This window comes from Epinephelus lanceolatus, chromosome 11, assembly GCF_041903045.1.
Source record: "Epinephelus lanceolatus isolate andai-2023 chromosome 11, ASM4190304v1, whole genome shotgun sequence".
NCBI lineage: Eukaryota > Metazoa > Chordata > Actinopteri > Perciformes > Serranidae > Epinephelus > Epinephelus lanceolatus.
In genome coordinates, this window is record NC_135744.1 from 38322883 (window position 1) to 38465902 (window position 143020).

Here is a 143020-nt window from a genome sequence, read left to right on the forward strand (position 1 = left end):
TATCTGTTTGTTTATTTATTTAATACTGACTCAAATGGCATTCCATATGTTCCTGCCGACTGTTTTAATTATTCAATAGCCTCTCCTTTGTATATTATTCATCAGCAGTTGAGTGCTGTCTGAGCAGTGACACTGCATTATGGCTCAGTTTCAGGACAGTGACATTAAAACGAATAAAGCAGGGTTTTGCAGCTTTATAGGGTCCAAGATAACACAGCGTTTGGATGTGAAAGTGCTTCAGGAGGGGAAGGAGACAAACCTCTTCACATCCCCTGCTTGGTGCTCTGCGCATGCTCAGACTGCGCTCCCGTCTTATTAATTTTTAATGGAAAATGGCTGCGTTTCTTATCCAAACCTCTGGAGCTGGGCAATAAAACCCCCGTCTGCGCTGAAGCATCTCGCGTCTCGTTTACGTCCACACCGAAAACAATCAGATGTTGTGATTATATGGCAGCTATCCGACGTCCTGTGGTGCGAAAACATTTGGGGAAAATGGATCGACTCACGCTTTGAGGGATGAAAGATCATTTTTCTCCTTAACCCTTTCTGCACCGAGATCTGCGAACAATCGAGGTACAGTAATCTTAGCTAATGTTGGTGGCAGGAGGGTGTATTCAGATGAATTATATATCTTAGATGAAAGCGGTCACGTCGGATATCTGCGCACTTTTCCGCTCTTAAGTTAAAATGTTAAACCCTTTTCTTGAAAACCGTTATTCGGGCCAAACCGAGGCTGAATTCAGCCCTCAGTGTTGTAATGTTACACAGGAGCAAAGTGGCAGGGAGAGGATGAGGTTCTTGCCGTCAAAGATGCGGAATCCATGTGCATATTTTTTGTGAATGAATATTACTACAGACAGATAGTGGAGTGTTTGTGATAGTAAAGTCCGCACCTCCTCGCATCCTGTGTGTCCTCTGCAGGAGACAGAAACCTCACCAGCTGCAGAATGTCCTTTTGCCTTTAAGTACTTATAGCCTCATGATTAGCAGCATTGCAAACTGTCAGAATATTAACTTGTTGTTTATAGTAGGTTATTGTTTATATGACACTAATAATGAAAGTGAAAGTTGTCCTTTCGCTGCCCCCTCCACAAGGAGGTCAGGGTCAGCTGCAGACCGCCAGCTGGGAGGCATTCAAAGGCACTTCAGCATCACTGTGAGGTTTATACCTGTTCTCAAGGTCTTAAAGGGTGACTTACTTAGGTGTTATTCAACGTAGACCTTATTTTTCCATGTTTTGTGTCTAAGTGACTTATGGAGACAGCAATTTTTGAAATTGGTCCAGTATTGAGTGAGAGAGCGCTGCAGCCGGCATCCTTGAAACAGGCTGCAATGTAACCGCTGGGGGCATTTGTGCACCCTCAATTTACATCCACTCAAAGTGGTTGTTTTTGCCACTGATATGCTCAGACTGTTATTAAAAGTGTCTGACAACATAACAGAAAGGCCTCACAGAGATAAATCTTTTTGTTAAAGAGTAAGATCCTCTTCTTTAACCAGAAACAGCCCCCAAAATGCAATTGGCAAATACACCAGACCCCATTTGAATTAGTAGTAATTTAAGCACGCATAGAGCTAGCATATTTTCACATTTAACTGGGTAGATTAAGTTTTTTTTCCCTACTAAATCAGAGTTGCTGATTGTTGGAAAAGTGCAAAGACGAACCAAAACAACATTTGATAGTTTTATTTTGTTTCTGTCGACTTTGAATGAAGTGTGTTTTACAATGATAAAAATACTGTTATTTAAATGAGGTCTGGTGGGTTTGATGACAGCCATTTCAGACAGTTTCTGGTTCAACAAAAGTATCTTACGTTTTACCAAAAAGGTCTATATCTGTAGGGATCCTTTCAATAATGTTGTCAGACACATAATAATCATACTAATAATTATGTCTCAGTTGCAAAAACAAGCATTTTAGTGAATGTAAATTGACAGTCACCATTGGCTGCAGCACTCTCACTCAATACTGGACCAGATTCAAAACTTATTGCCTCCGTTAGTCACTTAGACACAAAACATGGGGAAATTATCACCATAATCATTACCCCAAGCATACATCACATTGATATAACATTTATATTCATAATTTGGGTGTTTTTTTTTTTTGTTTTGTTTTTTCAAAATCTGGACATTTTTTCCTGGCCAAGTTAAAACAAGACAATTTGGACTCTTTGACCTCTGAACTATGTTTATTTTAAATTATTGTTTTTTGCTAGTAGGGAGTCAGAATGGAAAACAAACCAACAAAAGAAAACAGACATATTTTAGGGGTTTAGATATGAGGAAAAACTCAGCGTAACACAATAGACTAAGCGTGAACTTGGAAGATCAATGTATCTTCAACACACAGGCACACATCCAGACAGCCTGACAGAACAATACAGTGACAAGGGAAACATCATGTAACGCTAAAGTTATAAGAATCAGATTCAGTGCTGTTTTGATAACCTCCTGACACCAAAAAACTCCAACAAAGCAGAGTGACAATGACATGAAACCACATTCAAAAAGTAACCTATTTGTGACAAGCACAAGTTCATTCATAAGTTAAATGTTAATCCAAAGAAAAAAAATGCTTCAGATAGAAAAGCTCAGGGCAGCGTCTGTGCAACGCTTCTTATCAGAGGTGGGGAAGTTAACTACAGGCTTCATTGCAGAAAAGTATCTTAGCTGTCTGTCCAATCTTAAGTTTCCAAACCATATCTTCCTATTACATAAAAAAAATTCTAAGCTTGTGGCTTTGTCCTATCTTATCTCAGACCTCCTATCTTATTTAAAAAACATCCTGACAACTGTAAATTTGATTCTTCAGTCGGCACTTGTCCTGTCATTCCTGTATCTATATTTAGAATCTACACAAACTTCCTGTATCCCGTACCACTAGGCTTCTCAGGATTGACAAGCCATGATCTAAGCAGCTCTTACATGTCACTGGCTAGCTAGCTTGCATGGACATAAAGTGACGTGCCTTTAACTTAAGCTATGAGGTGCTGGAGACACTGATCGCATGGAGGAGAGTTAACCCCACCAAACTGATCAAATTCAAAATTAATCGTCTTGGCAGACAAATACGAATTAACAATCGCCATTGTGCGTTTGAGTTGCCTTTCAATCATTTGGCCTATATTTTGTTGTTCATATTGTTGCCCATGTTCATTGTCATTGCCATAAAGACCTAACGACAGTGCTGCTGCCATTTTGGGAACGAAATCCCAAAGTTAGGCCAGTTTTATAACAGCTAAATTACTATCCTAATATAAGCAGGGTTCCCACGGTCATGGAAAACCTGTAAAAGTCATGGAATTTCACAATCACGCTTTCCAGACCTGGAAAAGTCACCGATTTAGTAAAAATCAGTGAAAGTTTTGGAGAAGTCATGGAATTCTGTTGTGTGTAATGAAATTGTTACAGTTACTTCCATGGATAACCTGACTTGACTTAATGTAGCTCTAATATGCGTCCATGTTTGACGTTTTGTTTACCCTTGTGTTGTTTCTTAATTATCTCCCGGCGTTTTGTCTCTCCGGTTGTGTATGCCAGCAAACTGAAATTATGTTTAAATAGAGTTTGAATCTGATATGTTTGAAAAATGTCGGAAAATTTTTGAAATGTTGTCCCTAAAAGTGTGTTGGACCCTGGCCTGGAAATGCAGACCCAAATCTAGAAAGATTTAGGGTCTGGCTATGAGTAATGCAAATGGCCCAACTCGAGGGACAGCACCAAGCATGCATTTGTAAATATCACTGCACGCAATTGGATAACACTACGACCAATCAGAACAATACACGGGGTGACGTATACGCTTAGCTACTAGGGGTGTAAATCACCAGCTTAATCACGATACGATATTATATCGATTTGTTTGGATGATGATACGATGTTTGCCGATATCTCAAAGTCTGTCACGATACGATTTTGATTCGATTCGATTCGATTCGATTCAGGAGCCTGCGATCGATATGACGCGATATCATATGCCCATCTAACACAATCATTTACATCAACTCACAAAAACAACTAGAATATGATTTGACCATTCTATTTCTGAGCTCTGTGGAGGCGCACTTGCCCAGAAATGGTGACACAGACGTGCTATGTGAATTTCAAAATAAATGTGTATCTTTAAGATGACGATATGGATCGATGTTTTCATTTTGCATTGATATAATCAGATCGTTAATCAATGAATCGATGTGGATCGATGTATCGTTACACCCCCATTAGCTACCAGTGGAGCTAACTGGTAGATTAGACTCTTGCCGTATCCGGTTGGCAAAACAGCAAAAACGTCCTTCTTGCAAAGGAAAGTTTCGAGCGCCGTCTTCTGTTCCTCTTTTAGAGAAAAAGCCAAGTCTAACTCGTTCACTGTAGCGGCCAAAGCCGTTTCAAACAACTGGTGTTCATCCGTAGCCATCTTGCAATGTTTTCTGACTGATTCCGGACTTCGTCGTCGCAGCGCTGTCGTCATCTGTTTAGCTCGCCTCTGGCCCGCCTATATCAGATACACCGATGTGATTGGTGCAGCTCGGCTTCAACAGCATGGATAATGAGCATCATTACTGATTGCCAGAGTGACTCGCTGAGCAAATTCAAATTGTGCTCTTGCGAGAACTCTGGATTTCCAGGGTAGTGGGACCCCTGGACAAGGAAGGATTTTTTCTTGCATTTGCCAAACCAAGCAGTTAGTCTTCTCTTAATGCTTAAAGTCTTTTCTTTTGTAGAACTGAAAAATACCACTTGAGAAAACTTCAGATAAAGCAGAAATCTCCCCTCACCCAAAGCAAAGATTTGTGCTTCATCTGAAGTGTTGTCAAACTGTATTTTTTGGGTTTGACAAGAGAAAATATTTCAAGGTTGAAGACTAACTGGTTGGTTTGGCACATGCTCGAGGGCTAAAGCTTTCTTTTGACTAGGTTTTAGGTTTAGAGATATGAGGGTCTAACTGTAAAGCTCTAAATGTGTTCCACTCTCTATTCGTTTTGTTGATATCAACCTTTATTGTGAAGTTGAAGATGTTCTGTAGTTCGTCAGCATGATCCTTTCAGTTTCATTTTATTTTTACCTGGCATTGTCCTACCCAGACAGCAGTACTGACTCCACACAGAGATATTTGTACTTTTATCTGAAATAATAACATAGTTCAACTTGTTTCCGACCCCCAGCAGAAGATGATGCGCCAGGTGACAACCAGTGACTTCTGCATGAATAGCAGGCCGTCATGCCTAGCAGAGGACAGCCACCACCCTGCCTCCCACTTTGACCTGTGCACCCAGGCCAACAAGTTCTACCCTCCTCCTCCTCCATCGGCTCTACAGATGACGCTGGCTCCCATGGCCTTACCTGCCCAGAGCCACAAGCCCATGGTGTGCCAGAGACAGGAAGTGCTCGGGGGCTCGCCCACAAAAATACCCGGCATTAAAAGCACTGATCAAGCGCCGGAAGATGGTAAGAAGAAGAGTAAGGCTGCCGGGAAGACAGGCAGACGCGGGAGGCCTTTGGGAACCACCAAGCTAGCCGGATACAGAACCAGCACAGGGAGACCCCTCGGCACCACCAGAGCTGCTGGGTTCAAGACGAGCCCGGGAAGGCCACTGGGTACAACCAGAGCGGCGGGGTACAAGGTCAGCCCCGGACGGCCTCCTGGCAGCATCAAGGGCCTCTCTCGCCTCAATAAACTGGCTTATGGTAGCACCTGCAGCGGAGCGGCTTTCCCCTATCCGCTACCACACAAGGAAATCCTCTGTGAACCTTCCTGCAAAGAGAAGACGGCTAATGAGTAAAAGGCTCTACTCTGTTTCCACTCATCCTCCATCAGTTGAATAAGAGACACATGTGTACAGGTTTCCTGCCAGATACTGGGGGTGATTGTAATCTCTCCCAGTCTGCTGTGAGGCTGAGAGGAGGAGATTTTCTATTATTCGTGTTGGTGTCATCTGTGTGCCTGCCACCTGATATAATGCTGTTAGTTTTTCAGTGCTACTGCTGGAGATCTATAGTGTGTGGAAGATTTCACTCCACACTGCTCTGTCTGTTTTGTTGGGGAAAAAATAATATCAGAAGTTCATTGAGAAAGGGGCTTTTATCTTTTTATCAACTGTAATGTTAAGTCAAGTTAAATTTTTAGTGTGCTTTATGTAGCATTTTAATGCCACTGAAGGATCGAAGCATTAATTTTAAAATGTTTTATTACTGTAAACAAAGGAGACCATCATGAGAAGACTGATACAATCGTGTGAAATCTGTCGTGCTGCTTTACAGCACAAACAACGACTTTTTTTTACTTTGTATGTTCATCATACAGTTTAATTACACATTAGCTAATGTTGCTGGATACTTGCTCTTATTATTGTTATTTACACAAACCCATGCAAAGAAAGGAAGGAGAAAAGAGAGTGACAACATTGTCTTTGCAACATGAAAGTTTGTTGGAAATATGGTCTTTAAAAAACCAAAATGCTATATGTAGCACCTTTCCTGTGTCACATTTGTAAAATAGGACGCATCTCACTCCGGATTCAAACAGATGGGGGTCAAGTGCCTTGCTCAGCGGCACTTCAAAGACAGATGTACAGATAATCCTCCAGGCTACCAGCACCCCGAAACTGAAATCCAAATAATCCGACTTTCTCCAGTCAGCTCCAGAATTAACACTAAAAAACTCACGCTAATGATGTCGTACTGTTCACTCTCTTAATGTCACCTCGGGAAATGTCTACATATTATCTGCATGCAAGTGTCATCAAAGCAACTGAGTCGACTTACAGATTGTTGTGAGAAATAACAGTTAACCAAGTTTTTTTTTTTGTTAACAAAAAAATGTGGAACAAAAAATTGACAGCACCTCAGTTCACCTTCTGCTTTTCTTGTAACCTGCTAATAATGAACCAACGTGGACTGCGGCTGATCACCTCAGAAAAGTTGTCTGTGGATAGGCGTTTTGATGAACGTTGTTTGTATGTTCTGCTCGGTACTGCAGTAAAAATTGAAGTAGTTCATCTTGTCAACTAGACAGTTCAAACTCCTGTTCACTGGTGTACTCACTGCAGAAACTGGATACTTGTGTGCTTCCTCCTGTTAGCAATGGTTTCTCTACACTGTTTTTTGTCAGCGAGGGTTGGGTGTCATTTAAGATGTTTCAATACCAGTAGGCTATAATGAGCTCTGTGTCAGATATCAAAATTGTACAGGTTATAACTTGCTTTGTTTTTCTACAAAACCCCATTTATTTCTGTTTTACAAAATCCCCAAATTTCTCAAAAGCATTAATGTTCAATTTTGTCTCGACACAAAGCAGCTTATGAATTTTGCCATCTTAAAATGAGCAGAATTCTGAATTAAATCAGGAAATATCTGATCAAAGTAAACAAAACTCTGACTGAGCATTCACTTCTTTGACACCTTACAGTTTTTGACTCCCATTGCTGTAAACACATTTTGTTTTGATCTCCATAACACTTGCATTGTGACACCCAGCTCCATCTCTTACCATTATTTGTCAAAGGTTGATTTTTGTGGTTAGAAATCATCAAATCTGACCATAATGGACTGCTTCAATACACAACTAAACAGTAAAGAGATAGGGTAATTTGCTTTTCTTTAAAGAGGCAACAGATAGGATTCGTTTTCTTTTATCTTGGCGCCACCTAGCATCACTGGTGTTGCGTCACTTTGTCGCAACGACCAAATGGGCCATGGGGATCAGAGATAATCAATAAAATGTAGGCTGTAAAGCCACCAGTATACCTCTATGTATATGTAGAATGAGAAGGTGTGTGGACACTCTACTAAATAAATGAGTAAAGAGACAACAACAACAATTATCAGATTTATCTGAAGAAAAAACAAATAGTAATGCAAAATAATTATGTCTCTGTGAGAAGAGAACAGAAGGAAGGGAGGGGGGTATCACTGTCCGAAGGCTGCCGTAGAATGGCAACGAGGATGTCAGCCGACCAACACTCGCTACCGGCTCCCTGGTTGCGGCGATTTGTGATGCTGGCCAGCTAGGAATGAACTAGCAGCCAGTACAGTACAGTCCTCTCTTGGCTAGCTAACATTTAGCCGTGTTACTTACTGATCCATTAGAAAGAAAGCTAGCTGGACATCCATTTTGAAGCCTCTTTGGTCATGGAGCTCCCTCCATCTCTTGAACACCTGACTGAGGTGTACTCTTGTTTTCCTCTTCTTTTATCACTCTCCTTTTTGCACTTCTTTGCCTCCTCACACAGATTGGCTCCTTTTCTTTTGCTAGGCTGTTTTTCACTTGTCTCCAAACTTTGTCCATCTGCCATTGTGCTCGTGACTCAACTATCTCATGCCCAACTCCTCATAAGGACTCGCTCCAGTCCCTGATTGGCTGACCGACCAATTTCGCAATACATGACGCGTTTCCTGCCGTAAAGCAGATTTTTTTCCACGAAAGTTCGGCACCGGTGGCAGAAGCTTATTGCAAAAATTGCAAAGCCACTAAGTAACCTATGTAAACGCTGATAGTCTGATTTTACTGTAGCCACTACCCTGTGCAACCCACATTATTTTCATAATGATATATATAGGAAAAGATGCAATCTGTTGCCTCTTTAAAAGGGACACCTTTAATATTGTTTTGTCAGATTGTTGGGAGAGTCTGTCACCCAAAGATTTACATGTATTTATCCATCCAAACCAATGGTGGCATCATCCGGACGATACGAACTTAGCAAACAAGAAAAATTCAAGTACAAATACATTCATTTTTTTTGCTTTAATGTTGCATTTGTCCCGAGAAAGTGAGCCGATTGATATTCAAAATATCATCTAATCTCAAACATGAATGTGTTGCTGAATGCACTGACTATGATTGATATGGCAGTTAACATTGTAGTTATAAAACTTGTATACACAAATCTTTTAAAAAAGAAAAAGCATTTGTTTTATGAGACATTTGTGTGACAGACATTCACCCCCAACTAAAACCTTAAATCTCTTATTTTTATTTTTGCTCACAGATAAAAACAAAACATTTTTTGATTTGCATTTTAATGATGAATCATAAACAAATGAGACCATCACTGACGAGCCACTGCTGGCCTATAATCTGCGTTTCTACCAACCCAGTCACCGGAGTAAACGTTGGCATTGTACATGTCTGTATCGGATGTGTTACATTTCTAGGTTTCATACTGTGAAACTTCAATTAAAGGGCCTTTTACCAGCCCAATTGGCTACACATTTTGACGAATAAACGCCTGCCTCAAGTAGAGGCCTGGTCTGGTTGCCAAGCAGTTAATTTTTTTTATTGAAGTTCTTTGGATGCATAAAACCGGGTTGCTGGCTACCTCAAATTATGTGTCCACTCCTCAGTTACCCTTTAAGTTATTCATATGACCTTTGTCTGCAAGGGTGCTCAGATTGAAAGAATCAAGGGGGTTTTTCATGAATATGAATAATGTATTTAATTGTCGGTATGCAGGGTGCCGTAATCCTCGAGTGCCGTAACTCTTTCTCTCCCTCTGATGCACTATCTGTTGGAGCTTGATCAAATAAATGAATCATAATTGATATATTATCTGAAGCCTAATTTTATACAAGTAATATTCATATTGGTTTAAATAAACAATCATTGTATTTGTATATAGGCCCATTTATTTCAGTTCAAGCAAATAATAGCCCGGGCTATTAATTGAATCTTTACAGTATGTAGCGAATATGTTGAAACTTTACATTTCTTAATTTAAATTTCATGCTTTGACAACACTGTGGTTAATGTGTGGGTAGGTTAAGGCACAAAAACCACTTGGGTAAAAAACCTCACTTTTGTTGGTCTCAAACAGCGGTCTGCTGCTGTCACACCATCTAACATCCCGTCCTCCTCCTCATGAGAAACTCAGCTCATAAACATTCAATCTGAACTCCACCATACGTAACATACAAAGGATCCATATCTGTGCAGAAACATAAAATGCCAATGTTTTACTCTGGTGACATATCTGGTTTTTACACTGTGAGCCACCAGGTTATAGTTGGTGGGAAATCTTAGAGGGAATCAGTGAAATCACTTCCATTACATTCATCACCTTAAATGAATCCGAAGAGAACAGAACATCTAACATTTGTTGAACCTTATGGAGCACTTACAACCACTATCACAGCTGTGAGAGATCATCTCCATCATGGTCTCACTTGTTTACAACGACCACACTAAAGTATAAGATCTTAAGAATTCTGTAATGATGTTTTCATTTCTAAATGCTTAACTGACCTTTCAAGTTTTGATTTTCACAATGAGATCAAATGATGTCTGTTTTTTATGTTGCTATTTATTATGTTGTTTTAGGTACATTACCATAGCCCTGTAGATCACTTGAATCTGACTGTTAGGGAAGCTGGTGTTTTTGTGAAATGTAAAGTAACTGAGTGCAAACAGACAGAATTGAAAGATGCAGTCGTTTTACTGGTTTAATATTTGTCATTTCACAACATGCCTGATGCATCGTAAATACAGTAGATCACATATAGTTGAATATGATTAAGATCCAATACGACTGATTGGCTGTTTGACTATGTGTCACGGTATTGTATTCAAGTTTTTATCATTTGAAATCTTTGGTATTATTCATATAAAGACATTTCAAATCCTGAGAGTGAAGAAATAGCGTAGCTTCACTGAGTTGCTCTCTCGTGACGAAACATAAAATTGTTAAATTTTGGTGCAATAATCTGTTGTATGTATGTATTGTACTGTGGAAACTTTGATACGATCACTTTTTATTATGGTTGTATTTTTATACTCGTGTACAAGGCCTTCTATCACTTGTTTTGTTGATGTGTGTCGTGTTAACAGAGATTACCGAAATGTCACATACAAACATCCTTCTCACCCTCCTTTACCAAAGAATATGATGTTATCTAACTGTAGGCATTTATGCTCTTTGATTTTTTAAGAAATATTCCAACATCTCACAAAATAACCTTAGCATGAAAGTTACTGTGTAAAATGTAAATGAAAAAGCACTTGGAGACCACTAACCCGTTTAAAGATAAAACAATTAGTAAAAAAAGAAAAATTTAAATTACTCTTACTTAAAGGAGCAATAAGCGAAATTCATCATTTCTAGATTGAAGGAATTAAAAAATTGTTATGTGAAGAACTAGAGGTGTAATTTCATCTGGAGTATAGCATGACCTCACACACCCTCTCTCTGTGTTGATCTCCAGCCCATTGTTTACAAGCCGGTCCGGCTGCACGTTCATGTACATTCATGTGACAAAAATCCGGAGCTAGCTGGGAGCGGCTGGCGAGGCGTTAGCCGCAGCATGACCGGAGGGAAGCGCAGCCAGTTAGCCTCCGCTAGCTTCCCAACTAGCCCCGGCTCTCTGTTTGGATCCAACCGGAGCACCGAGCCCTGGTTTGTTATTCAGGTTAATGTGGGAAGAAGCAGCGGGTTTATCGGGCAGCTGAGTGAAGCTGGGTGAAGTGGAGGCTGCGGAGGAAACACCGGGATGGGTTAATGTCTGGAGCTTGAGTTATTAGCGGCTCGGTCCCAGCAGTGGGTCAGGCGTTACAGTTGTGTTAAGTGAGTAAGTTAGCCCGGCAGCCCAGCTAACATTTTCAATTAGCATTGTAAAATGTAGCCTCCCCGCAAGGCTACATTTTTGTAATATTTTTGCGGAGATGGAGGCGAGGCTCAGTGACTAGAAGAGCTGATAGAAGCGCTCCATAGCTGTAAGTTAGTCCAGTAGCCGGTGGCAGCCGACTCGGCTAGTGCTAACACCGGGAGCTAACGCTAACGTTCCTCCTCTTCTCCGTGAGTGAGAGCGATGTTTTAGCCTAGCGGGCAGCTTGCTCGCGGGCATAGCTTCAGGTTAAAGTGGGAAGAAGCAGCGGGTTTTATCGGGCAGCTGAGTGAAGCTGGATGAAGTGGAGGCTGCGGAGGAAACACCAGGATGGGTTAATGTCTGGAGCTTGAGCAGCCCGCGAGCCAGGCGGGCAGCCTGGCGGGCTCTAGCCGACTCGGATCCCGGCTAGTGCTAACACCGGGAGCTAACGCTAACGTTCCTACTCTTCTCCGTGAGTGAGAGCGATGTTTTAGCCTAGCAGGCAGCCCGCGAGCCTGGCGGGCTGCCTGGCGGGCGGCAGCAAACCTAGCGGTGAAACGATTTCGCTTTTTGCCCCTTTAACTTAAATTGTCGCACCTGAAGCGATTAAAATGCCACTCTGTTGAATGCATTGTAAATTGCTATACACTGATGATGTAAACTTTGTTTCTTACATCTTATTGTATTTCTATCTTCTGTTATTCTACTTTGATAGTAGTTCTCTTTATATATAATTCTTATGTAGCCATGTTTGAATATTTAACTAATATTTTTTGTTGATGTGGCTGACATGATGCCTGGCTGTCTCACATTCTGAAGTTGTGTTTTTTTAATATATATATATATTTTTTTTGTCTCAATATTTTTTTTTATTCCTCGTTTTGTTTTTCAGGCTTTAGATGCATTTGATGAGGTGGAGTCTGATGGGATAAACATGCTGAGAGGATGTGCCCTTAACCCCCTTTTCACACATGACACTTTGACATGTCACGGTAGGATAAAGCACAGTCACTGTCACACTGTCATGGCACGCTGAGACACTTGAATAGACTGTTAACATTACTAACACCTGCCCTCCTCTTATGACAAGACAAACTGTCTGCTGTGAAAAGCTGAAACATCCATATTCTAGTACAACTGGGTTAGATCTGGGTTAAGAGGTGAGCTGAACAGTGGCTAGCCTCTCTGCCACTAACTTCTGTGAATCCAGTTAATCAGTTTAACAGTATAAGACAAATGGGTACAAGGTCTTGGACTTGTGGTAAATGGCGTTTGGTAAAGGCAGCTACAAACAGAAAGATATTACAATTATCACTGTTATCTGGACATATGGAGTGACAACATCCTGTGGAGCAATGCTGTTTTTTTAAGGGCTGGATTTTTAATAATTTGTGTTACAACAAATACGATTTTGACTGAGCTTTTCGTACCTCTAGTGGAAAATGGAAAGTATCCCCAGCAGCATGTTTCAGCTTTTTAGAAAGACTAATTAAAGAAAACCCATTCAGTTAGAAATATGAATGGCCGTGAGGCTAGCGAGTACAGAAGGAGCGGTCCATGTCATCTGATGGGAATCTTAAGGCTTCTTAAACCTTAAGATGGTTACATTTTGGTATGAAGCAGAAAACGGTTGAGACTACGATTAGAGAAGGCTCAGGTTAAATAAGGGTCTGACATGGTAAGAATTTAAGCAGGACTTAGGGACAACTTTGTGTCATATTATCTCCGATATCTGGCTTTCTGCACTGTTTACAGCCTTGTTATTAATGGTAAAAATCAAATACGTTGACATGATAACAGTGTAACCACTGATGTATTTGCCAGCCTGTGAACCTCACAGCACCCTGAAGATCTGTGTAAAGCTATTTCACTATGTAGCTCTGAGCTTGTGTCTAAAATACTGGTGTAACAACGTCTGTGTTACAAAATTCTTTTCCTGTCTCGAATTTTGCTGACTTGATGGAAGGCACTGACGTTTTTGATCTGGACTGTCCAAGGAGGACATGACAGAAGGGATAAGAGATGAAGGGATGATTATGGAATGTGGAGTAGACTCAATAATATGGATAATATTGATATTCCGTCAGTTTTAGCTGTAATATTTCAAGTTAAGACAGTGCACGGGGAATGATAGTTTATATTTCTTTTTTCTTTCCTTTTTGTTTATTGAGTGATTTTCTTGTCCCACCATCATCAGCATCAAGTCAACACATGGTCTGTTGTCAGTAGGTGATGATTTCAAAAAATATTACCTCACATTTCGAGTGTTTTCGAGGCAGCGTGAAGCCCAGTTATTCCTACAGTGTGACTGGCGAAGACTGTAAAGCTTTGTATAATTCCCATTTTATTCCTGCATGATTGTTGTGGAATGTTCAAAAGTTGTGTAATAAATCTGAAAGTAACACATTCTGCTGAAATAATATGCTGTAATGTTTTCCTTTGCAGAGGAGTCAACATTTTACAAACTTAAAATCATTGTGTGATTGTGCTTTTGGTGGTGAATTTTAACATCACCATCATAAAGTGGAGTTTTTCTCCTCGTGTGTTTGTCTGTTATCAAAGTATCTTTAAAAAAAATATTGATTGGAAGGAACAAATGACTACAATACATTACAAGTCAACTTTTATTTATTTATTTATTTGGGTTATTTTGAACACTGACATTTCATAAAGGTTTTCTAAAATGTTATCACTCAAAGACACTTTAAATAACTCTTAAAAATATGATTAGCAAACTATTTTTTCAAGAGATTGCAATTATATTAAAACCAGTTTTTCTTTTTGGCTACAAAAAAAGTATTGCAATTATGTCATATCATTACAACAGTGCAGTATGCAGTACAGATTGCAGTATGAAGAGCACTAAAAAATAAACTTTAAAACATACAAATTGTGTTCATGAGGATATGGTACAGCTAAAGTGAACTCTTCTCAAAACTATATACAGCATTCACAATATTTTTCCATGCACACTATATAATGAAAATGTTATATAAGGTAAATATAAGAATTACATTTCAACAATAAAGACATTTTAATCCCCATCTGGCAAATTAAAAAAGAAATTTCATTGAACGTCTGTGACACAAACGAAACAGCATAAAATCGAAGAAAAAACATCACAGTCCCACACACTATGATGTCTGACGTGCAAACACACCTCAACATTTACTGTACAGAGATAAATCACTCTTTGAACTCTTGTCTACTTGAGCTCACACAACTCAGCAGTGTCTCCAGCACTGCTTGGAAGCCAAAATCCAGCATAGAGAGGCTGAGTGAACGTGGTCTGGACTCTGTGGAGGAGAGTCATGGTTTCAGAGATGCTGTAGTAAGACAGAGTACCTGCCCTGTGATCCAGATACACTCCTATTGTGGAGGACTGAGGGCCTGAGATGGAAGTAACAATGTTGTTATGTCTGAATGTATAACTTGCTCTGTTATATTCTAATGACCAGGATTTGTCATTATATCCAAATCCACATTCATCTTTGGTCCCTGTTCTGCCAATGTCCCTGTATGCAATTGCAATAGAAACGTCCCCGCTCCACTTCACCTCCCAGTAACAACGTCCAGTCAGACCCTCTCTACTCAGGATCTGCCACCATTTAACAAATCTGTCTGGGTGATCTGAATATATCTGGTCTATTGCCATCAATGTTGCTTTTCTGTTTCTGTCACTCAACGACAAACGCCTGTGTGCTGTATCTGGATCCAGTGTGATTTGATGTGAACATCTCATAAATTCAGCTCTAGTTCTGGGCTCTGCTTGAGGCAGTGAAACATCCACTTCAGTCACTGCCAGTGAGATCTTTGTCCACTCCTCACTCAGAACAGCCTGCAGTTTATCTCTGGCCTTTGACACTGCTGCTGTCACATCCTTAAAAGAGCACAGAGGACCGGTATCAATGCTGGGTAAGTCTGCAGACCCACTCAGACGTGACAGTGAGGGGTAGTTGTTTAGGAAATGCAGGTGATCCTCTGTGCGTGAGAGCTTCTCCAGCTCAGTGTCTTTCCTCTGCAGCTCAGTGATCTCCTGCTGCAGCTTCTCCTCGAGCTCTTTAGCTCGACTCACTTGAGTTTTCTGCTGGGATCTGATCTGCTGCTTCACCTCAGAGCTCCTTTTCTCAATGAGACGGATCAAATCAGTGAAGATCTTCTCACTGTCCTTCACAGCTTTATCAGCAGAGAGATTGATAGTCTCCACCCTCTGCTGAAGCACCTTGACATCTTTTTCTCTGTCCTGGACTCTCTGTTGGATTCTTTGGCGACTCACCCCGAGCTCTGTCTGCCTCTCAGCCCTCTCTGCTGCAGCAGAGACTGTGTCATGGCCTTTATGATCATCCATGAGGCAGAGATAACAGATACACTGCTGATCAGTGCGGCAGAAGATCTTCATCATCTCGTCGTGGTGAGAGCAGATGTTCTCCTCCAGCTTTGAAGTGGCTTCAACCAGCTTGTGTTTCTTTAACAGAGCTACATTGTAGTGAGGCTGCAGGTGTTGCTCACAGTAAGAGGCCATACACACCAGACAGGACTTGAAGGCTTTTACCTTTATCCCAGAGCAGAAATCACAGGCCACGTCTTCAGATCCTGCAGAGGACTGATCAGGTGAAACAGCATGAAGTCCAACTTTCTTCAGTTTCTCCATTAACTCTGCTAACATGGTGTTTTTCACCAGGTCAGGCCTCAGTGTGAAGCTCTGCCTGCACTGAGGGCAGCTGTGTGCTTTCTTTTTCTCATTCTCCTCATCCCAGCATTCTTTAATACAGCTCATGCAGTAGCTGTGTCCACAGGGAATAGTCACTGGATCCTTCAGTAGATCCAGACAGATTGAACAGCTCAGGTTTTCTCGATCCAAAAACACTTGCTGCGCCATTTCTCCTCTAGACGACAGTGAATGTCAGTTAGTTTCACTCTCTGTTTCCAGATGAAGGCTCAGCTCATTTCCTTGATGTTTATTCACTGATCTGCAGTGTATTGGCTTTCAGCTCTTACATTTGATCACATGGTGTTTACACCCATCTTCTAACTGGCAGATCTGTGAAAGGGGAGGGAACAACTAATGTCTGCACTGACTAGACTTTGAGCAGGAGGAGCCTGACTAGCCAGTAAATAAAGTCTGGGTGGAGTCATAAAGTTGTGTGTCATTCCAGGAAGAGAAGCAGCTGGAGAGATGTCTGCCTTTCTCCTAACTGTAAAATAAAAATGGAATATTTGCTCTGGAGACAAGTGTTCCCAACAGAATATACCATCACGACTACTATTTTATCATTTATTACTACTGGTATGTGGTACTAAGAAGTAAACATTGATACACAGTTAAGTTAATGGATATATCATATAACTAAAATGAACTATTTCTTGTATTCATATATACAGTACAGGCCAAAAGTTTGGACACACCTTCTCATTCAATGCGTTTTCTTTATTTTCATGACTATTTACATTGTAGATTCTCACTGAAGGCATCAAAACTATGAATGAACACATGTGGAGTTATGTACTTAACAAAAAAAGGTGAAATAACTGAAAACATGTTTTATATTCTAGTTTCTTCAAAATAGCCACCCTTTGCTCTGATTACTGCTTTGCACACTCTTGGCATTCTCTCCATGAGCTTCAAGAGGTAGTCACCTGAAATGGTTTTCCAACAGTCTTGAAGGAGTTCCCAGAGGTGTTTAGCACTTGTTGGCCCCTTTGCCTTCACTCTGCGGTCCAGCTCACCCCAAACCATCTCGATTGGGTTCAGGTCCGGTGACTGTGGAGGCCAGGTCATCTGCCGCAGCACTCCATCACTCTCCTTCTTGGTCAAATAGCCCTTACACAGCCTGGAGGTGTGTTTGGGGTCATTTTCCTGTTGAAAAATAAATGATCGTCCAACTAAACGCAAACCGGATGGGATGGCATGTCACTGCAGGATGCTGTGGTGGCCATGCTGGTTCAGTGTGCCTTCAATTTTGAATAAATCCCCAACAGTGTCACCAGCAAAACACCCCCACACCATCACACCTCCTCCTCCATGCTTCACAGTGGGAACCAGGCATGTGGAATCCATCCGTTCACCTTTTCTGCGTCTCACAAAGACACGGCGGTTGGAACCAAAGATCTCAAATTTGGACTCATCAGACCAAAGCACAGATTTCCACTGGTCTAATGTCCATTCCTTGTGTTTCTTGGCCCAAACAAATCTCTTCTGCTTGTTGCCTCTCCTTAGCAGTGGTTTCCTAGCAGCTATTTGACCATGAAGGCCTGATTGGCGCAGTCTCCTCTTAACAGTTGTTCTAGAGATGGGTCTGCTGCTAGAACTCTGTGTGGCATTCATCTGGTCTCTGATCTGAGCTGCTGTTAACTTGCGATTTCTGAGGCTGGTGACTCGGATGAACTTATGCTCAGAAGCAGAGGTGACTCTTGGTCTTCCTTTCCTGGGTCGGTCCTCATGTGTGCCAGTTTCGTTGTAGCGCTTGATGGTTTTTGCGACTCCACTTGGGGACACATTTAAAGTTTTTGCAATTTTCCGGACTGACTGACCTTCATTTCTTAAAGTAATGATGGCCACTCGTTTTTCTTTAGTTAGCTGATTGGTTCTTGCCATAATATGAATTTTAACAGTTGTCCAATAGGGCTGTCGGCTGTGTATTAACCTGACTTCTGCACAACACAACTGATGGTCCCCACCCCATTGATAAAGCAAGAAATTCCACTAATTAACCCTGATAAGGCACACCTGTGAAGTGGAAACCATTTCAGGTGACTACCTCTTGAAGCTCATGGAGAGAATGCCAAGAGTGTGCAAAGCAGTAATCAGAGCAAAGGGTGGCTATTTTGAAGAAACTAGAATATAAAACATGTTTTCAGTTATTTCACCTTTTTTTGTTAAGTACATAACTCCACATGTGTTCATTCATAGTTTTGATGCCTTCAGTGAGAATCTACAATGTAAATAGTCATGAAAATAAAGAAAACGCATTGAATGAGAAGGTGTGTCCAAACTTTTGGCCTGTACTGTATATATATATATATATTGACTAGTCCATACCCATTGAGTGCACAGTTGCCCACGTACAGTTTCACATGGTGTGTGTTTGGGATACAGGTCATAGGAAATTGCAGATTAAATAGTCAACTGAACCCATTAAGAAGAGCAATGTATTCAGACAGAGTTTATGTGAATTTGATAGTATGATTGCTTTATTGAAAGTACAGTAGTACCATCGCCAATAGTGGGATAGTTAGTGGGCTGAAACTGTGTATTAGTAGTTGAGGTAGCACGTTGAAAAGCAGATAGTTAAAGTGTTCATATATTGTATTGACTTAAAAGTGGGGCGCACTGGTAGAATGACTGACTGACAGTTTCTGTGATTATGTACAGCATACCATACCATGACTTAGTCATACCAAAAATGAGAAAAACAAACAAACATTGGTCCACAGGGGGAGCCACAGTGATCGGTCGCATTTTAGCCATTTTTAAGCATTTTTCTGTTGTTATAGCGCCACCCAGTTGCCAATTAGAGTTACATTTCTCCAGTCACCTTGAGGCGTCCTGTTCTACATATCTACCAAGTTCAGTAAAAATCAATATGGCGGTTAGGCCTAGATAAGAAATGAGCTCTCTAGCGCCCCTATTTTGTTTGATGGGGTCAATAATGGAGGGGTCCCCTCAGATTATGTGTGGTCATATGCCTACAAAGTTGCGTGGTGATGGGTGAAACCCTTGAGATGTTATACACCTTTATGTGATAAGCCACGCCCTCCGCAATATTCATTGCCTTATAGAAGCTCAGTTTTAGTAAGTTTTCCAACTTTTGCCAAGAGGGAACTTTAGATATTGGTCCCTAGATTATGTTCACCCAGTTTCATGCAGATTGCTCAAACTTCCTAGGAAGAGATCCATTTGAAGTGTTTTTCAAAAAATTCAAAATGGCAGAAAATCTATATAAGCGGAAGTTATGGGTTCTTGAGGTAAATTTGTTCCTCATGAGGAGAGGCATCTCTGTGCAAAGTTTCATGTCTCTACGACATACGGGGCATGAGATATGCCCATTCAAAGTTTGCAATATCAATCGGTTGCTATAGCGCCCCCTTTGGCCAATTGATGTAATATTGCTTCATTGGCATCCTCCCATGACCCTCTACCACTGTGCCAAATTTCACATGGACTGACCAAGTCAGTGAGGAGAAAAACGTGGAACAGACACACCCACCCACACACACACACACACACACACACACACACACACACACACAGAGTTTTTGTCATTATAAAGTCAGATTAAACAATAAATCACACAGTCATGTTCATAGAGACATGGTGCTAAAACTACTTACTTTTTAAACTTTATATCACATTTATTCGGCAGAAGCTCAAAAATCCAGTTCCATTCATACATTTTACATACATGACTCCTTTATTCATTTTGTATTTTTTAAATAACATAGGCTAATTAAGACCATTTATATGATAACCAAATTTGATATTAAGTAGAGCATAAAACTTATTTTTCAGCAGACATTTTACATATATACAATATTTCCCATGCACAGTGTACCATGTCAGTGTTTAGAAAATACACCATTAATCACATGTTAACAAAAAACAGAGTTTGATCCCCATCTAGCAAATAGGGCTAGTGAATGAGTGATTTTATTTCCTTCTCACCAGCAGCATTAAATCAACACATGATCTGTTGTTTGTAAAGTTGAGCTTATTGATTGTCTTCATTAATCTGCCTGTGTGTTTGTTACCAAAATATCTTTAAAAAAAAAACTGACTGATTAGAGAAATTTAGAAGGAAATGAATGATTTTTGTGATACTCAAACAATGAAAGGAAGAACACAGAGCATTTGTGAATGTGATGTTTTTTAAAGAATAGAGATTTGATGTTACATTTAGACAAACTGACTATTTATTTATTTTTTGTGGGATTCTGAACATTAACTTTTCATAATATTACCTAAATATGTCACCCTGTAAATACATGTGAATTTATTCTTCAGAAGATGATTGGCATACTATTTTTCTGAAGGTTACATTCAGAATTAAACCAGTTTTGACATGATAACAGTGTAACCACTGATGTATTTGCCAGCCTGTGAACCTCACAGCACCCTGAAGATCTGTGTAAAGCTGTTTCACTATGTAGCTCTGAGCTTGTGTCTAAAATACTGGTGTAACAACGTCTGTGTTACAAAATTCTTTTCCTGTCTCGAATTTTGCTGACTTGATGGAAGGCACTGACGTTTTTGATCTGGACTGTCCAAGGAGGACATGACAGAAGGGATAAGAGATGAAGGGATGATTATGGAATGTGGAGTAGACTCAATAATATGGATAATATTGATATTCCCGTCAGTTTTAGCTGTAATATTTCAAGTTAAGTCAGTGCACGGGGAATGATAGTTTATATTTCTTTTTTCTTTCCTTTTTGTTTATTGAGTGATTTTCTTCTCCCACCATCATCAGCATCAAGTCAACACATGGTCTGTTGTCAGTAGGTGATGATTTCAAAAAATATTACCTCACATTTCGAGTGTTTTCGAGGCAGCGTGAAGCCCAGTTATTCCTACAGTGTGACTGGCGAAGCCTGTAAAGCTTTGTATAATTCCCATTTTATTCCTGCATGATTGTTGTGGAATGTTCAAAAGTTGTGTAATAAATCTGAAAGTAACACATTCTGCTGAAGTCATATGCTGTAATGTTTTCCTTTTACAAACTTAAAATCATTGTGTGATTGTGCTTTTGGTGGTGCATTTTAACATCACTATCATAAAGTGGAGTTTTTCTCCTCGTGTGTTTGTCTGTTATCAAAGTATCTTTAAAAAAATATTGATTGGAAAGAACAAATGACTACAATACATTACAAGTCAACTTTTATTTATTTATTTATTTATTTATTTATTTATTTGGGTTATTTTGAACACTGACATTTCATAAAGGTTTTCTAAAATGTTATCACTCAAAGACACTTTAAATAACTCTTAAAAATATGATTAGCAAACTATTTTTTCAAGAGATTGCAATTATATTAAAACCAGTTTTTCTTTTTGGCTACAAAAAAAGTATTGCAATTATGTCATATCATTACAACAGTGCAGTATGCAGTACAGATTGCAGTATGAAGAGCACTAAAAAATAAACTTTAAAACATACAAATTGTGTTCATGAGGATATGGTACAGCTAAAGTGAACTCTTCTCAAAACTATATACAGCATTCACAATATTTTTCCATGCACACTATATAATGAAAATGTTATATAAGGTAAATATAAGAATTACATTTCAACAATAAAGACATTTTAATCCCCATCTGGCAAATTAAAAAAGAAATTTCATTGAACGTCTGTGACACAAACGAAACAGCATAAAATCGAAGAAAAAACATCACAGTCCCACACACTATGATGTCTGACGTGCAAACACACCTCAACATTTACTGTACAGAGATAAATCACTCTTTGAACTCTTGTCTACTTGAGCTCACACAACTCAGCAGTGTCTCCAGCACTGCTTGGAAGCCAAAATCCAGCATAGAGAGGCTGAGTGAACGTGGTCTGGACTCTGTGGAGGAGAGTCATGGTTTCAGAGACGCTGTAGTAAGACAGAGTACCTGCCCTGTGATCCAGATACACTCCTATTGTGGAGGACTGAGGGCCTGAGATGGAAGTAGCAATGTTGTTATGTCTGAATTTATAGCTTCCCCTGTAACATTCTAATGACCAAGACTTGTCATTATATCCAAATCCACATTCATCTCTGGTCCCTGTTCTGCTAATATCTTTATATGCAACTGCTATATTAACTCTCCCAAGCCACTTCACCTCCCAGTAACAACGTCCAGTCAGACCCTCTCCACTCAGGACCTGCCACCTTTCAACAAATCTGTCTAGGTGATCGGAATATATCTGGTCTGCTGCCATCAATGTTGCTTTTCTGTTCCTGCCACTCAATGACAAACGCCTGTGTGCTGTATTTGGATCCAGTGTGATTTGATGTGAATATCTCATAAATTCAGCTCTGGTTCTGGGCTCTGCTTGAGGCAGTGAAACATCCACTTCAGTCACTGCCAGTGAGATCTTTGTCCACTCCTCACTCAGAACAGCCGGCAGTTTATCTCTGGCCTCTGACACCGCTGCTGTCACATCCTTAAAAGAGCACAGAGGACTGATATCAATGCTGGGTAAGTCTTGAGACTCACTCAGAGGTGACAGTGAGGAGTAGTTGTTTAGGAAATGCAGGTGATCCTCTGTGTGTGAGAGCTTCTCCAGCTCAGTGTCTTTCCTCTGCAGCTCAGTGATCTCCTGCTGCAGCTTCTCCTCGAGCTCTTTAGCTCGACTCACTTGAGTTTTCTGCTGGGATCTGATCTGCTGCTTCACCTCAGAGCTCCTTTTCTCAATGAGACAGATCAAATCAGTGAAGATCTTCTGACTGTCCTTCCCAGCTTCATCAGCAGAGAGATTGATAGTCTCCACCCTCTGCTGAAGCACCTTGACATCTTTTTCTCTGTCCTGGACTCTCTGTTGGATTCTTTGGCGACTCACCCCGAGCTCCGTCTGCCTCTCAGCCCTCTCTGCTGCAGCAGAGACTGTGTCATGGCCTTTATGATCATCCATGAGGCAGAGATAACAGATACACTGCTGATCAGTGCGGCAGAAGATCTTCATCATCTCGTCGTGGTGAGAGCAGATGTTCTCCTCCAGCTTTGAAGTGGCTTCAACCAGCTTGTGTTTCTTTAACAGAGCTACATTGTAGTGAGGCTGCAGGTGTTGCTCACAGTAAGAGGTCATACACACCAGACAGGACTTGAAGGCTTTTACCTTTATCCCAGAGCAGAAATCACAGGCCACGTCTTCAGGTCCTGCAGAAGACTGATCAGGTGAAACAGCATGAAGTCCAACTTTCTTCAGTTCCTCCATTAACTCTGCTACCATGGTGTTTTTCACCAGGTCAGGCCTCGGTGTGAAGCTCTGCCTGCACTGAGGGCAGCTGTGTGCTTTCTTCTTCTCATTCTCCTCATCCCAGCAGTCTTTAATACAGCTCATGCAGTAGCTGTGTCCACAGGGAATAGTCACTGGATCCTTCAGTAGATCCAGACAGATTGAACAGCTCAGTTTTTCTCGATCCAAAAACACTTGCTGCGCCATTTCTCCTCTAGATGATAGTGAATGTCAGTGTCACTCTCTGTTTCCAGATAAAAGCTCAGCTCATTTCCTTGATGTTTATTCACTGATCTGCAGTGTATTGGCTTTCAGCTCTTACATTTGATCACATGGTGTTTACACCCATCTTCTAACTGGCAGATCTGTGAAAGGGGAGGGAACAACTAATGTCTGAGCTGAATGACTTTGAGCAGGAGGAGCCTGACTAGCCAGTAAATAAAGTCTGGTAGGAGTCATAAAGTTTTGTGTCATTCCAGGAAGAGGAGCAGCTGGAGAGATGTCTGCCTTTCTCCTAACTGTAAAATAAAAATGGAATATTTGCTCTGGAGACAAGTGTTCCCAACAGAATATACCATCACTACTACTACTACCACTTTATCATCCATTACTACTGTTATGTGGTACTAAGAAGTAAACAATGACACACTGTTAAGATAATGAATATATCATATAACTAAAATGAACTATTTCTTGTATTCATATGTATATATATATATATATATATATATAGACTAGTCCATACCTATTGAGTGCACAGTTGCCCACGTACAGTTTCACATGGTGTGTGTTTGGGATACAGGTCATAGGAAATTGCAGATTAAATAGTCAACTGAACCCATTAAGAAGAGCAATGTGTTCAGACAGAGTTTTTGTGAATTTGATAGTATGATTACTTTATTGAAAGTACAGTAGTATCATCGCCAATAGTGGGATAGTTAGTGGGCTGAAACTGTACATTAGTAGTTGAGGTAGCACGTTGAAAGGCAGATAGTTAAAGTGTTTATATGTTGTATTGACTTAAAAGTGGGGCGCACTGGTAGAATGACTGACTGACAGAATGACACACTGACAGTTTCCGTGATTATGTACAGCATACCATACCATGACTTAGTCATACCAAAAATTAGAACAAAAAAACAACAACATTGGGCCACAGGGGGAGCCACAGCGATCGGTCGCATTTGAGCCATTTTTAAGCATTTTTCTGTTGTTATAGCGCCACCCTGTTCTACATATCTACAAAGTTCAGTAAAAATCAATATGGCAGTTAGGCCTAGATAAGATATGAGCTCTCTAGTGTCCCCATTTTGTTTGATGGGGTCAATAATGGAGGGGTCCCCTCAGATTATGTGTGGTCATATGCCTACAAAGTTGTGTGGTGATGGGTGAAACCCTTGAGATGTTATACACCTTTATGTGATGAGCCACTCCCTCCGCAATATTCATTGCCTTATAGAAGCTCAGTTTTAGTAAGTTTTCCAACTTTTGCCAAGAGGGAACTTTAGATATTGGTCCCTAGATTATGTTCACCCAGTTTCATGCTGACCGCTCAAACTTCCTAGGAAGAGATCCATTTGAAGTGTTTTTCAAAAAAATTCAAAATGGTGGAAAATCTATATAAGCGGAAGTTATGGGTTCTTGAGGTAAATTTGTTCCTCATGAGGAGAGGCATCTCTGTGCAAAGTTTAATGTCTCTACGACATACGGGGCATGAGATATGCCCATTCAAAGTTTGCAATATCAATCGGTTGCTATAGCGCCCCCCTTTGGCCAATTGATGTAATATTGTTTCATTTGCATCCTCCCATGATCCTCTACCACTGTGCCAAATTTCACATGGATTGACCAAGTCAGTGAGGAGAAAAACGTGGAACAGACACACCCACCCACACACACACACACACACACACACACACACACACACACACTCACACACAGAGTTTTCGTCATTATATAGTCAGATTAAACATTAAATCACACAGTCATGTTCATAGAGACATGGTGCTAAAACTATTTACTTTTTAAACTTTATATCACATTTATTCGGCAGATGCTCAAAAATCCAGTTCCATTTCTACATTTTACATACATGACTCCTTTATTCATTTTGTATTTTTTAAATAACATAGGCTAATTAAGACCATTTATATGATAACCAAATTTGATATTAAGTAGAGCATAAAACTTATTTTTCAGCAGACATTTTACATATATACAATATTTCCCATGCACAGTGTACCATGTCAGTGTTTAGAAAATACACCATTAATCACATGTTAACAAAAAACAGAGTTCGATCCCCATCTAGCAAATAGGGCTAGTGAATGAGTGATTTTATTTCCTTCTCACCAGCAGCATTAAATCAACACTTGATCTGTTGTCTGTAAAGTTGAGCTTAGTGATTGTCTTCATTAATCTGCCTGTGTGTTTGTTACCAAAATATCTTAAAAAAACTGACTGATTAGAGAAATTTAGAAGGAAATGAATGATTTTTGTGATACTCAAACAGTGAAAGGAAGAACACAGAGCATTTTGTGAATGTGATGTTTTTTAAAGAATAGAGATTTGATGTTACATTTAGAGAAATTGACTATTTATTTATTTTTGTGGGATTCTGAACATTAACTTTTCATAATATTACCTAAAATTTTTTACCCTGTTAATACATGTGAATTTATTCTTCAAAAGAGAGAGCTAAAGTGATATCTTCCCAAAACTATATACAGCATTCACAATATTTTTTCATGTACAGTATACAATGGTAATGTTTGGAAAATATAAGAATTACATTTCAACAATAAAGACATTTTAATCCCTATCTGGCAAATTAAAAAAGAAATTTCGTTGAACATCTGTGACACAAACCAAACAGCAAAATATCCAAGAAAAAACATCACAGTCCCACACACTATGATCTCTGAAGTGCAAACACACCTCAACATTTACTGTACAGAGATAAATCACTCTTTAAACTCCTCCTGTCTACTTGAGCTCACACAACTCAGCAGTGTCTCCAGCACTGCTTGGAAGCCAAAATCCAGCATAGAGAGGCTGAGTGAATGTGGTCTGGACTCTGTGGAGGAGAGTCATGGTTTCAGAGACACTGTAGTAAGACAGAGTACCTGCCCTGTGATCCAGATACACTCCTATTGTGGAGGACTGAGGGCCTGAGATGGAAGTAACAATGTTGTTATGTTTGAATTTATAACTAGCTCTGTAACATTTTAATATCCAAGATTTGTTGCTATTTCCAAATCCACATTCATCTTTGGTCCCTGTTCTGCCAATATCTTTGTATGCAACTGCTATATGAACTGTCCCGCTCCACTTCACCTCCCAGTAACAACGTCCAGTCAGACCCTCTCTACTCAGGACCTGCCACCTTTCATCAAATCTGTCTGGGTGATCCAAATACAACTGGTCTACTGCTATTAATTTTACTTTTCTGTTACTGTCACTCAGTGACAAACGCCTGTGTGCTGTATTTGGATCCAGTGTGATTTGACAAGAATATCTCATAAATTCAGCTCTGGTTCTGGGCTCTGCTTGAGGCAGTGAAACATCCACTTCAGTCACTGCCAGTGAGATCTTTGTCCACTCATCACTCAGAACAGCCTGCAGTTTATCTCTGGCCGTTGACACCGCTGCTGTCACATCCTTAAAAGAGCACTGAGTACCGATTTTAATGCTGGGTAAGTCTTGAGACTCACTCAGACGTGACAGTGAGGGGTAGTTGTTGAGGAAATGCAGGTGATCCTCTGTGCGTGAGAGCTTCTCCAGCTCAGTGTCTTTCCTCTGCAGCTCAGTGATCTCCTGCTGCAGCTTCTCCTCGAGCTCTTTAGCTCGACTCACTTGAGTTTTCTGCTGGGATCTGATCTGCTGCTTCACCTCAGAGCTCCTTTTCTCAATGAGACAGATCAAATCAGTGAAGATCTTCTCACTGTCCTTCACAGCTTCATCAGCAGAGAGATTGATAGCCTCCACCCTCTGCTGAAGCACCTTGACATCTTTTTCTCTGTCCTGGACTCTCTGTTGGATTCTTTGGCGACTCACCCCGAGCTCCGTCTGTCTCTCAGCCCTCTCTGCTGCAGCAGAGACTGTGTCATGGCCTTTATGATCATCCATGAGGCAGAGATAACAGATACACTGCTGATCAGTGCGGCAGAAGATCTTCATCACCTCGTCGTGGCGAGAGCAGATGTTCTCCTCCAGCTTTGAAGTGGATTCAACCAGCTTGTGTTTCTTTAACGGAGCTATATTATAGTGAGGCTGCAGGTGTTGCTCACAGTAAGAGGTCATACACACCAGACAGGACTTGAAGGCTTTTACCTTTATCCCAGAGCAGAAATCACAGGCCACGTCTTCAGGTCCTGCAGAAGACTGATCAGGTGAAACAGCATGAAGTCCAACTTTCTTCAGTTCCTCCACTAACTCTGCTAACATGGTGTTTTTCACCAGGTCAGGCCTCGGTGTGAAGCTCTGCCTGCACTGAGGGCAGCTGTGTGCTTTCTTCCTTTCATTCTCCTCATCCCAGCAGTCTTTAATACAGCTCATGCAGTAGCTGTGTCCACAGGGAATAGTCACTGGATCCTTCAGAAGATCCAGACAGATTGAACAGCTCAGTTTTTCTCGATCCAAAAACACTTGCTGCGCCATTTCTCCTCTAGACGACAGTGAATGTCAGTGTCACTCTCTGTTTCCAGATAAAAGCTCAGCTCATTTCCTTGATGTTTATTCACTGATCTGCAGTGTATTGGCTTTCAGCTCTTATATTTGATCACATGGTGTTTACACCCATCTTCTAACTGGCAGATCTGTGAAAGGGGAGGGAACAACTAATGTCTGAGCTGAATGACTTTGAGCAGGAGGAGCCTGACTAGCCAGTAAATAACGTCTGGTAGGAGTCATAAAGTTGTTTGTCATTCCAGGAAGAGGAGCAGCTGGAGAGATGTCTGCCCTTCTCCTAACTGTAAAATAAAAATGGAATATTTGCTCTGGAGACAAGCGTTCCCAACAGAATATACCATCACTACTACTACTACTTTATCATCCATTACTACTGTTATGTGGTACTAAGAATTAAACAATGATGCACAGTTAAGTTAATGGATATATCATATAACTAAAATGAACTATTTCTTGTATTCATATATATATATATTGATTAGTCCATACCCATTGAGTGCACAGTTGCACACATACAGTTTCACATGGTGTGTGTTTGGGATACAGGTCATAGGAAATTGCAGATTAAATAGTCAACTGAACCCATTAAGAAGAGCAATGTGTTCAGACAGAGTTTTTGTGAATTTGATAGTACGATTGCTATATTGAAAGTACAGTAGTATCATCGCCAATAGTGGGATAGTTAGTGGGCTGAAACTGTACATTAGCAGTTGAGGTAGCACGTTGAAAGGCAGATAGTTAAAGTGTTTATATGGGGCGCACTGGTAGAATGACTGACTGACAGAATGACACACTGACAGTTTCCGTTAATATGTACAGCATACCATACCATGACTTAGTCATACCAAAAATTAGAACAAAAAAACAACAACATTGGGCCACAGGGGGAGCCACAGCGATCGGTCGCATTTGAGCCATTTTTAAGCATTTTTCTGTTGTTATAGCGCCACCCAGTTGCCAATTACAGTTACATTTCTCCAGTCACCTTGAGGCGTCCTGTTCTACATATCTACCAAGTTCAGTAAAAATCCATATGGCGGTTAGGCCTAGATAAGAAATGAGCTCTCTAGTGCCCCCATTTTGTTTGATGAGGTCAATAATGGAGGGGTCCCCTCAGATTATGTGTGGTCATATGCCTACAAAGTTGCGTGGTGATGGGTGAAACCCTTGAGATGTTATACACCTTTATGTGATGAGCCACGCCCTCCGCAATATTCATTGCCTTATAGAAGCTCAGTTTTACTAAGTTTTCCTACTTTTGCCAAGAGGGAACTTTAGATATTGGTCCCTAGATTATGTTCACCCAGTTTCATGCAGATCACTCAAACTTCCTAGGAAGAGATCGATTTGAAGTGTTTTTCAAAAAAATTCAAAATGGCGGAAAATCTATATAAGCGGAAGTTATGGGTTCTTGAGGTAAATTTGTTCCTCATGAGGAGAGGCATCTCTGTGCAAAGTTTAATGTCTCTACGACATACGGGGCATGAGATATGCCCATTCAAAATTTGCAATTTCAGTTGGTTGCTATAGCGCCCCCCTTTGACCAATTGATGAAATATTGCTTCATTGGCATCCTCCCATGACCCTCTACCACTGTGCCAAATTTCACATGGACTGACCAAGTCAGTGAGGAGAAAAACGTGGAACAGACAGACACACACACACACACACACGCACACACACACACACACACACACACACACAGAGTTTTCGTCATTATATAGTCAGATTAAACATTAAATCACACAGTCATGTTCACAGAGACATGGTGCTAAAACTACTTACTTTTTAAACTTTATATCACATTTATTCGGCAGATGCTCAAAAATCCAGTTCCATTCATACATTTTACATACATGACTCCTTTATTCATTTTGTAATTGTTTAATAACACAGTTAAGACCATTTATATGATAACCAAATTTGATATTAAGTAGAGCATAAAACTTATTTTTCAGCAGACATTTTACATATATACAATATTTCCCATGCACAGTATACCATGTCAGTGTTTAGAAAATACACCATTAATCACATGTTAACAAAAAACAGAGTTCGATCCCCATCTAGCAAATAGGGCTAGTGAATGAGTGATTTTATTTCCTTCTCACCAGCAGCATTAAATCAACACATGATCTGTTGTTTGTAAAGTTGAGCTTAGTGATTGTCTTCATTAATCTGCCTGTGTGTTTGTTACCAAAATATCTTAAAAAAACTGACTGATTAGAGAAATTTAGAAGGAAATGAATGATTTTTGTGATACTCAAACAATGAAAGGAAGAACACAGAGCATTTTGTGAATGTGATGTTTTTTAAAGAATAGAGATTTGATGTTACATTTAGAGAAACTGACTATTTATTTATTTTTTGTGGGATTCTGAACATTAACTTTTCATAATATTACCTACAAATTGTTTCCCTGTAAATACATGTGAATTTATTCTTAAAAGGATGATTGGTAAACTATTTTTCTGAAGGTTACATTCAGAATTAAACCAGTTTTGAATGTACTGTTTGGGTACATTAAAGAAGAAGTAATGTGAGCTTGCTATATCAGTATGTTTTCTTAAAATGTTAGTGAAGTATTCTTCAGAAGGTTAGAGTTATAACTTTACCACTTTTCTAGTACAAGTGCTTTTTGGGTGAATTGAAAAAAAAAAAGTAATAAAAAAGTAATGTGATTTTGCAGTATCAGTACAACAGCAGCACCGTATGCAATATACACAGCAGTATGTGAAGTACTAATGAGAAAACAATTACAGCTTAAATAACCAAACTAAACTAAACCTAAAAGTCTTCTTTTTTTTACTTTATAATGCATTCATTGTGCATATGCAATATTTTCCATGCATAGTGCATTAAAAATTGTTGAGTAAATATAACATTAGACTTGAATTGAAGCAATCAAGATTGTTTAACCCCTATATCAAGGGGAAAGTATTTCTGTTGCATTTCACCATTTCATTTGATTGACACAAACAAAACAACAATACAAAACAAGTCCAAGAACACACATCACAGTCTGCAGTGCAGACACACCTCAGCATTTACTGTAAAGACATGAATCCCTCAGTCTACTTGAGCTCACACAACTCAGCAGTGCCTCCAGGACTTTGTGTAAACCAAAATCCAGCATAGAGAGGCTGAGTGAACGTGGTCTGGACTCTGTGGAGGAGAGTCATGGTTTCAGAGACGCTGTAGTAAGACAGAGTACCTGCCCTGTGATCCAGATACACTCCTATTGTGGAGGACTGAGGGCCTGAGATGGAATTGGAAATATTGTTGTGTCTGAATTCAAAACTACCATTGTTACATTTTAATGCCCAAGATTTGTTGTTATTTCCAAATCCACATTCATCTCTGGTCCCTGTTCTGCTAATATCTTTGTATGCAACTGCTATATTGACCTTCCCGCTCCACTTCACCTCCCAGTAACAACGTCCAGTCAGACCCTCTCCACTCAGGACCTGCCATCTTTCAACAAATCTGTCTGGGTGATCTGAATATAACTGGTCTACTGCTATTAATGATGCTTTTCTGTTACTGTGACTCAGTGACAAATATATGTGTGCTGTATTTGGATCCAGTGTGATTTGATGTGAATATCTCATAAATTCAGCTCTGGTTCTAGGCTCTGCTTGAGGCAGTAAAACATCCACTTCACTCACTGCCAGTGAGATCTTTGTCCACTCCTCACTCAGAACAGCCTGCAGTTTATCTCTGGCCTCTGACACCGCTGCTGTCACATCCTCAAAAGAGCACAGAGGACCGGTATCAATGCTGGGTAAGTCTGCAGACTCACTCAGATGTGACAGTGAGGGGTAGTTGTTGAGGAAATGCAGGTGATCCTCTGTGCGTGAGAGTTTCTCCAGCTCAGTGTCTTTCCTCTGCAGCTCAGTGATCTCCTGCTGCAGCTTCTCCTCGAGCTCTTTAGCTCGACTCACTTGAGTTTTCTGCTGGGATCTGATCTGCTGCTTCACCTCAGAGCTCCTTTTCTCAATGAGACAGATCAAATCAGTGAAGATCTTCTCACTGTCCCTCACAGCTTCATCAGCAGAGAGATTGATAGTCTCCACCCTCTGCTGAAGCACCTTGACATCTTTTTCTCTGTCCTGGACTCTCTGTTGGATTCTTTGGCGACTCACCCCGAGCTCCGTCTGTCTCTCAGCCCTCTCTGCTGCAGCAGAGACTGTGTCATGGCCTTTATGATCATCCATGAGGCAGAGATAACAGATACACTGCTGATCAGTGCGGCAGAAGATCTTCATCATCTCGTCGTGGTGAGAGCAGATGTTCTCCTCCAGCTTTGAAGTGGCTTCAACCAGCTTGTGTTTCTTTAACAGAGCTACATTGTAGTGAGGCTGCAGGTGTTGCTCACAGTAAGAGGCCATACACACCAGACAGGACTTGAAGGCTTTTACCTTTATCCCAGAGCAGAAATCACAGGCCACGTCTTCAGGTCCTGCAGAAGACTGATCAGGTGAAACAGCATGAAGTCCAACTTTCTTCAGTTCCTCCATTAACTCTGCTACCATGGTGTTTTTCACCAGGTCAGGCCTCGGTGTGAAGCTCTGCCTGCACTGAGGGCAGCTGTGTGCTTTCTTCTTCTCATTCTCCTCATCCCAGCAGTCTTTAATACAGCTCATGCAGTAGCTGTGTCCACAGGGAATAGTCACTGGATCCTTCAGTAGATCCAGACAGATTGAACAGCTCAGTTTTTCTCGATCCAAAAACACTTGCTGCGCCATTTCTCCTCTAGATGATAGTGAATGTCAGTGTCACTCTCTGTTTCCAGATAAAAGCTCAGCTCATTTCCTTGATGTTTATTCACTGATCTGCAGTGTATTGGCTTTCAGCTCTTACATTTGATCACATGGTGTTTACACCCATCTTCTAACTGGCAGATCTGTGAAAGGGGAGGGAACAACTAAGGTCTGAGCTGAATGACTTTGAGCAGGAGGAGCCTGACTAGCCAGTAAATAAAGTCTGGTAGGAGTCATAAAGTTGTGTGTCATTCCAGGAAGAGAAGCAGCTGGAGAGATGTCTGCCTTTCTCCTAACTGTAAAATAAAAATGGAATATTTGCTCTGGAGACAAGTGTTCCCAACAGAATATACCATCACGACTACTACCACTTTATCATCCATTACTACTGTTATGTGGTACTAAGAATTAAACAATGATGCACAGTTAAGTTAATGGATATATCATATAACTAAAATGAACTATTTTTTGTATTCATATATATATATATTGATTAGTCCATACCCATTGAGTGCACAGTTGCACACATACAGTTTCACATGGTGTGTGTTTGGGATACAGGTCATAGGAAATTGCAGATTAAATAGTCAACTGAACCCATTAAGAAGAGCAATGTATTCAGACAGAGTTTTTGTAAATTTAATAGTATGATTACTTTATTGAAAGTACAGTAGTATCATCGCCAATAGTGGGATAGTTAGTGGGCTGAAACTGTGTATTAGTAGTTGAGGTAGCACATTGAAAGGCAGATAGTTAAAGTGTTTATATGTTGTATTGACTTAAAAGTGGGGCGCACTGGTAGAATGACTGACTGACAGTTTCTGTGATTATGTGCAGCATACCATACCATGACTTAGTCATAACAAAAATGAGAAAAACAAACAAACATTGGGCCACAGGGGGAGCCACAGCGATTGGTCGCATTTCAGCCATTTTTAAGCATTTCTCCAGTCACCTTGAGGCGTCCTGTTCTACATATCTACCAAGTTTAGTAAAAATCCATATGGCGGTTAGGCCTAGATAAGAAATGAGTTCTCTAGCGCCCCCATTTTGTTTGATGGGGTCAATAATGGAGGGGTCCCCTCAGATTATGTGTGGTCATATGCCTACAAAGTTGTGTGGTGATGGGTGAAACCCTTGAGATGTTATACACCTTTATGTGATGAGCCACGCCCTCCGCAATATTCATTGCCTTATAGAAGCTCAGTTTTAGTAAGTTTTCCAACTTTTGCCAAGAGGGAACTTTAGATATTGGTCCCTAGATTATGTTCACCCAGTTTCATGCAGATTGCTCAAACTTCCTAGGAAGAGATCCATTTGAAGTGTTTTTCAAAAAATTCAAAATGGCGGAAAATCTATATAAGCGGAAGTTATGGGTTCTTGAGGTAAATTTGTTCCTCATGAGGAGAGGCATCTATGTGCAAAGTTTAATGTCTCTATGACATACGGGGCATGAGATATGCCCATCCAAAGTTTGCAATTTCAATTGGTTGCTATAGCGCCCCCCTTTGGCCAATTGATGAAATATTGCTTCATTGGCATCCTCCCATGACCCTCTACCACTGTGCCAAATTTCACATGGACTGACCAAGTCAGTGAGGAGAAAAATGTGGAACACACACACCCACAGACACACATACACACACAGAGTTTTTGTCATTATAAAGTCAGATTAAACATTAAATCACACAGCCATGTTCACAGAGACATGGTGCTAAAACTACTTACTTTTTAAACTTTATATCACATTTATTCAGCAGATGCTCAAAAATCCAGTTCCATTCATACATTTTACATACATGACTCCTTTATTCATTTTGTATTTTTTAATAACATAATTAAGACCATTTATATGATAACCAAATTTGATATTAAGTAGAGCATAAAACTTATTTTTCAGCAGACATTTTACATATATACAATATTTCCCATGCACAGTGTACCATGTCAGTGTTTAGAAAATACACCATTAATCACATGTTAACAAAAAACAGAGTTCGATCCCCATCTAGCAAATAGGGATAGTGAATGAGTGATTTTATTTCCTTCTCACCAGCAGCATTAAATCAACACTTGATCTGTTGTTTGTAAAGTTGAGCTTATTGATTGTCTTCATTAATCTGCCTGTGTGTTTGTTACCAAAATATCTTAAAAAAAACTGACTGATTAGAGAAATTTAGAAGGAAATGAATGATTTTTGTGATACTCAAACAGCGAAAGGAAGAACACAGAGCATTTTGTGAATGTGATGTTTTTTAAAGAATAGAGATTTGATGTTACATTTAGAGAAATTGACTATTCATTTATTTTTTGTGGGATTCTGAACATTAACTTTTCATAATATTATCTAAATATGTCACCCTGTAAATACATGTGAACTTATTCTTAAAACGATGATTGGCAAACTATTTTTCTGAAGGTTACATTCAGAATTAAACCAGTTTTGACATGATAACAGTGTAACCACTGATGTATTTGCCAGCCTGTGAACCTCACAGCACCCTGAAGACGTGTGTAAAGCTGTTTCACTATGTAGCTCTGAGCTTGTGTCTAAAATACTGGTGTAACAACGTCTGTGTTACAAACATCTTTTACTTTCTCGAATTTTTGTTGACTTGATGGAAGGCACTGATGTTTTTGATCTGGACTGTCCAAGGAGGACATGACAGAAGGGATAAGAGATGAAGGGATGATTATGGAATGTGGAGTAGACTCAATAATATGGATAATATTGATATTCCCGTCAGTTTTAGCTGTAATATTTCAAGTTAAGTCAGTGCACGGGGAACGATAGTTTATATTTCTTTTTTCTTTCCTTTTTGTTTATTGAGTGATTTTCTTCTCCCACCATCATCAGCATCAAGTCAACACATGGTCTGTTGTCAGTAGGTGATGATTTCAAAAAATATTACCTCACATTTCGAGTGCTTTCGAGACGACGTGAAGCCCAGTTATTCCTACAGTGTGACTGGCGAAGCCTGTAAAGCTTTGAATAATTCCCATTTTATTCCTGCATGATTGTTGTGGAATGTTCAAAAGCTGTGTAATAAATCTGAAAGTAACACATTCTGCTGAAATAATATGCTGTAATGTTTTCCTTTGCAGAGGAGTCAACATTTTACAAACCTAAAATCATTGTGTAATTGTGCTTTTGGTGGTGAATTTTAACATCACCATCATAAAGTGGAGTTTTTCTCCTTGTGTGTTTGTCTGTTATCAAAGTATCTTTAAAAAAAAAAATTGATTGGAAAGAAACAAATGACTACAATATACTGCAAGTCAACTTTTATTTATTTATTCGGGTTATTTTGAACACTGACATTTCATAAAGGTTTTCTAAAATGTTATCACTCAAAGACACTTTAAATAACTCTTAAAAATATGATTAGCAAACTATTTTTTCAAGAGATTGCAGTTAAATTTAAACCAGTTTTTCTTTGGCTACAAAAAAAAGTATTGCAATATTGTCATATCATTACAACAGTGGAGTATGCAGTATGAAGAGCACTAAAAAAATAAACTTTAAATTATACGAATTGTGTTCATGAAGATATAGTACAGCTGAAGTGAAATCATCTTAAAACTGTATAAGGCATTCAAAATATTTTTCATGCATAGTATATAATGAAAATATATATACAAGTTAATATAAGAATTACATTTCAACAATAAAGACATTTTAATCCCCATCTGGCAAATTAAAAAAGAAATTTCACTGAACGTCTGTGACACAAACAAAACAACATAAAATCCAAAAAAAAAAACATCACAGTCCCACACACTATGATCTCTGAAGTGCAAACACACCTCAACATTTACTGTACAGAGATAAATCACTCTTTAAACTCCTGTCTACTTGAGCTCACACAACTCAGCAGTGCTTCCAACAGGATATGAAAGCCAAAATCCAGCATAGAGAGGCTGAGTGAACGTGGTCTGGACTCTGTGGAGGAGAGTCATGGTTTCAGAGACGCTGTAGTAAGACAGAGTACCTGCCCTGTGATCCAGATACACTCCTATTGTGGAGGACTGAGGGCCTGAGATGGAAGTAACAATGTTGTTATGTCTGAATGTATAACTATCACTGTTATATTTTAATGACCAAGACTTCTTGTTACAACCAAATCTACATTCATACAGAGTCCCTGTTCTGCTAATATCCTTGTATGCAACTGCTATAGAAACATTCCCGCTCCACTTCACCTCCCAGTAACAACGTCCAGTCAGACCCTCTCCACTCAGGACCTGCCACCTTTCATCAAATCTGTCTGGGTGATCCAAGAAGAACTGTTCTACTGCCATTGATTTTACTTTTCTGTTTCTGTCACTCAGTGACAAACGCCTGTGTGCTGTATTTGGATCCAGTGTGATTTGATGTGAATATCTCATAAATTCAGCTTTGGTTCTGGGCTCTGCTTGAGGCAGTAAAACATCCACTTCAGTCACTGCCAGTGAGATCTTTGTCCACTCCTCACTCAGAACAGCCTGCAGTTTATCTCTGGCCTTTGACACTGCTGCTGTCACATCCTTAAAAGAGCACAGAGGACTGATATCCATGCTGGGTACGTCTTCAGACCCACTCAGACGTGAGAGTGAGGGGTAGTTGTTTAGGAAATGCAGGTGATCCTCTGTGCGTGAGAGTTTCTCCAGCTCAGTGTCTTTCCTCTGCAGCTCAGTGATCTCCTGCTGCAGCTTCTCCTCGAGCTCTTTAGCTCGACTCACTTGAGTTTTCTGCTGGGATCTGATCTGCTGCTTCACCTCAGAGCTCCTTTTCTCAATGAGACAGATCAAATCAGTGAAGATCTTCTCACTGTCCCTCACAGCTTCATCAGCAGAGAGATTGATAGTCTCCACCCTCTGCTGAAGCACCTTGACATCTTTTTCTCTGTCCTGGACTCTCTGTTGGATTCTTTGGCGACTCACCCCGAGCTCCGTCTGCCTCTCAGCCCTCTCTGCTGCAGCAGAGACTGTGTCATGGCCTTTATGATCATCCATGAGGCAGAGATAACAGATACACTGCTGATCAGTGCGGCAGAAGATCTTCATCACCTCGTCGTGGCGAGAGCAGATGTTCTTCTCCAGCTTTGAAGTGGCTTCAACCAGCTTGTGTTTCTTTAACAGAGCTACATTGTAGTGAGGCTGCAGGTGTTGCTCACAGTAAGAGGTCATACACACCAGACAGGACTTGAAGGCTTTTACCTTTATCTCAGAGCAGAAATCACAGGCCACGTCTTCGGGTCCTGCAAAGGACTGATCAGGTGAAACAGCATGAAGTCCAACTTTCTTCAGTTCCTCCACTAACTCTGCTAACATGGTGTTTTTCACCAGGACAGGCCTCGGTGTGAAGCTCTGCCTGCACTGAGGGCAGCTGTGTGCTTTCTTCTTCTCATTCTCCTCATCCCAGCAGTCGTCAATACAGCTCATGCAGTAGCTGTGTCCACAGGGAATAGTCACCGGATCCTTCAGTAGATCCAGACAGATTGAACAGCTCAGTTTTTCTCGATCCAAAAACACTTGCTGTGCCATTTCTCCTCTAGACGACAGTGAATGTCAGTAAGTTTCACTCTCTGTTTCCAGATAAAAGCTCAGCTCATGTCCCTGATGTTTATTCACTGATCTGCAGTGTATTGGCTTTCAGCTCTTACATTTGATCACATGGTGTTTACACCCATCTTCTAACTGGCAGATCTGTGAAAGGGGAGGGAACAACTAATGTCTGAGCTGAATGACTTTGAGCAGGAGGAGCCTGACTAGCCAGTAAATAAAGTCTGGGTGGAGTCATAAAGTTTTGTGTCATTCCAGGAAGAGGAGCAGCTGGAGAGATGTCTGCCTTTCTCCTAACTGTAAAATAAAAATGGAATATTTGCTCTGGAGACAAGTGTTCCCAACAGAATATACCATCACTACTACTACTACCACTTTATCATCCATTACTACTGTTATGTGGTACTAAGAAGTAAACAATGACACACTGTTAAGATAATGAATATATCATATAACTAAAATGAACTATTTCTTGTATTCATATGTATATATATATATATATACAGTACAGGCCAAAAGTTTGGACACACCTTCTCATTCAATGCGTTTTCTTTATTTTCATGACTACTTACATTGTAGATTCTCACTGAAGGCATCAAAACTATGAATGAACACATGTGGAGTTATGTACTTAACAAAAAAAGGTGAAATAACTGAAAACATGTTTTATATTCTAGTTTCTTCAAAATAGCCACCCTTTGCTCTGATTACTGCTTTGCACACTCTTGGCATTCTCTCCATGAGCTTCAAGAGGTAGTCACCTGAAATGGTTTCCACTTCACAGGTGTGCCTTATCAGGGTTAATTAGTGGAATTTCTTGCTTTATCAATGGGGTTGGGACCATCAGTTGTGTTGTGCAGAAGTCAGGTTAATACACAGCCGACAGCCCTATTGGACAACTGTTAAAATTCATATTATGGCAAGAACCAATCAGCTAACTAAAGAAAAACCAGTGGCCATCATTACTTTAAGAAATGAAGGTCAGTCAGTCCGGAAAATTGCAAAAACTTTAAATGTGTCCCCAAGTGGAGTCGCAAAAACCATCAAGCGCTACAACGAAACTGGCACACATGAGGACCGACCCAGGAAAGGAAGACCAAGAGTCACCTCTGCTTCTGAGGATAAGTTCATCCGAGTCACCAGCCTCAGAAATCACAAGTTAACAGCAGCTCAGATCAGAGACCAGATGAATGCCACACAGAGTTCTAGCAGCAGACCCATCTCTAGAACAACTGTTAAGAGGAGACTGCGCGAATCAGGCCTTCATGGTCAAATAGCTGCTAGGAAACCACTGCTAAGGAGAGGCAACAAGCAGAAGAGATTTGTTTGGGCCAAGAAACACAAGGAATGGACATTAGATCAGTGGAAATCTGTGCTTTGGTCTGATGAGTCCAAATTTGAGATCTTTGGTTCCAACCGCCGTGTCTTTGTGAGACGCAGAAAAGGTGAATGGATGGATTCCACATGCCTGGTTCCCACTGTGAAGCATGGAGGAGGAGGTGTGATGGTGTGGGGGTGTTTTGCTGGTGACACTGTTGGGGATTTATTCAAAATTGAAGGCACACTGAACCAGCATGGCTACCACAGCATCCTGCAGCGACATGCCATCCCATCCGGTTTGCGTTTAGTTGGACGATCATTTATTTTTCAACAGGACAATGACCCCAAACACACCTCCAGGCTGTGTAAGGGCTATTTGACCAAGAAGGAGAGTGATGGAGTGCTGCGACAGATGACCTGGCCTCCACAGTCACCGGACCTGAAACCAATCGAGATGGTTTGGGGTGAGCTGGACCGCAGAGTGAAGGCAAAGGGGCCAACAAGTGCTAAACACCTCTGGGAACTCCTTCAAGACTGTTGGAAAACCATTTCAGGTGACTACCTCTTGAAGCTCATGGAGAGAATGCCAAGAGTGTGCAAAGCAGTAATCAGAGCAAAGGGTGGCTATTTTGAAGAAACTAGAATATAAAACATGTTTTCAGTTATTTCACCTTTTTTTGTTAAGTACATAACTCCACATGTGTTCATTCATAGTTTTGATGCCTTCAGTGAGAATCTACAATGTAAGTAGTCATGAAAATAAAGAAAACGCATTGAATGAGAAGGTGTGTCCAAACTTTTGGCCTGTACTGTATATATATAGACTAGTCCATACCTATTGAGTGCACAGTTGCCCACGTACAGTTTCACATGGTGTGTGTTTGGGATACAGGTCATAGGAAATTGCAGATTAAATAGTCAACTGAACCCATTAAGAAGAGCAATGTGTTCAGACAGAGTTTTTGTGAATTTGATAGTACGATTGCTTTATTGAAAGTACAGTAGTATCATCGCCAATAGTGGGATAGTTAGTGGGCTGAAACTGTACATTAGTAGTTGAGGTAGCACGTTGAAAGGCAGATAGTTAAAGTGTTTATATGTTGTATTGACTTAAAAGTGGGGCGCACTGGTAGAATGACTGACTGACAGAATGACACACTGACAGTTTCCGTGATTATGTACAGCATACCATACCATGACTTAGTCATACCAAAAATTAGAACAAAAAAACAACAACATTGGGCCACAGGGGGAGCCACAGCGATCGGTCGCATTTGAGCCATTTTTAAGCATTTTTCTGTTGTTATAGCGCCACCCAGTTGCCAATTACAGTTACATTTCTCCAGTCACCTTGAGGCGTCCTGTTCTACATATCTACAAAGTTCAGTAAAAATCAATATGGCAGTTAGGCCTAGATAAGATATGAGCTCTCTAGTGTCCCCATTTTGTTTGATGGGGTCAATAATGGAGGGGTCCCCTCAGATTATGTGTGGTCATATGCCTACAAAGTTGTGTGGTGATGGGTGAAACCCTTGAGATGTTATACACCTTTATGTGATGAGCCACTCCCTCCGCAATATTCATTGCCTTATAGAAGCTCAGTTTTAGTAAGTTTTCCAACTTTTGCCAAGAGGGAACTTTAGATATTGGTCCCTAGATTATGTTCACCCAGTTTCATGCTGACCGCTCAAACTTCCTAGGAAGAGATCCATTTGAAGTGTTTTTCAAAAAAATTCAAAATGGCAGAAAATCTATATAAGCGGAAGTTATGGGTTCTTGAGGTAAATTTGTTCCTCATGAGGAGAGGCATCTCTGTGCAAAGTTTCATGTCTCTACGACATACGGGGCATGAGATATGCCCATTCAAAGTTTGCAATATCAATCGGTTGCTATAGCGCCCCCCTTTGGCCAATTGATGTAATATTGTTTCATTTGCATCCTCCCATGATCCTCTACCACTGTGCCAAATTTCACATGGATTGACCAAGTCAGTGAGGAGAAAAACGTGGAACAGACACACCCACCCACACACACGCACACACACACACACACACACACACACACACACACACACAGAGTTTTCGTCATTATATAGTCAGATTAAACATTAAATCACACAGTCATGTTCATAGAGACATGGTGCTAAAACTATTTACTTTTTAAACTTTATATCACATTTATTCGGCAGATGCTCAAAAATCCAGTTCCATTTCTACATTTTACATACATGACTCCTTTATTCATTTTGTATTTTTTAAATAACATAGGCTAATTAAGACCATTTATATGATAACCAAATTTGATATTAAGTAGAGCATAAAACTTATTTTTCAGCAGACATTTTACATATATACAATATTTCCCATGCACAGTGTACCATGTCAGTGTTTAGAAAATACACCATTAATCACATGTTAACAAAAAACAGAGTTCGATCCCCATCTAGCAAATAGGGATAGTGAATGAGTGATTTTATTTCCTTCTCACCAGCAGCATTAAATCAACACTTGATCTGTTGTCTGTAAAGTTGAGCTTAGTGATTGTCTTCATTAATCTGCCTGTGTGTTTGTTACCAAAATATCTTAAAAAAACTGACTGATTAGAGAAATTTAGAAGGAAATGAATGATTTTTGTGATACTCAAACAGTGAAAGGAAGAACACAGAGCATTTTGTGAATGTGATGTTTTTTAAAGAATAGAGATTTGATGTTACATTTAGAGAAATTGACTATTTATTTATTTTTGTGGGATTCTGAACATTAACTTTTCATAATATTACCTAAAATTTTTTACCCTGTTAATACATGTGAATTTATTCTTCAAAAGAGAGAGCTAAAGTGATATCTTCCCAAAACTATATACAGCATTCACAATATTTTTTCATGTACAGTATACAATGGTAATGTTTGGAAAATATAAGAATTACATTTCAACAATAAAGACATTTTAATCCCTATCTGGCAAATTAAAAAAGAAATTTCGTTGAACATCTGTGACACAAACCAAACAGCAAAATATCCAAGAAAAAACATCACAGTCCCACACACTATGATCTCTGAAGTGCAAACACACCTCAACATTTACTGTACAGAGATAAATCACTCTTTAAACTCCTCCTGTCTACTTGAGCTCACACAACTCAGCAGTGTCTCCAGCACTGCTTGGAAGCCAAAATCCAGCATAGAGAGGCTGAGTGAATGTGGTCTGGACTCTGTGGAGGAGAGTCATGGTTTCAGAGACACTGTAGTAAGACAGAGTACCTGCCCTGTGATCCAGATACACTCCTATTGTGGAGGACTGAGGGCCTGAGATGGAAGTAACAATGTTGTTATGTTTGAATTTATAACTAGCTCTGTAACATTTTAATATCCAAGATTTGTTGTTATTTCCAAATCCACATTCATCTTTGGTCCCTGTTCTGCCAATATCTTTGTATGCAACTGCTATATGAACTGTCCCGCTCCACTTCACCTCCCAGTAACAACATCCAGTCAGACCCTCTCTACTCAGGACCTGCCACCTTTCATCAAATCTGTCTGGGTGATCCAAATACAACTGGTCTACTGCTATTAATTTTACTTTTCTGTTACTGTCACTCAGTGACAAACGCCTGTGTGCTGTATTTGGATCCAGTGTGATTTGACAAGAATATCTCATAAATTCAGCTCTGGTTCTGGGCTCTGCTTGAGGCAGTGAAACATCCACTTCAGTCACTGCCAGTGAGATCTTTGTCCACTCATCACTCAGAACAGCCTGCAGTTTATCTCTGGCCGTTGACACCGCTGCTGTCACATCCTTAAAAGAGCACTGAGTACCGATTTTAATGCTGGGTAAGTCTTGAGACTCACTCAGACGTGAGAGTGAGGGGTAGTTGTTGAGGAAATGCAGGTGATCCTCTGTGCGTGAGAGCTTCTCCAGCTCAGTGTCTTTCCTCTGCAGCTCAGTGATCTCCTGCTGCAGCTTCTCCTCGAGCTCTTTAGCTCGACTCACTTGAGTTTTCTGCTGGGATCTGATCTGCTGCTTCACCTCAGAGCTCCTTTTCTCAATGAGACAGATCAAATCAGTGAAGATCTTCTCACTGTCCTTCACAGCTTCATCAGCAGAGAGATTGATAGTCTCCACCCTCTGCTGAAGCACCTTGACATCTTTTTCTCTGTCCTGGACTCTCTGTTGGATTCTTTGGCGACTCACCCCGAGCTCCGTCTGTCTTTCAGCCCTCTCTGCTGCAGCAGAGACTGTGTCATGGCCTTTATGATCACCCATGAGGCAGAGATAACAGATACACTGCTGATCAGTGCGGCAGAAGATCTTCATCACCTCGTCGTGGCGAGAGCAGATGTTCTCCTCCAGCTTTGAAGTGGATTCAACCAGCTTGTGTTTCTTTAACGGAGCTACATTGTAGTGAGGCTGCAGGTGTTGCTCACAGTAAGAGGTCATACACACCAGACAGGACTTGAAGGCTTTTACCTTTATCCCAGAGCAGAAATCACAGGCCACGTCTTCAGGTCCTGCAGAAGACTGATCAGGTGAAACAGCATGAAGTCCAACTTTCTTCAGTTCCTCCACTAACTCTGCTAACATGGTGTTTTTCACCAGGTCAGGCCTCGGTGTGAAGCTCTGCCTGCACTGAGGGCAGCTGTGTGCTTTCTTCCTTTCATTCTCCTCATCCCAGCAGTCTTTAATACAGCTCATGCAGTAGCTGTGTCCACAGGGAATAGTCACTGGATCCTTCAGAAGATCCAGACAGATTGAACAGCTCAGTTTTTCTCGATCCAAAAACACTTGCTGCGCCATTTCTCCTCTAGACGACAGTGAATGTCAGTGTCACTCTCTGTTTCCAGATAAAAGCTCAGCTCATTTCCTTGATGTTTATTCACTGATCTGCAGTGTATTGGCTTTCAGCTCTTATATTTGATCACATGGTGTTTACACCCATCTTCTAACTGGCAGATCTGTGAAAGGGGAGGGAACAACTAATGTCTGAGCTGAATGACTTTGAGCAGGAGGAGCCTGACTAGCCAGTAAATAACGTCTGGTAGGAGTCATAAAGTTGTTTGTCATTCCAGGAAGAGGAGCAGCTGGAGAGATGTCTGCCCTTCTCCTAACTGTAAAATAAAAATGGAATATTTGCTCTGGAGACAAGCGTTCCCAACAGAATATACCATCACTACTACTACTACTTTATCATCCATTACTACTGTTATGTGGTACTAAGAATTAAACAATGATGCACAGTTAAGTTAATGGATATATCATATAACTAAAATGAACTATTTCTTGTATTCATATATATATATATTGATTAGTCCATACCCATTGAGTGCACAGTTGCACACATACAGTTTCACATGGTGTGTGTTTGGGATACAGGTCATAGGAAATTGCAGATTAAATAGTCAACTGAACCCATTAAGAAGAGCAATGTGTTCAGACAGAGTTTTTGTGAATTTGATAGTACGATTGCTATATTGAAAGTACAGTAGTATCATCGCCAATAGTGGGATAGTTAGTGGGCTGAAACTGTACATTAGCAGTTGAGGTAGCACGTTGAAAGGCAGATAGTTAAAGTGTTTATATGGGGCGCACTGGTAGAATGACTGACTGACAGAATGACACACTGACAGTTTCCGTTAATATGTACAGCATACCATACCATGACTTAGTCATACCAAAAATTAGAACAAAAAAACAACAACATTGGGCCACAGGGGGAGCCACAGCGATCGGTCGCATTTGAGCCATTTTTAAGCATTTTTCTGTTGTTATAGCGCCACCCAGTTGCCAATTACAGTTACATTTCTCCAGTCACCTTGAGGCGTCCTGTTCTACATATCTACCAAGTTCAGTAAAAATCCATATGGCGGTTAGGCCTAGATAAGAAATGAGCTCTCTAGTGCCCCCATTTTGTTTGATGAGGTCAATAATGGAGGGGTCCCCTCAGATTATGTGTGGTCATATGCCTACAAAGTTGCGTGGTGATGGGTGAAACCCTTGAGATGTTATACACCTTTATGTGATAAGCCACGCCCTCCGCAATATTCATTGCCTTATAGAAGCTCAGTTTTACTAAGTTTTCCTACTTTTGCCAAGAGGGAACTTTAGATATTGGTCCCTAGATTATGTTCACCCAGTTTCATGCAGATCACTCAAACTTCCTAGGAAGAGATCGATTTGAAGTGTTTTTCAAAAAAATTCAAAATGGCGGAAAATCTATATAAGCGGAAGTTATGGGTTCTTGAGGTAAATTTGTTCCTCATGAGGAGAGGCATCTCTGTGCAAAGTTTAATGTCTCTACGACATACGGGGCATGAGATATGCCCATTCAAAATTTGCAATTTCAGTTGGTTGCTATAGCGCCCCCCTTTGACCAATTGATGAAATATTGCTTCATTGGCATCCTCCCATGACCCTCTACCACTGTGCCAAATTTCACATGGACTGACCAAGTCAGTGAGGAGAAAAACGTGGAACAGACAGACACACACACACACACACACGCACACACACACACACACACACACACACACAGAGTTTTCGTCATTATATAGTCAGATTAAACATTAAATCACACAGTCATGTTCACAGAGACATGGTGCTAAAACTACTTACTTTTTAAACTTTATATCACATTTATTCGGCAGATGCTCAAAAATCCAGTTCCATTCATACATTTTACATACATGACTCCTTTATTCATTTTGTAATTGTTTAATAACACAATTAAGACCATTTATATGATAACCAAATTTGATATTAAGTAGAGCATAAAACTTATTTTTCAGCAGACATTTTACATATATACAATATTTCCCATGCACAGTATACCATGTCAGTGTTTAGAAAATACACCATTAATCACATGTTAACAAAAAACAGAGTTCGATCCCCATCTAGCAAATAGGGCTAGTGAATGAGTGATTTTATTTCCTTCTCACCAGCAGCATTAAATCAACACATGATCTGTTGTTTGTAAAGTTGAGCTTAGTGATTGTCTTCATTAATCTGCCTGTGTGTTTGTTACCAAAATATCTTAAAAAAACTGACTGATTAGAGAAATTTAGAAGGAAATGAATGATTTTTGTGATACTCAAACAGTGAAAGGAAGAACACAGAGCATTTTGTGAATGTGATGTTTTTTAAAGAATAGAGATTTGATGTTACATTTAGAGAAACTGACTATTTATTTATTTTTTGTGGGATTCTGAACATTAACTTTTTATAATATTACCTACAAATTGTTTCCCTGTAAATACATGTGAATTTATTCTTAAAAGGATGATTGGTAAACTATTTTTCTGAAGGTTACATTCAGAATTAAACCAGTTTTGAATGTACTGTTTGGGTACATTAAAGAAGAAGTAATGTGAGCTTGCTATATCAGTATGTTTTCTTAAAATGTTAGTGAAGTATTCTTCAGAAGGTTAGAGTTATAACTTTACCACTTTTCTAGTACAAGTGCTTTTTGGGTGAATTGAAAAAAAAAAAAGTAATAAAAAAGTAATGTGATTTTGCAGTATCAGTACAACAGCAGCACCGTATGCAATATACACAGCAGTATGTGAAGTACTAATGAGAAAACAATTACAGCTTAAATAACCAAACTAAACTAAACCTAAAAGTCTTCTTTTTTTTACTTTATAATGCATTCATTGTGCATATGCAATATTTTCCATGCATAGTGCATTAAAAATTGTTGAGTAAATATAACATTAGACTTGAATTGAAGCAATCAAGATTGTTTAACCCCTATATCAAGGGGAAAGTATTTCTGTTGCATTTCACCATTTCATTTGATTGACACAAACAAAACAACAATACAAAACAAGTCCAAGAACACACATCACAGTCTGCAGTGCAGACACACCTCAGCATTTACTGTAAAGACATGAATCCCTCAGTCTACTTGAGCTCACACAACTCAGCAGTGCCTCCAGGACTTTGTGTAAACCAAAATCCAGCATAGAGAGGCTGAGTGAACGTGGTCTGGACTCTGTGGAGGAGAGTCATGGTTTCAGAGACGCTGTAGTAAGACAGAGTACCTGCCCTGTGATCCAGATACACTCCTATTGTGGAGGACTGAGGGCCTGAGATGGAATTGGAAATATTGTTGTGTCTGAATTCAAAACTACCATTGTTACATTTTAATGCCCAAGATTTGTTGTTATTTCCAAATCCACATTCATCTCTGGTCCCTGTTCTGCTAATATCTTTGTATGCAACTGCTATATTGACCTTCCCGCTCCACTTCACCTCCCAGTAACAACGTCCAGTCAGACCCTCTCCACTCAGGACCTGCCATCTTTCAACAAATCTGTCTGGGTGATCTGAATATAACTGGTCTACTGCTATTAATGATGCTTTTCTGTTACTGTGACTCAGTGACAAATATATGTGTGCTGTATTTGGATCCAGTGTGATTTGATGTGAATATCTCATAAATTCAGCTCTGGTTCTAGGCTCTGCTTGAGGCAGTAAAACATCCACTTCACTCACTGCCAGTGAGATCTTTGTCCACTCCTCACTCAGAACAGCCTGCAGTTTATCTCTGGCCTCTGACACCGCTGCTGTCACATCCTCAAAAGAGCACAGAGGACCGGTATCAATGCTGGGTAAGTCTGCAGACTCACTCAGATGTGACAGTGAGGGGTAGTTGTTGAGGAAATGCAGGTGATCCTCTGTGCGTGAGAGTTTCTCCAGCTCAGTGTCTTTCCTCTGCAGCTCAGTGATCTCCTGCTGCAGCTTCTCCTCGAGCTCTTTAGCTCGACTCACTTGAGTTTTCTGCTGGGATCTGATCTGCTGCTTCACCTCAGAGCTCCTTTTCTCAATGAGACAGATCAAATCAGTGAAGATCTTCTCACTGTCCTTCACAGCTTCATCAGCAGAGAGATTGATAGTCTCCACCCTCTGCTGAAGCACCTTGACATCTTTTTCTCTGTCCTGGACTCTCTGTTGGATTCTTTGGCGACTTACCCCGAGCTCCGTCTGCCTCTCAGCCCTCTCTGCTGCAGCAGAGACTGTGTCATGGCCTTTATGATCACCCATGAGGCAGAGATAACAGATACACTGCTGATCAGTGCGGCAGAAGATCTTCATCACCTCGTCGTGGTGAGAGCAGATGTTCTCCTCCAGCTCTGAAGTGGCTTCAACCAGCTTGTGTTTCTTTAACGGAGCTACATTATAGTGAGGCTGTAGGTGTTGCTCACAGTAAGAGGCCATACACACCAGACAGGACTTGAAGGCTTTTACCTTTATCTCAGAGCAGAAATCACAGGCCACGTCTTCAGGTCCTGCAAAGGACTGATCAGGTGAAACAGCATGAAGTCCAACTTTCTTCTGTTCCTCCACCAACTCTGCTAACAGGGTACTTTTCACCAGGCCAGGCCTCGGTATGAAGCTTTGCATACACTGAGGACAGCTGTATATTTCATTCTCCCCATTCTCCTCATCCCAGCAGTCTTTAATACAGCTCATGCAGTAGCTGTGTCCACAGGGAATAGTCACCGGATCCTTCAGTAGATCCAGACAGATTGAACAGCTCAGGTTTTCTCGATCCAAAAACACTTGCTGTGCCATTTCTCCTCTAGACGACAGTGAATGTCAGTTAGTTTCACTCTCTGTTTCCAGATAAAAGCTCAGCTCATTTCCTTGATGTTTATTCACTGATCTGCAGTGTATTGGCTTTCAGCTCTTATATTTGATCACATGGTGTTTACACCCATCTTCTAACTGGCAGATCTGTGAAAGGGGAGGGAACAACTAATGTCTGAGCTGAATGACTTTGAGCAGGAGGAGCCTGACTAGCCAGTAAATAAAGTCTGGGTGGAGTCATAAAGTTTTGTGTCATTCCAGGAAGAGGAGCAGCTGGAGAGATGTCTGCCTTTCTCCTAACTGTAAAATAAAAATGGAATATTTGCTCTGGAGACAAGTGTTCCCAACAGAATATACCATCACTACTACTATTTTATCATTCATTACTACTGGTATGTGGTACTAAGAAGTAAACAATGATACACAGTGAAGTTAATGGATATATCATATAACTAAAATGAACTATTTTTTAAAATTCTAAATTACATTTATTTTGCAGATGCTCAAAAGTCGAAATCCATTCCAACATTTTTACATGCATTACTCTTTTATTCATTTTGTAGCGTTTCTTACATAATAAAGCCAATTTATATATTAACTAAATTTGATATTAAGTAGGACAAAAAAGTTATTTTTCACTTTATATTGTAAATGCAATAATTTATGTAAGGTAGTGTATAAAACATGTTCACTAAATATAACTTTAGAATCAAGTTTTAAGAAACCATAGTTAGATCCCCAACTAGCACGTAGTGACTAAGTGATTTATTTTCGTCTCACCATCAGCAGCATTAAATCAACACATGTTGTCTGTAGATAGAAGTGGAGCTTATTTGATTGTCTTCAGTAATCTTCCTGTGTTTATTTATTTATTTTTACTGTATTGTCTTAAAAAATGTATTGGAAAGAACTTAAGTCGGAAACAAATGATTTTAGCGATGCTCAAACAGTGAAAGGAAGAATACAGTCTTTTGTAAGTGCATTTAAAAAAAAGATGTTTGTGGGTGAAATATTTAAACATCAACTATTCATTTATTTGTAGAAATTTTAACATTCACTTATTCTTTTCATAGTTGTCATGCACTCTTTCAAAAATGATTAGCAAAAGACTTTCACAAGGTTACATTCAAGTTCTTCATGTTCTTTCTAATGTGAGTTTGCAAAATCATGACTATGTTTCCTTTAAATTGTTACAATGTAAAGACACTTGCATTCCCTATTAATAAGATAATAAGCAAGCTAATTGTCAGAGGGTTACGTTTTTAAAATTTTACCAGTTTTCTGGTACTAGAACTTTTTTGCTGCCTTTTAAAAAGAAATAAAAGGGTAATGTTATTGTATAATATCAGTACAACAGCAGCACAGTACGCAGCATAGACAGCAGTAGGCCGTGTAGACAAAAAATAAACATTACATTTTACAAATTGCAATAATGAAGATATGGTACAAGTAAAAGAAAATAAATAAATAAATTAAACTTTATATCACATTCATTCGGCATGCCCATAAACCCAAATCCAGACAGACTTAACCATACACAAAAAATAGATTTTATCAGACATTTTGCATATGCAAAATTTTCCAAGCACAGTACATAACGAAATACAACATACAAGCATATTAAGAATACAATATCAATAAAAGAGATAGTTTTAATCCCTATATATCCCTACATGTAGCATAAAAGATTTCTTTTTCATTTCACCATTTCATTGAATTGACACATCACAGTCTCACCCACTATGTTTGATCTCTGCACTGCAGACACACCTTAACATTTACCATACAGCAACACAGATCCCTCACTCTTTAAACTCCTGTCTACTTGAGCTCACACAACTCAGCTGTGCTTCCAGCAATATATGGAAGCCAAAATCCAGCATAGAGAGGCTGAGTGAACGTGGTCTGGACTCTGTGGAGGAGAGTCATGGTTTCAGAGACGCTGTAGTAAGACAGAGTACCTGCCCTGTGATCCAGATACACTCCTATTGTGGAGGACTGAGGGCCTGAGATGGAAGTAACAATGTTGTTATGCCTGAATTCATAACTATCACTGTTACATTCTAATGACCAGGACTTGTCATTATATCCAAATCCACATTCATACACAGTCCCTGTTCTGCTAATATCCTTGTATGCAACTGCTATGAAAACTCTCCCGCTCCACTTCACCTCCCAGTAACAACGTTCAGTCAGACCCTCTCTACTCAGGACCTGCCAACTTTCAAGAAATCTAACCGAATCAAACTTGCGTCCTGCCGTTAATGTTGCTTTTCTGTTACTGTCACTCAGTGACAAAAGTGTGTGTGCTGTATTTGGATCCAGTGTGATTTGATGTGAATATTTCATATATTCAGCTCTGGTTCTGGGCTCTGCTTGAGGCAGTAAAACATCCTCTTCAGTCACTGCCAGTGAGATCTTTGTCCACTCCTCATTCAGAAGAGCCTGCAGTTTATCTCTGGCCTCTGACACTGCTGCTGTCACATCCTTAAAAGAGCACAGAGACTTAACCATGCTGGGTAAGTCTCTAGACTTTCTCAGACGTGAGAGTGAGGGGTAGTTGTTGAGGAAATGCAGGTGATCCTCTGTGCGTGAGAGCTTCTCCAGCTCAGTGTCTTTCCTCTGCAGCTCAGTGATCTCCTGCTGCAGCTTCTCCTCAAGTTTTTTAGCTCGACTCACTTGAGTTTTCTGCTGGGATCTGATCTGCTGCTTCACCTCAGAGCGCCTTTTCTCAATGAAACGGATCAAATCAGTGAAGATCTTCTCACTGTCCCTCACAGCTTCATCAGCAGAGAGATTGATAGCCTCCACCCTCTGCTGAAGCACCTTGACATCTTTTTCTCTGTCCTGGACTCTCTGTTGGATTCTTTGGCGACTCACCCCGAGCTCCGTCTGCCTCTCAGCCCTCTCTGCTGCAGCAGAGACTGTGTCATGGCCTTTATGATCATCCATGAGGCAGAGATAACAGATACACTGCTGATCAGTGCGGCAGAAGATCTTCATCACCTCGTCGTGGCGAGAGCAGATGTTCTCCTCCAGCTTTGGAGTGGCTTCAACCAGCTTGTGTTTCTTTAACGGAGCTACATTGTAGTGAGGCTGCAGGTGTTGCTCACAGTAAGAGGCCATACACACCAGACAGGACTTCAGAGCTCTCAGCTTTATCCCAGAGCAGAAATCACAGGCCACATCCCCAGGTCCTGCAAAGGACTGATCAGGTGAAACAGCATGAAGTCCAACTTTCTTCAGTTCCTCCACTAACTCAGCTAACATGGTACTTTTCACCAGGTCAGGCCTCGGTGTGAAGCTCTGCCTGCACTGAAGGCAGCTTGGTGTTTTCTTCTTCTCATTCTCCTCATCCCAGCAGTCTTCAATACAGCTCATGCAGTAGCTGTGTCCACAGGGAATAGTCACTGGATCCTTCAGTAGATCCAGACAGATTAAACACCTCAGTTTTTCTGGATCCAGCTGAATCACCTGCTGCGCCATTTCTCCTCTAGACGACAGTGAATGTCAGTAAGTTTCACTCTCTGTTTCCAGATAAAAGCTCAGCTCATTTCCTTGATGTTTATTCACTGATCTGCAGTGTATTGGCTTTCAGCTCTTACATTTGATCACATGGTGTTTACACCCATCTTCTAACTGGCAGATCTGTGAAAGGGGAGGGAACAACTAATGTCTGAGCTGAATGACTTTGAGCAGGAGGAGCCTGACTAGCCAGTAAATAAAGTCTGGGTGGAGTCATAAAGGTGTGTGTCATTCCAGGAAGAGGAGTGGTTTGAGCGGTGCAGTGTGTCTTTCGACCTCAGTTATTAATACCCAGTCTGGAAACCACTATTCCCAACGGATTACTACTACTATTATATAGAGCACTCATTAGGCAGCATTAAATTATACAAATTATGTTCATAGATATATGGTTTAACTACAATGAACATTTCTTTTAAACTTTATATTACTTTTATTTTGCAGATGCTCAAAAAAAATTCACATTCATGAATCCATTTTTACACAACTCTTTTATTCATTTTGTCTTTTTTTCTCACATATTACACCCATTTATAAAATCACCAAATGCAATTTTAAGTTGAACAAAAACACATTCTTCAGCAGAAAATTTGCATATATGCAATAAATCTTCATGTGCAGTATATCATGTAAATGTGGAGTAAATATGCGATCAGAATACATTTTTTAAAAAGAGAGTTAAATCCCCGTCTCGCAAGTATGTGAATGAGTGATTTTTCTTTTTTAATTCTCACCATAAGCAGCATTAAATCAACACATGGTCTACCGGTAGAAAGTGAAAGTTAAATGTTTTTCATTAACCTTGCTGTGTTTTTTTTTACTTGATTATCTTGGAAAAAGATTGACTGGAATTAACTTTAGAAGGAAAACAACAGATTTCTGTGATACTCAAACAGTGACAGAAAGATATATTGTGTAGATACATTTTTTTTAAAGAATAGGGGTCATCTGTTAAAATATTGACAAGATAACTATTTATATGTATGATTTTGACCACTGATTTTCCATACATATTTTCTAAAAATTGTTATCATGTAAAGACACTTAAATTCACTCTTTAAAAGATGTTAACAAGCTTTGTTTTCAGAAGGTCGGTTTTAAAATTATACCATTTTTCTGGATTGGTACTTTTTAGTAAAAAGAGATTTTTCAATATCAGTACAACAGCAGCACAGTATGCAGTATAGACATCAAGTAAAAGAAATAAACATTGAATTATACAAATTATGAAAATGAAGACATGGTGTGACTAAAATAATGTGTTTTTAAACTTTATATGACATTAATTTGGCAGATGCTCAAAAATCCAAATCAAGGTAGAAAAAAACAAACACAAAAAAGTGTTTCATCAGACATTTTGTATATCAGTTGAAAATGTTTAGTAAATACAACATACACAGTCTATATATTAAGAATGACATTTCAACACATTCCTGCTCTGGGAACCAGTGTTGCCAATATAATATACTGTTACTACTTCTCCTACTACTACAACTACAACTACAACTACTACCACTACTACTATATACAGTATGTAGAGTAACAATAAGCCAACATTAAATTATGCAAGTTATGTTCATAGAGATATGGTATGACAAAAAATATGTAATTTTAAAACTGTATGTTACATTTATTTGCTCAAAAATCCAAAACCATTCATTCATTTTTATATCAATGACTCTTTAATTAATTTTGTAGTTTTTTTGTACATAATTAAGCCACTTTATGTCATAACTATGTTCAAGTTTAAGTAGAACAAAATACATAGTTTTCAGCAGACATTTTGCATATATGTAATATTTTCCATAATCATGTCAACATTTAGTAAATTTAATATACTAATCCAATAAGAAAAAAATTGAACAAAAAAATTGTTTTAATGCCTGTGTGGAAAAAAATATTTCTTCTTCATTTCACCATTTCATTGAATTGACACAAACAAAACCACATACTCCCCCTCCACTAAACCACCCCCAACGAAGAAAAAAACCCAAAACACATCACAGTCCCATTCTGTTTGATCTGTGCAGTGCAAACACACCTCAACATTTACTATACAGAGATAAATCACTCTTTAAACTCCTGTCTACTTGAGCTCACACAACTCAGCAGTGTCTCCAGGACTATCTGAAAGCCAAAATCCAGCATAGAGAGGCTGAGTGAATGTGGTCTGGACTCTGTGGAGGAGAGTCATGGTTTCAGAGACGTTGTAGTAAGACAGAGTACCTGCCCTGTGATCCAGATACACTCCTATTGTGGAGGACTGAGGGCCTGAGATATAAATGTTGAGTAAATATGCGATCAGAATACATTTTTTAAAAAGAGAGTTAAATTCCCGTCTCGCAAGTATGTGAATGAGTGATTTTTCTTTTTCATTTCTCACTATAAGCAGCATTAAATCAACACATGGTCTATCGGAAGAAAGTGAAGGTTATTTGATTGTTTTCATTAACCTTTTGTGATACTCAAACAGTGACAGAAAAACATATTGTGTAGATGCATTTTTTTTAAGAATAGGGGTCATCTGTTAAAATATTGACAAGATAACTATTTATATGTATGATTTTGACCACTGATTTTCCATACATATTCTCTAAAAATCGTTATCATGTAAAGACACTTAAATTCACTCTTTAAAAGATATTAACAAGCTTTTTTTTCCCAGAAGGTCATATTTAAAATTATACCATTTTTCTGGATTGGTACTTTTTAGTAAAAAGAGATTTTTCAATATCAGTACAACAGCAGCACAGTATGCAGTATAGACATCAGTAAATATGTAGAGTAAAAGAAATAAATATCGAATTATACAAATTATGATAATGAAGATATAGTGTGACTAAAATAATGTTTTTTAAAATTTATATGACATTAATTTGGCAGATACTCACAAATCCAAATCAAGGTAGAAAAAAACAAACACAAAAAAGTGTTTCATCAGACATTATGTATATCAGTTGAAATTGTTTAGTAAATACAACATACACAGTCTATATATTAAGAATGACATTTCAACAAACAAGATAGTTTTAATCTCTATGTAACAACAAAAAAATCTTTTTCATTTCACCATATCATTAAACTGACACAACTAAACCAACAAAAATCCAAGAGCAAAATATTATAGTCCCACCCACTATGTTTGATCTCTGCAGTGCAGACACATTTGCTGCATAGAGATCACTCACTCTTCAAACTCCTGTCTACATCTAACACAACTCAGCAGTGTCTCCTGCAGTCTGGCGAAACCTAAATCCAGCATAGAGAGGCTGAGTGAACTTGGTCTGGACTCTGTGGAGGAGAGTCATGGATTTAGAGATGCTGTAGTAAGACAGAGTACCTGCCCTGTGATCCAGGTAAACTCCAATTCTGGAGGACAGACGGCCTGAGATGGAAGTGGAAACACTGTTATGTCTGAATTTATATCCATCACTGTTACATTCTAATAACCAAGACTTGTTATTTCCAAATCCACATTCATACATGGTCCCTGTTCTGCCAATATTCTTGTATGCAACTGCTATAGAAACGTTCCCGCTCCACTTCACCTCCCAGTAACAACGTCCAGTCAGACCCTCTCCACTCAGGACCTGCCATCTTTCAACAAATCTGTCTGGGTGATCCAAGTAGAACTGTTCAACTGCAGTTAATGTTGCTTTTCTGTTCCTGTCACTCAATGACAAACATTTGTGTGCTGTATTTGGATCCAGTGTGATTTGATGTGAATATTTCATAAATTCAGCTCTGGTTCTGGGCTCTGCTTGAGGCAGTAAAACATCCACTTCACTCACTGCCAGTGAGATCTTTGCCCACTCCTCACTCTGAAGAGCCACTGTCATGTTCTCAAACAAGCTCAGGGTACAGATATCAATGCTGGGTAAGTCTTCAGACCCACTCAGACGTGACAGTGAGGAGTAGTTGTTTAGGAAATGCAGGTGATCCTCTGTGCGTGAGAGCTTCTCCAGCTCAGTGTCTTTCCTCTGCAGCTCAGTGATCTCCTGCTGCAGCTTCTCCTCGAGCTCTTTAGCTCGACTCACTTGAGTTTTCTGCTGGGATCTGATCTGCTGCTTCACCTCAGAGCTCCTTTCCTCAATGAAACGGATCAAATCAGTGAAGATCTTCTCAGTGTCCCTCACAGCTTCATCAGCAGAGAGATTGATAGCCTCCACCCTCTGCTGAAGCACCTTGACATCTTTTTCTCTGTCCTGGACTCTCTGTTGGATTCTTTGGCGACTCACCCCGAGCTCCGTCTGCCTCTCAGCCCTCTCTGCTGCAGCAGAGACTGTGTCATGGCCTTTATGATCATCCATGAGGCAGAGATAACAGATACACTGCTGATCAGTGCGGCAGAAGATCTTCATCACCTCGTCGTGGCGAGAGCAGATGTTCTCCTCCAGCTTTAAAGTGGCATCGACCAGCTTGTGTTTCTTCAACGGAGCTACATTGTAGTGAGGCTGCAGGTGTTGCTCACAGTAAGAGGCCATACACACCAGACAGGACTTGAAGGCTTTTACCTTTATCCCAGAGCAGAAATCACAGGCCACGTCTTCAGGTCCTGCAAAGGACTGATCAGGTGAAACAGCATGAAGTCCAACTTTCTTCTGTTCCTCCACTAACTCTGCTAACATGGTACTTTTCATCATGACAGGCCTCGGTGTGAAGCTCTGCCTGCACTGAGGGCAGCTGTATGTTTCATGCTGCCCATTCTCCTCATCCCAGCAGTGTTCAATACAGCTCATGCAGTAGCTGTGTCCACAGGGAATAGTCACCGGATCGTTTAGAAGATCCAGACAGATTAAACAGCTCAGTTTTTCTGGATCCAGCTGAATCACCTGCTGCGCCATTTCTCCTCTAGACGACAGTGAATGTCAGTTAGTTTCACTCTCTGTTTCCAGATAAAAGCTCAGCTCATGTCCCTGATGTTTATTCACTGATCTGCAGTGTATTGGCTTTCAGCTCTTACATTTGATCACATGGTGTTTACACCCATCTTCTAACTGGCAGATCTGTGAAAGGGGAGGGAACAACTAATGTCTGAGCTGAATGACTTTGAGCAGGTGAAACATCCCTTATCCAGTAAATAAAGTCTGGGTGGAGTCATAAAGGTGTGTGTCATTCCAGGAAGAGGAGTGGTTTGAGCGGTGCAGTGTGTCTTTCGACCTCAGTTATTAATACCCACTCTGGAAACCACTATTCCCAACGGATTACTACTACTATTATATAGAGCACTCATTAGGCAGCATTAAATTATACAAATTATGTCCATAGATATATTGTTTAACTATAATGAACATTTATTTTAAACTTTATATTACATTTATTTTGCAGATGCTCAAAAAAAATCTACATTCATGAATCCATTTTTACACAACTCTTTTATTCATCTTGTCTTTTTTTTCTCACATATTACACCCATTTATAAAATCACCAAATGCAATTTTAAGTTGAACAAAAACACATTCTTCAGCAGAAAATTTGCATATATGCAATAAATCTTCTATGTGCAGTATATCATGTAAATGTGGAGTAAATATGCGATCAGAATACATTTTTTAAAAAGAGAGTTAAATCCCCGTCTCGCAAGTATGTGAATGAGTGATTTTTCTTCTTTAATTCTCACCATAAGCAACATTAAATCAACACATGGTCTATCGGTAGAAAGTGAAAGTTAAATGTTTGTTTTCATTAACCTTGCTGTGTTTTTTTTTACTTGATTATCTTGGAAAAAGATTGATTGGAATTAACTTTAGAAGGAAAACAACAGATTTCTGTGATACTCAAACAGTGACAGAAAGATATATTGTGTAGATGCATTTTTTTAAAGAATAGGGGTCATCTGTTAAAATATTGACAAGATAACTATTTATATGTATGATTTTGACCACTGATTTTCCATACATATTCTCTAAAAATCGTTATCATGTAAAGACACTTAAATTCACTCTTTAAAAGATGTTAACAAGCTTTTTTTTCCCAGAAGGTCATATTTAAAATTATACCATTTTTCTGGATTGGTACTTTTTAGTAAAAAGAGATTTTTCAATATCAGTACAACAGCAGCACAGTATGCAGTATAGACATCAGTAAATATGTAGAGTAAAAGAAATAAATATCGAATTATACAAATTATGATAATGAAGATATAGTGTGACTAAAATAATGTGTTTTTAAAATTTATATGACATTAATTTGGCAGATACTCACAAATCCAAATCAAGGTAGAAAAAAAACAAACACAAAAAAGTGTTTCATCAGACATTATGTATATAAGTTGAAATTGTTTAGTAAATACAACATACACAGTCTATATATTAAGAATGACATTTCAACAAACAAGATAGTTTTAATCTCTATGTAACAACAAAAAAATCTTTTTCATTTCACCATACCATTAAACTGACACAACTAAACCAACATAAAATCCAAGAGCAAAATATTATAGTCCCACCCACTATGTTTGATCTCTGCAGTGCAGACACATTTGCTGCATAGAGATCACTCACTCTTCAAACTCCTGTCTACATCTAACACAACTCAGCAGTGTCTCCTGCAGTCTGGCGAAACCTAAATCCAGCATAGAGAGGCTGAGTGAACTTGGTCTGGACTCTGTGGAGGAGAGTCATGGATTTAGAGATGCTGTAGTAAGACAGAGTACCTGCCCTGTGATCCAGGTAAACTCCAATTCTGGAGGACAGACGGCCTGAGATGGAAGTGGAAACACTGTTATGTCTGAATTTATATCCATCACTGTTACATTCTAATAACCAAGACTTGTTATTTCCAAATCCACATTCATACATGGTCCCTGTTCTGCCAATATTCTTGTATGCAACTGCTATAGAAACGTTCCCGCTCCACTTCACCTCCCAGTAACAACGTCCAGTCAGACCCTCTCCACTCAGGACCTGCCATCTTTCAACAAATCTGTCTGGGTGATCCAAGTAGAACTGTTCAACTGCAGTTAATGTTGCTTTTCTGTTCCTGTCACTCAATGACAAACATTTGTGTGCTGTATTTGGATCCAGTGTGATTTGATGTGAATATCTCATAAATTCAGCTCTGGTTCTGGGCTCTGCTTGAGGCAGTAAAACATCCACTTCACTCACTGCCAGTGAGATCTTTGCCCACTCCTCACTCAGACGAGCCGCTGTCATGTTCTCAAACAAGCTCAGGGTACAGATATCAATGCTGGGTAAGTCTTCAGACCCACTCAGACGTGACAGTGAGAGGTAGTTGTTTAGGAAATGCAGGTGATCCTCTGTGCGTGAGAGCTTCTCCAGCTCAGTGTCTTTCCTCTGCAGCTCAGTGATCTCCTGCTGCAGCTTCTCCTCGAGCTCTTTAGCTCGACTCACTTGAGTTTTCTGCTGGGATCTGATCTGCTGCTTCACCTCAGAGCTCCTTTCCTCAATGAAACGGATCAAATCAGTGAAGATCTTCTCAGTGTCCCTCACAGCTTCATCAGCAGAGAGATCGATAGCCTCCACCCTCTGCTGAAGTACCTTGACATCTTTTTCTCTGTCCTGGACTCTCTGTTGGATTCTTTGGCGACTCACCCCGAGCTCCGTCTGCCTCTCAGCCCTCTCTGCTGCAGCAGAGACTGTGTCATGGCCTTTATGATCATCCATGAGGCAGAGATAACAGATACACTGCTGATCAGTGCGGCAGAAGATCTTCATCACCTCGTCGTGGCGAGAGCAGATGTTCTCCTCCAGCTTTGAAGTGGCTTCAACCAGCTTGTGTTTCTTTAACGGAGCTACATTGTAGTGAGGCTGCAGGTGTTGCTCACAGTAAGAGGCCATACACACCAGACAGGACTTGAAGGCTTTTACCTTTATCCCAGAGCAGAAATCACAGGCCACGTCTTCAGGTCCTGCAAAGGACTGATCAGGTGAAACAGCATGAAGTCCTACTTTCTTCTGTTCCTCCACTAACTCTGCTAACATGGTACTTTTCATCATGACAGGCCTCGGTGTGAAGCTCTGCCTGCACTGAGGGCAGCTGTATGTTTCATGCTGCCCATTCTCCTCATCCCAGCAGTGTTCAATACAGCTCATGCAGTAGCTGTGTCCACAGGGAATAGTCACCGGATCGTTTAGAAGATCCAGACAGATTAAACAGCTCAGTTTTTCTGGATCCAGCTGAATCACCTGCTGCGCCATTTCTCCTCTAGACGACAGTGAATGTCAGTTAGTTTCACTCTCTGTTTCCAGATAAAAGCTCAGCTCATGTCCCTGATGTTTATTCACTGATCTGCAGTGTATTGGCTTTCAGCTCTTACATTTGATCACATGGTGTTTACACCCATCTTCTAACTGGCAGATCTGTGAAAGGGGAGGGAACAACTAATGTCTGAGCTGAATGACTTTGAGCAGGTGAAACATCCCTTATCCAGTAAATAAAGTCTGGGTGGAGTCATAAAGGTGTGTGTCATTCCAGGAAGAGGAGTGGTTTGAGCGGTGCAGTGTGTCTTTCGACCTCAGTTATTAATACCCACTCTGGAAACCACTATTCCCAACGGATTACTACTACTATTATATAGAGCACTCATTAGGCAGCATTAAATTATACAAATTATGTCCATAGATATATTGTTTAACTATAATGAACATTTATTTTAAACTTTATATTACATTTATTTTGCAGATGCTCAAAAAAAATCTACATTCATGAATCCATTTTTACACAACTCTTTTATTCATCTTGTCTTTTTTTTCTCACATATTACACCCATTTATAAAATCACCAAATGCAATTTTAAGTTGAACAAAAACACATTCTTCAGCAGAAAATTTGCATATATGCAATAAATCTTCTATGTGCAGTATATCATGTAAATGTGGAGTAAATATGCGATCAGAATACATTTTTTAAAAAGAGAGTTAAATCCCCGTCTCGCAAGTATGTGAATGAGTGATTTTTCTTCTTTAATTCTCACCATAAGCAACATTAAATCAACACATGGTCTATCGGTAGAAAGTGAAAGTTAAATGTTTGTTTTCATTAACCTTGCTGTGTTTTTTTTTACTTGATTATCTTGGAAAAAGATTGATTGGAATTAACTTTAGAAGGAAAACAACAGATTTCTGTGATACTCAAACAGTGACAGAAAGATATATTGTGTAGATGCATTTTTTTAAAGAATAGGGGTCATCTGTTAAAATATTGACAAGATAACTATTTATATGTATGATTTTGACCACTGATTTTCCATACATATTCTCTAAAAATCGTTATCATGTAAAGACACTTAAATTCACTCTTTAAAAGATGTTAACAAGCTTTTTTTTCCCAGAAGGTCATATTTAAAATTATACCATTTTTCTGGATTGGTACTTTTTAGTAAAAAGAGATTTTTCAATATCAGTACAACAGCAGCACAGTATGCAGTATAGACATCAGTAAATATGTAGAGTAAAAGAAATAAATATCGAATTATACAAATTATGATAATGAAGATATAGTGTGACTAAAATAATGTGTTTTTAAAATTTATATGACATTAATTTGGCAGATACTCACAAATCCAAATCAAGGTAGAAAAAAAACAAACACAAAAAAGTGTTTCATCAGACATTATGTATATAAGTTGAAATTGTTTAGTAAATACAACATACACAGTCTATATATTAAGAATGACATTTCAACAAACAAGATAGTTTTAATCTCTATGTAACAACAAAAAAATCTTTTTCATTTCACCATACCATTAAACTGACACAACTAAACCAACATAAAATCCAAGAGCAAAATATTATAGTCCCACCCACTATGTTTGATCTCTGCAGTGCAGACACATTTGCTGCATAGAGATCACTCACTCTTCAAACTCCTGTCTACATCTAACACAACTCAGCAGTGTCTCCTGCAGTCTGGCGAAACCTAAATCCAGCATAGAGAGGCTGAGTGAACTTGGTCTGGACTCTGTGGAGGAGAGTCATGGATTTAGAGACGCTGTAGTAAGACAGAGTACCTGCCCTGTGATCCAGGTAAACTCCAATTCTGGAGGACAGACGGCCTGAGATGGAAGTGGAAACACTGTTATGTCTGAATTTATATCCATCACTGTTACATTCTAATAACCAAGACTTGTTATTTCCAAATCCACATTCATACATGGTCCCTGTTCTGCCAATATTCTTGTATGCAACTGCTATAGAAACGTTCCCGCTCCACTTCACCTCCCAGTAACAACGTCCAGTCAGACCCTCTCCACTCAGGACCTGCCATCTTTCAACAAATCTGTCTGGGTGATCCAAGTAGAACTGTTCAACTGCAGTTAATGTTGCTTTTCTGTTCCTGTCACTCAATGACAAACATTTGTGTGCTGTATTTGGATCCAGTGTGATTTGATGTGAATATCTCATAAATTCAGCTCTGGTTCTGGGCTCTGCTTGAGGCAGTGAAACATCCACTTCACTCACTGCCAGTGAGATCTTTGCCCACTCCTCACTCAGACGAGCCGCTGTCATGTTCTCAAACAAGCTCAGGGTACAGATATCAATGCTGGGTAAGTCTTCAGACCCACTCAGACGTGACAGTGAGAGGTAGTTGTTTAGGAAATGCAGGTGATCCTCTGTGCGTGAGAGCTTCTCCAGCTCAGTGTCTTTCCTCTGCAGCTCAGTGATCTCCTGCTGCAGCTTCTCCTCGAGCTCTTTAGCTCGACTCACTTGAGTTTTCTGCTGGGATCTGATCTGCTGCTTCACCTCAGAGCTCCTTTCCTCAATGAAACGGATCAAATCAGTGAAGATCTTCTCAGTGTCCCTCACAGCTTCATCAGCAGAGAGATCGATAGCCTCCACCCTCTGCTGAAGTACCTTGACATCTTTTTCTCTGTCCTGGACTCTCTGTTGGATTCTTTGGCGACTCACCCCGAGCTCCGTCTGCCTCTCAGCCCTCTCTGCTGCAGCAGAGACTGTGTCATGGCCTTTATGATCATCCATGAGGCAGAGATAACAGATACACTGCTGATCAGTGCGGCAGAAGATCTTCATCACCTCGTCGTGGCGAGAGCAGATGTTCTCCTCCAGCTTTGAAGTGGCTTCAACCAGCTTGTGTTTCTTTAACGGAGCTACATTGTAGTGAGGCTGCAGGTGTTGCTCACAGTAAGAGGCCATACACACCAGACAGGACTTGAAGGCTTTTACCTTTATCCCAGAGCAGAAATCACAGGCCACGTCTTCAGGTCCTGCAAAGGACTGATCAGGTGAAACAGCATGAAGTCCTACTTTCTTCTGTTCCTCCACTAACTCTGCTAACATGGTACTTTTCACCAGGTCAGGCCTCGGTGTGAAGCTCTGCCTGCACTGAGGGCAGCTGTATGTTTCATGCTGCCCATTCTCCTCATCCCAGCAGTCTTCAATACAGCTCATGCAGTAGCTGTGTCCACAAGGAATAGTCACTGGATCCTTCAGAAGATCCAGACAGATTGAACAGCTCAGTTTTTCTCGATCCAGCTGAATCACCTGCTGCGCCATTTCTCCTCTAGACGACAGTGAATGTCACTAAGTTTCACTCTCTGTTTCCAGATAAAAGCTCAGCTCATTTCCTTGATGTTTATTCACTGATCTGCAGTGTATTGGCTTTCAGTGCTTACATTTAATCACATGGTGTTTACACCCATCTTCTAACTGGCAGATCTGTGAAAGGGGAGGAAACAACTAATGTCTGAGCTGAATGACTCTGAGCAGGTGAAGCATCCCTTATCCAGTAAATAAAGTCTGGGTGGAGTCATAAAGGTGTGCATCATTCCAGGAAGAGGAGTGGTTTGAGAAGTGCAGTGTGTCTTTTGACCACAGCTATTGTCTACCTTTTACATAACTATAGAATTCAAATGGAATATCCAATACTACCATGACTACTACTACAACTTCTGATAATTTAACAAACTTTAACTTTTGGGGAAATGAACAGCAGAAAGTTTAGGGATCTAAGGATTCTATCAAGACACATCTTTGTATTGTGTCCATGAATACAGAGTATGCCAAGTCCAGACAGGACCAGGATGATATAAAGTAATAATACTTTCATAAAACCGGCATTATACATATTTAAATAGAGATTCTGGCGACTAATCACAAAGAAATCAATGTAATTTCACATATCAGTACTATTTCTGCCTAAAAATCAGCACAGGTCATTTGATGTTAATTGAATTAAATATCACTTACTCACATAAGGCAAGACAAGGCAAGCCAGCTTTATTTACATAGCATATTGCAAACACAGGGGCATTGAAAGAGCTTTACATAAGCAAATAAAAGCTTTAGAAATACATTTAAAAGCAATAAGCAATACAGAGTCAATAACCAACTAAGAACTAGCAAGATATCATAAAATAAGATTTTTTTTTTTATATATATATATTTTGAAATGAAAAATATAAAATTAAATTATAGCTGTTGCGCAGCGATGGGTCGGTCCTGGAATTTTTAGGCAATTCTGAGCAACCCCAGGAACCTAAGACGGTCACCTACCGCTCTGAGCTAATTGGCAAGTAGCAACTCAACAGTGGCTTCACAAATTGAGTAAGCCATTCACTGTTGTGTAGGAAAGCAGCCATCCGTGCATGGAAAGGCAGATTTGAAACCACCATAAGTGAAAAACTGGTGTTTAAAATTTCCATTTTTACATTGACTCCAATTGTTCACATTAGAGCAAAATTCAAAATGCTGTCAAAAATTCAGTTTTTGAAATAAAATTCTGAAATTTGCCACACGTCATCTGCCATGACTCTAGAATTTTGTCATCTTTTTCATGAACATTGAAGATTTATTTAGCAAGAATTTGCATGTATATGTTTACAGTACCGTTTACAGTCAAACATTTTGATGCACTGTAGGCTCAATTTTTGATAAATCAAAAATCTGAGAAACATAGTTTTTGTAGGACAGTCTGAAGATGCTCTGTAGCAAGTTTGGTGTCAATTGAGCAAAAATTGTGGGAGGAGATAGGTTTAAGAAATTTTACAGTTTTTGAAAAAAACAGAGTGAAGAACTTCATAATTTTTAATAGGTTTAAATGTACAAAAGTTTCTTGTGAAGTTGTAGCACATATGGTTGATTTGTTATGAATTTTCAAAGTTTTGAACTTTAGATGCTTGCTGTAGCGCCACCATCAGGACTATTGGCTTGAGTTTACAGCTGAGGATATCTGGCATGACACTGGACCTTTGTGCAAAGTTTGGTGAGTTTTCACCCATGGGAAGTATGATTTCCTCGGAAGAAGAAAGAAGAAAGACGAAGAATACCTAGGATTACAATAGTGTCCTGGCAGCTTAGCTGCCCAGGCCCTATTAAGATCCAAATGGAATAGATCAGAAATATACAGGAAACCCAGCCTTCCTTACACCTTGTTCCAATAATTTTTCAATACAATAGACCTTCTTTCAACTACTATTTTCCTGTCTAACCCTTCCTATCTGCCTGCTTGGTAGATGTAGCCTACAAATAAAGAGTGATAAAGAAAAAAATAAAGTCGGTTAATAGCATAGACTGTAAGGTCAATAGGCTACAGTGTACAATATTTCACTTGTTAAATCTGGATTTCCCTACTCCTGCTTCAGCATAAAGACAAGATAACTATATTTGAAGTTTTTATTTTCTGGCTAGAATAATAAAAGCACAATAAAAGACAAAATAGCAATTATTTTCAACTCATTTTTGCATTTGGTCCCTCCGGAAGTCGGAATAATGTCCGGAAGCAGAGCTCGGTGGTGTAACATTTATTTTCTTCCGCCACAGCTCGAAATATTCTTTCCTATGAACTGACCACCTCATATCTCAACATGTCGTGATAACCGTTCATTATTGCATCTAGCTAAATTCACAAAAATATGACGGGGATTTTCAGTAAATGTCACATCTCGTTTGTTTTATTTTTTACGCTCTATTATTCTGACGTTTTGATATTTTCGGCCGCGACCGCCCAAGGTAAGAGACTGACAGTAGCTTGTTAGCTAAACAGTGCTAGCTCAACACTGCGACACGACAGTTAACGTTAACAACTTGGTAACCGGTTAGCGTACTAACTGCTAATTGTTTTAAATGTCAGGAAGCTAGCTAGTCGTCTTGATGTCGTGTTCACGTATAAACCACATCGTTTTGACAGTTAGCTTTAACAAACGAGCCCTGTTCATTGCTCCAAAGTTGTGGCTGTTATCACAAGTCAGTAGAGCTGTTGTAACGCTAACATTACCCTCATAACCAAACGTTTGTAAACACAATTCGTGTAGCATATTAGTTTAAAAGGTAGCGATGCACTCACGTTAAATATCATGCACATTTTATTTAAAACATACTGGTAAAGAAGAGCAACAATTTGGAGAGTTTTATGACTTGATTTTATTGGAGAGATCTAGCTCGAGCTAATGTGACATTAGTTAGATCATATTAATATCACCTTTTGCAAACATTTTACACAGAAAACTTAATGAATATAGGCATAATGCAAGGCTTCTGCGTCACTCTTAGGTAGGTGTACATTTTATTAATGGTTAACTGAATATTCGTAACTGGTTGACCTCTTCTCACCTGGTAATCAGACCAAGTTACCATTTAAATTAACCTCCGTTAAATTACTTCTCTTTGACTCAAATTGAAGATATGACTTGTGATGTAGAGATCTGGAACCAGGCCATACTTATTCAGTGCACCTCTTTTAGGCTGACTCACTCACACAGCAGTTCACATGGGAGGTAACTGTCAGCTTATGGCAAAGAAAAAGAGGGCTGTAATTAGAAGTAAGAGATAATCTTCAGACAAACTGCCAAAAAGCTTAAAAGTCTTAAGCTGGAAGGACAGCCACGAGAGAAATGTCTTTTGTACTGAATTTGATCTTCATGATCTATAATTGACTTTTTTTCCAGAGAATGATGAGTCACTGGAGCTCATGCTGCCAGAGGATGCAGTGTCCGACTTGGAGAACAGCCCCAAGTTTGTGGAGTCAGAAGACCTGGACTCTCTGCCGAAGAGGCAGTTCAAGACAGCTGAGATTGCAGATGCTGTGATGGGAACCGAAGCCCCCATCGATCCATCTGACATCGAATCCCTATTCCCCAAAAATGTGAAAGACTTCCAGTCAGGCTTTTCCCCGCCTTGTGATGAGAACAGTGCCCAGTGCGGTTCACCTGCTGTGGATGCTAAAGGAGAGTCACAGGAGGACATGAGTGCCGAATCATCACAGCAGGTAACTTGCTAGGAACACTATGACATGAGTAGGAGTTGTAAATTGCGGCAAAGTGTAGGTAGAGGTATGAACACCTGGCTCAAGGGCAACCTTGGTAAAGATTCACTGGTATCTCCATATTTTCTACCAATTCTTCTGATGATAAACAACAACTGGGTGTAATGAATGGCAAAATAGTTAAGAAATACATAGTTACTACGACGTGAGCTTTTGGGACGTCAAACAGTGATTTCAAGATAGTAGAAAATACATATCCACTATGCAGTATTAACTGTATAAATAAAATATTTGTCTCTTAACATCTGTTAGTTAATTTAATCAGGTAATCCTGACCAAAAATGCATAAAATGTCAGAAGCTACAATCATGCAGAACATGTTTAAGCTTTGTCCGGGTTTAGATAAGAGCTGAAACAATTAATTAATAATCAATTATTTGATCAACAGAGAATTTATCTACACTACCATATTGATAATTGATCAATTAGTTAAGTAAGTTTTGAAGCAAAAACACTGATCATTCTTTAGTTACAGCTTCTCCAGTGTGAAGATTAGCTGCTTTTCTTTGTCTTATATGATGGTAAACTGAATGTATTTGGGTCTTTGACTTCTGGTTGAGCAAAACAAGACATATGAAGATGTCTCCTATTATCTGACATGTTATAAACCATACAGCTAATGAATAAATACAGAAAATGTTCGGTAGATAATTCAGTAATTATATAATTGTCTCACTAGTTATGATTTCTAATTTTGATTTCACTTTGAATTTGCTTATTTTCAAGAAGCATGCCTCAGCTGACATCAGTCAAAATAAACAGTGATGAGTGCAGTAGTCGTAGCAGTAGTGCAAAAGGTGACTTCTCTTTTGATGTCTACCTCCAGATCACTCTTGACATAGTGCGTGCGGACATCACGCCAACTGAGGAGCAGAACACCACAGAGACCGCCAAGACGTACAAGGTGAACTGCGATAAGAGGAACGTCACAGGAATGGACAATTTCACTGTGCAGGTCCTCAACGCTTCACAGGTAATCATGCTGCCCTCTTAGGCTCACTGGTTGAGAAGTGCCATCAACACTGTTCACATCTGAACGCTTATATTGGTAGCCTAGAAACCCAGTTGTGTATTGTTGTGTCAGCCCTAGTAAACATCATATTTTGTGTCATTGTAATATGCCTAAGACTGTTGGTGTTAAAGGGACAGTTCACCCCAAAATAAGAACTAACTATTTTCTTTTTAGCCAACTACACCTGCCAGCCATATCACCGCATAGAAGGAAGTGTGCATCTAATGGTAGCTCACCAAGCACCACTGAGCTAGCTAACATTACAGCTCAGGTGAAGAGGTTGCATTAATGTTTACATCTCGCGCTGTCATGAGCAGAAGTCTTTCGTCCATGAGTAGATGCACACTTCCTTCTTTATGGTGATGCAATTGTTGGGTTTAGTTCAGTAGAGAGAAAATAGTTCCTACAGCAAACTGCTCACAACAAGGTGTGTGTATTAACTTCAGTAACCTGATTTCTAGATAGAGACATTGCTGTTGAGATTTACAAATGTTTTTTTCTTGGCGCTTTGAGCACCGCAAGCCGAGCGCCATCTAGTTTCATTATATTTGAGAGAAGGCAGACATCTTGATTTACCTTTTTTGTCTTTCATTTTAGCTTTTCTGCAGTATTTCCTCAATGCCACCACCACCTACTTTGTAAATGACATGATCTGACTGTGCTGATGATTCCCATAATCACAATCTGTTTCTGTTTGTCAAATAAAATGTGAGAGGAGAAGAATCCATCCCTCTGTCTCTTTTGTTCTTGATTCTCTCAGGACCTGATGGAGTTCCTGAATGCTAACAGCACAGAGTGCTCTGTGGTCCTGTTCTTCACCGCCTGGTGCCAATTCTCAGCCAGCCTGGCACCTCACTTCAACGCCCTGCCCCGAGTCTTTCCCAGCATGCACTTCCTGGCACTGGATGCATCTCAGCACAGCAGGTGAATGGTCATGTTCTCCAGTGGTATTGTGTCTCATCCCTCCTTTTGTAAAATCCCACTTTAAAGGGGCATTAGGAGACTTGTGATTTTTATTATTTTTTGTGGCCTGTGGCTCAGGTAATGTTACCCTGTATGTGCTAGAAATATAACTCAGTGTCATTAGCAACGGAAACTAGCTTATTAGATTAGGTATCCATTAAAAAGTGTAGAGATATTGAAAGTATGCATGTGTGTCGGTTAGACTTGCACCGATTACAATTTTTTGGGCCGATACCGATTTCCGATTTGCAGAGTGTTTGGATGGCCGATTCCGATTTTATTTTTTTCAAACCACTTTACAGCACACAAGATATTGCAATATTTTCTATCTTTGCTTTAATAGAACATTTTAACCAAGATACAACCAGCTTTTCAATAATCATCTCAAACAAACAAACAAACAAACAAAAACAGTGACACAGGTTAAGAAACATTTTCCTTTTTGCTCAAATATAACTTCAGGTACAGTATTAAAATAAATAAGTAAAAAAGGCATACATAAATAAAAACATAGATAAATAAAATAATAATTCTTGGTGTATAGCATTTGTGGGTAATTTCTTGAATAGACAAAAAAGTAAAAATATCTCCTGTGGAAAATTTACACAGGTCTTCAGGACGCGGCCAGTAAGCACGCGGACACACTCCTCGTCAGTTTCAAGTGGCACAGTGCAGCAGTGAGAGCTCTGCAGTTCAGTTTAACACGGACAATTAACAACTTTCTCCTTCACTCTTTTGATGTGTGTGCAAATGATAAAGGTGAGAAGCAGCCCAGGTTTCACTTCCTGACATGGCCCAAGCAGTGAGTTGCACATGTGCGTGTGTGTGCACTGCTGATGTTACACGATGTCAATCATGTGGCGCTCCGGGAATTTGACCGGCATTTTAAATCGGCATATTTTAGACTGACCGGCCGGTCGCAGGTCTTGGCCAATCACGTGAAAACCTGCCCGATTGCAAGCACTGCCGATAAATTGGTGCAAGTCTAGTGTTGGTGCATGTGAGCAAAATTTCAAACTGTAAAATAAGGTTGTCTTCATGCTTTAGGGGGGTTAAAAATCGTATTTAAATCATCCATTATAGACTGTACATTTAGGCCAGTGGTTCCCGCCTTTTCAGCTTGTGACCCCCTGAAACAAAGCAATGTCTACTTGTGACCCCTCATCACAGGTCATGTGGGTTGTGAGCAGTTCAACAAAAGGCAAATGTTTTCCTTTTTGGATTCATGTAATTTTCTAGAGTACCCTAAGAGGTGAAAGTATTCCAGTTTTTGACAAGTTAAATGCAAAAAAATAGAATATTAATATATTATTAATATATAATAATTATTAAAATATAGAATATTCTGTAGCATCATTTGCTTTTTCCCTTGAACCATTTGGTGAACCTTCAGGTTTGTCTTGGTTGGGAACCATTGCCTTAGACAGTGCCTACATTTGTGCTTTGCCTAAAACAAATATCAGAACAAATGAAGGCGTTTTGTTTAGATCAGACCATATCCACAACTCAGGTGAATATCTAAAACTGAATCATCATATTTCATTTTTTTTGTCTTATCCATCTTCATCTTCCACCCACCAGCCTCTCCACCAGGTTTGGGACCGTGGCAGTGCCCAACATCTTGCTGTTCCAGGGGGCCAAACCCATGGCTCGCTTCAACCACACTGACAGAACGCTGGAGACACTCACCTCCTTCATCGCTAACCAAACAGGTACAAACTGAGTAGAAGCAGTCCCAAATAATGCAGTTAAAATAATACCTTTTGCTGCTAAACCTGGATATCTAACACCTGACTTCCTAGAATCCTCCACAAATCAGTAAATGATGATTAATCACAATAAAATATATCAAGCGTTTGTTTATATATTGTCACTTATATGGTTCTTGGTCTTTGGCTCGCTTTTGGAACAAGTAAAAATAGATTCTCTCGCATGTCTGTTTTTTGCTGGGGTTCATCAGTTGCCATCAAAAACGACCTTCATATGTATCCCATCCCTGCTCATCAATCCTGCTGCAGTTAGTGATGAAGTGTTAATGTGTTCCAGGGTTTGAAGTCAGCCCTGACAAAAACGTGACAGATTTAGACCGTCTCGGACCTCTCCCCAGCGTCCCGGTGAAGAGCATCGACTGGCTGCTGGTCTTCTCGGTCCTCTTCATCACAGGTTTCACCTTGTACGCCATCCTACGGACAGACAGCATCCGCTGGCTCATACCGGGACAGGAGCACGAGCATCAGGACTGAAAACAAACGGACTGCAAGACACTGGATGTAAACAATTATTTGATAAACCATTTCATTTCTTATTAAATTAACAGTTGCTAATTTGCCTTTATTGTAAGTGTTTGATGAACAAAATAAACTTATGTGAAACATTGTCATTTATAATGAAGATTAATGATGATTTGTAGCTGTTGATTAACATTTGAAGGAGTGAACAGGCATGTGTCTTCTGCGCTTTTTGTTAGATATTCCCTTGGTGAGGTAGGAACGGGGTCACAGAAACGCTGCAGTCCACTAATTTCATTCACTTTTTTAAACACAAGTTTTTCAACCTTTCTTGACGGTGAAATTAATCATATATAAATACTTAATTCAAGGTTGTTTTCAGGAGCAATATATGCATTAATATGCGACAGGAAATATCCTCCAGAGACCCTGTGTCCTCAAATGATGACATCGCATTTTGGGTTTATTTGACCTTATACTACTTCTACTGAACTCAGACTTGCTGTCCTCGTTTGTGGACTCTTATTTTTTTGTGCCATCCAGTGGTAGTAACACCATGATGCACTACTCCATGTAAAAACAAGATGGCAGCCATCTCTGCTAAGTCAGTGTGCAGCCGAAACCCAGACACAAACGTGGACAAGGCCCAAAACATGATCACGTTTTATGGTTGAAACTTGTTTATTAATGATTACTTATGTTTGTAGTTTGATATGGCAACAAAATAAACCAACTTTAGCAACAGGAACAAGCTAAGACACTCAATTCGGAAGTCCTCGCTTGAAGACATTGAGACTTAATTGTCGTGTTTGAGGTCACTGGGACTTAATTAGTGTTGACAATACTTAGTTTTTTTTATACTTATCAGGTCATATTGATATAGCTAGGAGGAATAGCTAGGAGGAAATTAAATATGCATACCAAACTAAAGTTCTGATCTCAGGAGGATATAATAAATAAGTAATTAGAAGACCTCCATTCATCACTGCATGAAACACACTTGGAGGAATACCTTTGCCATAACCAGACTCCCATTAAAAATGTTGGATTTTAATCAGGCAGGAAGCTGAACAGCCATGGTAAAGTGTGTGTGGACAGGAGGGGACACTCCTGAGCAGAAGAGGTGGCAGTGGAGAGGGATAACAGCTCACAAAACGCTGGTTATGTCTGGGTTAATGTTTACCCTGAGGACGAGCAGCTCATGGCCCTGCCACCGCCTGTTGAGGCTGAGCAGTCTGCTGCTGCCTCCGCTCTCCAGGAACCACTCGGCTAATATGGTGAGTGCTGCAGTGACAGTCTGTTAGCATTAGCATGGATAAACATATGAAGCTGGACTTATGTAGCCACGTTTGAGAGTTATCTGATAAGACACACAGGAACTGCACAAACTTGAAGGCTCTGAAGTAGCAGGTGGCGATTGTCCCATGGAAGACGCGCCGTTGGCGTATGCAGAAATATGTACGCCAATCTCAATTCAAAATGCGCTTAATTAAATGTATTCATGCACATTCATAAAATGACACTCGTTTCAAGCAGCATTTTTGGCATTTACGGATTAGGTCACAGCCAGTCTTCTATTCGGCGTAAATAGTTTGATGTATATACCTCATTAGACAGTATTAGCTGAGATTATGTGTGCTCTTTCTCCCTCATGTGGGACTCCAATTCTGAGGATTTGCAGTGTCACAAAGTTGAATATTTCGACATTAAATTCTGATCTATAGATCATAAAGGTGCCGAATTGAAGAGTGGGTTATAAAAGGACAGACAAGCGTTATATTTTTTATAACTGTGAGTGTGAGGTTGCAAATAATTAAGCAAATATTAAACAGATCCTAAAATAATAATGAAGTTTGGTGTGTTCTTTTTTTAATGTACAGATGGAGAATTCACGCTCAGTGATTGCATTCATATTTCTGTGATATTTATATTTAACTGAATAACTCTTGTTCTCTTAATACATCCTGAGTATAACTTTATTTTTATGTGTGGCTATTGCTTCTTTGGTTGCTTGGCCAGCGTCAGTACTCATTATTGGTGCTATGCTGCCACCTTGTGGACGCAGCATTGATAGCACTCAGGTAACCACTACAATGAATTGGTCATCTGAATCACTTAAAACCTGTGGTGCCACAGTAGCAGCAATCTAAAGGCTCAATCAGCATGTCTAGATCAAGGTGGCATTTAGGCTAGAAGAGTGAGTGTGATGTTCTTAAATAATAAAAACAATACTGTTCCACAACTGAAACAAAAGCAGCATTTACTACAGCTTCTAGAGCACACTACAGCAGATTGAGAAAAGAGAATAAACACAATAACTGCTTATTCCAAGGTAATAACCTTAAAAAGAACAACGAAATTAAGTTGTACACGCTTTGAGTTTTGTTTGTGTTTGTCTCTAGTCGTCAGACTCCCACTGGCTCTCCCCGGCAGACCGGGATCAGCAGGTGATGGATCTCAGGGCCACAGGGTGGGTGGAGGTGGAGGACCGCGATGCCATCTTCAAAGAGCTTCACTTCAAAACCTTTAATCAGGTGTGTGTCTGTGTGTTTATATTTTGATGTACCTTCTGACAGGTTAGAGTCAGTGTTAATTCACGTCTGTAACATTTTTGTAAAGTGAGGTTATTTTATCACTCGATGCACAAGTATAGCAGGTCATTGTTTCAAATAGAAGTTATGTTGGTGTGATGTTGCTGCTCTAAAACAGAGCTGTCAGTATTGCTGCTGTCATTAGAAACATCAGTCTAGAGCTGGGTGTAAGTAGCTTAAAGATGAAGTAAATAAATTCTTGTCCCTTACATTATTGAGATTACAAGTCATATCTTAACACTGGGATCACAATATTGGACCAAAGCTGCATCACTGTGCAGCTGGTTAGAGTGCACATGGGCTTCTATTCGGTTTGTCATGAAAGAAAGAACACACACACACACACACAAGCAGCTGACATCTGCTTCAGTCTCTAGGTTTTTATTCCAGACGGCCAGTAGAGTCTGCATTGAAACTCTTTTTTTTTTTGGGTAAAGAAAAGGGGTTCTGCTGTGGTCTTCAGGGGGCTGTTGTAAGCTGTCTGGAGGTTGTTTGATGGGGATCAGGACGCAGACCGCCAGACACACGACCGTCTCACTAACCATCGGAAACACAGATATTCATCTGTGTTTATACGCTGATTGGTTGCAGGTGCAGCAGGGGGCACCTTCTTTTTTGGTTCCTACCTGCAAAGACTGGACGTGAACAACCTGTTTATGAGGCTTATCCTGGGTCTGATTAAATTCAGTATATGGTGTTTACATGCTCAAACACATACATGGGATACTTCAAAAACCCAAATATAAACGGGTTATTCATGTCTGTGTTAACGCATTTACCGGTGACTCCTGCAAAGTTGTTGTTTATGAGAGAGGGCAATATTCTTACTCATTGTCTTTGTCAATGGGGCAAGCATGTTGCTCTAAGACGGAACATGCTGTGCTCCACATGCATAACTGGAAATGATTGAAAGCCATAATAAAATAGTACACGTGAAGCTTGTGGCTATGAGTCAATAGTCAACTAGTGTTTAGTTAAAGCTGTGCTTGTTTAAAGCACCTGGACAACCCAAAGGGGCAGGTTCGTCACATGTAGGGCTGGGCCTCCTCTCGTGTTTTTCTATACTGGTGCCAATACAATACTGATACTGTGAGTTATGGTCCAGTAAAGAAGAACAAGTACATTCTGAAAATATTCATATGAGAAATAAGTGCAAATTTAACAATAATTCTCATCTTTTCAACAATCACTGAGTCTACTACTCACTGTTATAGTAGTGAGGCGCTGGCATCACCACACCAAACTTAATAGAGAACTGTATTCTGGTCACAGCGGAAAAGCCTCTGAAGCAGAATTTTACAACCCCAATACCAAAAAAGTTGTGAAATTGTTTAAAATGTATGTAAAAACATAAAACAATGATTTGCAAATCATTTGGACCTAAATTCAATTGATTACAGAACAAAGACAACATATTATTATTTCCATATTGGAAGCTTTTTTTAGATAAATATTCACTCATTCTGAATTTGATGCCCGCAACACGTTCCTAAAACGTTGGGACAGTCAGGGGCACAGCTGTGTTACATCACCTTTTCTTTCAGCAACACTCAGTAAGTGTTTGGGGACTGAGGACACGTATTGTTGAAGTTCTGGAAGTAACTTTTTTATTCTATGCAACTTTAGTTGCTCAACTGTCCGGGGTCTCCGTTGCTGATTTTGCACTTTATAATGTGCCACACATGTGCAGTGGGAGTCAGGTTTGGACTGCAGTCTGTGATCCACACTCTTTTACGATGAAGCCACACTGTTAGAACGCTTGCAGAATGTGTCTCATTGTCTCACTGGAATAAGCAGGGACATCCCTGTAAAAGATGTCATCTAGATGGCAGCATGTTGCTCCAAAACCTTTATGTACCTTTCAGCATTCATGGTGCCTTCACAGATGTGCAGGTTACCCATGATGCTATGGGCAGTAACAAGCCCCCCACACCATCACAGATGCTGGCTTTGAACTTTGTGCTGGTAGCAATCTGGATGGTCCTTTTCGTTTTTAGCCCTGAGGACACGTCAGTGATTTCCGAAAAAAGATTTTTGAACTTGTCAGACTACAGCACATTTTTCGTTGGTGCAGTGTTGTTGATATTTGGCTTTTGCTCTGCATGTAGAGCCTTATTTGCATTTGTAGATACAGCGACAAACTGTATTTACCGATGATGATTTTCCAAAGTGCTCCCGAGCCCATGTAGCAGTGTCCTTAACGCAATTATGTCAGTTTTTAATGCAGCACCATCAGAGGGGTCAAAGGTCACAAGCATTAGATGTCGGTTTTCAGCCATGCCCCTTACATCCACAGATTTCTCTGGATTCTCTGAATCTTTTGATGATATTATGAACTGTAAATGGCGAAATCACTAAATTCCTTGCAACTGTGTGCTAAGAAAGGTCGTTGTCAAACTGTAGGATGGTTTGCCCTCAGTTTTTCACAAAGTTAACATTCTTGCTTGCGAACAACAAAGCCCTCCTTGCCCTCTTGCTCCTTGTCCAATCTTTTTTTTGTTTAAGGCATCAAATTTAGAATAAGTGCATATTTCACAAGCAACAATACAGTTTATCAGCTTGTACATGGGCTATCTTGTCTCTGTACTGTATTAAATTGAATATAGGTCAAAAGAGATTTGCAAATCATTGCATTCTGTTTTTATTTACGTTTTACACAACGTCCCAACTTTTTTGGAATTGGGGTTGCACATGACGTAGGCTTCTCACTGTTAAACATGTTCCTGAAACCTGGCACTCTTTTAGCCTTCACAAGTGCATTGTTATTAGGTGTGCAAAGCCATCCAGTGGGCCTGATTGGACCCTTTGTTGAGCCAGTTCTGGCCCACGGGCCGCATGTTTGACACCCCTGGTTTCGGAGATGTCAGTCATTTTGGTATCTAGTGTTGCTGAGGTCGTTGCCTCATGTGCAATTGGACATAATGTCGAGGACACTACATCAATTATTTGAATTATAGAAACAAAAGTGAAACAATAATTGAAGCGCTATAAAAAATAGATACAAATTGTGTGTGTTTTTAGTTGGTTTATATTTTATGATGTCCTGTTCTGAGGAATTGTGATAGAACTTTTGAAGTCTTAAAGTCTTTGAACAACAATCTGCACTTGCGTACAACTCACAGAAGTTTCTGCAATAAAGAAAATATGTAGCATTTCTGTAAAATAGACAACAATCAAGGTTCATGTACTCGCTTTTTCTGGAGATTTCAACTGTATCCCACAGCCCTCTAACAAATGGAACTTGCTCAGGTGTTATTGTGACCCCAGTACACAGTTGGGTCACCTGATAACAAGTGGTAATATGAAGTCCTAGAAAAGAAACAGGTGCTGCGATCTTCCCTTCATTTACAGCCAACTGTTAAAGCCATGGGATATGATTGAAAGCTCCAGAAAATAAGCCAGTAAGTGGACCTTGAGATCAGTATATTTTACCGCACATCAGAGTTCACACAGATATGTATTTGTACTGTGTTTTTGTTGTGAAAAGGATTTTTCCTGAGGACATTTTTCAGGGTCGACCTGCCTCGAGTAGCTCTGCAAACAACTTGAAGTGTTTAATGTAACGTGCTTGTTGTACCAGACAGGTGCGGTTTATCACAGCACAGGAAGCAGGAAAATATTACTTTCCCTTTTTTAGTGCCTGTCTCAATAATATCACACTAAAAAAGAAACACTAAAAGTTATGTATGAATGTTTTTTGGCAGAGCATCGCGAGGCAGCTTGCTGCTTTGCCTCAGCCCTGTGTTGGGTGAAGTAAACTACAACATCTCAAGGCCACTTAGCGGACTTCCTCTAATCCTGTCGTTAGTTGTTTTAGCCCCTAAAATAGTCTGTTTTTACACTTCCCCGTGTTTGAAGTCGGGGGGCGAGCACTGACCTCCCCCATCTGCTCCTCCTGGCTCTAAAGCCTCTCCTCTTACCCCGACACGTCAGGCTGCATTACCCTGAGACACGCCAGGCGGCCAGTTGGCAGCAATTGGGGTTTCGATCAGAATGATTTCTTTCACAAACAATCAAATTGGTTAAAATGTTTCATCTGGTTCACAAACCACTAACAACCCCATCATTCCTTCTGGTAGATGTGCGTTGCTTTCTGTTTTTTTCTGTCATGCTTGTTGCCACCCTCCTTTCCCCATCTCTGTCTTTGTCTGTGTCTCATTCCCACTCTGTGCCCCATGTTATTGGGGAATGAGCTCATGTTGTTCCAATTTTACATGTTGGCAACTCTCTCCGTCTGTCCTTCTTTTTTGCTCTCTTTTATTCTCTCTCCAGCCACCCCTCCAGTTCTCTGATGCATTTTCGCAAACTCTCTAGCTCGTTTTTCATGGCTGTTCTTAAAGGGCTTTTACCAGAGGGGAATGGAGATGAGGAGCGACACGCTGGCTGATTTCCATTCGCCACTTATCTGCGAGTGATGGGCTTGAGGAAATCAGATCCCCGAGAGTTTATAATGAGAATAACAAATCCCCTCTCTGTGAGTTAAAAGACTTTGTCTTGTGGTCTCTAGGGGGCGGTAGAGGTGTGTCTATGACTGTGTAAATCCACAGTGGCAGTCCGTTGAAGTGGAGCTGAATAGTTGAGGCACAGAGCCACTCATGGCTGCAAATGAATTCAAAAAGAACATGACAGCTGGATTTGCTTTCTTTTTTTTTTTAACTTTATTTTTCTTTGATTAGGGCAAGTGGAAAGTGTTATGATGCTGTTGCAGCTCGGTAATTTATCTGCGGCATGTGGGCAAACTGTGCGTAGATAGTGGCAGTAGTCTGAGAAGTGACTGTGAGTTATTTTCCTCATCAAGTCCGGTGACGTTTAATCAGGTTTGAGAGGTGAAATCCTCTGTCTGGAGTTGCTTTGGTCAGTGAGAATCCCTGCAATCATATGTGGAAACATCTGTGTGTGTGTCTTTAATACTGTAAATTTTGGTTGGAAATTGTGCTTGTTTTTAAGTTGCAGTCACTGATATTGTTTACGCATCAAGCCATATGTTATGCATGTTTACAGACGAGCATCTGCTTCACGTTTCGGAAGATGAAGTGGAAACATTCATGCGACACAAGTGAAATGGGTAGCCTTAAGATGCAGTTTGTATAGGAGAGGTGAGCTGTGCATGCTCAACTGTTGTGTTACGTTAGCTGAAGTTGACAACGGTGGCATTCCATCTCCTCCCCACAAATACCAAAGTCGTGCAGCGATGGGAAGAAAATCACTCGAAAGCTGCATTTGGGATGGAAAAATGGCTCGTTTTTATCTCGACTCTCTCCTGCAAAGTAAACAACCCTCCCTTTAATAAGGGAGAGAAACGTTTAACCAGGTGTATGTCTTGGTTCAGAGTAAACTGTTTTTATTTACTGATTAACTATAGGTAGATTTAGGGTATCCACCAGGGGATCGCATGTCTTTTTCATAGGTGTTTTTTAAGACAAGTGTTGAAATGATTAGTCTGTCCGTCAAAAGAATAGATGGACTACAGCTTTGACAATAAAGCTTCAGTGTGTAGGATTTAGGCAGATATATTGGCTGAAATGGAATATAATATAAACAGTATGACTGAAAGTCACCTGAAAGTAAGAACTGTTGTGTTTTTGTTATCATAGAATTAGAGTGGGTCCTTGTCCATGGAGATTGCCATGTTGTTCCCCCGTGGTTCTACAGGAGCTTAGAACGGACAAACCAGACACTGGCTCTAGATTGGGCCCTTTGCATTGTTTGCGTTGGCCACCATAGATAGCAGTCCCTCTTCGACGAGAGTGTTGGAAAAACAGTGTTTTATTTTTGAACGTGAACTCTATTTACCGCTTTAAATCACTGGGTCCGTTTGTTTTAGAGAGGAGGAGACCTCTGTGGATAATTTGGCTCCTGGTGAAAACCTCCTGAATGTCAGGAAGTTTTTAATAAAAGAGGTGAGCACACATTAGCAGGTGCTGGGCTACTGGCCTGTCGCTGACATGCCGAGCAGTGTCGGAGAAACACTGGCTTATGACATGAAACTGCTTTATTCAGTGTTTTTACCGTTTTAAATCACTGTGTCCGTTTGTTTTGGAGAGGAGGAGGCCTGTGTGGAAAGTTCAGCTAATGGTAAAAACTTCCTGAATGTCTGGATCAGAAACAAGATAAGCACACATTAAGTTATCAGAGAAAATAGTTTGGCACACATCGACTCTCGGTGAAAACCTCCTGAACCTCCTCCTGTTGAAAGAATTCTAAGTGGGAGAAGTTTCAGCTGGTTGCAATCTGCAGTCCTCACCACTAGATGCCACTAAATCCCTCCAAATCTTACACACTGTTCCTTTAAGTATTTGGGAAAAATGCTAGATTTTGCTGCTTTTTTGTTTATATATAATTGTAAATTGAATATTGGGTTTTAAATATTGGGATGGGATGATTTTTCGCTATGTTATGACATTTTTAAGACTAAATGATAGATCCATTAATTAGCCAATTATTCAAGAGACTCAGAGATAATGAGACTTTAGTTTTAACTCTATTTAGGGTGCTTCATCAACTGAGGTCACCTAGTTAGTTTAGAATTGTCAGCTAAAGGGTTGAGATTAAATATGACAGAGACATTATGGTCTGTAAAGGTTACATTTTTGAGTTACAAATAAATCCTTAGTGTTGGCCATTTTCAAGAATTAGACAGTATTTCCTTGCAAGTCCACATCACATTAGAATTCATGAAAAGTATTTAGAATGAAAGGGGTGCAGGGATTCACGACACTGGTGATTTTGTTGGACATAAATGTATTAACCAATATGTTGATAGTATGGCTATATTTTTAGTGAGTACCTACAGTATTCGCTTAGCAGTATCCTCTTAGTAGGGCTATATTGCTGCAGGTATGTTCTCCTAACCTTTCAGTGACTTCTGCACGTGTCCACGTGTAACATGAAAAGACGTCTTATTGAAAATAAGTTTGAAAGGGTCAGTGACCAGGCCTTCACATATTTAAAGGACAGGGAGGTGTGTTAGTTGGCCACGTTCAACCTCATAATGAGCACATAAATGTCACAGACTGATGCCGTGATGCAGTAAAACTCTTCAAAGCTGCTTTGAGGTCATATTAGAAAAAGCTATTCTGTGTCAAAAGGTTTTCCAGAGTAATAAAAAATAGCAAGTGATATATATAAATTCACAACATTTACAGTCATATTTGTGCAAAAAAACAATGCCAAAAAGAATACGACACAAACTTTGAGACAAACAACACGCCAAAGTTGTGGTTAACCACAGACGATAACCGCATTACAAGCACCGGAAAAAGCTGCAACGTCCACACAGCTTCTGGACTTAAGTTCCAATTTTGAGACTGAGGAGAGCACTGCAGTGTTCCGACAGCTCCCTCCGCTCCCACCGCTCCGCTCGCAGAGGCTGATCCCCCTTTTTATATTCAGTCGGGGGCTCCCTCTCCACCAAAGCTCCCTCAAGCCTCTGCCTCTCGTTACGGGCCTTGCTCTGCTTGTGTTGAATAAGTTGTCCTACAACTAAACTGAGCCCCTGGGTAAACCAAACTCTCAGAGCCATCCCCCTCCTGCTTTACACAGACACACACACATGCACACACATGCACACACATGCACACACACACACACACACACACACACACACGCTCCCACAGTTTGCATACATTGATATTACCCTGTTGTTGTGCTTCCTGTCCATGAATATGATTTACAAAACTGACAATTTAATAGTATTTTCTGCACAATTAAACACTGAATTCCTGTTTTTGTTGAGTGTGTGTTGACATATGTAGAATTATGATATACAGTTATAATTTTGGTCCATTATCTAAAAAAAAAACACTTGCTGAATTCAGCACTAACAATATATGACTAGCATGATTTTCTTTTTGTCATAAGTTTTATTAAATACTAAATACTTTTGAATACAGATAAAATAAATAATTGAAAAACTCAGGATTCTATATTTGTTAATATAGGAAATAATCAGCCCTAACTCAATTAATTATGTAATTAAATATTTGTATGTTGTATTCCAGAGTTTCTTAACTATGGGAATATAGTGGTCAGTTATAGTGTCATAAATTAACAGTTTCAGTAGCTTTGCCACTGACAAATAAAATTCTGTCAGAAACACACACAAAAAAGTTTATTTACTGGCTTTGAAATGTTTGAAATTGTTAAGATATTTGAAATACATTAAACATCATTCCACCGTCCTTCAAAATTCCATACCTAACCCTTGTGTTTACACACACATGTATACATAATCACCCTACACAAGCGCTCACACCGTATCCCTTACTCACAGCGAGAGGCAGGTTAATCGGCTCAGCGGTGTTCAGTTCCCACCTCCGTCTCCAAAATGGAACTTTCCCTGGGAACTGGAGGCATCACGCATTCACCTCATCTTGTGAAAATGGCTGCAGGGAAGCAGCGAGGTGTGGCGCCCGAGCAGAGGTGGTTAGATAATCTGGCTATCAGTCCTTGGGTAAGCTAAGATGTCCCTGACGTCTGCTGTCTTTTGACGAGCCCAATGTCTTTTTAAGCCCTTGCTGGTAACGCTGCAGTTAATGAGGGGGTTTGCATAAGTTGGCCTTAACGCCATGCCTGAGCATTACATGACACTCTTTACATAAATAGGAGCTGACTTGCGTGAACATTTGTTACACGGGATATTAGTCACTTAATGAGTGTTCACAGCGTGCATCACCTTTGTCAGGGTGTCAAATTGGAGCTCGTCTGTGTTTCTCAACTTTAAGAATGTGAACTTGAGAAGATTATGATGTTACACATGCCCAGCAGAGCTCGGTGCGCTACATGAGAGCTACATGAGAGAACTTCAGTGCTTGGCAGCTTTGCTTCATAATTATTCAATATTTTGCTTTAAGTTACATGTCAACTTAGTGGGCAGCCGTGTCCGGCCAGCTGGAAGCTTGTGAAGAGCTGTTTGGGAAAGGAGAGAAATGAGACATAAGAGGTGTGGTCATCATCATCATCATCATCATCATCATCACCACCACCACCACCGTGCAATTCAGTGTTCTTGCCTTTCACTGTAGAGGAGCGAAGGTTTTCCAGGGGGCTGATGCTGACGCGGGTGATGATGGGGCTCGCAGGGGTAATCATCGGGTAGTCGTGGTGGTGTGTAATGGAGGAGAGCGGCTTGTCTTCATGTGTGTGTCGACACATGCTTGTGTGTGTGCTGAGGAGGTGTGCATATGTGCATTCAAACATGCATCAGTGTGCATGTGTGTGTGTCTGTCAGAGGCTAGTAAGAGTATAGGCACAATCTGCATGCACTTAGTCCTGGCAAGACAGAGCAGGCGTTTCTAAGCCCCTGGACCGCGCGGCGGTGGAAAACCGATCTGTAAATAACAGACACATGTGTTTGAAACTGAGTCCTGTATTCCAGCCCACGGCCGCAATGAGAGAGAGAACACCACTCTGCTCCGACGTCAAATTGTCTCATCCAGTGTTGTATGACAATCATGCCGTAATAGCACCAAATCGGCTCCTCAAAAGCGAGTGCGTGGGGGAAAGGGGCATAGCGGGGGTCTGCCGTCGGGTGTTTCTGATTATTTGAGATGGGGGCCTGCATAATGTCATGTCAAATTATCTGACTCTGACAGCTACAGCTTGTTGGGCCAGTTGGAGAGAACGGCTGGCTGGCTAAATGGATGAACAGCCGACTGGCTGGCTGACCTGTTGGCTCGAGAAGTGTGGCCCGGACAATACAAATGGGGTAAACAAAGCACTCTGAGAGGGAGAGTCCTTGACCTCTGTTGACATAAGACCTCAGCTGGGAGTTGAGGGCTGGTTTTATTTCCTTGTTTGGCCCAAGTGGAGGGCGTTGAGTTGACCTACAGGTGACAGACAGCCATAGCACTGCCACTTCGCCAGTATTGTGTCCTGCTACTCTCCTTACTGCCCCCGAGGGACCACCTCCTGGGAGAGAAGGCCAATGTAGGGCGAAATTTTTCAGGCCTTTTCAGGATTTCAGGTTATTTGGACATTCAACTCCAATTCATTTGTAGTGGGAGATTACGGCTTTCCTTGCCTTTTTCTCGCCTCATTTTTGTCTTCCTGCTACATGAAGAGGCATCTCTCAGGGCTCATGTTGCATACAGGCTGAACTTGTCATCTTCTGTTTCACATTTTGCTGTCCTCCGAATTACATTTTGCTCTGTGGTTCTTTGCACATCAATGAGGTTTAAATGTGGACATGTAACTGTTTGGGAAGTGTGACACTTTGCTTGATAAAAGCAGTGCGGCCCGTGCATTGTGCAGCACTTTGAAGTTTGGATAATGAGTATAATCTCTGGTTGGGGTTGGTTCACTGTCAACTCAATTGATTCAAAATGAAAATAAAAAACACACTTATAATACAGCATTTGTTGTTAATCATTGGAGAACTTCAGCATGCCATGAGCTGGCTTTGGAAGACAAATACACTTCTTGAATTAAAACTAAATTGAAGTGACCAATTATTCGTCCAGACTACGAGTTCCTTACTCTGCCAAGTTTGGAAATCTGTGGAAACCTATTGTACAGATGTGACTGCAGATGTTTGCAGTTGCAGACCCGTCGTAATGTCACTGAATCTACAACTGTGTTATTGTGATGATGTTGCCTTAAAGTGGTGTGACACAGTTGGCAGAGATGTAGTGTTAAAAGGGATCCTCCCTGTATTAAAGAGGGAAGTGCACTCGTTATTCACACATGCTGATCAAGGCCACAAGCCTGAAAACAGTTCATCTCCAGCGGGAATAAATTTGAAACTGTTCCAGTAAAATGCAACCCTATACTCTCACAGTCATGAACACAGTAATAATCAGCATACAGCATTTGGACTGCTGACCAAAACCCTCAAATCTAGCCAACAAATGTAACAGGCAGTAAGTCGAGCCCAACTGGATTTTTTAGGCTAATACTGATATTGGTATTTTTCTGAATACAGTTTACAATTGTTACAATTGTAATGCCATACATATAAATGTCATAATCTTCCAGTAATATTGATCTAGCTCTAGCATGGATGTACAAAGAAAACTGGATAAAGTGTTGAGGGCGAGACTTCGCTCATTCCTACGAAAGTTGCTCAGTGGTGCATGAAGCAGAATTGATTTCTGTGGTATGAAATTTCCCGGATCTTCCGGATCATTGGGCCCATAGAACAAGCTTACTAGAGACTTACAGTGGTCGAGCAGCTAAATTTTGGTGATTGCTGCGTTCACATGGATTCAGGCAGAAGGTAGACGGCATTCGGAAAACACCTTCTGAATGGCACGGGAAAAACAAACAAACTCTGACAGAATGGACGATAAAATGAAACACGCATGATGAAATGGTAATGCTGTATTGTTTAAATAATTATTTAATGGAGATTATTTTATAAAGTTTTTCCAGTAATGTCCGGTAATTGTCCAGATTGCCCATGTTTTTGTCTCGTGTGAGGGAACCATCTAATATTTGGTTGTAAATTCCATTGCAAAAGATGGCAAAAAGTTAAAATATTTTAACTTTGAATGGCAATGCCGTCTACCATTACAGCTGCCAGTATTCTCTGCCGCTCTCACTTAATTCTACCGTACTGCTCTCATCAGCTAAAATGACATCCGGTTTACCATCTGCTGGATTACATGTGAACGCAGCGTTAGCCCTCTGCTAATTTGAATGGGGATAAAAATAATTTAATTGTTGGGTCGTCTAGACTTGTGAATATTTTAAGACCAAATTGATCATATTCTTCAGACATCTCTTTCTGCAGTGCAAATCAAAGGGAAAAAGTCTTTTTGTGCCCTGCGGCATCACATGACAGACCCAGAAGTTGTAATTCCATGTTGGGCCACAATTGAAAATTGGCTTAAAAAAAGTGGTTTCTGTCATTTTTGGGAGTTCCTGTCACACTGATGTATGTTCAAGTGTTCATCTTTCTGATAAGTTTGTTTGTATTTATTTATTTATTGCTATAAAATGCAGGTGTGACTTCATGATTGACAGCATGTGTCATTCAGTGTGCCTGCGATCAATGCCACTGCTTGTGATTGGGTCTGACAGGTGTATTGGTGGGACCTTGATACCGCAGCTCCACCTACCGATCAGGAAGTGGCTCCGAAAGGGCAACATGGCAGTGCCCACATCTGGGATGATCATTTTTGTACCATGGGGGAAGTTGAGAAACCATCTTTATATGCAGTGTATGATGTGAACGAGCATAATTAAAATCTGCAGCTCAAAGGTCTAGAGTATGCAGATCCACCACAGCAACACGTGTCTTGTGCCTATGAGGGTGACAAAAAGAAAAGAATGAAAATGTAAATTTGAATGCTCGTGTAAAAACTATCTTCATGCATATTCTTACACCAAGTCTGGCCAGTCTGGAGTGTGTTGAAATGCCAAGGGGTCGAGTTTTTGTTCCGTAACAGAGTCCAGGCTGGAAAGTGAGTTTTTGAAAGAACATGGTGTTTTGAAACGGGACAATGTGCAGGAACCCTTAAGTGTTCACACAGAATCCTTTTACCTGTCACTCAATGTTCCTCGGCAGCAGATTAGCCTGAGCTCAGCCCTGAGAGAGAGAGGACATGTTTGGACAACACCTGACATGACAGGCTGCTTAGCCATCTCCATTAGAGCCAATGAGAGCTGAGAAAAAGCAGACCGCCTCAGTCTCCAAATTGGTGCCAGTGGGGTCAAGTTGCAGGAATATGCCAATTACTTAAATTGATCAGGAGACGGTTTCCTTGATAACCAATTTGATCAAGCTGCCGATCGTGTTACACGTGTCGCGCTGCACGGGCACTGAACAGGACGTCTCAGAAATTGGTTACAACGCACTAAAAAGGCTAAATGCAATTCCTTCTGTGAGAGTAATTCTGTTTCGTCATGTCAGGTGGTGGACGGAGCCGCAGCCATGGTCTGTAAACAATGGCGTTTCAGTTGATTTAATTAGGCAGGGAGGAAGTATTTAGGGGCTTAATTGAGATTGCAGTGGGAAATTGCTCTGAAATAGGTCTACCTGATTTTTTTTCTCCTCTCCTCACAGTGGGCATGACGAGGGATTTCACTCTCCTCTTTGTAGATAATTAGAATAACCATAATCACTCCCTGGATGGCCTGTGATTGGAGGGAGCCACATGCCAAACTCAAAATATGAAGAGTGTGTATGTTTCCAAGTGTGTGCCTGCGTGCTGTCTGCTCCTCACGTGGGTGTGGAAGTATGCACATACATGCCTTCACGAGGGTTTTCTACATGCACAGAGTCTTTTCTGTGCCTCAGATGGCAGCATTGCTCCTTGTGCTGTGTATGTCCACTGCTATGTTTTGCTCATTTCTTTTCCAGCTGCAACAATAAGTCGAAAATGATTAGCAACTATTCTGATAATCATTTAATCGTCTTGAGTCATTTTATAAAAGGAAAAAAAAAGTCCCCAAATTCTTGGGATACAGCTTTTAAAATATGAATAGTTTCTGCTTTATTTAGTTTTCTGTAATTGTAAACTGAATATCTGTGGATATTAGACTATTTGTCAGACCAAACACGATACTTGAAAGTGCAGAGGTGTGAACTTGAGTCAAAGCACAAATTTGGTGACTTTAGTATGAACTGGACAAAATTAAAAATAGATTGCAAACTGACTTGGACTTAAACACCAATGAGTGCTGACTTCACTTGTACTGGAGCCTTTTAACTTGAAAATATTTGATACTTTCCCCCAAATCCGAAGATTAAAAGGTGTTTTTTGTTTTTAAAGATCAATTAGTTTCACTTGATTTTTTTTTTTTTTGTTGTTGTTGTTGACATTTTTCATTTTATTTAATTTTCGACATTAAACATGCAACCACATGCAATAGCACATTAAAGGACAAACAGTCTTACAGAAAAAGTCTCACAAATATGGAGAGAGAGAAAAATTAACATTTTTCCAATATGAGATGAGATTAATACAGCAAGACCAAAGAGAAACATACATATTTAATTCTGATTCATGTTGCTGTATGATATGAAAGTGCACTGTCAGCACTACTTTTTTAAAATGATTAAGTTCACTCGCACTTGTTTTAACTGATAAAATTTTAAAAAGCATTCATAGTAAAGTAAAGAGCATATTATGACTTGTTTCAGACTCGAATCTCAAAGTTAAGGACTTAGGTCTCAACTCAGGACTTGCTTGTCTTGACTTGGGACTTGAGTGAAAAAACTCGAGGCTTACTTGTGACTTGCCAAGCAATAACTTGGTCCAACCTCTGCGATGTTGCCATCTTGGGGTTTGGGAAATTGTGACGTGGATTTTGTCTGCCAATTTTATAGACTAAATAACCTGCTGATTAATCTAGAAAATAATTGATTGATTAATTTATATTGGAAATAATAGTAGTTGCACCTTTTTTCATCCTGGGTGTATTGATTCTGACCCTATTAGCAAAGTTAAATTAATGCTGCAACACATTTCTGGGTACAGTGCCATTTTTTGTGATGGAACATTATAATTTTACAAGATCTCTGTCAGGAGCCTTTTATGTATGTTTTTAATAGTTTCACAAACTGATTGCATTTATATTTTTTTAGGAATGGCATTTTTATATCTAACTATATGTTTTCAAATATGTGCACTATTTTGAAGGCTGTAGTTTGTGATGCTGTCTAACTGCTTTGCATTGTACTGGAAGTTGTTTCTAATATTCTGTCCACCCCAATTATATCATTGAGAGTAAAAAGGCATGCAAAGATGCAGTTTTTTTTGTAGAGGAGAAATCCACTTCCTGATGTGTGTTTGACTGACAGACGATTGTTTCTTCCTAACCAGGCATTTGGCTTCATGTCACGAGTGGCTCTGCTGGCGGAGAAGATGAACCATCACCCAGAATGGTTCAACGTTTATAATAAGGTAATGACTTTCTCCACATTATGGCCCAAATCACAATTTGTAATAGTGATTGAGGAGTCACTTACAGTGCTCAATTTGTTTAGTATCCATTACAGAAATCACGGCCTGCAGACTCAAACAGTGTTATCATGGCTACGTGTTTGAGTTACTGCCATATTCGCAATTCTACGGTTGGCTTATGACAAATTACAGACACACCGAGATCAATCAAACCCGGATAAAGTCAGATTTTTTCATGTCAAACAATCCTCGCTGGTTCTGGAGAGCTCTCCACTCAAAGCCTGAAACACACTCCGTTAGTCAGAACGACGAAAAAGCGCAGTAGCTTCACACTCTAATCCCGTCGTTTTTCTTGTGAAAAGCTCTGCAAATATCTCTACCTCCCCTCCACAGCCCCAACACTCACGCACACTCTCACTTTCCTTGCCTCAGAAATAAAGTAGTGGTTGATATGACAAACCCAGTCCCTGAAAATCTCTCAGCATTAGGCTGTAGCCACTGAGTTACTGTGTGGTGGACCGGGCCGCTCTGACAGGAATGCTGCTCCTAATCCACTCTTTATTAAAGTGGCTGTAGAATGGTGCTACAGGTCTCAGGGCCCCCACAGCACTTTCCACCAGACACTTACACATAAATCCCACTCTGACTGAGCTTCAGCCTTGACAAAATAGATGCAGTGTATACTGAGCTACTGCTAATGTTCTATTAATATTCATTCATGCTCTGCTCTGTTTTATCGGCTCTCAGTATTAAGATGGGAGTTTACAAACATTTCTCTCTGGGCCGGAGCTGCTCTCCAGGCAGTAACCTCATGGGCTGAGTCAAATGCAGCCTGCTGGACGTGGAATTGGAAGTGCGTTGAATTTATCACAGTTTCTGTCAAGTAACAGGACAATATCTGTAACTCTATGTGGATCAAGGCTTAAAAAAATAGTTCAACATTTGGGAAACACGCTAATTCACTTTCATTCCAAAACTGAGATCAGGAGATCGGTCTGGTGTCTGCACATTAAGTACAGAGTAGGGGCTGGCACAGTTTTTCACTACATGATTATTGTTGCCAAAAGAGTTTATGATAATGATATTATTGTGATTTCTATTGAATTTTTAAATTAATAATAACAATGCTATCAGTCATATTCATCTGACTGATAGTTCAGTTTTTTATTGTGCATTTTTTTCCTGTTTTGTTTTTTTTGGCAAGTGTGGGAGGTGGAGAACGAGTCTGTAACCATAACTATATAAAAGTGCACAAAAATAGCACTTAAGTGTACATAAAGGAACTTAATGTATTGTGAAAAGGCAGCCAGATGGTGTTGGAGAAGGGAGACAAATCGAATACTGAAAGAAATGGAAATGATTTAAGAGAAGCTGGATTATTTACACGACATCATCAATATTATTAACATAATATTAGTATTTCATTTTTGAATATCATGGTTATTGTCAATACTGGTATATTGGAACACCCCTAATACAGGGTCAGGATGTGGCTAGCCTAGCTTAGCATAAAGACCGGAAACAGGGCAAATATCTAGCCTGGTTCTGTCCAAAGTAAAAAAAATAAACATACCTAATAACACCTAAAGCGTTTTAGCAACAACAGCGGGGTGCAGTGCTTGTTCGCAACTCCCTTAAGTCCCGTCTTCCCAGTATTGTCACACCTAAAATATACCAAAACCTGGGCTCACTGGCAGAATCTGGCAACCAACGATGTAACTAGCAATGCAACACAGAAGTACTGCATCAGCGAATAAACTGTTATTTGTAGAGAATTACCTCCAACACCTCACTCACCATGAGGGTGGCTCAGGCTCAGGAGGTAGAACGTGTTGACTACTATTTGGGCAGTCGGAGGTTCGATCCAGTCCAGTGTTATCAAAGTGTCCTTGGGCAAAATACTGAACCCTGAATTTCTCTCCAAGGCTTTGCCATCGGTGTGCGAATGTACGTGTGAATGGTTATATTTAAGATCCTGATGAACAGATTGGCACCTTGCATGGCAGCCGCTGCCATCAGTGTATAAATGTGTGTGTGAATGGGTGAATGTGGCGTGTAGTGTAAAGCGCTTTGAGTGGACAGAAGACTAGAAAGGCGCTAAATGCAAGTCCAATTATAAAACTTAGCTTTTAAGTCAACAGGAGAAAAAGAGGTACAGTTATACTCACCGATGCTTATGCTGTTACAGGAATACTCTACCATAAAACTGTGTTATGATGAACAAATACTCAACTCTAGGACTTAAAAAGTGGCTCTGACAGTAGCAGCAGTTACAAGGGAGCCCAATTGTGGATAGTCACGGCTAAAAAAAAATACATATATAAAAACATACAAAAAAAACACTCTGCCAACATAATCCACTTCTCCTTGATTCACACGAGTTCCTGAGTGAAGTATTTATTTTGACCAGACATCCCCTTTGTCATATAAATTTGTCAATTACATAACTTGCAATCTGAAATGTTTGGATTTTACCAACATTGTTTATTTATTTCATAGTAAAACTGTGATTACAGCCCCAATTTTCTGTTTGGTCGACATGCTGTTGCTTTGTAATTGCAAACAATGTGTATGTGTCCTCACAGGTCCAGATTACGTTGACTACACATGACTGTGGAGGACTGTCAAAACGGGACATCAAAATGGCCAAGTTTATTGACAAAATTGCACTTTCAATGTAAAAGTTTAAGTGTTAAATCAGAAGTCCACCTTGTTTCTCTGCTTTCAGTCACACCTCTGCTCAGTCAAAGAATTATTCCTCATATTGATCCACAGACCTCTGGTTGATCTTAAATAAAATCTGTAACAGAGTTTCTATTTTTGTGTTTTTATGTTGTTTGCAGCACATTTTGTACAAGCTTTCTGCAAGAATAAAACTTTGATTTTGTGAAGCGGTGTTGTCTCTGTAAACTGATTTACGGCAGTGTAGCTCTGCACTGACTCTTGAACAGGATGACATTTCTAAGGCTTTGGAGAAAACCTTGCTCTGTGGTTTAGATTCCACCTCTAACTGATTCTGGCAGATTTAATTTCGCTGTGTGTGTCACTGTGTGGTTTTCTTGTTTTCAGCAGTGTTTATTTTCACACATGGAATTAAAATGGAGCGTAATTGCTCTGCAGTACTCTGTCCGGTACTTGCCAGTGATCCAGAGGATACTTTTCCCTGTCAGTCCTCCACCAGACCACATGTTCTCCTTTTGGCCATGGAGAGTGGAGCGAAATGAGGAAGGGGGTCAAAGTCAGTAGGAAGGGGATTTATGTGATTTACGGTTTGGTAAGGGATGAGTCAGATAGGGCTGCTGTGTTTTCCTGACTGGATCGCCATCAGGAGAAGATCAGCAAAGAGAAAAGAGTGCAATAAAAGCCAATTCAGTAGAACTATGTTCATGCTGCCAACCTGTGTAGCAAAAAGCCTCTTTCTCTGTCCTCTCTGCACCTTTAGCCTGGAGAAGGGAAGCTAATGTGTGTAGCTCTTGTTCCCCTCAAGAATTAAGTAGGTGGTGTTATTACCTGAGGCAAGGTGCCGAACACCTAGAGTGCTCTGTTGGATGATCATGATTGCTCAAATTGGTTTAGTGTTCCTAAACAGTGAGTAATTATGTGTGCTCAGCATTTCCAGGTCAGGTCAAGGTGTAAGAATACATGTACAATAGCATTAAAGAAATAGTTCCACATTTTGGGATGTACATTTTTCACTTTCTTGCTGAGGTTTAGATGAGAAGATCGATACCACTCTCATGGCGGTTTGGTAGATGTGAAGCTAAGGGCAGCAGGCAGTTAGCTTAGCTTAGCACAAAGACTGAAAGCAGGGGGAAACAGCTAGCCTGGCTCTGTCCAAAGATATTACAATCCGCCTGCCAGCATCTCTAAAGACTAGCCTACTCTCAGATCCTGTTTATACCTGCTATTAACATGCATTTCGGTGAGCCGAACATAAGTGGACAGCTGAGATACATTGCCGTTCACACCTATCATGCCTCTCCAGTTGACCACTTATGTTTGGATTATGTCAATGCCTACGTCACCTCCAATAAAAGGTCAAAGTCAAAGGTATTGCTAGCAGTTGTGTTGGTATAGCTGGAGATATCGTTCTCAGCTGAATTCAGAATGTCTTCCTCCAGAAGGCAAAATGACAAACGGTCATGCAACACTTTGTCCAACTTGTTATATAGCGGTAGCACGCTGTCACCAAACAACCACCATGTCCTGCACTCATGACATTGTCCTTGTTGGGGACACATCAGGATGCACTAAAAGATATGTGGTCAAATGTGTCCCAGACCACCTCAGCAAGTGGTTTGAGTGATCAGATCACAATGCATCTTGGGGGTTGTTTATACTTGTATTTAGGGATGTCCACTTCTGATCAGAAACCCAAGACATGTTAATACCAGGTATAAACAAGCTCTCAAAAACTCTGTCAGAGCTGGTGTCCCTGTCATCTCATTGTGTTTCTACTTACTTTTACTTGTGCCCAACCTTACCCTAACCCCAAGCAGTTATTTCTGCTTTACCTAACCATAGTGGATGTCATTTAACTCATTTACATTTGGGCTACCCCTCAACAACTTTATGCAGGATTCAAACAGATGAGCTGAGCTGAGGACACTAACATCGACTTTTCTAGTACAGAAAGTAAAAAGCAAAGTGTTAAAATGTGGTAAGATGGCAATTTGACACGGCCCAGTCTGCTGTGGGTGTGTATCATCATATCGTGTGTGTGTGTGATATAAAGGAGAAGAGGTGCCTCCACCACGATTAGGAGCATGCTCGCCGGAAACAGTAAGATGCTAAGCAGAGACGGTCATTACAGTTAAAGCGAAATAGAATGGCCTTTATCTGCACTTTGATGATTCAGATGAATGTGCCACTCTCAACTCACTAATGCATTGTGAAAATGTTAAAATAAGGTGCACTTGTAATTCCTTAAATTAAAATGTCTCAACTTAAATGTTCCAATCACACACCACATGTCACAAAGTGCAGCGGCAGCAGAAAAGAGCATCCTGTCCTTCCTACATGAGTTGCTGTAACTCAGGTGTCAGAGTAGTTGGAAAATTTACAGATAACAAAATCCGCCATCCCTTTGGTGTAAAGCATCACAGATTGACTTGGTCAGATGAATGTTCAGTGTAGTTCACCTTCAAATCACCTCGTGTTGAGATAGGTCATTTGAAAAGCTGGTGTGTAACAGCTCTGTTCAAACACAGAAAAGTCAGTATGTAACCTGTGCTTGACTGTTGCTGTTAAAGCTCAGTTTTCCCTGTTTCTGTTAGGCCTCGACCAACAGGGTAACTTGAACCTCATGGACTATAGACTGCCTACATTTACATTAGATTAAATAATTTGTCAAAAATTCACAGTTTCGGCTTTTTACAGTGAAGGCCATCCAGGCCCACACACATGCTGGTGAGGTTAAAGCACATAGATATATATATCATATTGCAGATATGATTTGTGAGCATTTAACCCCATGTTCATTCATCTGTATAGTCAAGTTCATACTAAATTTAGAGAAAAGTTGCATCTGTTGTGTATTAAACCGCACAACACTGACCCACGCAGCCATCCGGCTAACTGCTTTCTGCACTGGAAGAAAACTGCAAGGCCGGAAACAATACGAGACCAACCTGGAAACCAACTTGCCTCTTGCATGAAATGTATTGGGTATGTCTTGTCTCAGGTGGACACACCAGCATGTCAACACCTTCATCTGCAGCAGCTCCTCCTTTGATGTTTGTTGGATCCGTGTTGGAACGCTGTCGGCAGAAGTACTCAGATACTTTATCTAAAATTACTGCAGTACAAATATAAGTTCAGCATTCCAAATCCTATTGAAGTAAAAGTAAATCAGTAAAAATAGCATGCAGCAAGTACTGTATATACACTTAGGTAGTTTAGTTCACTGGTTCCCAACCTCAGGCTCCGACTCACACCTGAGAGTCATAACATACATCTGAGGGGTCATAAGAACATTAATGGGGCAGGAAAGGGAAGAAATCAAAGTAAAACAATCTGAGTGGTTTAAAGGAGAAAGCTTGCTTTGGTGGACTTGCTAACAGCTTCTCTTAGACTTGGCTGCCAGCTGTAGCCTTATATTTTACAGACAGATGTAAGAGAGGTTTGATCTTATCATCTAATGCTTCTGTGAATAGGTCTATTTCCCAAAATGTGCACCTCCTGTAGGTCCAGAAAACATAACAAAAAAGAAAAACACTATTATGCATTTTGATGTCAAGTCCTTGATTTGGGCAAAATAACTGAATCTACTAGATCTATGAGAGGATGATGCACTATTCTTTCTAGATACAGTTGACGCTCAGGTGTCAGCAGATGCAGTTTTGAAAAATTATACAAAGCAAAAATAGTCAGCCCGTTGACGCTCACTTCCGTTGTTGCTTCTACGTTTGTGTTTTTGGTTAATGCCAACTCATCAAATTCTGACATTTGGTCAGTGGCCCTACATGTCAAAGTATGATGCTCAAGGTTCCCCTTTCAGCGTCAGTTTTAGACGTTAAGGGACGGCATATCAGTTTACTCTTGCTACATGCAGTGTACCTTTTCAAAATACACTTCTGTTTTCAAAGAAAATGTACAGTTAAATGCATACGGCCTTTCAACATAGGTGAAACATTGTTTTTAGATTCACTTCCTTAAAGTTATGGCAACTAAAGTACACGGTTAGTTTTGCTGAAAATAACTACGGTTGTTACTAAGATAATGCTATGTCACGTGACATACGACATGTGACATACATGTTGTTATTAAAGTAACTCAATTGACTTTTGATTTCACATGGGACACACACAACGGGCTCCAAGGTGAAAGTCTGGAGTTTGTTTGATCCACCCTATGCAGACGTTCTTGCTCTTTATGGTTCCTATGGTTCCTACTTGCTTACAGCATCTTAAATTGCTGCCACCCAGTGTGTATGATACTGCTACTGAAAGCGCCTCTGTGCTTCAGTGTCTGCCACCAAGGGCCAAGGTCCAAGTGTCGGTATTTGACGAGTTGGGAGTGAGGCCAGGCTGTAATCATGGATCTATAAAGAGATCTGGATACAGTGTTGGAGGCAGGCTCCTTTCATAATAATTACTAGGTGGTGCGTGAAGCCAAAATATTTCATTCTTTTAGGCAATTCTGAGCAACAAGCAGAAGAATTGGAAGACATTTAGGAATTTAGCAACACAATCTGCCTTTTGCATCAGCTGAGGCTTGAACTCACAACCTCTATCTCACTGAGCTAATTAGTCAGTGACAATTCATGTGTAGCTTCACAAATTGACTAAGCCAGACATGCAGGTTTAGTAGCCGTCCATGCATGGAAAAGCAGATTTCAAACCACTGTAAAAACTACAGTTATCGAAACAAAAATCTGAAAATAAACATATTGCATCTAGACAGCATGGAGATGTTGGTAATTTGTTTGTAACAATGATTGATTTGCTCCATAAGTGAAAAACTGATGTTTAAAATTACCATTTTTACATTGACTCCAATTGTTCACATTAGAGCAAAATTCAAAATGCTGTCAAAAATTCAGTTTTTGAGATAAAATTCTGAAATTTGCCACACATCATCTACCATGACTCTAGAATTTTGTCATTTTTTCATGAACATTGAAGATTTATTTAGCAAGAATTTGCATGTATATGTTTACAGTACCGTTTACAGTCAAACATTTTGATGCACTGTAGGCTCAATTTATGATAAATCAAAAATCTGAGAAACAGTTTTTGTAGGACAGTCTGAAGATGCTCTGTAGCAAGTTTGGTGTCAATTGAGCAAAAATTGTGGGAGGAGATAGGTTTAAGAAGTTTTACAGTTTTTGAAAAAAACAGAGTGATGAACTTCATAATGTTTAATAGGTTTAAATGTACAAAAGTTTCTTTCATAATGGGGCTACAGTTTGATGAAAGTTGTGAAGTTGTAGCACGTATGGTTGATTTGTTATGACTTTTCAAAGTTTTGAACTTTAGACGCTTGCTGTAGCGCCACCATCAGGACTATTGGCTTGAGTTTACAGCTGAGGATATCTGGCATGAGACTGGACCTCTGTGCAAAGTTTGGTGAGTTTTCACCCATGGGAAGTATGATTTCCTTGGAAGAAGAAAGAAGAATACCTAGGATTACAATAGTGTCCTGGCAGCTTAGCTGCCCGGACCCTAATTAGTGATTTCAGAAAAAAATGTATCCACTAATTTTCAGATCTTTCTTGCACCATGTATGTCAATGGGAAAAAAAGTTGGTTTACTTACACTGTTTGTCCACCATGAAAATTGGCTTCAAAGCCTGGTTCACTTCCTGGGGGCTGTTCGTGTGGGGAGCTGGAACCAGTCAATGTCTGAAAATGTTCCTTGATACATGACTTAAATGATTATCATGGTGTTTGTTGATTAATTAATTTCCGTCAGTTGACTACTGGATTAATTGAATGATCATTTCAGCCCTACAAGCCTCTCTAACTGCTTGGCCACCATCATCTGTCCTCTGAGGAGGAGCAGGAGGAGGATGGGGAGACTTTTAAGTGACCAGACAGCAGTTCCTACAAGGCCAAGCTGGGCCAGACCAGGCCAGATGTGGCCCCTTCAGATAATTGGCCTCAGCTGATGGCCAGAAGCAGCAGGCAGCCAAGCCAGCCCTCCCATTAGTGAACTCCCTGGATTCTGGCTCCCTAATCCGTTTTCAGCTTCACCTACTAATTCTGCACCGCCAGCAGTCCACAGCCTGCACTCACAGACACACACATACACACACACTCACACACCAGTAGAACCAGAGGGAGACAGGCAAGGGAAGGAATGAGGAAGAAAGAAGAGGCTGAGAAAGTGGGGAGGGCAGTGGAGGGGGGGGGGGGATAAGAGATTGCAGAGGTGGAGGGGAGTAAAAGACAGACGGAGAGGGAAGAATGGAAAAGAATAGAGTCGAGAATAGATGAGTGGGACAAGGCAGGTGAGGGATGCCTTTTTCCCTTTTTTCTGTGCAGACCTTGAGATGGAAAAATAATAATTCTCCCCGGTGTAAAGCGGCAGAAGGGTAAAGAGAGAGATGGAGTGGGGGTTTCATCAGTGAGTGAGAGAAGAAACCACAAGCAGGAGAGAGGCTTTCTGGGCTTTTTCCAAGTAGCGGCTGTGCGTGATAGCGGCCCATATTTCTCCTCTAGTGTGTGAATCACAGTTTCACTCCCTGGCCATGTGGGGAAGAGCTGGGGGACCAGTAGTTGCAATCTGATACTGCCAAATAAAGATAACAAGGTCATAGAAAGTCAATCTTGACTTAAGTCTACTTTTGGAGTCTCCAGGGGGAGTGCACAGGCCAGCGTTTAGCATGTGGGCTCGTCTGTTGTGGGATTCACTGCAGACACACCGCTGATAGTAATCACAGTGTGCGCTTGATGCCAAAAAGCAACCAGGAGCTTAACATATGCCGAGACATTTGTATGGCATTTGTTAGCCTATTTGATCAAATGCACCCCGTTTGTCCTACATTTCCCATGTGGTGCGGCAGTAACTACTGGTCAATCACCGGCTGCTCTCATCTGTGTGAACAGAAACATATTGTTTTCTGTTTTGCTGATAAATGGCAGTTTCACGCTGTCTTCTCCCATTTAAAAGGCTAGTTGTCAGTTGTCCTTTTTTTTGTGAAAAGGAAAACACATTTTCTGTGGGATATGAGGGATCACAGTAATGGTTGTCAAGTTGATTCCAGAGTGAAGTAAAGTACCAGGAACAGAGAAGCTCCATAACACAGACATCCATTACAATCATCGACTTTTCATGAGCTAAGGAAAACACTGTTTTTAGCTTTGTGGCAATCCATTTTTGAGACAGTCCAATGAGATTTTAAAGAGTTTTTCTGACGCAAGAAGTACAAGAATTTCCCCAGCCCATAAAGGGACATTTAATTATTCAGTTTATCTCAAAAAATGTAAAAAAATTCGAGATACATGTTTTTTTTCCGCTTCTGGAAGCCACAATTCGTAATGTGGCTGTCTAGTAGTGTCAGATTCTGTCTGTAAGCGTATATACACTGTTAACAAGACCATACAAGAGGTTACAGCCATGCTAGCAGCTCTGTGAGGCTGTTCTTAGGCACAGCGATGCTTTGAAGTAAATGCTACACAGGTATACTGTTGACCATGTTGACCATCTTAGTGTTAACATTTACTGTAGCACAATTGTCTGTCCATGGGAGAAGGATCCTTCCTCAGCAACACATTCTCACTCCGACATGCTTGGTCATGGACTTACATCCACATATGGCGTACAAGGTATCCTGGGTGTGTTGGTTGTTGATGTTCTGGGACACTGTGTCAAGTTCTGGGTGTTACCTGCATTGTCTTCTTTTAAAATACACTTCAGTTTTCACAGGAGATTTAACGTTTTCATACAGTCTCTTTCAAAATAAGGGCACTACATTGGTAGAACACCGCAAATTGATTTTTTTTTCCTTCAACAACAAACACACATGGTTGGGTTTAGGCAACAAAAACATGTGGTTAGGTTTAGGAAAAAGAACAGGGTTTGGCTTTACAATCTTCCTGGACGCAAACACCGCTCTCTTGGGCGAAAGTCGTGTTTGTTGGACCCATCCACCACCCCTTCCCGCCCACCTCACTTGGACATTCACTGGCTTAACTTTCGTCCTTGTTCCGCCGCATGTCCCCCTGACACTGCTGGGCGCCGTTAAACTATAAAGGCAACCGGCCATGAATCATGCCGACATTGAAGGATGCCTTTATTCATAGGTTTCTGATTCCGCAAGTCACTGCCCGAACACCGGATTTCGTCGACTTTGGAGTGAGACCAGGCTCTCCTCAATAGCTCTTCCTGAGGTTTCTTCCATTTTTTCCCTGTAAAATGTTTTTTTGGGGGAGATTTTCCTTATTAGCTGTGAGGGTCCAAGGACAGAGGGTGTCATACGTTGTACAGATTGTGAAACCCCTGAGGCAAATTGTGATTTGAGATATTGGGCTATATAAATAAAACTGAACTGACAGGTAATGAGATAATTCAGTCTGGACCAAAGCAGTGGAGGAACCAACTGACATCTTGTAACAGTTCGGGGAAGGCCCTTTCCTGTTTTAACATTACAATGCTCCTGTGGACAAAACCAGGTCCATGAGAAAATCTCTGCGCCAGTTTTGTCAGGATCTCAACTGACCTGCACAGAGCCTTGACCTCAACCCCATCCAACACCTTTGGGATGAACTGGACTGAGCCAGGCCTTTTCGCCCAGGATCAGTGGGAGAGTGGGAAAGCTGAGAGCGAATCCCTGCAGACATGTTCCAAACTCTGGAGCCTGTAGTTGAGTGGAGGTTATTCTAACAGCATACAAATACCCATAGTTTTAATGAAATGTTCAGCAATCAAATATGAATGTAGTGTTCTCATGTCCACATACTTTTGAACATGTAGAGCACATTCCACAAGTTGTCACTATTATTTTTTTTTTGTATAGCCACTTTCTGCCATGCCCAGTTTGCAGTAGCAATTTCCTACATCTCCCAGAATTCCCTATGCCAAGTGGGTGTTTCAAAGAGAGTGACATTAAAGCTCAGGGTTTTTATTTTTCATCCCTACCCATGAAGTACACACCACTGCTGCTCAGAAGTTTTGATGAGTTAAGTCGGATAATTGGCTTCCTTCAAAATAAATAAAGCATACTGAACCAGATGCTTCGTACAGTAGGCTTCATTCTTTACTCAGCCACCCACAGCTCTCCTTAGTGTGTTTTAAGCACAGACACACACAAAAACACTTGGCCGTGAAGTCACTGCAGTTCGACTCAGCATCGTCACTAATCCCAAAATGACTGTCATGTGTCAGCTTTGTCAGAATTACTGCGGTACTGAGACAGAGTCTTGGTGGTAATTACATCATTTTCTCAGGACACATATAATTATAGTAATTCATGCTGTTGTACTTTGGCTTGCTACAGCATGCAGTTATTGGCCTAATGCTCTTTTGACAATGTGATCCAGTATTTTGGAATAAATCTTCAGCTCCGTAAATCAAAGTGTGTTTCTTTGCAGGACAGCATAAATGTTGGCTTGTAATAGTGGTTAATATCTGTCAAGATAACATATTCAGCTTTGGGTTTATGCTGAACACGGATAAATACAGCTCATCAGATTTAGATTTAGATTGTTAATGAATGAAATGCAGTAAAATATTGGAGGAGAGAGGAAGTAAAATAAGCAGCAACTGGGCAGTTTGACACATTTGGCTGATGCCCTTATCCAGGAGGATTTTAGCAAAGTGTTGGTGTTTTGTCTAACATTTTGTTGGAAACAACAAGAGTTACACAGATAATTCAGCATACTTTCCGGTCATGCTGCAGGAATTACGTTCACATAGTAACTTTGTTATTTTATTCAGTGTAAAATTGCCTTGTTTGACCATGCTGCAGTTAAGGAATACTCATTCTTGGAACCCTTTGGCTGTATTCGGCGTCTGACTTCCGGCAGACGGCGATACAGCCTCTGGGGACAGACCACCGATTTTTTGGCATTCCGGTTTGATTTGGGCGGAGGAGGCGAATTTCCGTTTCCGACTTCCATTTATATATCAGTAAATATGCTGAAACATTGCGATGGATTCAGAGTTTGCAGTGACGCCAATTATGTTCCGCCTCGTTAGTTCACCACACGGACGGTTTAACCTGGCAACAACTGCAGCCAGCTCTTCCGCTCTTCTTCCGGAGGCAAGATCTCCGGGGTTTGCCTAAGACTAAGGAATACTCACCTCACCATGGGGATGCAGTACAAAAGATACACTGAAAAGCATCAAGCCTGTTTCATACGTTCATATTTCATACTTTAAAGTTCTACATTTTTCTTATTGTCAACTAAATCCATGAAAAGACCAAATCCAACAATGTGTTAATCCATCATCCCTACTCTGTCTATAGACACAATTTGTCGGTTCCTACTGAAGATGAAGCTTGTGAATATACATTTTTATAAAAAAAAAAAAAAAAAAAGGCTGAGTAATTTTCTGAAACATCTGGGCACTGTATCTTTTAGCACATGTCACTCAAACTGGAATAGGCAAAATTTTGGGGGATTATTTTAAGCAGTGGATTGATACACAGTTCAAGCTCTACTATGTATTTCCAGCAGCCAGGCTGTAAATATGGGAGTGACTCAAATAAACTACAGTGCAAAGTGTTCATAGTAATGAAGGAACATGTCAGCCAGTGCAATTTTCTATGGCACAGAGGAATATGATAGATCAGGCCACACTACCTCCACACTCTCTGGTGTCTACTCACCCTATTTCTGCAACTGTGGAATCATATCCTGGCTATCTACTGTACATTTTCTGCATATTATATGGATATACATCATCACAATAATCTGTCTCACCACAATGAAAAAATGTCTGCTTATTATTAAGTGCTCTTCCCCCCTTTGTTTCCCTACTTCTCATCATACATGCTCTATTTGGAGAGAGATGACCTGCTCCTTTTACAGTGTTCTCCTCACTGCTGCCACTGCTACTCTATTTTCTCCACACTATGCTTTTCATCTCCAGCTGCAAACATTCAGTATGAATTTCAACATTTCATTTTTTGATCACTTGTCAGTTTGTCTTCTCTCTCATTCCCAAAATGTACAGGGGCCCATATGAATGTGACATTTTTACTTGATTTACTATTCTGTTCTTTAACTATTCTTGAAATGGTGAACATGATCTCACAAGTACGACGACTGGATGTACTTGTTCATTGATGCTTGTGAGTGCTGACACAGAAATCGTCCCACGTCTTCTTCTTTGGGTTTTATTGGCAGGTGGCAAACCAGTTTATAGAGGCATTACCGCCACCCACTGGACTGGAGTGTGGCACAGCCCTCCAACACCTCATACCACCACCCCTTATATTCCCTCCAAGTAACTTACTGGAGCGGACTATACCACCAGTGGGGGAGCTTACCATAAACATACACAGACAGACAATTAGGCCACAGAGATATTACCAGTTTTACAGTTTTCTTCACAAATAGCCAAGAAATTACAGTGTTAAATATATATTTAACTACCAGCTTTTAAAAAACTCCTTAAAAAACAAACAAACAAACATGTGTCTTCCACCTCCTTTTTTCAAACATGGTTGAACCAGGAAGTATACAAAGATATGAGATTCTTCTCAGATCCTTTTGCTGGAGAGAACCAAAAAGAACATCAGTAACAAAGGTAAGACATTGCATTCATTGATATTGCAAGAATGAAAGCAACACTTAGCTTACTATTGAACACTGACAACAAACCTACCATTTTGTAGTTGTGGCCCACCTGGTGGTTTGTTTCATACTTTGTGTAGCACTGACTTCCATGGCTGCCAAGAACTGCAGTTTGATGAATCCTCCTGTGTTGCACAAACAAACATTAACGCACACGGTGCATAGAGATGTTTTGTCTGCAATAGAACAATCACTTCCCACATCCAAGCAACAGTTGCTAAAGTTGTCACTGACGTAGCTTGTTAGTATAGCATTGGACAACAGGCCTCCGTGTTTTAAAATAAGTATGTGTTCTTTTTTTGTTTTGTTTTTTTCTGTCTGCTAATGTATCAAAATGGTTAAATATCATGTGACAGTGATGCTGGTACATTCTGTAAATGAAAAGGCTATGGGAAACATGAGGTGAGGCTGTTTTGCCCTCACACCTGACATGAGGCTTTACTCACCTCATGTGCTCTGCTCTGTTTTGTTTGAGAGCATCACAACATAATTCTTCTAAAATCAAGGGATTCCAGTGAAATCAGAGCTGCTTTGTGGGTCTGAGTAGTGCTGAATTGAAAAATGTCTCCTTTAATTTGATGAAAGCTTAGTCATGTGCTGCTGAGTATGTGTGTCTGCCAGTGGAGTTGACCACTGTAAAATTGGTAGATCTTTAAATGGATCTTGGTGTGAAATGCAAGATGGAACACTGTGTTCGTGCTACAATCACTTCAGTGTATGGTTGTATTCACCTAGTTGTGACTTGTGGTTACAAATACGGACAGCAAATACTTCACCTCTCAAATAAAATAATTCATCTGTGTTCACAGGACCAAATATAAAACTCAGAGAGTCTAAGGTTTGGGAATGACTGAGAATGTCCAGCAGACATGGATAAAGTGTGTGTCACTTATCACATGAAAGACATGAGACCCAGCCCTATGAAATTTGTGAATAAGGGAAATTCTTGCTGAAGTTGAACAGGTAAAATTAATAATCTCTTTTGCAGCACTTGTAGGAATTTTAAAGATGCCACTGACACCAACACCAGCTATTTTTACACAGAAATAAAAGCTCTCACAGGATGACTTTAGGTTTAAATGGGGACTAGTGAGTACACCATTATCTGTATCTGTATCTGTGCAACCAACTAAATTATCTGTATTCACATCTGTTCTTGGAATGGACGGAGTCTGAACCAGAAGTGGGTGTGGTTAGTTATTTTAAGTCTGAAACTGATATGGGTTGATCTTTTTTTTTTTTTCTTTCAGAAAACTATTTTTATATCAATCTCTGGATTTAGTTTCAGATAAATTTTGATTACAAGAGTACAAATACAAATGAGTACAAATGAGGATTTTACTTCATCATGATTACAAATATTGACACTTTTAACTCTGATGACACCCGTAAAAAGTACTATATTCATCCAAATACTATGTTTAATCCTATTAAACAGTCTCTCTATACAACACAAATTAACAGCACTGCCAACTACGTCCTCAAAAATGACTATTAAGATGACTAATCTGTCTAAAATGCACTTCACTCAGGCAGAATAATCTGGTATAGAAAATTATACCACTGAATTGCAGTGTATCCATTATGTGCTTACGGGAAATAAGCCTTTCATGCGAATGGTTTTGATGTATGGTATGATACATGTATCAATGCATGCGTGGCCAAGACCGAACAAAGTCTGTGGACCCTGAAACTTTACAGCCTTATAGCTGTTGAACCTCTTGTTCCAAAACCATGGTCATTATTGTACTGCTAGATTGGGCTCCACTTCTCTGGGAAGACTTTCCACTGGATTTTGGAACCTGGCTGGAAGTTCTTCCACGCCAAACTGGGAAAATACTCCTTATGGACCTGGCTTTTTGCAGGTCATGTTGTAACAGGAAAAGCTCTGCTCTAAACTGTTGCTGTGTGCTGTAGCATTGAGATTTCCATGATTAGGATAAAGTTGCCAATAGCTCCAAAATATGAAAAATTAGCCCCGGAGAAAAGAAAAGAAAAGAAAGGAATGGACACAGTGTCCACATACTTTTGGCCATCTCATGATCAAGTCAGATTCTTGGAAGCTGTAAATGTTCAGCTCTTACTGCACCTTCTTGCTATATTTGTAATGCAATATGTTGTTTTTAGCTTACATTATACTCAATGCAGCATTATATACTGTACTGGCCTTTAAATTAGGAAAATACGCATCCAGAGGCATGCAACTTGTGGTATATGGGGCTTGTATTTAAATATTTAAGTCAGAATTGGTCAGTCTTGTGTCACTCACCTGTGGCAGTTGCCATAAGTTTACAACCCACGACAGTTTGGTTGAGCCGTGGTTGGCTTGCACCGCAGTGACACACACAACGCGAGACAGAGAACCAAACAGTGACTTCATGGTGTGTGGTGTCTGCTCAGTGAGAACTGAAATGGTGAGATACAATAATCCAAAACTGCGTCTGAAAGAAGCAAAAGCAAAACATGCAACATCTTGAGTTACTGTTTGTGATGCGAGTTTCATGGCAACATTAATCCAAAAGCAATCACATGTGAGCAGCAGTTCAGGATTCAGCGTGTTGGTGCACTTTCCTGTTGAAGGTGTTTTTTTGTTCTCTGCAAGTCTGAGTTTTTAAAAACCTCCACGAGACTGGAAAAACGATGATTATGTCCTTCAGGATGACATTGTGCAGCTGCACTGTCAACCATTTTTTTCAAAGCATTTGTACTGAAGGTACTTGTCCCCAACTCCAAGCAGCCATTACTTTTGATTGATATCAGTATGGTATTAAAATCAATCTGCAAGGACTTGAAACACACTGAAAATATGGTCTATATATCTATAAATAAGTAGACATACACTGGTAGTTTTGATTTTCAAACCATATAAATTAATGGAAACAAAATGGCTCCCTGGAAGACTGAAAACACATCAATAATACTCAAAACCAACTGGTATGCTGTAGAAAATGGTCAGCAGTAATGTAAAGCACACACACCTGATCTGTGTGGGCTGCTGTCTTGTTTTCGGGGTGCAGCAGCTGCCTTTACACCCAGAGAGATAAACGTCACTCTGCAGTCTGGTGCTGTCCTAATAGACCCCTGCTGCTATTGTTTGATTACAGGCTTAGTATTGTTATATTATAGAGTCTAGGTGGTGCCTCTGAATAAACTACAGGTTCGGATCTAAACAGGGACTTGATGTGTTTACAGGATGCAGCAGCTGTAGTGCAGGTTTCAGGATCAGATGAGCTGCTGCAGGGAGCTGGCAGCAGCAGCAGCAGCAGAAAACTAACAGAAGCTGAACAGCACTGTTGTCAGCTGAGGGAGGGCTTCGGTTTAGCGGTGCTTGTTTTGTTAATTAGGGTACACCAGATGGGCGGGGTTGTAGAGACTATTCAGCTGTCAGCCACAGAAATGTAGTGACATCCAAATCATGGCTTCAAATACACGTTTCTGCCTTTTAATTATGCCATGGTGGAATTTTGCTAAATTGTGCCTATCAAACACTTTGATGAAATATGTCGCTGTGGCTAAATGCTGTATCACCCTAATGAAGACATCTTTAATTTTTGAAAGCAGGGTAGGTGCTGCATCCTTTATGCAAGCATTAAGCATTCTCGCAAATATGATTTGACTCTCTGTTTATTTATTTGAGTTTCATTATAGCCCACTACCTCAGCCATGGCCGTATTAACCTCTTAGAGGGCCTCAGGGCAAAAGACATGCTGTTGGGCCCCCATTGACTCCAACACCTTAAAGCCCAGACACACCAAACCAAAATCAAATAACTAGTGGTGACAAAGGCTGACTTGAACACACTGCAAAGACTACAGCCAAAGGCCCACTAGCATGTCTATGGCTGCTGAGAGGACATAACTCTCCATACCAGCAGGGGGCAGTAGTCTGAAGGGCGACAGCTCAGAGGCCGTTTACACGTACACGGTGATTTTGATAAATGGAGACATCTTCCTTCGTTTGTGCCCTTCGTTTACATGCAAACGGAGATTTCTCCTCTGAAAACGAATCTTTCTAAAAACTCCAGCCAGAGTGGAGATTTTGGAAAACTCCGGTTGCGCGTTTGCATGTAAACTGAGATAAACGAAGATAGACGGAGTTATAGGCAGCCGACGTCACAGTATGCGCCGGAACTTGCACCTGTGTCAAAAGTGCGACCTATGTTGCTATGGTAACAATGGATACATGGAAGGCTTGAGCTTCTCGTTACACTGCCACCTACAGGTTTGGCATGCTCTTGTGTATATATACATGGGTAAGTGTAAACGAAGAATTTTTTGAAAACGGAGACGGTGAAATGTCCGTTTATGAAAATAGCCGGCAACGTGTAAACGGCCTCTCAGATTCAAGGCTGGTTGGGCAGTCGGCAGTGTTGGAAAAACAAAGCATATTTCCAGTGTGTCAGCAAACAATAACCCAAACAATTATGAACTGTTTCTGCTAAAGTGCTAAATGGCTAAAAAATAATCGTAGGCCTACCTAAAAAATCAAGTCTGTTTTGATTGCCTCTTGACTTAAGCCATTTTGTTTACATTCCTCACTTCCACTTCTCTTCTTGTGCGCTGAGCTGAACTGCCAATCAGATTGATTTCATTTATGGATGGGCTCCACCATCTTTGACGCTATCTCAACATGCGGAATCGGCTGAAAAAGATAAGGTTCTACGAGGGTGTGGGAGACATTTAAAAGAGGGGGATAGATGCTCACTGACGGCACCACATTGACCAACGCCCGATTTAGCGTGTCTCAATGCTCTCAGCTTCAGAGTGGGTTAGTTTGCCATCATTTTATTCACCAAAAACAATTTTAATGAGGAATGTGCAGCAACATGTGAGCACAATGCAAATTATAAAATATAAAAGTCTCAAGACTACATTTATAATAATAATGTAGGACCAGCCTTATAGTTTTCATTCAGTGGTGCAAATTTGTAAAATAAAAAACAAAAAACAAATTTGCAGTTAATCAAATTTCCAAAATCCAGGTACAGTTTGCGACTTTCGGGCAGTTGCCTGCTTTGCCCAGCTGATAATTCAGACTTGCCTCAGTACACTGATGTCAGGAGGAACACACTTCTAAAGAGGCCTCCTAGAAAGCTAGTATTGTTATTTCAAAAATAGAAATACAAAATGAAATATAATGGAGTAGTTAAAACCTAAGCTTGCTAGCTGAGTTTTCTTTGAGTTACAAGACTAATAATAAAATCTCTGTGAGATTTTTTAATTCCTTCATTATTTTCTCATCAAGCTGTCTTGATTTCAGTTAAATTGCTGTGATCGTGAGGCCAGTGTGACTGCAGTCCTCCCATCATGATGCTGTAACCTTAAATTGTGGCGCTGCAGATTATTTTCTTTAATGATGAATCTCCTAATTATTTCCTCAAGTTATCAATTAATCTTTTTTTATTATTAAATGGCAGAAATCGGTGGAAAAATAGCCATTCTAATTTCCGAGAGACCAAGATCGTCAAAAACTGTTTATATTTATTTATTTATTTTTTTGGTCCAACAAGAGAACCAGAGAAGATCAGCAAATCTTCAACATCTGAATGTTTGCCATTTGTTTCAATTAGGGTTATCTGATTATCAAAATAGCTGCTGGTTAGTTTATTGTACAACTTCTCTTTTTTCACCTTAAATTTTTTTACACTCTGTATCAGTGGTGTGTGTGTGTGTGTATGCATGAGAGAGAAAGAGCTGAACTTCATAGGAAACACATGATATTACCTCTGTGTACTCAATCAAGTCAGTTGTATGTGAGCAAAATAATCCTGACTTGCACCCTTCAACACACACACACACACACACACAGGCTCATCAACACAACACACGTGATTACATGTCGCAGATTGTATTCTATTTAAACCTATTCATACACTGCATCTCTAATAATCCAGGAGAAGTGGGAACTAGAGACACACTAGTTCAAATATTTACCGGCAATAAAGCGGCGTGTTGAACTTTGCCCTCCAGGTTCAGGCGCGTTCACGGTGCCGCGCGCTCTTATTTATAACCGGAAACGAGTATTATGGGTAACATTTACTACGGCGTGCGCGCTTTGTTTTTGTTACGAATCACTATGCGCCTCCAGTGCGCTTTGTCCTCTCGTCAAACATTTCCAAATCAAAGCGGACAGTTGAAATTACAGCCGGTGCGCATGCCCGCCCTGAGTAAACGCTCTGCCCTTCCGTGCACGTGGGCGCGCCCAAGGAAAGAATTCGAAGCCGCGCGCGCTGCTGATGTTACTGTTGTGACTTGTCATGAATGGTGAACCTCAACGACAATGGGGCTTCAGTGAGCCGGTGACGGGCTTAGTGTTGCAGAAATAGCAACAGCAGTGTGTCGAATAAAAGGTACGAAAATATTATCACCCTATATGATCATATTGTATTATTATGATATTATATTTATCGTGTGTGGGATATAAAATCCCCCAAACGCAGCTAGGGTCTACATAAAATCACCTTAGGCGTTACAGGCTCCTCACGTGAAGGTAAAAATATATAGGAATATTATAGGAGATAAATTCACAAACAAAACACGACAATGACATGAAACTTTTGAGTGTCAGAAACACTATGGAAAATATTAGAGGGATAAAATAATACAGGTCAAAATAAAATATTAGCCCATATGAATTATTGAGGTAGGACTAGAAGAAGATGACTACAAAATAGCCACCATAAGAAAACCAGATTGACACACACTGGTAAAAATGTTATAGGAATATTAAAGTGCCATCTGAGGGAAATACATGCTAAATGTTAGGGAAAAATATTAAATTATAATCCCTATAGGAGACTTCTTTTTCTAACCGGTGCCTTAATATCTTATTGAAATATTAAAGAGTACAATTACCAAAAAGCCTACATAAGATCCAAAAAGTTACCTTTTGAGTGTCAGACACACTGTGTGAAATATTATAGGAATAGATTTGTTTCCATAAAGACATATAACATAAACTCACTTTAGAGTATCACACTCACACACACTACAAGTCAAGATATATTATCATAGGAATATAATTTTTCTAAAAAAAAAAAAAAAAAAAGGCTCCATATTTTAACATAAACTTTATAGTATCAGAGACACACTAAAAGTCAAGATGAAATATTTTAGGAATAATATAGAAGTACAGGAAGTTACCAGAAAGCCATTCTAACATATTTTGGGACTCTGTAAACTCACTTTCAATAGTCAAGATAAGAGATCAATTATTTTAAAGCCACCATAAGGTCAAGAGAGACTCACTTTGAGTGTTGAGATCTGATACAAACAGGCACCATAAGGTCAAGATAAACGACTTTTAACTGCCCTATATAGCGCAACAATGGGTATATTGGAGGAATCTGTGTGTCAAAAATTAAAACGTTAAACTCACTATGTCTGCAGACAGTGGTTTACATAATAGGGTTTGCTGACTTGTAACTGTAGGTCTAAATCAGTGTCATATAATTCAAGTGTCATTAGGCTGTTTTTATTAGTCATTAAAAGCCTGTTTTACATTGGAGAGTTTATTCAAGTGTTGCCTCTAATCCCAACATCCTCCCCGCACAGAGCACTATCAGTTAAAACACACACTCATTACTGCTTCATTTCTGCTGCGCGCTAATATCAGTCTGAGCTCTGAGTAATATAGATATGGGGATCTCTGCAGGTGTCAGGAAAGAAGATATGGTATTGATTGAATTCATTTTGTTTGCGCGTGGACAGACTTGGCGCGGAGTTGTCGCCAAAGAAAGATGCGTTTTGTTCTAGGAGGTGTTGGACGTATTTTGGCACTCAGTCTGTTTCGGAGTTTCGCATTTGTGCAAGTAAAAAAAGCAGAATAAAGTGGCTTTAACTCGCATATGTTTACCTTTTTTCTGCGATTAGTGTAAAATATACAAGTTGGATATACCTGAGGAGGACAAGCACCATGTTCCATTAAACAGGAGTCTGTTATAGGCTTGTATGCATAGGTGAAGGCGCGTGCCAAACCTCAGTCTGAGTGCCTCTAAATTAAATCTTGTGTTAAAATGAGAGCAAAAAAATCCGTAAAAAATAAATCTATTTGCACTTATATTACAAAACAAAACGGATGCAGGACTATGTACTGACCCAATAACAATAGCGCATAATAATAACTAAGGTTTTACACAGAGATCCTGTTAATTCCTAGAAATGTAGATATTAAAGCCCGGAAATTTATAAGATGCGTAAAAACGCCGGTGGATTTAGTTCCCTCTGCTGAGAAAGTGCAATTAGATGTGCAATAAAGTGAGGAAGAATCAGTAATGCAGGAGTAAGCTTCAAAATGAGCAAAGTAAAAAATAAAACATGGAGGTTAAAGCCCAGATAACTACAGGCTTGTCCCATTAATCCTGCGAAATCTTAATATTTTTTAGATAATCCCTTTAAAGTGAGCGGATCAATAGGCCACGGAGATTTAGCCAAGGTCTTCATTTTGCTCCCCTTTTTGGGGGAGGGTGGGGGGGGGGGAAGCTGCGGTTTGTCTCGTTAAACAAAGACTCCTCTAAAACATACTTGAAATAAACCTCTCTTTTCCTGGAGTTTATTCAAACAAACATGTTACCATAAACACATGAGGACTTTGAATCACCTTTTGTATACAGTTTAGGCTAATGAACTTACTTCTGCAAAGTCTTACATTATCGTACAAAACACGTTGCACTCAAGTTTAAACATGCGGGGTTTTCTATTTCAGCAAACAAAAATGCAAAACAAACAAAAAAACATTTCAGAGTCACTGAACGGGAGGCGTCATGGGGTGAAACGGGCCGGTGGCACCCTGCATAGACGGTAAATAGAAAGCACACAGAAGCAGTATAAAATATCTACAATATAGGCTAGATTTCTTTTCTCTTATTGAGTCTGGATTCATGATAAACTCGACACTTTATTTTTTTTCTTCTTGCAAATCCTTGTTGAGGTCGAGAACCCTTCCCAGCCAGTCTTCAAAAGCAAGCAAGCACAAAAAAAAGAAAAAAAATCCCATTGTCTGTTTCATATGTTAGGCCTGTATATATTTACATTTATATATGTACAATGCAGCAATGTAACACGTCTTCATCATTTAAAAAAAAAAATCCAAAAAACCTGGACATTTCAATTGCTGTGCAAGTTCATTGGTAAACACACATATAACCCGCATAATCCATTTTTCTTTTTTTTCTTTTTTGAAAAATGATTGCAACTAATCCAGTTTAGTTGTCTTTGATTTTTTTTTTCCCATCCGCAGGTAGCCTGTAAGCTCTGACACCGTGTCCGTTTATCACATATATATTTATTTATAACTGTAACATTCAGGCCGCGCGTCTGGCCCGTCAGCTGTTGTACTGACAGGCGTTCAGACTCGAGCCGGGGCTCTGCAGGCCGCTGTATCCAAAAGTTGGATGCTGTTTGGATTTCAGTCTGAGCGTGGCCAGGCTAGAGTTGCAAGTGTCCCGGTAAACGCTGTACGGAGAGCCGGGAGGCCCGTACGGACACGCGGACGACGACATTGCTGAGTTAATGCCGGACGTGCCGATCCCGTTCAGGTTGCTGATGTTGTTAAGGCCCGGGGTGGGCATCCCCGGCACGGCGGAGTGACCCATCCCGGAGGCCATGGTCATGGAGGAGATGGAGTTGGGCGCAGAGAACATGGACTGAGAGGTGAGGGGGCTCATGGAGTTGAAGAAGGTGAAGTTCTTGGTGGACAGCGGCGCCGGGGTGAGGCCCTTGTTGGTCCAGTTGTTGTAGGTGTAAGCCGGGTACATGTCGTCATAAGGCTGCATGAGGCCGCTGAACTGCGGCAGGTAGCTGTTCTTGCACAGGTCCATCTGCTGGTTCCGCTCGCGCTTCCTCCACTTGGCCCGGCGGTTTTTGAACCACACCTGGAGGACACACACACACACACACACACACACACACAGACACGGTGTGAGCACTGTGGACACTAAGGAGCTGAGTCACCCGAGGAGTGAGCGGGGCCCCGGAATAGTCAAACACTTCTTGATTTTATTTCTGCCATAAAATTAAGTACACTTCTTTAACTTTTTCTCTTGTAGCCCCAAAATCTCCACATTTCACCAGCAAGCTATGTGGCATTATTTTATGTTGTAATAAAATCCAACCTTCCATTAATAATAATAATAATAATAATAATAATAATAATAATAATAATAATGCTGTGCTGTTTTCTCTAAATATGATAAATTGTATTAAATACTAATGGAATAAAATTTCTGTACACTTTTAGAAACCCAAAAGATTTGTTTACAACAATTTGTAAACACAGAAAAAAGGCCCAGTCTCAGTTTTGCTCATTTGTGGAACACACACACACAGAGGTTTAATTTTTTTCCGTCATAGTCTCCATACAAATGTTTTATGGTCATAAAATGTTGCCTTTCTAATACAGAAAATTACACTTTTTTTCCAAGTGAAATGTGGCAGTTTTAAAATGGGAATTATATCAGAGCTGTTTTATTTCTTCCCCTCAGTGAATATCTCAAACTGGACTTATCGTTATTGTTTTTTTCCTAAAAATCCTCATAATCAGTTCGTTTTTTCTGCACCGGGATAAATTAGATGAGCAGCTGCTGCAGTCTCAATACTTTACAGACTTAAAGTTTGAATTCATCCAGTAAAATTCACCTTGAATTTGCTCCAAATAACCAAAAGTGAATATGGCTGCAGTGGGAGGTGAAACACTCACTGCTGCCTTTTGTTTGCATAATATTTGAATTCATTTTGAGTTGTTAATTACGCAGGAGGTGTTGCATGAGCTCTGATGAGTGTGTGTAAGGATAGAAACACAATTAAATGACTCATTTTTGTCCACAATTATCGCATATATATATTTTTAAATGAAATATTCTGCAGGAGAAAATCCGTCTTGTAGTGAATTTATTTTCTGCTATTTAATTCCTTTAAAAATGCACACGGGTTAAAGCAAATGAGTCAGATGAAGTTTGTTGTTTAAAAAGAAAATGACATCATCTAAATAAACAATAGCAACAACATAAATGTGTGTGTGACTAAAGCCAGAGCCAAGCGTGTGTTCAAACTACTAATTATTCAGAGTATTTGTTTTAATTTGCATTACTACACGTCTAGCAATGGAATGTATCAGTATGTAGGTCAGACATCCCAAAAATAAAACCAACAGGTTTACAGCATGAATCAAACAGGCGCAGGAGATGACTGTAAATGAATCAGAAAACGCGCCTCTGGATATCCTCACGCCTTATCGAAACCTGACAAAATATCCGTTAGTCGGCACTCTGCGAGTCATTTTTAATTCACAGTAGAAACAGTTTACAAGTGGAGATCATCAGACGGCCCCGCGGAGGCTATTTATAGTGGTGCAGGGAACAGGGTGCTGCGGACAAATTGTCCACAAAGACATGAGCGATGAGACGCGGAGCTGAGGAGGAAACAAGCAATGTGAGGCTTCAGTTTCCTGCACAAAGCGGGGAAAAAAACTTTGGTTGTTTAATTGTGGCATGTTAAAGAGAAGCCTCGTTAGAGCTGGATAAAAGACGTTTAAAAACAAAAGCTGAGCCCACACATATCATTCAGCCTCTATATATTATCTGCCAATCTCACCTGAACGCTGATGACCTTAAAAGGTCAAGTCCCGACACTTTGAAATGTCAAAACATTTTAATAAACGCTCAGATATGAATCAGAAATATTCCGGCTGTGCTGTGTGACGCCACGCGCTTTACAATGTTTTCTTTTGACCCCGCCAAAATAAAAGACTGCACTGTTTGAAATGCACCCTGTCTGGCTCTATAAATCCAACACTCTAAACTTGTTCTGAGACTTTTTCGTATGAAAAAGTTTTCCCTCTGCACTTTAAATAGCTGTATGCATTTTTTTAATGCAATTTGAGACGGTGGATTTTGCAAGGACGGGCCGCCAGGCGCCAGTTGCTGTAAATGAAAACCAACTGCAATTGTTTTGTGTTTAACACACGCTTCTTGCATCCGCTTTTTTTTTCCTCAGAGAAAAGGGCAGCCAGCGTGAATACCTATGTGTAAAAACCAACCGCGTATAGTGATGAATCCAACATGTTTTACTCACCCGGAGGAAAAAAAGCAGCTTATGGGGTCGGTTATTTTCTACTTTAAAGGGGAGCTATTATAAGAATTCAAATACAAGGATTACTACAGATTAAAGTAGGTTATATGAGACTGATATTTATCAAATATCCCCCCCACGTTGTTAAATGTATTGTCCTGATGCTTAAACATCATCCCTGAATAAAAATAATCACATGCTGTTCCTATTCATCGCACAGCTCCAGGTAGATTTAGCTGCCTGAAGCGTCTCCTCCACGAGGACAAATAAGGGTCCAGACTGGTGATGATGTCATCAAAAGACAAATCCTCCATTGGCTCCATTAGCAGCGCGGATACACACTCAAAAAAAGAGATGTCATTTCCAACAGATCCAAATACTTAACGACAGCTTGCATTTCTGCTAAATTTTCAACATGAGATGTGTCGACACGAACGTGCCGTTTTGGTCCTGCGTGTGTCAGAAATGCGCGCGGTGTTGAGAATTACGCACGTGTTTTAATATTGGAAGACTTAAGTTTTGGATGCACCGCAGCAGTCAGGGATGACTGCAACTTAATATGTGTTAACGCTAGAAAATCTCCCAGCTTTTTTTTTTGTGAGCGGATTTTCTGCAGCGTGTCTCTGAATTATACCACACTTTATTTCTAGCCGTCTGAGCTGTTAAAAGTCACTGCAGTAATTTACATGGAGTGTTATAAGGCTGGATTTTCACTTTTTCATGCAGCGTAGCACCAAGGAGGAAAGGCGCACGGGGAAAAGTGACACTGCGTAGACCTTAATATGATATATGATAAGGACTTTGTCCTGATATTAAAAGGAAATACTGGGAGATTGAGTCTGTGTTGACGTCATCAATGGATAGTTTTATACTGTGTCTTTCAAAATAGCTCAGGTTTAGGCAAAGCAGTGGTCAATTTTGCATCCAAATGTTAATTGGAGCAAGACGTAATTGTGACCCTGACATTAAGCCATAAATTCCTATTTTTTTTTAGGAGTTTTTTTATTTTTTTAGTGTTAGAATTAATCTTTGCTTTGTTAATTTTCTTAATGATTTAAGTATCTAGTTTCATTATTTCTTTGTTTCATAAGTATTTGAGTTGTGTCATTTATTTAGGTAACTGCTTTAGACTTCTCTCACCCACAAATGCTGTTATTTCTTTGTCAAATCATCTTTACGCACACATTACGCACGGCCGGCTGGCCTCTTACCCGGACTCTGGCCTCGGTCAGGTTGGTCCACACGGCGATCTCCTCCCTGGTGCTCATGTCCGGGTAGCGGTTCCTTTGGAAAGTGGCTTCCAGCTCCTGCAGCTGCTGGCTGGTGAAGTGAGTCCGCTGTCGCCGCTGCTTCTTCTTCTTGGGATCATCCGCGTTCCCGTCATCGCTTCTGTGTTCAGCGTTCCTCTCCTTTTCTGTGGGTCATGAATCGGGTCGAAGTCATTGTAAGTTACAGATATAGTGCTTTGAATAACATGCACACAAGGGGCATTTTTGCATTTTTTAAAAATGAGCATTTTCACCTTAAAAGTAAAACGTTTTAGACTGAAATTAGGCGCACCAACGTGCAAACAAAAAAAAGACAAAAACGAAAGCTTTGTGTCAGCTATAAAAGAAACGGCCTGTCAGAATGAAATAAGCAACACCACGGCTATAAATAAATTATTTACAGAGCTGTTCATGAAAAATAAGCCTCAGAAGAGAAGTGACAGATTAAAGCCAAATATTTACAAACATGTCTGAGAGTTTTGTATCGATTCTGTCAAACACACTTAGATGTGCCTCACTTTACGCTGACAGATCAATATTACTTTCTTTACGACTGGCCACTCTTATCTCCCAACTGCCATCTTGCATTCGTGTTCTCACAACATTGCATCATTAAACTAAAAGGTCAACACGTGCAAAGGTTAAACACAAAAAGGGGGAATAGTCATTTAAATGTTTGCCAAAAATAAAAAGCAACCTAAATCTTAAAGCCACAACATCATATTTAATCCAAGCCCCATAAATAATTTCAACAAAGGAAATAAATGACATTCAACCATGTTTGCTATTTCTTCCTCATATGGAGTGAGACAGAGGAGAATTTTTTTCTTAAAATGTGGCCAAGTTGAAAAACAAAAAGCTTCTCCAAGAATTGTTAATAGAGACCTTCTGGCTTTCAGTTTAGATTGGTGGATGGGCTCAATATTTATAGTTTGTTTTAATGCATTTACTGACAGCAAGCCAGGCTGCTCTGCACATTTTTCCCTGACAGCCCTCGGGATCCTGCCAAGTGTTTGGTTCAGCCAGCGCAATAAACAGAAATGGGGTGTAACTGCACCAAAAACTGGACTATTTCCTCTGTTATGATGTATTTATGCGCATAAAACTGGAGAGCAGAAACACACCAAACTAAGATTTACTGCAAATGTGTTTAGGTGCATTTTATCCATGTGCATGTTGCATCGTCACACACGGAAATAAATCGTCATTGCAGTGAGAATAAGCAAACACTGGGACACAAGTTAAGCAAAATATTGTCTCCTTTCCCCCGTGGCGTTACACTGCCGAGATGCCTCTGTGACAGCCCACCGCAAAATAAACTGTTATTGCACTCAGAAGAAGGAATCGAGTTGCTAAAAGCACTCTGACTGTGTACCTGCCAACTCTGTGTCTGAAGACTCGCTGCTTGAGTTCTCTAAAGTTTCTCGACTGCTGTTTGAAGTTCTCGGTAAATGAAACGCGGGGGCCACGTCGCGGGGCGGCGGTGCTCTCACTGCCTCTGCGATTCTGTCCAAATTCATCCCACCTTGAAGAGAAGGATGCGTACAAAGAGGAAACGGGGTGAATCCTTGGGGTGCACAAAGCTTCCCTCAACAGCTAAAAATCCACCCGCTGCCAGACACACACCACGACATGAGAGGATGAATCATACAGGGAGAACTTCCACGAGAGTTTTGTTCTTCCACGAAGAAAAGACTTAGAGGGAAGAAAAAAACCACACAGCCCCCTTTCCTTCCTCTACAGCAGTGACGGCCCAGTGCGCTCTCCTTCTCTCCGCTGCAGGGGAAAGCTTCTGCCCGCTGTGACCGACAGGAAGCTCCGGCTCTCCAACCCACACATGAGACCCACCCATCTGCTGTGTTTAACCTCCCCAAAATGAGCGAGTCCCACCCACTAAGCCTGCCCGCTGCAAGAAAACATCCACCCAAACAAGTCTGACGTCAGGCTAAAACAGATTTTTTTTTTTTTTTTTTTTTAAAAAGTTGCTATTCATTTATCAGACGTTTGGATTTGTCACATGCAAATCAACAAGTGTATTCAGTCAAATGAAGGTGGAGTAAAAACGTTAAAGGCGTCCGATCTGAACAAAACACACTATTCCAGTTTGTGAATTTACACGTTAGAGTTGTACATTGTTAACAGACTCACACAGCTCAAGAATTAAACTGAACGGCTGGTTTACGCAGACATTTTTTGCAGCGTTCAATTTCTTTTTTTCAGTTGTCGGGAGCGCGCAGTGCAGCGCTTTGCTCTTTAGGAGTAAAATGGGCCTTTTATTCGTGCAGGCATGTTTGAAATGTGTCCAGCGCGGCGCAGCTGGGTGCGCTTACACACACACGCACCCACACAATGTATACCTCGGATATCTACTGAGCTGAATAAACATTTGCCATCCAACGCGGGCCTGCCCAGTTACTGTTTCCTCAGTTTGAAAAGTGCATGGCGATATGGTGATCATTGTGTGTATGAATAACGACACGCACTGTAAACTGACAAGTGTCGCTCTATCAGCTCATTGTTTCGCTTTGACAAATAAACAATCAGGACTATTAAAAGGCAGACCAGAGCTCCCATTGCTCAACGCACGGGCTGCAGTGTGTTTCTGTTGCAGGACAAACATCAGGCTGTTTTCTACCAAATAAATTAGGGAATAATAATCTGCTGACTGCAGCCGATCTGTCTGCGCTGCGCTCCTCGACAATATAATCAAACATTAATAACAACTTCTTCTAAACCCAGTGGTCTGACTGCTCTGGAGGATCCCAACCTCTCAGCATAAACTCCCACTATGATTGATGGTCCGCCAGTAATGATCTAATTACAGATAACCTGAATGTGGCTACTGATGGCGACACGTTTGCCTTCGGCCCGTTTTGTTGACGCTGGCGCACAAATGGCACCCAGAGGTGGCCAGTTGCGGGCGCGCGGTCATCACTGAATAGGCGGCATTGCGCTTTTGGAGACCGACCGTAGGCTAATAGAGGCCACTTCAGATCCAACCCAAATCAAGCTCTGTGGTATAATTTGGATGTTGTGAAAGAGCCGTAAGTAAATTTGAAAATCAAAACTTCAATCAGATGTTATCATTTCAAGGTGTTTTCTGGTCCGATTAGCGTCTGTCATCCTTCACACGCATGCACGGCGCGCGCACTGACTCACAGCGCAGTTAGAGTGAACTGTAACCCCCAGAACATTCATAGGCCTGTGTGGCTCTCCACAGAGCTCCGTCCAGATGTTGATCTCAGTGTGTGCTGCAGTGGAGTAAAACGTGTAGTAAAATTCGCAGTAATAGACTACAACAGCTGCAGCAGAAATTGGACCTTTTTTTGTAAACAAACTTCTTTCTTTGTTAGAAAACGCAGCAGCGCCTGCTGGTCACAACACACCGAGGCCAAAAGTCTTAATTTTTAATTAGGCTAAAGACAGGTTGGCGCCAGGTGAGGCCTCATTGTAATGGTTAAAGAGCTAAGTAGATGTGATGCATCTTTGCAGCCTGGGAACTCAGGAATGGGATTTGTTCTTACTTCAGAGCAATAAAGGGCAGTCATTTAGGCTGTGATTTTTACGCAATGTTATTTGGATATCTACGTGTTTGTAGTAAACCTGACCTGATCTCCTTTCAGTCTGATTGCGCATGTGTAGACCAACAGCATAATTTCAGGCTTGAATCGTTTACTGCAGATGTATAGAGTCTTTGAATAATGTTTCTTCCACTCAAAAGAAGGCAACCATTTACCAACTGAGTCACAAACTTGTTCCCATTACATCTATGTTTTTCTTGAATTAAGTATTTTTTTGCAAACTAATGAAACAAGACAAACTGTCCAAACAAAACGGCAAAATTAATCTTTTGGGGGATTTGAGTGACTTAACCGCCAACCAGGAAAAGACATATTTTATGGTGTCTCTGCGTAATTACGCCTAAACAGAAAACCAAGTGCAAAACACAAATCACATTAATTTCTAATACACGCTGGTAGCTTTAAGTTTCTCCTGCAATATGAGACCGGCTGACCTGCTGACTTGCTGTGGCTCGGCCTGCACACTACATGTGTCGGGTAAATGCGCACCGGCTCAGGCCTCACCGTCTGAGACCCGGACTGTCACCGGCGCCAGTCTCGAGCATTTTCGGCCTTTGTATGACAGTGACTTCTGACATGAGATCCCTGTCCGACCGGAAAACTCCCCCGAAGGCCCTTTCAAAAGACAATTGTGCAAGCTCTCAACAATCACTTGGCTTTTTCCATGTATATTTGTTCAGCCTCTCTGCACAGAGCGTGTTGTGAAGAGAATGAGGCTCATACAAGGGCCTGTATTATTTTCCTACACATTATTTAAAGGCATGCCACATTAGGGAATTTGGATATCTAAAAATTGAATTAAGCAATCCAGTGATTTTTATTTTTCTATCAGAATTATCATTACACTGCTCCAGCATGCGCCATCGTGGCCTGTTGTGTGCAGCAATAGGCCTGTAACAAGTTCCTCCCTCCACATATAGCCTACTGAAGTGCCCTTGGGCAGGAAACCGCTCTTCCCTACCTGCTTTTTCACTTTCTGAGCTGCAGCCAAGTGCGTAAAATGGTTTTGAGACGATACTTGGCCCAGAAAACGTCAAATTCAGCTGCAGCTGGTGACCCGAGGACGAGAGTAAGCGGAAGCGGGATGCGCTGTGTAGGGTAAGAGATGCATTTTGTATAAAGTGACCTTGAGGACCAGGTGATCCCAATGTGTCAGCAGGTGGTATTTACTATGCAGGCTGGGAAGACTGAATGAACTGAAACTCTAAATCGGTGCGTGTTAGTTGGGGGTAAGTGGGTACATTGCGTATCTGGGAGGTGTATGTGTATATGGTGATTTAAAGAGCAGCACTGCAACTGTATCATGAACAAAGAACTGAAGTCTTTCTTACTAAGTTTAGGGAAAAACTGAAGTAAAATACTGGAAATCCTGCAGACCTGTTAGGGAAATCATAATTTGGATAGTGTTGTTCAAGAAAGTCCTTTCCCTAATATTATATTAATATAACAGCAACACTACAGTAGAGCAAAATTCACAATAAACCCACTGACCCTTAAACTCCCCACAGGAATATTAAAGGATTTACAGCACATGGAGATTTTCCATGGAGGGGCTCCTGTGATTCTACCTTCCTCTGTCCTCCAGTAGATATTACAGGTTGATAGATGGGGGTAATCTAAATACCCAGCCTCCTCAGCCTGCGTCCCTGCCCGCGTCCTGCTCCTCCTCTGCTCTGGAGGGCACTTGCGTGTGATGGATGAGTTAAAAAGCCTTTCCATCCGGCAGGACAGGTTAAAGGCCAGTGGAAATGCAAACACTCATATTTTTCCTTCAAGAAGTGAAAATAAACTCGGCGACCGCCGTTAATCACACACCAAACACACGTAAAAATACAGCCTTGGTGTATTTTCTTTTAAACTCTCTTTACTGTAAGGCAACCAAACAGAGTGAAGCTGGAACCACGGGGGGCAAAAAACAAAGCATATAGAAAATTAAAGCAGGCGAGGAGGCTCAAAGGGAGGACAGCAGTGGAGATGTAACCGGACACGATGGGTAACTGGAGAAGGACAGAGCTGATTATTTCCTTGGTGATGGGTTCTCTGCTTGGTCCAAGGCCTGTTTGACCTGGAGCCTGACAACCAACAAACAACCTGGCAGAAGGGATGCAGGTGTAAATAAAACAACAACCTATAATGGTCATCACAGGGAAGACTCAGAGGAAGAAGCTTAAAAAAATGCTGTAAAATGTCGGATTTTTTTCGGGTTTCCAATTAAGCCAGCTCAGCATACTGTACGTCACAGTGTGTTTACTGTAGGCTATGTTTCCCCAGAAAAGCTGTAGGTTACTGTGGTTTTATTGACAAAAAAATAAAAAAAAGTTGGTGACTTGCGGTGCAATTAGCCTAGTCCTCAAAAATATATCTGTCACACACGAAAAGGAGATTCTTAGTCACGAATCACGACTGCTTGGAAAAAAAGATCAATAAAACGCACATGTATTTATTACCAACATAGATTCCACTGTAACTTTAATGAAGGTACCTTTAGCCTGACTTTCCTCCCCCAGCACAAACAGCCCCAACCTCTGTCAGCCACAGTCTTTATAATAATTATGCTTCCAGCCTTTAAACTGAGGCTGCTTCATTATTATAAATGATTATTTACTGAAAGAATTTAAAAGGATTGTGCACAGCTATGTCTCCGCCTCACGTGCATGTCTGGCATTTTAATGTCCTTAAAACAGCGGATATTTTCCAGAGTTCTCACGTCTCCATTTTTTGACGCTCTCTGGTCTGTGATTAAATCCAGGTTCACAGAGAACCCTCTTTTTTGTTTTTATAATATAAGAACTTTTTTTTTGCTTGCTGTATTTCTGGCATGGTGTTTTTCTACTTTTTTGTGTTGTCCAAATGCAAAAACGACTCACCAGGAAATCATTATCCTCCAAAACCAGACGCACAAAGTAAAGCAGAAGACAAAATAAATATATATCTCATGTATAGGCTACATTGTTGAAAATGTTGTTTCAGTCTGCTTTCATTTCATTTCCGCACGCTTACATTTGCATCTCATTATCCGATATTTCCGCACATCATCATGTCGTAAATGCCCTGCGCATTAATTCAATGCATATCAGACATATTGCGTCTAAAAGCAGATGCCTGTGCACACGCACAAGAGCAAGGTCTGACCCTGCGCCAAAACGAGAGTAGGTTTCGACATAGACTGTAGCATCATTTTGCTTTACGTCAGTTTCTAGTTTTGTAACTCAAATGTTCTCAAAGGCAATATCATTATTTAACAGCTGCGAGGAGGCATACCTGGGTCCCCACAAGAAATCACATTCTTCGACAGATTCAGTTCCATTCCAGTTACCTGGAAAATACAAGAAGAAAGTTGCATCAGGAGAAAAAAATGCATATCAGACTTTTAAAAAAGCAGTCAAATACATTACTTTCCCTCTCTGCCACCCTCTTTAACCAAGCAGTATTATAATTATAATCTATAGTTTTTGGTAATACACTTTGATAGATTAAATTTAGTTCAAAACCAGCAGCCAATAATCCAGTAATATGACGTTTCTCGCAGGAAACTTAAAATATAAGTTGAATTATTTTTGCATTATTTTCTGAATTCTCACTTTTATTTTAAGAAAATTGAAATAATAATAATGATAGTAATAATCATTACTATTATTATACAAGATCGCAGGCCATCGGACCTTCGCAGCCAAAACAAAACAATTCAAAATAACTTTACTAAGCAACAACCCCAAACCTTCACACATTTACACTGTCATTCTATTTTATTATGAAACGTCTCCACGCAGACCTTCATGTTTTGGGCCCTCTGTAACATCCCTAAGCCAACATCACAAAGTTTACCTTTGCCATGATGGTGTGTACACACACACACACACACACACACACACACACACACACACACACACACACACAGAGCCCCCTCTTATCTGCAGGAATCCATTTGCTGCTTCTATGTCCTCAGTAAATCTTTGCTCAGCTCCCCTTTGTCCCTCCATGTTCACACGCTTCAGTGACGCGCACTTTATATTCATTTGGTTCATTTAAGGAGTGAGTCCGAGATTAATTCAGAAGTGCACTTGTAAATAATAGAGTGGTCTTAATGCTACATCTGGCTGACACTGATGCTCAGACACCTTAAATGGCACTGACTCTATTTCAGCTGCTAACTGTTGATATTTCGCACAGACGCTGCGGATGATTCTCCAGAAGTCACTGCTGCTGTGCGTAAAGCTGCATCCCCTCAGCCGCCGGCCTCTCTTCGGCCACTACAAATGCTCTGACCCCATCTAGCCGACAACATGCATTTCTCAATGGATTCCCCACTTGTCAACATTTAATTTTCTCCATCATTCTTAACACGGACTCGTGTGTGACTCATATTTGCACCATCTGAAGCGTAAAACGGCCAAGAGCGAGATGCCAGCCAACCTTCCGACCGATCCTCTGAGCTAAAATGAAGCAACCCGACAGCCCAGGTGTGTTTTACTCACCAGTTGGTCCCAAGTAGAGGCAGAAGACAGAAAAAAAGGAATAAAGCCTCAGAGTTTCCCCATGCAGGTGTTCGGTAAATCCACTTTATGCGTCGGCTGCGCGTAAACGCTGCGTCCGCGATAATCAGCGCTTTGGTTGCATCTCTGCGGCGCTGCTTTGGTTTTCTTCGCCAGCGCTCTGCAGCACGCCTCGCGGTGACGTCACGACCCCCCCCCCCGCCACCACCACCTCACCTCCCACCTACCCCGTTGTCATCCTCCTCATCCTCCGGTACCTCCAATCTCCTCTTCATCACAGTGTTTTTTACTTGGTCTTTATCATGTTTTAACCCTCATCATATTCCACAATTTTATCCTCATCTGAGTCATTCTCATCTTCATCATTATCCTCATTATCTTCTTACCAAAATGTATCCTCCATTCTCAGTTTCTCATCTTCATTTTATAATCTATTTTCATCCTCATCCTCATTTCTAAACTCCAATATGTGAGCAACGATCAGAGAGAGAGTGAATATGACGATGATGGTCCTGGTGACAGTAGTATTGGCATTAATAATAATAATGATAATTTTATTAATAACGCCTTTTATATTTATATTTTACGCCACTATACTTTTAGAAACAATCCGTCTTATGCAATATTTCCTTTATTATTTGTATATGTGAAATGTGACAACGGCTGATGTAAAGTTGAGAGTTTTATGAGCTCGTCATTTTCAGTCCATTTTTAAAACCACTTTTCTGTAAATTCACAGAGGTCGTTGGACCTCAAAAACTGTTCGGCGTCTTAAAGAATAAATTTGATCTGTGCCATCTTATTTGCGTTTAAGAATAAAACACACAGCCGACATTTTATTTAATTATTTTACTGCTGTAGATTTTTTTTTTTAAATTTGATTCATTTGAGCTAATTTTTTAATGTGATTTTCACGCACAAAAAAATCACATTTACTCGTGCAGCTGGCGGCAGTCCAAATCTATAAATAGCCTAATTCATTTACAGCCGGTTGTTTTTACAGATTAGTTGGGTGTGGCGCTAATAATGTTTGTCTTCTCCACAATTAATTGATTCGGCAAACAACATGCCGTCTGATTACACTCTAAAGCCCTTGTTAATGACTGATTATTTAAACAATCAATTGTTCATATCCTAATATTTACATGCAGGGTTAAGCAACGTTTTGTTCTGCTGCTGGTTTGACATACATCAAAACATTTTTGATTGCGCCAATATTGTATTTGTTCTGTGGCTTAAATGCTGGGAACGCGGCTGAAATTATAGATTTTGCATTTAAATAAAATGAAATAAAATATAGTCACTCAGAAAATAATGAATGTTTCCAGGAGAAAGGATGCTGTAATGGAAACATCCAGGCCTTTGTGCGTCTTTGAGCTGTTGTGGCGCAGCGGCGGAGAGACTAAGACGCAAAACACAACCAAAACGAAGGAGACAAAACATTGTTATAAATCCTTTGGCTAACGCAAATAAACTGCTGATTCGGGTCAGGTCTTAGGCGCTGCAGGGCGGGTGTATTAATAGATAAAGGCCTAAAAAGGCAAGTAACACAGTAGGCCACAAGTTACCGAGATTAAAGTAGGTTTAGACTGTAAGCAGTGGGCGCACTGGATCACTGATTAAGACTTTTAATAAATAAAATGGAAATCAAACAATATAATATTAAAAGATAATTTAATTTAATGTCACTGAAAAGCCATCATAAGTGGGGTTTTTATCATCATCCTTACGGCAGAGCTGATCTTTGAACAGAGACAAAAACATGCTCTCAGGCTGTATTTTAAACGTCCACGACCAAGATGTACAGCCCACGCACGGCCAGTCCCACCACTAAACCACCACAGCGTCTGTGTGGCAAAGAATATTTCCAGCTCCACATACTTGGTTTACGAGCTCCTTCTTTTGGCCTGAGACATGGGAGAAAGTGTGAAATTTGTCCCACCCTTACACTTTCCTTTTTAACTCGGCCAAGAGCTGCGCACGAAGTAAAGCCCGGCTCTGAGAGAGGGATCCTGGAGGGATTAAAGGGGAGCTGCGGGCCTCCCTCCAGGACACGGACAAACCTCCTTCCCATGGTGCCTCTCGGAGACACCGAGGGCTCTCTCACCTATCCTCACGTCAGCTGTTCTTCTTTCCAGGAGTACATCAGGTTGCTCCTGTATCAAAATGGAAGTGTAAATATGTGTACTGCACGTATGTGTGAGATGCAGTGATGCAATAGCAGGACATGAATCTGTGCAGAAAAAATCTGAGCAGGTCAGGAACAACTTTTGCTTGATTTATCTGCCAAATAAATTAAATTAACTAAATAAATTTCCCTAAATTACACCAACAGAGTGCTAAAACAACTTGCAATTCCTAAAAGTTAACATTAACATCTACATTTCCACAAATTGTGTGAATTTTTCCATTGCTGCAACTGCAAATAGTCTGCACCCAAGCTTTAACATACAGGTCATCCTGCTTAATTGGAGCCACAATACAGGTGTGTTCTTGTGACTCTCATTATAGGCCACAATACTGACCCCAACGCCTCGGCATGCAACTGTATCCACAAAATAGTAATAATATTATGCAAAATCAGCCTGTGTAATTGTCTACCTGTGAGGCCTGCATTGCTAAATAATGAGTCTTTTACACACACACACACACACACACACACACACACACACACACACACACACACTCTCTCTCTCTATAATTAGGCAGTAGGCAGGCAGGTAGGAGAATGCTGTGATTACTCAACGAGTGACTCGAGGAGTTAAGTACTGCCCTGCAGGTGAGGCCATGGCCTTATCTATCCTGTGTAAATAGGTGGAGGGATTATTTAGTCCGTTTAGAGTGTGTGTGTGTGTGTGTGTGTGTGTGTGTGTGTGTGTGTGTGTGAGAGAGAGTGAGAGAGAGAGGGGGAAGGAGGTGTGTGTCTGTGGCCAGGGCCTGTCTGATGGTCACCCACCCCACAGCGTAAATAGTTATTCCTAAATAACAGAAGGGCTGATGCACACTGGAAAGGTGGGAAAACAAGCTCACACCCCTCCAAGAGAAGGGTTTGGATGTGTGTGTGTGTGTGTGTTACATTTGACACACGCAATCATCACACACACTTGCAGACTCATGTGTGTTTTCCTGAATTATGTTCCTAGCAGAATCAGCTGTTTTAATCTGGTCCAACCCACAGAAAAGAGGACTTGTTCTTCTTCTTCATCCCTCCCCATGCAGGACAATCATAATAAAGAGGAGCTGGTGGCATTAGTATGTAAGGCCTGCTTCCGCTGAGCGAAGAGCAGAGAAGTGCTTTTGAAACGTATGTCGTCCAGACTCTGTAGAATCAATCAGGAGGGTTTTGTGAACTTGACGCTGGGCAGCTCGACAGGATGGAAAGCCTCTTTGTAACATTGCAGCCGCTTTTCTAACTCGGAGCAGAGCCGGAGAGTCCGCCTGCATGTCAACAAGCCAAACACTCAACCAGCCAGCCTGCCCAGACAGACACACAACAGTCTGTTAGACAGACAGCCCTGATATTTACTGCATAAAGTTTCCACTATGGATATCCATCCACTTCAAAACATGTGAGCGGACGAGGATGAAGTCACCCTCTCATCACTGGAGCTATTATGAGGAATGGATGCTTCCCAGTTGCCTCTTTTTTTTTTCTTTGAAGCAGTCCCCCTTGAAGTGTGTTGAAAACGCAGATGTCACAGTTTCCAATCGGCAGTGAAATTAGTGATGTTTTGATTGCGCAGGGCTCGGAGATTACCAACGTAAACAGGTCTGGTGCATAGATCATCATTTCAAGAGGAGGCATCATCCCTTTTTTCCACTTTATCCAAACTCGGCGGGCCTCTTTGGCTTAGTACTGATGAGAAGCGGACGTCCAGCTTCCAGTTTTTCATCTGAGCATAAACCTAATGCTGGCTAAAGTGATATTTCCTTTTGGTAGAACATTTAAATGGACGACCACCAAAACTGGCAGCTTGAGCACCAAACTTGGACTGAAGTTGTCTTAAAAACATCTTTCCATCAGTTTATTTGGCTAGATAAGTAAAAACAGGCGAGAGATCAATATAATCTAATCTTCTTTCACTCTAGAGTTGAACATCTCCTCAGGAATGTCTTCCTGTTGTCAGGTTTGATGAATCAAGGAGGTGTTTGGCGGTTGAACATTCCTGAACTCAACACTAAATCTAACGACCTCACTCCATTCATTGATTATTGACTGCTGGTGCGAAAATACAGCACGTTCTGGGTTGGAGTTGAAGCTTAGAGTCGTCTCTTGGGACATCTGATCCTGAAAGAATTCACTGTTTGATGATAGATTCACATTTTATCCATCTTCATACACCGCAGACCCATCGGTGGCACCATTTTTTCAGAATCGAGTCAGCGGAGGCACCAAAGCCTCCAAAGATACAAAATATTCGAGAGCAAATTTGGAGCAAATGTCTATAAAATGATACCCAAGACTCCTAGAATATTTCCATTTGTTGTGACACTGTCTCAACAAAATCAATGTGGAATATTAAAGGGAAAGCAAAGTGTCCACGAGATGAAGGATCAAGTCATATGCAAGACAAAAATCACATAACCTCAAATTCTTTGGCTAATAAACATAGAATCCAAGATCAAACTACATAATTTCGGTAATTTAGTCTTTTCCTGTGGTTGCAGGAAGTTGGGTTCAGTAAAAACTCTCCAACAAAGACAAAAATCAGAAAACTATCTGTTGGACCTGCCTGAGATTTTTTTTAACCACAAGAATATAACTGCATGTACCAATGCTTGAAACCAGAGCTGCACCAACCTATTGTGCACTGTGGCGGCTCCAAATGGCAGCAACAGGTAACTGTCTGTGAACCTCAATACCCAGAAATCCCTAAAACCCTGAAATATTCGTCAACCCAGCTTAGACCAAAGCAAAGAGTGAGCGCACTTAATTTTCCACTTCCTGTCACTTGATATACTTCAACAGATCAAACCTGATGTCCATTTGGGCAGATTAAATGAATCTGTTGTGCAATTTTCATCTTAGACCAAGGTGAGATAAGTGTTCATGTGTGTTGTCGTGTAAAAATCTCTACTACAGTATCTGTCAGTGCACCAGTGCTTTGTTTCCTCTGTGGCACGGCATGGCAATTCAAAAGCTTCAACATTAAACTGCTTTGTTGGAATCTGAGTAGTCCGCTCCCTCTGCCATGTTTTGTTTATCACGCCAACTGAAAGCTGAGAAAGACACAGCGGCAGGGACACGGGATACAAATAGGTCCTCCAGGATTCAGTCCCAGGCCAGCAGGAGTTCATGTCCAGAGGCAGAGGTCTTAAACAATAAACCATCGCTATGCTCGGCACAATGAGATTTTAAGCTGCGGATATTTTTTCCACAATGAGGTTTCCATATCTGTTTATCCCTTCAATCCACCTGCATCTATAAATGATAAAAACTAATCCAGAGGAAGAGGCCTGTTTTGTATTCAGGAACACCTTGAGCTACATGGAGCGCATGCTGCTACAATATCTGTGTTGTCCCAATTGGGATTAAAGTACTGATTCCACTCACTGAGGGAGTTTGTATTGGACACAACCTCGTTAATAATTGCTTAAAACAGATTTCCAATATCAGTTGCAGAACACCCCTCCCCCCCGCTTTTTTTTTCTTTTTGGTTCTTCAGTTTTGATAGATTGTTTTATTTACCGTCTCTCTCCAACATCTGGATTCTGGCCTCTGGAGCGGCACACAGCACTGAACAAGCTTGGCTGTGGCTCGGCGAGCTCGGAGATTTATGGCGGAGGCTTATAGCACTCTGCTGTGTTTGGGATAGCGTTGCCCTGCGCCGTCCCACTAAGATCACCATACTCTCTCCTCCCCTGCTTCCCCGCTTTCATTCCAGTCTCTGGCTCATCGAGGAAAACTGTCCGCCCCCCCCCTTCTTCCCCTTTCAGTCTGCATCTGTCACCAACGAGGGACAATAAAAACCACAAGGTCATGTGGCTGTTCTGATTACAAGAAACTGTTGAATGTTCGGTTTGTAGCAAAGGGGCTCAATTAGGCCTCACAGTTCTTCACATTTGGGTGATTTAGGAGATCTTTAATCAATTATAACAGTAAAGTAGATGGATTTCTACGCCTTACCCAACTATTGATTGTCTTTTAACAGATTAAACCCATCCAACAAAGGCCTATATCCAACAAAAATAATCAGAAAAATCCCTCAGCCCTTGGTGTCATTCAGAGAGCATTAGTCGATTGGTCAAACACCTAAATGACCCATTTTTACGTTTCACTGTCATTGACGACTTGCCACCACACAAATGACGACTGCTGTCTGTGAGGAGTGAAGATGAAAGTAGTGAGACATTGCTGTCGAATTCGTCTTCTAAAACTGACCAGGATATTTTCCCGAACCTTATGGAAATAGTTTGACATTTTGTTAAATATGCTTATTCAGTTTCTGGTGGAAAGTTACAAGAAGATCGATACTGCTCTCATGTTTGTCTGTTAAATTTGAATCTTCAGCCAGCAGTTGGTTAGCTTAGCTTAGCAAACAGACTGAAAACAGAGGGAAACTGCTAGCCTGGCTCTGAGGTAACAAATTCTGCCTGAAGCTCACCAATAAACTTGTTGTATCATGTTTAACTTGCACAAAACCCCATGTGAAATAATGACAATTTGCTGTTTTATAGACAATTATGGGCTGGATTATTAATGAGCAGTTGCAAGGCCCCTAGTGGAGATTCCAGGAAGTTACTGCTAGTTTTAAATTTTATCATGATACAATATCGTATCAATTATTTGCTGATATCACAAAGCCTGCCATGGTACGATTTCGATTAAATTCTGCGATCAATATGAGACGATATCAGTACATGCCCTCACTGTCTTTTTTTGGGCTGCTTACCATTATCTGGCTGGTGCTAGGCCACTAGCACTGTTTGAATGTTTGGGAAGGAGGTACGCTTGGAGGGACTGATGACACAGACCAGAATTAGAGGCGTACCTTAAAGATTATGATATGTATCTGTGTTTTCGTTTGCACCTGTTATATTGGACTGTTGATCATTTAATCAGTATATCAATCCACAGTGATGCATCATTACACCCCTAGTTGCTGACTAAAGCCAAGATATTGTTCAACACATAATTCCAAATCATTAGTTTTAACACTAATGTTTTCGTAGGGATTAATGAACAAGACATATTGTATTTGTGAGTGAACTTTAGATGTGCAATAGGTGGATTTTGTTGTCTCTGGACAGAACCAGGCTAGCTGTTCACCCCAGGTTCATGCTAAACTAAGCTAACTGTTTACTGACCGTAGACTTATATTTAACTGACAGTTATATGAGTGGTATCAATCTTCTCCTCTAACTCTCTGCCAGGAGGCAAACAAGCATATTTCTGAAAATGTCAATTTTTTTGCTTTGATCAAGGAGTTTACTTGCTCAAACCTAACTAAGCCTTAACCTTAAAGGACAGCTTCGGTATTTTTCAACCTGGGCTCTATTTCCCCATGTGCATACTCATTTACAATACCGAGTGGGGACACCTTCCGCCTTTCTGCTCCAACACTGACTGACAGCTGACTCCACTCATTCACACTCACCACTGCCCCAGGGCCGCTACCATATGCTATTTACAGAGATAGCACTGGCGATCTGAACCGGTCAGTGGCGAAAAAAAGCACTTTTATACGGACGCATTTGCCCCCATTACCGTTTTAGCTCGTTTCGCGGCTCAATACTGAGCCAATTTTAGAACGAGTGGTACCCATGAATCATACGCACACATACACATGGGGAAATAGAGCCCAGGTTGAAAAATACCGAAGTTGTCCTTTAACTTAGTGGTGAAAGATCAGAAGAATGATCAAGGAAATGGTTTGATATTTTGGAAAAAGCACCAACAATCTACCTGTTTTGTAGGTCGGATAACTTGTTGATAATTCCTTTTGAATGGAAGCCATTTGATGCAAAGTTTTTTTTGTAGACGTCCAACTCATCTTCATAGATTCTCATTAAAATGGAGTTAGCATCAAATGGACAGAAAAAACTGAAAAGAAAAGGGTTCAAATTAACATTGGTTTAAGCCTATTTCAGTAAAGCTGATGTTTATATTGGTGCTGAAGGTCAAAGTGACTTTTTGACTATTGCTGCCAGTGAGGATCTTGTACTTGTTCTCTGGCTAAAATCTCTCAGTTTCTCTGGCCTCTGTCAATTGTTGCTGCTCCACTTCCTCATTTTTGGGCTGAGAAAAGGGAGCATGTCCAATTTTCCTTCATTTGAGGTGCATTACCTCTCCTCCCCTCTTTGTCTATTTGACTCAGCTTCACCAGGGCTCCTCAGGGTGTCTGTTAAAATCCCTTTGGCCTTTTGTGAAGGGTTCCCATAATAAGAGATCAGTTTGAATGTAATGGAATTGTACTTGAGGAGTGATTTCTAGATAAGTTGTTTTGGCACAGGGACCAAGAGCCTGCAGCTTACTCAGCACATAGCTTTATAATTGGATTTTTTGGCACATAGCCACGACTAATATTAGATTCACGGGTGTTGGATCATGACAGAAATGTGACAACAAAATGTTCATAGCATGTGGATGCTCTCTGTAGCATGTATCTCTGCAGATTCTCAGCAACTTGCTCTTACTGGGCATGTGAAGGTAGCAGAGCTTAGGGCATGAGAACAGCCAAAGGTTACTCAGAGGAAGGCAGCTCCAGCCTCTGCACCAGGCCTGATACATGTCTATATAAACCTACTGACAGCAGGCTGGAAAAACAACCTGGCAGAGAGAGAGAATGGAAAGTAGAGTGAAGAGTAAATGAGGAAAAGAGAGAGAGAGTGTCCAATCCAACCCACCCAGGTTTCGACCTATAGCTCTCTTTGTATTCCCCTGACACAAAGATTTATTATGCAAACATTACCATTCCCAAAAATACATATTGAAACAATTTTTGGACAAACACAGGAGACAAAGTGAGCGTCCTGCGCTGTCACGGGAGTTTGGAGCTCAGGGCGAGGCGGCGAGGCTGCAAGGAGAACAGCAAGTGCATTAGTAGTCTCGCTTCAGGAGCCCTGAAAAGGGAAGCAGGCCGGGGCGGCGATGTGGGCCGTCACACAAGAGCGAAGGACTGTCAAAAGAGAAACAAAAAGGAGGGAGAAATGATTAAGAAGCTGCCATGGCCTCCCTGCCTGTCAGTGTGTACCTGCCTGTTCAGTGGAACCAGGCTGAGCAAAGGCTTGAACCCGCAGAGTGTAAACAGTTATAAACACACTCCCATATACGTGTGCATGGACTCACACACACACACACATACTCACACAGTCGTACAGCTGTATGTCCTCAAAGCACATGCACTCACACACATATGCATCACTGCAGCTTTGAGGTCATTCACTGCAGGCTCTGCTGATTTATACTTCTGAACTGAATCACTGTGGTACCTGTTCCACAGGTGGCTGTGGTGGCTCTGCAGGTATGATGAATAATTGTGATCCACCTTTTCAAAAATAGGTTATTCAAGCTATGCAAACACTGGAAAAAATGTGATTGGTCTGCTTCTGCTGCTTCATGTCACCCCCATCCTTCCTCTAATGGTCACACCAGAAAGTGACCGAGTGAGATTCCATCAGGTTTAAAATAGGAAGTACTTAACGCTTGTTAGCTTTCTGGCTAAATTACTGGCAAATTGACCTAGCTAGGTCAACAACGTAAAGCAAAGCACATGTAAGAAACACATAGTTCACACTAGGTACTCAGCAGTGTGTCACAGCTGATGGCAAATAGGCAAAAAGTCTTTGGCACGGCAATTTTTATTTAGCAAGAAATGAAGTAACCTAAAAGGATAGCTTTTACCTTTTTTTGGGCGTGTGGTGTCGGCCCCTCAGAAGTCAACAGTTTATCTAAAGATCTTGAGCTGCGTATTTGAGTCTAGTTGCAGTGACAGGAAGGTAGCGCTGGTTTAATTGCCCACGTCCTCCAGCGCCTTCTGGAGGATCTCGAGGCGTTCCCAGGCCAGATGGGATAATCTCTCCTACTTGTTTTGGTTCTGCCCCCGAGTCTTCTTCCAGTGTCAAGACAGTTTGCTGTTTTTTGATGTCGCAAATTTGTAGGTCAAATTTCACTAAACTCAATGCTAAACCACAAATTTTTCAGGTGAAATTAGCAAACAGACTGTCACCTTAGCCAGTGTTGCCCCATTCCCAATAATGCTAGGCAAAACAGCTCTTCCAAATCTATCTAACCTATTTTCACGCCTCACCAAACGTAGAGAAACGTAAACCCCCTGGTCTTTGACTGAATGCACAGCACTGCCACATAGAGTTGAAGATGTCTTTGATGGGCAGTGGGCAAAATTACAGAACTACAAGTGACTCCCTTTCTGGTTCACAGAAATATAATTAATGCTGACTCCAAAACTTCTCACTTTCTGTAGCGTAATCCTGAACCCTTGAGCCTTCTTCACAACAGACAAGATTCAGACACATTTCTTTAGTCTCTGGGAATGAAATGCTTTGGTTGTCGTCAAAACTGCTCTTTCCTGGTCTCGCTATTTCTCCCTTCAGTTCCATCACATATCTCTGAAACCTGACGTGGCCTCATGTATGCTTTGTATTTTCAACTAAGTTATTTAAATCTTATTTTGTACTTTACCAAAACACTTTTAAAAATGCAACATAATTTCTTGTTGAGAGTTTAATTAGATGATCTATACCACTTTCATATATATCTGCTAAATATGAAGCTGCAGCCAGGAGACAGTTAGCTTTACTTAGCACAACAACTGGGAACAAGGGGAAACAGCTAGACTGGCTCTACCTAAAGGTAAAAATAATCCACCTACCCACTCCTCTTAAGCCTACTTATGAACACAAGATATCTTATTTGTTTAATCCAAACAAAAATCAAACTCTTAAAACATACATTTTTGGGATTTTCAAGGGGTTATGTGCAGGACTATTTCTTGACCCACTGGAGTTTTGCCAACATAGCAACTGGGCATACTTCCCAAAATAGGCCTACTGAACTATTTCTTTAGCGGTAGGGACATTGTTGGGGAAATTATAGGACTGTTGCTTTTGTGATTAATAGACAAAATGTTTGTACTTATAAGTCCAGCGTGCCTCTTGTTAGAACTCTCACTTGCAGCAGGTTTGCTGCATTATTACTTGAATTATGAAGATGAGAAAACCTGAAACACTTTCAGATTAAAGTGACTTTTATGGACTTAAATGTGGTCCTCAGATCCAATAATGAATGCATACGGCGCATTGACTTACACCTCAGCTTTCAGAGAGCTGACATATAACGTCCTGAATTGACCACAGCAGCCCTTTACAAAACCACCGGTGGATTTCGTTTCTTTCTGAGAGGCTGATACATCAAAACAGCTTTCTGGATGTTAGCCAGTTGAGGTGACATGTTCTTGGCGAGGTCTGAACTTCTCTGCGGCATGTGAGCGTCATATATTGATCAAGAGAAACCAACTAAAGTTGAGTGAGCCTCCTTTACATATTTGCTCAGGAGCTTCAGCTGTGTTTGTCCATCAACAAAATGTCAACCACATATTTTATTTCTCACAAAGTACCGCGCTCTCTATTCACTCGACCTGGGAAATCGTTGGACCTGAGAAAGTTGTGGACTGAATGCATTCAAGCACATATTTACATGCACTCACGCACACATTGCTCCACCTCAGGCTTACATCCTCCCTTAAAAAAAAAAATGATGTATGTGTTTTTAGAAAGGACACGTAGGTGAAACTCAACATGCCTCCTCTCTTGTCTCTTTTTCTCAGAGTTGAAGGTATTCAGGAGGGAGAGGACAACGTCGCCCCGCCGGACAATTTACTGCCCTTCTCTGGGAATTCCACATGATCCAGGTATGGGAATGGAGAGTGGGAAAAGCTGGAGCAGTGAACTCACCCTGGCAGTTTTATCTTGATTGTCAGATAAAACAGTATGTGCTGCTCTAAAGCTGTACACCAGAGTCTTTAGCAAGGAGCACTTTAGCTCTGATAAAAATCGCACAAACACAGTGTCATTAGCAAGGCCAATAAAAATGCACAGAGGCCTGGAGCTTCTTCTGAAGACAGCAGCATGCTTGTGGAGAAATAAAAACCTTTCTTTCAAGTTCATCAATCAAAATCTCTTAAATACTGAACTTCTGTAAAAGGGATATCGACTCGGTGTCTTTCTCTGTAAAGTATTTTGAATATGAGCACTGCAGAGTAAGAGTAAGATGATTAAATTGTCCATGAAGATTTAGGACTGTCCCGTTAAAAGCTTTCATCCATGGCTGGGTTCCTGCCAGATGCTTATTTTATAAATATGTCAGATAATGACTGAAACCAACACCAGAAATCAATGATCAGCATCTTTTCACACACTAAATGCTGGTTTAAAATTATGAAAACAGTTTTGAAGCCCCACAGAATATCAGAAATATGTCAATTTTGGCATCAAGATCATATTTTTCACTGGCTGAGATCGGCTTTTAAGCCCAAATGTTCTTCATTAGGAGCTTCTATAAATTTTAGCTCTAAAGGGAGCAACTTATTTCCTCCTTCACTCTATTTTCTCTTCCCCATTTTTTCCCATGCTGCGTACTCAGCCAGACACGCAGACACAGGTATGGATTAACACAGGTATATACACACACACTAATGCAAACACATACACACAGTAGCCTGACCGAGCAGGCTAGGTTAAAGAGGAGTTAGGGAGGAGGAGGAGGAACTGCTGGGACTCTGGTTATCCTCAGTCAGGAAAGAGTGTTTTCCCACAGCAGCGCACGCAAACGGCCTCACATGGCTTCTCGTGTAACGCAGCGTTCAACTCTTCTGTCTTTACTGCTCCTCCTCTGTCAGTCTTATCTGATGATGTAGTTTCTAATAAAAAGAGTGACCTATGACCTCTTGCCGGTGATCATCATGAAGCACAGACACTGTCTAAATACTGTATAGCCAAAAATCTATTATGTTTTCTCCCTTGTCACACTTATTTTCAATATACTTTACAACAGTTTGAGCTTATGAATAATACCATACTTTAAATTCATCTCAGAAATTCATTAAGAGGCACCAATGCTTTACACACAACGCTGAGCATAGTTACATACTGACTTCTTTGGCTCCCAGTGCCATGCACAAACAACTGTAAATGGCTTTCTGCTACAATTCTAACCTGCAATTGAATAAATAAATAAATTGTTGTCCTGTAGAACAACATTATGCCCCCATAAACAGGATGACACTGTTTGTTTTTCCTCCAAACTGTTACAAATCATAGATATTCAGACTTTTATGATTTAAAGCCAGAGTATGGGATTTTACATATTCAACCCATTGCCCAACGAGTTCATACAATGCTGATTAAGCCTGTCATTGTCAGGGGAAAGGAATGGAGCAGCATCTATAGGAGTGTGGCGCAATCTTTGGTGGAAAATTTTAAGACGGCATCCTAGACAGTTTCTAACGGGAATGCTCCAGATAAAAAAAGACACTCAGTGTTTAGAGGAAGGATTAAAGTAAAACAAAGACTTGAAGAGAACGCTCCTGGGGGCGGTGGAGATGTGGCGAGCTCAGCTGCAGGCATGCGTAGACAGTGTTTGTATAATAACTCTCACCGCCAGAGGGGGAGACAAAAGTTCTGCACTGCGTCTGTAAAGGATACAGCATGTTTTCTAACATAACCTAAACCACCTCTATGATATTTTAACCACGATGATGCTCCATTAACAAAGTAGTTATTTTAATCCAAGCAACTATCATTTCCTAGAACTAACCGAGTCATTATTGTGGGTAAACCTAACTTAAGAGTGATACGTTATAGGCCTATTTAGAAGGTGCAGACAAATTATGTTCTGCCAATAGAAGCTTCAGATCAGAAAACACGATGTAAACAAGCTACAAATTTTGTCATTTAATTTGCAGGACTCGTGACAGCAGGGTGATAAATGCTAAACAGTGCCCTCAAGACTGCAAACTGACTCAGTAATATTTTATTAGCTAATTTTGTATTAGGTTGTAGCAGAACTCCTGTGTGTATTGAACTGAGCAAGGGTGCATTTTATTGCTTATAAATGAACCTTTTAATCTGTAAGAGAAAGGCCGTGTAATATCTGTTATATCATTTCATATCATCTCTCCACCAGTATCTCTGTCTTAGCCTCTTTTTTCTGTCCACTCCTCATTTGTGTTTCATTGTCTGTTTTTTTCGGTTGTATCTCTTCCTCCCTCCCTCTCCGTCCCTGTGGTCGTGATCTCCCACCATCTGACATCTGCTGCGCAGAATGAACAAACTGGTTCCCAATGTTTAGTTGGAGGGGAGCACTAGAAATACACTCCAGTGATAAAGCAGGTGTGGGTGGCTTTTGTTAGACTCTTGTCTTACGAGACTTAATTCCCAAATGTTTTGAATTGTTTGGAAAGGCTGGAGTTGGCAGGGATTTGCTTCTTCACTGTGTGTGTGTGTGTGTGTGTGTGTGTGTGTGCGCATCTTTGTGCACTTAAGATAGCTGCGTATGAGGTGTGTTATACACATATCAAACCAAATGTCATTGGTCTAATGCTCTGATAATTTAGGTTTGACCAATATTTGTTAACCAGGATGACACATTTCAGATTCCATACCAAAACTGACAAACATTCCCAAGAATTTTGAAGCCCATTATAATAAGAATAATGAAGATTTGATCAATATGGAAACATGATGCTGCTAATGTTTGGTCTGAATTTGCTGGCAAAAATATCCATACCTTCAGCAGTGCAGTGGAAATGTTATTCTTGGGTAGAAAAACCTCTGAAGCAGCATTTAAATACTATGCTCTGTGGTCTGGAGGTGCATTATGGTGCATTAAAGCCTTTGACATAACCCCAATTTTAAAAGGGCCATTAAGTCATCTATGACATTTATTAACCTCTACTACCAACCATGTATAATCTTCAAGTCACTTTGTATGACATCGTGCACAAATACTTGCAGTTTAGCAAGTCAGCCTGGCCACATCGTCACATTTCTTGCTCTTTTTCAGTCTTGTGAAACACATCTTTATTGCCTGTTGTACCGGAGCCAGTGAGGAAAAATTCTGCACCTTGCTGTGGTGCGTAATACAGTGAACAAATTCAAATTTTGGCTGTTGTGAAAGCATCAAGCACCGTCTTGTCTTGCCCAGTCTGCACGTAGCAAAGCGCTGCATCATTTACCGACACCTGTTGCACACATCGGACACACCATAAAGACGAAGCTGTCAAGGCATATTCCAAAACATGTCAAAATGTTCTTAATGCATTATGAACATGCAACAAATACCTTCAGTTAATCAAAAATAAATGCAGTGGAGTAAGAAGTGCAGTATTTCCCTCTGAAATCAATCAAGATGGGGCGTGGGGCGTGGAGGTGGGGTGGGGGGGGGGCGAGGGTAGAGATTGGGAAAAAGACTTAAACTAGGAGATGCAGGGAGAAACTTCGGGGAAGAAAAGCCGCAGACTGGAGCCGGTGACAGTGGAAGAGAGGTGGGAGGAGGGTGTGTCGGGTGAGGCTGAGAAGGGTGAGAGCCTTTCTCAGGTAGGTCTGCCCAAACATGACGGCTTGTTTACCTGTCAGGTTGTTGCTTTTGTCTGGGCCTCCCACGAGAGACAAAGAGAGACAGAGCTTTAGCTCTTCTCCAAGCAGGACCACCAGTGTAGTGTGGGCGTGTGAGTGTGTGTGAGTGTTACAGGGGGAGTGCGTGCGGATATTGGTGTGCATGTCTTCGTGTGTGTTTGTTTAAACATCCTCACATGTTTCTGTGTGTGTAGTTATGCACATGCATGTTATGTGGTTGTGTTCATGCGTGTGTGTGTGTGTGTTTGTGAATGTGTGTATGACCCTGAGCGCCTGTTGTGTTTGTTGCTGGGCGGGTTTGTGTACAAATGCAAACATGTGTGACTAATTCCTTTTCGGGAGCAGCAGACAATGTACGCTGTAGACGGCTGTGGAATTGGGTTAGGGTGAGGGGTGTGTGTGTGTGTGCATGTAAGGGTGTGTGTGCGTGTTTCTTTGTCTGTCTACATATGTTGAGGTATGTGTGTGTTGTAATTTGAGCACTGTCACTCAAACAAGCACATTTTATAATGGAGTCTTCCCATTGACTTACTGTAGCCGACAGTGTACGGTGTCATGCAGCCATAATGGACGTAATGATCTGAAGGTAAATTCAACTGGGAGACAGTTTGACAAACAAATCTCAACATAAAGTAGAGCATATCCGCTGTTTCCAAAGCTTTTACCCACATTTCTATATGGATTATCAATCATGTTCCCCCAGGTGGAGATCAATAGATGTGCGTCTTATCTTAATCTAACAGATAACAGGTGGTCGTCTACAGCTGGAAGAAACATCAAGGAGGCCATCCACATTCAGTACCAAAATCCATATTTGAACAAAGAGCCTCTTACATGTATGACCACCTCCTCCATTGGTCATGTGATAACAAACAAACAGTTTGTAAAAAATACAAATTGGTAGATGGTGTAAATTCATACCCAATTTATAAAGCACAATGTACAGATGTTTGGGAAATTTGTGGCACGGGATGCTTTTATCAGTGCGGGCATTATTTTCTTGATAATCCGTTTTGTAACCATCGTTTTCACTCTTGAGTAAAATATGTTTAAAATGTAAAAAATTCTGTTTTGCGTCAATTACAGTAAGTTCCATTGACTTCCTATAAAAAATATCATCATCCATTAAATCAAATAAGGTGTTTGTTCTGACACAAGATACAATAAATATGAATCAACCAGGGAAAAGTGAAGTGGCCAAGATATATTGGAATCACAAGATAAACAGTATAACACACTACAGGAGCAACAGAGGCTTCAGGAATATACAAAGTGATATTAAACTTTTATTTGTTTATTTTTCACATCTTTTCTTAAAGGTATTCTTTTGCACTGTAACTATGTCTGCTTGTGTAATATGTTTAAAGCATATAAAACCCAAAATTTGGCAAGATAATTTACAGTTAATTTATTTTATACTTTAATGTTTTTTGCAGGTTGCACTGAGAATGTGGTTTAATTTAATTTAATATAATTTCAGCAAAAAATATATTAATGAAATGATTGTTATCATTTAATTAACAGATAAGTAATTAATTAGTATTTTTTTTTTATTTGGGGATGTGACAACTGATACAGATAATGCTTCCTATTATGTTTTGTACCATTTATCAGTGTATTTAATCTTAACCATCATGCCAGCTATTCCACAGCTATTATTTCCTCCAGGTGTTTATTGTCGTTGGGGCGGCAACAGCTCTGAAATAACACTGAGATCATCTCGGGACACTAAAACTCTCCTTTAAAACCCAGACTAATAAAAATCTCATCAGTAAGGCAGGGTGACCCCACCTCTCCAATATAAGGAGATGCTCTGGGGTGATGCAGTACAGTCTTTAAATGAAGACTTAATTTATAAGACATTACTCAACCATGAAAAGAACGAGTTAAATGTGCATCGTGATATGTCATCAGGTTTTACAGACTGTTATATGAAGCTGTT

At 40.4% G+C, this 143020-nt stretch overlaps 15 protein-coding genes across 18 annotated transcripts; 3 read left to right on the forward strand and 12 right to left on the reverse strand.

Moving 5' to 3' along the window:
- Positions 1-293: 293 nt before the first annotated feature.
- On the forward strand, positions 294-14001 carry LOC117271622 (UPF0461 protein C5orf24 homolog). 2 transcript variants are annotated; one of them, XM_033649916.2, is made up of 2 exons: positions 294-573; positions 5167-14001. In XM_033649916.2, the coding sequence occupies exon 2, from the start codon at positions 5173-5175 to the stop codon at positions 5782-5784; it is 612 nt and encodes a 203-aa protein (XP_033505807.1). In that variant the 5' UTR covers positions 294-573; positions 5167-5172; the 3' UTR covers positions 5785-14001. The 2 variants fall into 2 exon arrangements, with proteins under 2 accessions (XP_033505807.1, XP_033505815.1); XM_033649924.2 differs by having other exon boundaries at positions 5170-14001.
- A 115-nt stretch (positions 14002-14116) lies between these two features.
- On the reverse strand, positions 14117-16566 carry LOC117269525 (tripartite motif-containing protein 16-like). Its single transcript, XM_078172615.1, has one exon. The coding sequence runs from the start codon at positions 16458-16460 to the stop codon at positions 14787-14789; it is 1674 nt and encodes a 557-aa protein (XP_078028741.1). The 5' UTR covers positions 16461-16566; the 3' UTR covers positions 14117-14786.
- A 4902-nt stretch (positions 16567-21468) lies between these two features.
- On the reverse strand, positions 21469-23788 carry LOC144464729 (E3 ubiquitin/ISG15 ligase TRIM25-like). The gene has a single exon (XM_078172607.1). The coding sequence runs from the start codon at positions 23725-23727 to the stop codon at positions 22054-22056; it is 1674 nt and encodes a 557-aa protein (XP_078028733.1). The 5' UTR covers positions 23728-23788; the 3' UTR covers positions 21469-22053.
- Positions 23789-25572: 1784 nt separating this feature from the next.
- On the reverse strand, positions 25573-28250 carry LOC144464730 (tripartite motif-containing protein 16-like). The gene has a single exon (XM_078172608.1). The coding sequence runs from the start codon at positions 28177-28179 to the stop codon at positions 26506-26508; it is 1674 nt and encodes a 557-aa protein (XP_078028734.1). The 5' UTR covers positions 28180-28250; the 3' UTR covers positions 25573-26505.
- Positions 28251-30017: 1767 nt separating this feature from the next.
- LOC144464731 (tripartite motif-containing protein 16-like) lies at positions 30018-33006 on the reverse strand. The gene has a single exon (XM_078172609.1). It carries the CDS (start codon positions 32955-32957, stop codon positions 31284-31286), a length of 1674 nt encoding a protein of 557 aa, XP_078028735.1. The 5' UTR covers positions 32958-33006; the 3' UTR covers positions 30018-31283.
- A 3245-nt stretch (positions 33007-36251) lies between these two features.
- On the reverse strand, positions 36252-38782 carry LOC144464734 (tripartite motif-containing protein 16-like). Its single transcript, XM_078172616.1, has one exon. The coding sequence runs from the start codon at positions 38496-38498 to the stop codon at positions 36825-36827; it is 1674 nt and encodes a 557-aa protein (XP_078028742.1). The 5' UTR covers positions 38499-38782; the 3' UTR covers positions 36252-36824.
- A 3241-nt stretch (positions 38783-42023) lies between these two features.
- On the reverse strand, positions 42024-44701 carry LOC144464732 (tripartite motif-containing protein 16-like). The gene has a single exon (XM_078172610.1). It carries the CDS (start codon positions 44628-44630, stop codon positions 42957-42959), a length of 1674 nt encoding a protein of 557 aa, XP_078028736.1. The 5' UTR covers positions 44631-44701; the 3' UTR covers positions 42024-42956.
- A 1745-nt stretch (positions 44702-46446) lies between these two features.
- Positions 46447-49504, reverse strand: LOC117250885 (tripartite motif-containing protein 16-like). Its single transcript, XM_033616847.2, has one exon. It carries the CDS (start codon positions 49407-49409, stop codon positions 47736-47738), a length of 1674 nt encoding a protein of 557 aa, XP_033472738.2. The 5' UTR covers positions 49410-49504; the 3' UTR covers positions 46447-47735.
- Positions 49505-50431: 927 nt separating this feature from the next.
- Positions 50432-52977, reverse strand: LOC117250886 (tripartite motif-containing protein 16-like). Its single transcript, XM_033616848.2, has one exon. The coding sequence runs from the start codon at positions 52908-52910 to the stop codon at positions 51246-51248; it is 1665 nt and encodes a 554-aa protein (XP_033472739.2). The 5' UTR covers positions 52911-52977; the 3' UTR covers positions 50432-51245.
- Positions 52978-54228: 1251 nt separating this feature from the next.
- Positions 54229-57883, reverse strand: LOC144464733 (tripartite motif-containing protein 16-like). The gene is made up of 2 exons (XM_078172611.1): positions 56335-57883; positions 54229-55220 (listed from the first exon to the last, which is right to left on the reverse strand). Exons 1-2 carry the CDS (start codon positions 57791-57793, stop codon positions 55036-55038), a joined length of 1644 nt encoding a protein of 547 aa, XP_078028737.1. The 5' UTR covers positions 57794-57883; the 3' UTR covers positions 54229-55035.
- Positions 57884-58305: 422 nt separating this feature from the next.
- LOC144464735 (tripartite motif-containing protein 16-like) lies at positions 58306-61195 on the reverse strand. The gene has a single exon (XM_078172617.1). It carries the CDS (start codon positions 61106-61108, stop codon positions 59474-59476), a length of 1635 nt encoding a protein of 544 aa, XP_078028743.1. The 5' UTR covers positions 61109-61195; the 3' UTR covers positions 58306-59473.
- Positions 61196-61620: 425 nt separating this feature from the next.
- LOC144464736 (tripartite motif-containing protein 16-like) lies at positions 61621-64452 on the reverse strand. The gene has a single exon (XM_078172618.1). It carries the CDS (start codon positions 64421-64423, stop codon positions 62789-62791), a length of 1635 nt encoding a protein of 544 aa, XP_078028744.1. The 5' UTR covers positions 64424-64452; the 3' UTR covers positions 61621-62788.
- A 2209-nt stretch (positions 64453-66661) lies between these two features.
- txndc15 (thioredoxin domain containing 15) lies at positions 66662-72544 on the forward strand. Its single transcript, XM_033638649.2, has 6 exons — positions 66662-66877; positions 67813-68132; positions 69016-69162; positions 69962-70125; positions 71746-71876; positions 72211-72544. The coding sequence occupies exons 1-6, from the start codon at positions 66781-66783 to the stop codon at positions 72405-72407; spliced, it is 1056 nt and encodes a 351-aa protein (XP_033494540.1). The 5' UTR covers positions 66662-66780; the 3' UTR covers positions 72408-72544.
- An 881-nt stretch (positions 72545-73425) lies between these two features.
- Positions 73426-92723, forward strand: LOC117272079 (pterin-4-alpha-carbinolamine dehydratase 2). The gene is made up of 4 exons (XM_033650813.2): positions 73426-73669; positions 74795-74926; positions 89752-89832; positions 92418-92723. Exons 1-4 carry the CDS (start codon positions 73469-73471, stop codon positions 92511-92513), a joined length of 510 nt encoding a protein of 169 aa, XP_033506704.1. The 5' UTR covers positions 73426-73468; the 3' UTR covers positions 92514-92723.
- Positions 92724-112599: 19876 nt separating this feature from the next.
- Positions 112600-125605, reverse strand: pitx1 (paired-like homeodomain 1). Of its 3 annotated transcripts, XM_033611940.2 has the most exons (5): positions 125467-125605; positions 124253-124307; positions 118786-118935; positions 117354-117556; positions 112600-113948 (listed from the first exon to the last, which is right to left on the reverse strand). In XM_033611940.2, the coding sequence occupies exons 2-5, from the start codon at positions 124296-124298 to the stop codon at positions 113400-113402; spliced, it is 948 nt and encodes a 315-aa protein (XP_033467831.1). In that variant the 5' UTR covers positions 124299-124307; positions 125467-125605; the 3' UTR covers positions 112600-113399. The 3 variants fall into 3 exon arrangements, with proteins under 3 accessions (XP_033467831.1, XP_033467848.1, XP_033467840.1); XM_033611957.2 differs by lacking the exon at positions 118786-118935; XM_033611949.2 differs by lacking the exons at positions 124253-124307; positions 125467-125605 and adding an exon at positions 119037-119268.
- Between the last annotated feature and the right edge of the window lie 17415 nt (positions 125606-143020).

Excerpts from the sequence above, each read along its gene's own strand:
- LOC144464736 (XM_078172618.1), bottom strand. The coding sequence starts at position 64,423 with ATGGCGCAGCAGGTGATTCAGCTGGATCGAGAAAAACTGAGCTGTTCA.
- LOC117271622 (XM_033649916.2), top strand. The coding sequence starts at position 5,173 with ATGATGCGCCAGGTGACAACCAGTGACTTCTGCATGAATAGCAGGCCG.
- LOC144464732 (XM_078172610.1), bottom strand. The coding sequence starts at position 44,630 with ATGGCGCAGCAAGTGTTTTTGGATCGAGAAAAACTGAGCTGTTCAATC.
- pitx1 (XM_033611940.2), bottom strand. The coding sequence starts at position 124,298 with ATGGAACTGAATCTGTCGAAGAATGTGATTTCTTGTGGGGACCCAG. Across the intron at positions 118,936-124,252 it reads GATTTCTTGTGGGGACCCAG|GTGGGATGAATTTGGACAGA; the intron begins GTATGCCTCCTC and ends CTTCTCTTCAAG. Across the intron at positions 117,557-118,785 it reads TTCAGACACAGAGTTGGCAG|AAAAGGAGAGGAACGCTGAA; the intron begins GTACACAGTCAG and ends CATGACCCACAG.
- LOC117250885 (XM_033616847.2), bottom strand. The coding sequence starts at position 49,409 with ATGGCACAGCAAGTGTTTTTGGATCGAGAAAACCTGAGCTGTTCAATC.
- LOC144464735 (XM_078172617.1), bottom strand. The coding sequence starts at position 61,108 with ATGGCGCAGCAGGTGATTCAGCTGGATCCAGAAAAACTGAGCTGTTTA.
- LOC117250886 (XM_033616848.2), bottom strand. The coding sequence starts at position 52,910 with ATGGCGCAGCAGGTGATTCAGCTGGATCCAGAAAAACTGAGGTGTTTA.
- LOC144464731 (XM_078172609.1), bottom strand. The coding sequence starts at position 32,957 with ATGGCGCAGCAAGTGTTTTTGGATCGAGAAAAACTGAGCTGTTCAATC.
- LOC117269525 (XM_078172615.1), bottom strand. The coding sequence starts at position 16,460 with ATGGCGCAGCAAGTGTTTTTGGATCGAGAAAACCTGAGCTGTTCAATC.
- txndc15 (XM_033638649.2), top strand. The coding sequence starts at position 66,781 with ATGACGGGGATTTTCAGTAAATGTCACATCTCGTTTGTTTTATTTTTT. Across the intron at positions 68,133-69,015 it reads GTGCCGAATCATCACAGCAG|ATCACTCTTGACATAGTGCG; the intron begins GTAACTTGCTAG and ends GTCTACCTCCAG. Across the intron at positions 71,877-72,210 it reads CTTCATCGCTAACCAAACAG|GGTTTGAAGTCAGCCCTGAC; the intron begins GTACAAACTGAG and ends AATGTGTTCCAG.
- LOC117272079 (XM_033650813.2), top strand. The coding sequence starts at position 73,469 with ATGGTAAAGTGTGTGTGGACAGGAGGGGACACTCCTGAGCAGAAGAGG. Across the intron at positions 74,927-89,751 it reads ACTTCAAAACCTTTAATCAG|GCATTTGGCTTCATGTCACG; the intron begins GTGTGTGTCTGT and ends CTTCCTAACCAG. Across the intron at positions 89,833-92,417 it reads GGTTCAACGTTTATAATAAG|GTCCAGATTACGTTGACTAC; the intron begins GTAATGACTTTC and ends GTGTCCTCACAG.
- LOC144464729 (XM_078172607.1), bottom strand. The coding sequence starts at position 23,727 with ATGGCGCAGCAAGTGTTTTTGGATCGAGAAAAACTGAGCTGTTCAATC.
- LOC144464730 (XM_078172608.1), bottom strand. The coding sequence starts at position 28,179 with ATGGCGCAGCAAGTGTTTTTGGATCGAGAAAAACTGAGCTGTTCAATC.
- LOC144464733 (XM_078172611.1), bottom strand. The coding sequence starts at position 57,793 with ATGGCGCAGCAGGTGATTCAGCTGGATCCAGAAAAACTGAGCTGTTTA. Across the intron at positions 55,221-56,334 it reads TGTTTCCACTTCCATCTCAG|GCCCTCAGTCCTCCACAATA; the intron begins GCCGTCTGTCCT and ends TTTATATCTCAG.
- LOC144464734 (XM_078172616.1), bottom strand. The coding sequence starts at position 38,498 with ATGGCACAGCAAGTGTTTTTGGATCGAGAAAAACTGAGCTGTTCAATC.